The sequence below is a fragment of the Morchella importuna genome (genome assembly GCF_003444635.1).
Source record: "Morchella importuna strain M04M26 chromosome Unknown Morimp01GS005, whole genome shotgun sequence".
Taxonomy (NCBI): Eukaryota; Fungi; Ascomycota; class Pezizomycetes; order Pezizales; family Morchellaceae; genus Morchella; species Morchella importuna.
The window spans coordinates 94057-215952 of NW_025763402.1; the positions used below are offsets into that span (position 1 = coordinate 94057).

At 47.0% G+C, this 121896-nt stretch overlaps 31 protein-coding genes across 31 annotated transcripts; 15 read left to right on the forward strand and 16 right to left on the reverse strand.

Moving 5' to 3' along the window:
* Positions 1 to 3916: 3916 nt before the first annotated feature.
* Positions 3917 to 4582, forward strand: LAJ45_02585 (uncharacterized protein; the record flags this gene model as incomplete). Its single annotated transcript, XM_046112176.1, has 1 exon — positions 3917 to 4582. The coding sequence occupies one exon, from the start codon at positions 3917 to 3919 to the stop codon at positions 4580 to 4582; it is 666 nt and encodes a 221-aa protein (XP_045974302.1).
* Positions 4583 to 5261: 679 nt separating this feature from the next.
* LAJ45_02586 (uncharacterized protein) lies at positions 5262 to 6432 on the reverse strand (the record flags this gene model as incomplete). The annotated part of the gene is made up of 3 exons (XM_046112177.1): positions 5262 to 6004; positions 6085 to 6244; positions 6409 to 6432. The coding sequence occupies 3 exons, from the start codon at positions 6430 to 6432 to the stop codon at positions 5262 to 5264; spliced, it is 927 nt and encodes a 308-aa protein (XP_045974303.1).
* Positions 6433 to 7897: 1465 nt separating this feature from the next.
* On the reverse strand, positions 7898 to 8895 carry LAJ45_02587 (uncharacterized protein; the record flags this gene model as incomplete). Its single annotated transcript, XM_046112178.1, has 6 exons — positions 7898 to 7922; positions 7985 to 8131; positions 8193 to 8204; positions 8275 to 8316; positions 8391 to 8395; positions 8809 to 8895. The coding sequence occupies 6 exons, from the start codon at positions 8893 to 8895 to the stop codon at positions 7898 to 7900; spliced, it is 318 nt and encodes a 105-aa protein (XP_045974304.1).
* A 7659-nt stretch (positions 8896 to 16554) lies between these two features.
* LAJ45_02588 (uncharacterized protein) lies at positions 16555 to 17035 on the reverse strand (the record flags this gene model as incomplete). Its single annotated transcript, XM_046112179.1, has 2 exons — positions 16555 to 16572; positions 16646 to 17035. The coding sequence occupies 2 exons, from the start codon at positions 17033 to 17035 to the stop codon at positions 16555 to 16557; spliced, it is 408 nt and encodes a 135-aa protein (XP_045974305.1).
* Positions 17036 to 20126: 3091 nt separating this feature from the next.
* Positions 20127 to 22291, reverse strand: LAJ45_02589 (uncharacterized protein; the record flags this gene model as incomplete). The annotated part of the gene is made up of 5 exons (XM_046112180.1): positions 20127 to 20825; positions 20883 to 21395; positions 21563 to 21809; positions 21868 to 21968; positions 22028 to 22291. The coding sequence occupies 5 exons, from the start codon at positions 22289 to 22291 to the stop codon at positions 20127 to 20129; spliced, it is 1824 nt and encodes a 607-aa protein (XP_045974306.1).
* Positions 22292 to 23472: 1181 nt separating this feature from the next.
* LAJ45_02590 (uncharacterized protein) lies at positions 23473 to 25719 on the reverse strand (the record flags this gene model as incomplete). Its single annotated transcript, XM_046112181.1, has 3 exons — positions 23473 to 25230; positions 25285 to 25353; positions 25411 to 25719. The coding sequence occupies 3 exons, from the start codon at positions 25717 to 25719 to the stop codon at positions 23473 to 23475; spliced, it is 2136 nt and encodes a 711-aa protein (XP_045974307.1).
* Positions 25720 to 29224: 3505 nt separating this feature from the next.
* On the reverse strand, positions 29225 to 32171 carry LAJ45_02591 (uncharacterized protein; the record flags this gene model as incomplete). The annotated part of the gene is made up of 3 exons (XM_046112182.1): positions 29225 to 30749; positions 30800 to 31869; positions 31968 to 32171. 3 exons carry the CDS (start codon positions 32169 to 32171, stop codon positions 29225 to 29227), a joined length of 2799 nt encoding a protein of 932 aa, XP_045974308.1.
* Positions 32172 to 35572: 3401 nt separating this feature from the next.
* Positions 35573 to 36787, reverse strand: LAJ45_02592 (uncharacterized protein; the record flags this gene model as incomplete). Its single annotated transcript, XM_046112183.1, has 2 exons — positions 35573 to 36206; positions 36270 to 36787. The coding sequence occupies 2 exons, from the start codon at positions 36785 to 36787 to the stop codon at positions 35573 to 35575; spliced, it is 1152 nt and encodes a 383-aa protein (XP_045974309.1).
* Positions 36788 to 43862: 7075 nt separating this feature from the next.
* On the forward strand, positions 43863 to 44596 carry LAJ45_02593 (uncharacterized protein; the record flags this gene model as incomplete). The annotated part of the gene is made up of 2 exons (XM_046112184.1): positions 43863 to 44049; positions 44109 to 44596. 2 exons carry the CDS (start codon positions 43863 to 43865, stop codon positions 44594 to 44596), a joined length of 675 nt encoding a protein of 224 aa, XP_045974310.1.
* A 387-nt stretch (positions 44597 to 44983) lies between these two features.
* On the forward strand, positions 44984 to 45609 carry LAJ45_02594 (uncharacterized protein; the record flags this gene model as incomplete). The annotated part of the gene is made up of 4 exons (XM_046112185.1): positions 44984 to 45073; positions 45132 to 45230; positions 45282 to 45380; positions 45439 to 45609. The coding sequence occupies 4 exons, from the start codon at positions 44984 to 44986 to the stop codon at positions 45607 to 45609; spliced, it is 459 nt and encodes a 152-aa protein (XP_045974311.1).
* Positions 45610 to 46298: 689 nt separating this feature from the next.
* On the reverse strand, positions 46299 to 47033 carry LAJ45_02595 (uncharacterized protein; the record flags this gene model as incomplete). Its single annotated transcript, XM_046112186.1, has 4 exons — positions 46299 to 46582; positions 46647 to 46704; positions 46760 to 46895; positions 46963 to 47033. The coding sequence occupies 4 exons, from the start codon at positions 47031 to 47033 to the stop codon at positions 46299 to 46301; spliced, it is 549 nt and encodes a 182-aa protein (XP_045974312.1).
* A 421-nt stretch (positions 47034 to 47454) lies between these two features.
* Positions 47455 to 48651, forward strand: LAJ45_02596 (uncharacterized protein; the record flags this gene model as incomplete). Its single annotated transcript, XM_046112187.1, has 2 exons — positions 47455 to 48265; positions 48347 to 48651. The coding sequence occupies 2 exons, from the start codon at positions 47455 to 47457 to the stop codon at positions 48649 to 48651; spliced, it is 1116 nt and encodes a 371-aa protein (XP_045974313.1).
* Positions 48652 to 55685: 7034 nt separating this feature from the next.
* LAJ45_02597 (uncharacterized protein) lies at positions 55686 to 56152 on the reverse strand (the record flags this gene model as incomplete). Its single annotated transcript, XM_046112188.1, has 2 exons — positions 55686 to 56020; positions 56080 to 56152. The coding sequence occupies 2 exons, from the start codon at positions 56150 to 56152 to the stop codon at positions 55686 to 55688; spliced, it is 408 nt and encodes a 135-aa protein (XP_045974314.1).
* Positions 56153 to 57488: 1336 nt separating this feature from the next.
* LAJ45_02598 (uncharacterized protein) lies at positions 57489 to 58547 on the forward strand (the record flags this gene model as incomplete). Its single annotated transcript, XM_046112189.1, has 2 exons — positions 57489 to 57616; positions 57680 to 58547. 2 exons carry the CDS (start codon positions 57489 to 57491, stop codon positions 58545 to 58547), a joined length of 996 nt encoding a protein of 331 aa, XP_045974315.1.
* Positions 58548 to 60674: 2127 nt separating this feature from the next.
* Positions 60675 to 61737, forward strand: LAJ45_02599 (uncharacterized protein; the record flags this gene model as incomplete). Its single annotated transcript, XM_046112190.1, has 3 exons — positions 60675 to 60773; positions 60830 to 61407; positions 61461 to 61737. The coding sequence occupies 3 exons, from the start codon at positions 60675 to 60677 to the stop codon at positions 61735 to 61737; spliced, it is 954 nt and encodes a 317-aa protein (XP_045974316.1).
* Positions 61738 to 62271: 534 nt separating this feature from the next.
* On the reverse strand, positions 62272 to 63734 carry LAJ45_02600 (uncharacterized protein; the record flags this gene model as incomplete). Its single annotated transcript, XM_046112191.1, has 2 exons — positions 62272 to 63396; positions 63465 to 63734. 2 exons carry the CDS (start codon positions 63732 to 63734, stop codon positions 62272 to 62274), a joined length of 1395 nt encoding a protein of 464 aa, XP_045974317.1.
* Positions 63735 to 66140: 2406 nt separating this feature from the next.
* Positions 66141 to 68835, reverse strand: LAJ45_02601 (uncharacterized protein; the record flags this gene model as incomplete). Its single annotated transcript, XM_046112192.1, has 4 exons — positions 66141 to 67417; positions 67487 to 67588; positions 67663 to 67700; positions 67796 to 68835. The coding sequence occupies 4 exons, from the start codon at positions 68833 to 68835 to the stop codon at positions 66141 to 66143; spliced, it is 2457 nt and encodes an 818-aa protein (XP_045974318.1).
* Positions 68836 to 70747: 1912 nt separating this feature from the next.
* On the reverse strand, positions 70748 to 71997 carry LAJ45_02602 (uncharacterized protein; the record flags this gene model as incomplete). The annotated part of the gene is made up of 6 exons (XM_046112193.1): positions 70748 to 70833; positions 70883 to 71255; positions 71300 to 71607; positions 71674 to 71707; positions 71860 to 71894; positions 71958 to 71997. 6 exons carry the CDS (start codon positions 71995 to 71997, stop codon positions 70748 to 70750), a joined length of 876 nt encoding a protein of 291 aa, XP_045974319.1.
* A 735-nt stretch (positions 71998 to 72732) lies between these two features.
* On the forward strand, positions 72733 to 75555 carry LAJ45_02603 (uncharacterized protein; the record flags this gene model as incomplete). Its single annotated transcript, XM_046112194.1, has 3 exons — positions 72733 to 73166; positions 73226 to 73599; positions 73658 to 75555. 3 exons carry the CDS (start codon positions 72733 to 72735, stop codon positions 75553 to 75555), a joined length of 2706 nt encoding a protein of 901 aa, XP_045974320.1.
* Positions 75556 to 76461: 906 nt separating this feature from the next.
* LAJ45_02604 (uncharacterized protein) lies at positions 76462 to 77009 on the forward strand (the record flags this gene model as incomplete). Its single annotated transcript, XM_046112195.1, has 3 exons — positions 76462 to 76590; positions 76658 to 76900; positions 76959 to 77009. The coding sequence occupies 3 exons, from the start codon at positions 76462 to 76464 to the stop codon at positions 77007 to 77009; spliced, it is 423 nt and encodes a 140-aa protein (XP_045974321.1).
* A 2289-nt stretch (positions 77010 to 79298) lies between these two features.
* LAJ45_02605 (uncharacterized protein) lies at positions 79299 to 81096 on the forward strand (the record flags this gene model as incomplete). The annotated part of the gene is made up of 3 exons (XM_046112196.1): positions 79299 to 80077; positions 80141 to 80191; positions 80247 to 81096. The coding sequence occupies 3 exons, from the start codon at positions 79299 to 79301 to the stop codon at positions 81094 to 81096; spliced, it is 1680 nt and encodes a 559-aa protein (XP_045974322.1).
* Positions 81097 to 82563: 1467 nt separating this feature from the next.
* LAJ45_02606 (uncharacterized protein) lies at positions 82564 to 82776 on the forward strand (the record flags this gene model as incomplete). Its single annotated transcript, XM_046112197.1, has 1 exon — positions 82564 to 82776. One exon carries the CDS (start codon positions 82564 to 82566, stop codon positions 82774 to 82776), a length of 213 nt encoding a protein of 70 aa, XP_045974323.1.
* A 1023-nt stretch (positions 82777 to 83799) lies between these two features.
* Positions 83800 to 84999, reverse strand: LAJ45_02607 (uncharacterized protein; the record flags this gene model as incomplete). Its single annotated transcript, XM_046112198.1, has 4 exons — positions 83800 to 83877; positions 83941 to 84181; positions 84239 to 84816; positions 84883 to 84999. 4 exons carry the CDS (start codon positions 84997 to 84999, stop codon positions 83800 to 83802), a joined length of 1014 nt encoding a protein of 337 aa, XP_045974324.1.
* A 2896-nt stretch (positions 85000 to 87895) lies between these two features.
* Positions 87896 to 90258, forward strand: LAJ45_02608 (uncharacterized protein; the record flags this gene model as incomplete). Its single annotated transcript, XM_046112199.1, has 6 exons — positions 87896 to 88041; positions 88094 to 88190; positions 88295 to 88412; positions 88491 to 88590; positions 88665 to 89423; positions 89484 to 90258. The coding sequence occupies 6 exons, from the start codon at positions 87896 to 87898 to the stop codon at positions 90256 to 90258; spliced, it is 1995 nt and encodes a 664-aa protein (XP_045974325.1).
* Positions 90259 to 92450: 2192 nt separating this feature from the next.
* On the forward strand, positions 92451 to 93827 carry LAJ45_02609 (uncharacterized protein; the record flags this gene model as incomplete). The annotated part of the gene is made up of 6 exons (XM_046112200.1): positions 92451 to 92915; positions 92973 to 93009; positions 93068 to 93110; positions 93163 to 93386; positions 93442 to 93559; positions 93611 to 93827. 6 exons carry the CDS (start codon positions 92451 to 92453, stop codon positions 93825 to 93827), a joined length of 1104 nt encoding a protein of 367 aa, XP_045974326.1.
* Positions 93828 to 95999: 2172 nt separating this feature from the next.
* LAJ45_02610 (uncharacterized protein) lies at positions 96000 to 97791 on the reverse strand (the record flags this gene model as incomplete). The annotated part of the gene is made up of 5 exons (XM_046112201.1): positions 96000 to 96137; positions 96190 to 97176; positions 97232 to 97397; positions 97449 to 97579; positions 97642 to 97791. 5 exons carry the CDS (start codon positions 97789 to 97791, stop codon positions 96000 to 96002), a joined length of 1572 nt encoding a protein of 523 aa, XP_045974327.1.
* A 6361-nt stretch (positions 97792 to 104152) lies between these two features.
* LAJ45_02611 (uncharacterized protein) lies at positions 104153 to 105493 on the reverse strand (the record flags this gene model as incomplete). The annotated part of the gene is made up of 2 exons (XM_046112202.1): positions 104153 to 104616; positions 104860 to 105493. 2 exons carry the CDS (start codon positions 105491 to 105493, stop codon positions 104153 to 104155), a joined length of 1098 nt encoding a protein of 365 aa, XP_045974328.1.
* Positions 105494 to 108076: 2583 nt separating this feature from the next.
* Positions 108077 to 109787, forward strand: LAJ45_02612 (uncharacterized protein; the record flags this gene model as incomplete). Its single annotated transcript, XM_046112203.1, has 6 exons — positions 108077 to 108202; positions 108268 to 108368; positions 108433 to 108574; positions 108635 to 109058; positions 109119 to 109349; positions 109405 to 109787. The coding sequence occupies 6 exons, from the start codon at positions 108077 to 108079 to the stop codon at positions 109785 to 109787; spliced, it is 1407 nt and encodes a 468-aa protein (XP_045974329.1).
* Positions 109788 to 110363: 576 nt separating this feature from the next.
* Positions 110364 to 111389, forward strand: LAJ45_02613 (uncharacterized protein; the record flags this gene model as incomplete). The annotated part of the gene is made up of 1 exon (XM_046112204.1): positions 110364 to 111389. The coding sequence occupies one exon, from the start codon at positions 110364 to 110366 to the stop codon at positions 111387 to 111389; it is 1026 nt and encodes a 341-aa protein (XP_045974330.1).
* A 3551-nt stretch (positions 111390 to 114940) lies between these two features.
* On the forward strand, positions 114941 to 116109 carry LAJ45_02614 (uncharacterized protein; the record flags this gene model as incomplete). Its single annotated transcript, XM_046112205.1, has 6 exons — positions 114941 to 115015; positions 115080 to 115090; positions 115150 to 115207; positions 115261 to 115376; positions 115453 to 115897; positions 115957 to 116109. 6 exons carry the CDS (start codon positions 114941 to 114943, stop codon positions 116107 to 116109), a joined length of 858 nt encoding a protein of 285 aa, XP_045974331.1.
* A 2913-nt stretch (positions 116110 to 119022) lies between these two features.
* Positions 119023 to 121032, reverse strand: LAJ45_02615 (uncharacterized protein; the record flags this gene model as incomplete). Its single annotated transcript, XM_046112206.1, has 3 exons — positions 119023 to 120272; positions 120327 to 120520; positions 120584 to 121032. The coding sequence occupies 3 exons, from the start codon at positions 121030 to 121032 to the stop codon at positions 119023 to 119025; spliced, it is 1893 nt and encodes a 630-aa protein (XP_045974332.1).
* Between the last annotated feature and the right edge of the window lie 864 nt (positions 121033 to 121896).

Consider the following 121896-nt stretch of genomic DNA (forward strand, 5'->3'; position numbering starts at 1 on the left):
GACCGATGCCAATCTAACGAGCGACTGCGGTATAGACCTACTACTACCCATCTCACTCACTCGACCAGAGGAGGGATCTGAAGGAGTGGTAGGATCGAGGAGGAGCGGGACTTGAGTGTTTTTTATATCTCCATCTTCCTCCTCCTCCCCATGTTGTTGCATGTTGGAATAAGCACACCACCCCCTAAAGATACCTTGGGGTGTGTATGGATGTCAATTGGTGAATCCACCCCATCGTGATCCGGGCTGCAAAAAGTGCACGATCACGCATGAGTGGTCACTCGGTTGGTGTGGCTTGCTGGGATGGGGGGGCGGTGGAGATTGGTGCGTTGTGTGGCGCAGCTTGGGTGTGCGGAAGGGGTTAAAGTATCCAGGGAACTCGGGCGAGAAAACAGGGAATATAGTATGCATATATATATCCTCTAGTCTCTGGGCATCTGCGGGAGTGAGAGGGGGCAGAGACACAAACAGAAACATTCGTTTGAAGGAGGGTAAACAAAACCTTTGATCTTCTCGTTCGTCCCGTCCCTATTTGCTGTGTAACAATCAAAATCTCTTGTATTAGAGTACATGTATGTAGCGAGAGATAGAAATATTGGTGTTGAAACAGGGCCATCAACTCTACAATTCAACCCACCCACCGAGACCTACATACATGTACTCCACACCCATATGTTACCTAGGTATGTCCTTCGCACGGCTCTCTCAACCGACCCAGTCGCCACTCAGTCACTCACTCGCCAGTATCATCGCCAGCATGGTAATGATATTATCAAACAGCACTACATTAATGAAACACTTCTCAGCAGCATCGCCCAGAGAGAAACTTATCTCCAATGCACAGCATAAATACACGACTTTACCTTCATTTTATCAGTGATAAAGGACCCTTCATCAAACACCACAACCCAAGTCAACACCGCCGCATTCCCACCCCAAAGCGAAATGACAGTACAAACCCTAACCCTCTCTACCAGCCACGAGTGAATCATCATGCATCACTCGTGATGCGGACCGGAAACGGATTGTGCGGCGTTTGGATATGGGAGCTGGTGGGATGGTTTAGTGCGAAAACAAGAAGAAGATACTACAGCATCTGAGACATACCTTTTTGATTCGGTACCTGGGGCGGTCTATGGTGTCTCTGGGAGTAACGAGAACAAAAAGCCGGATGTCTCGAGGGGGGTGTGGTGGGGCGGGCAGGCCATGTATAGCTACCCAGGTCAGTCACGTTTTATGAGAGGCTAGGAAGAATCGGGTTGTGTGATTGAACTGATTAATAATGGGAATAGCAGGAACAGGCTGCTTGTGTGGTGGACAAAAACGTGATCAAGAAAAGCAAACTTGTTCATGCTATGGATAACAGACTCACCAGATATACATCCGGAGTTACAGGAAGATGGGGTACTGCCGGATTTCAAAAATATATATATATTGGTGATTGTTCGAGCCTCAAATACTACGAAAGGGAGAAACACTAAGTGCCTTTAGCACCTCGTGGTTCGGAAAAAGCAGGGGCAGTTGCTACAAGGGTTCATACTCTGGAAAGGTTTTTGTGCTCTTCAGTCTTGATGTTTTGTAGCTAGCTGAGCTGAATATGTGCACTTGTGTAAGACGAACCTCTAACGGACCTGAAGAGAGAGTTCATCAAAGAAGGAGGGTAAACGGCGGAAATGGTTGACAAAGAATACAAGAACTGACATCGTGCTAACGGAAAAGATAAGAATGCTCTGACATGGATGTGACAAACTATAAACGATATGCCAATATCAAGCGGAGGTTCCCCACTCAGATACATATATATCAATAGACACTGAACCATACGTGCTTAACAAAGCGTGTGATTTCCGGCGTCATTTTGATGATTCTAGAGAACAGAATTGATCGTTATTTAAGGACCAAACATGCCAGACTTTGGCAATCGCACTCACATGTCCTCAGTCGCTACAACGACATTTCCACTCGCTCTCTTCATCCATAGACTCTTCATCCAGCGACCCTAGAGGTGACCAATCAGTGGGTGTGCCGGCTCCATCATCTTCAATCCCATCTCCAAAACAAGATCTCTATCCTCATCTCTAACAGCATGAATATTCGCACAGTAATCAACCAGTAGCTACACAAGCTTCAGCCCCCACACAAAGAAGCTATGTTTAAAGCGCATCCACACTTCTCACTCTGTTTATTCGCATCCGCCCCGTTATCCAGGAGTAACTGTGCGAACCTGATCCCCTCAGATCTATTATAGCAAACCCACCGCACCCACAAGCGCACCACCACCGGAAGTAGCTACGCAAGTTTGGCTTGGTAGGTGCTTAACTAGAAAACACGGATTTTCCGGGGCCTGGCCCCGGCCCCCAGACACCTAAATCACCTGTGTATCCTCTCCTATCCACTTCTGGATGATAGTGTTATCCTTCACCCACTCAAATGTTGATTTTATGGGGCTTTCGTATCGCTCCTGGCGATCCTTCGATTTGGGGAAGAGTTGAGGGGTCGCATTTTGTCTATCACCCATGAGGTTAGCTGCTAGAACCAGGCAGGTGTTGGCATGCCGAAGGAATCCCAGCCTTCAAAGCGGGTACACATAGTGAGAGTTTGAATAGTGTTCCTCATGTGTCTTTCAAAGATAGTTAGGGTTGCAGAGCAGGTCTGAATAATTGGGTGCAGGGGTGTGTTTTCGGTGGTGGCCGGAGATCAGGCAAAAAGACTTGGAGACATGAGCAGTCCTCCAGAGGTCCTAAAAGTTGCTTCTCTTGGCAACCGCGCAATCCTCGTTTTACTCATGCGTTAAATTAATGCGCGAGTATGTTTAAGTTCCAGATCCCTTGCTCTGCTCCGGTGAGCTACCTGTGCCTCGTGGTGCCACAGAAAGACCTTTCGTTTTGATGCAGGATTATCGAACCTGTATTTACCTATCTGCATCGCTGGTTCAGACATATATATACGTATTTAATACATGGGATGTCGGCCATAGATAGAGATGTACCTCTAGCCTGTAGCTAGGATCCATTGGGTCTTCGATAAAGCTCTCAAGGTTTGTCTATCGCCTGGCACAAGCCGTTTCTTTCGCTTGTCGTAGTTAATTTGGGCTTATATATATAACATTAATGGCTACCGAGATATCTACATGTACGTAATAACTAAGCTACTTGAATCAAAAATAAGTACTATGGTTCACCATCTCGCATAGTAGGTACCTACATGCAATTTCCCGACTAAGCTCTATATACCACGGATTCCGGTATTGGATATGCATTATCTCTACCACAATCAAGCATCCTGCTAATTAATCCCGCTACAAATTTATAAACCTCTCCGACCTGTGCTTCTATTCCACTATTGCAAGTCTTGGCAGCGAGTGACAGGTGATGACCGGGTGATATTCGATGAATGGTTGATGGTTGCAATTCACTTTGCAATTTGAGAGTCTTGTAATTCCAGTTGTATGTGACGTAAGAATGAGGCTCCCTCGGACCTCCGTGGCTCCTATGGCTACATGTGCAGCGACTTGTATATCTGTCGGGAGCCCCACGGGTCTACTTCCTTGGTAACTACATGTACATGTAGTAAACGTTATACCGCGACGTCGACCGCTGCGTGTACATGCACATATGTACGTACATCATGTATTCAGGCCAGGTAACCGTTTACGAAAATACGTGTGTACATCTCCATCTCTCATACCTACGACAACAATCTATAAGCTGAGTCTTCTCTGCACACTCATGTCGATGATCCTCACCACCCTCTGCAGCTAGGCCGATAAATATACATAGACGCATCGTCATATGACCCAGCGTATGTATATCTAGCCAGAATTATACATCTTCTCCAATCCCGTACGTACCGTTCTTATTGATACAAGACTCTAATCCAAGTCTACCCCTCACCTAGCTAGGCCTCCAGCATCAAAATGAACCAACCCGTATATGTCCCATGCTTCACTCATCTCATGCTTCTTAAAGTCGAAGGATATCGCCGTGCTATCGCTATCCGCAACACCCTCACTTCAATACGAGAGCTCCGCAAACTCAGACGCCATGTATTGTCGCTGATCCACCCGCCTATGCTCCCCATCAAATTCGCCCGCATCGATCTCAGTAGCACCGTTCTCGCCTCACCGGTCTTTGACCCCCACGACATCGTGCACCTCACGGTATTAGAGCATTACGCCATGCTGCTCATCAAGTTTGCCAAGATAGACCTTACGATGTTCAGAGCTTCTTCCCCCCCATATTACACGGCGATGTGGCGCCAGAAACTGGATATGTGGGCAGAGTGGACGGGCATTGAGCGCTGGTTTGGATTTTCCGGTTCGGTCGACATAGGTGACAACGGGTGGTATGACGTGGTTTTGGCTCGGCTATGGGCACGGGTCCACGAAAGAACAAAGCGTTTAACGAAAGGTCGAGAGCCGGGAGAGGTCAAGGGGAAGCAGCTGATGAATGGATTGAAGAAGTTATGGAAGCTGCGCCACAAGATATCGCACGGTAGCACATATACGGCTAAAATTCCGCTGGGCGACGAGTGGGCGAATGAGAATACAGATGTGAAATGGCCTGGAGTAGATTATGCCTGAGAGAAAAGTGGAAGCGTGCGTGAGGTTTGATCGGTAGGCAGGATGCCGGAGTGAGAGAAAATAACTTCGGCACCGTCTAGTAGTCAATCCTACAGACCGATACACGTTGATGGTTGCTAGTTTTTCAAAAGTTCATTACATCAATTGTAGCTACATACAGTACCAAATAAGGATAGTTGAACCTATCTAGCAGAATAAAATTGCATTAAGCTCATCTAAGCAGTTGAACTATACCTCTATACGCATATTGCGCTATCAAAGACAGTATCGTGTATAATTTGATTGTTATTTCGGCTTGTCAGCCTAGACTCTAGCCATTGCATGAATGTTAGTTTTCAAATTCCGAATGTAATGTCTGTTGGATCCGGTTATGCCGAGTTGTAGTCGTATTTTATAACTCGCAAAATGCGCTCGGATCTTGCTACGCATCTCTATTCAAGACTTCCTCTGATTAATCTTGAGAGAGAATTCCAATGCAGTATACAAAAATGCATACGTACAGGCTTCGGTTAATCCAATCCTATACACCACAACCAGACTCCAAATTCTCTTATTGATAGATTGAAGCTCCCAATGAATACATGCAAATCTCGAGTATTATTTACAGCAGCAATCCAATCTAAACAGACTGGGAAGTAATTGAAATTGATAGAACATGTACAAGAAAAGCAATCCTCCTTCATTTGCCCTTTGCGTATTTCCTTTTATGCATGAGAGTTCTTTGCTTAATACTCTCTCTTTCCTCCATTTTCTGTGCCTTTGATTTTGTGCTAAACCAGTAGCTAAACTTTTCTCGAAACGCGTCTCGGAAAAGCTCCACTGAGTCTGAAAGCTCCTCATTCAACCTTTTCAACTCTTTCTCAGCCAACTCCTTCTTGCGCTTGTGGAGCTCCCTTCTTCTCTCCTGCTCCTCGTCGAATTCAGCAATCGTTTTTCTAAAGGATTTACACGTTCGTGCAAGATTATTCACGTTGCGGCGGCGCATATCATTCGCCTCGGAGGGTATATCGGTCACTTCAGTCTTGGAGAAAGGTGATTCGTAGCCGGGCCTCACGATTAGCTCCGCATGCCTGCGGATTTCGACCCTCGTCTTGCAAGCCTCATCTTCAAGCCTCTTCAAGTCTTCCGCAGGTCTGGTTCCGGTTTGCTGGGCCTCTTTGACCAATCTCCTCAAGTCGTCGTTAAGCTCGACTCGGCGGAACTCATGACAAAAGAGGTCGTATTGTTCATCAAAGGCGTCAACGAAGGCTTTGACTAGCGAGTAGACCTCCTTGACGGCCTCCTTTTGGATGTGTTTGTTGGCTGTTTTCAGCCCGTACCGGGGGAGATCGAAAGACTCGAGTGACTGCCGATCCGATAGTGCAGAGTTTAGCTTGTCCACGGCGGCTGGCGATTCAACGCGGAGAATCCGGGAAAGACGTACTAAAAGCAAAAAGGGTTAGTTAGCGTACATGTCTTTGTGCCTCCACAGCGTATATCTCCGGCCATTTTGATCAATCTACAGACGTGGAACCCCGGCCAGTTATAGAGCATGTACCAGACGAGATCCTTGTGAAGGGGATTCATCGAGCCATAGTTGTCGATTCGTTTTCCCAGTATCTCTTTGAACTCGACAAAGGCTTCGACATACTCTTGCCATTTATCATCAAACTTAAAGGGCGCCTTTTCGGTGATCTCAATAAGCACATCTTATATTCTTTCATGCAGGTCCGCGATGCTGATGCCACGGTGAAGGTTCGTGATGGGCCAATGCTCATCCTTCTCATTATCTTGGTCAGCGTGGTACAGATGCGCAGAGAGAGCGTGCATACATCAGAGGGACATACCGGCGTTGTGAATTCATTGTCCATTGGTTAAGGTCGTTTGAAATGAATTTGGTGACATCAGAAGACGAGGTCTAATCTCCCGTATTAAATAGAAGTACATCCCTTCGTGTATTTTCAAGACTAGGAGTTAGTAGGCAACTTTTACTCGGTAGTAAACCTAACCCTCACTCTGTGCTATGAAGTAACCGTCTGTGACACCTCCTATAACTTTTTCGGTGTCTCCACAGGCTGTAAGTAGTTAGATTTCATAACTCTGTTGTTGCTAGGACGAAGTAATAGATCGTGTTTGCCACGCCCAGTTTTCAAATTTCGAGCTCAAACCCCGAGTTCTTGGTACTATAAGTGGGGAAGACCCACCTATACTTTGGTGAACGCGTGCAGTGTTCTTTCCCCCATTAAGATCTCTAGCGTACGATATAAAACTCAAGAGTCGAACATACATAGAGTTCAGTACAGAACAGGTGGGTCTTCCCCACTGCCAAGAACTCAGAATCTGAGCTCGAAATTTGAAAACTGAGCGCGGCCAACACCACCCAATGTTGTGTGTATGACAACCGTTCATAAGTGACTCTGTCATTTAGAGCTCGAGATAAATGAACGTATATTTATTATTTCTAACGCCATTGCTGCTACTTTTACTGCTCCATCACTCCTGCTGCTGCCTATTAGTAATTTCTATACCAACCAGCGGGCTGGATATGAACTACCTTGATACTGGTGATGGTGATGGTAACCCCAAGCAAGCACTGATGAAACTAAGGAAGCGAGAACATTTGAGAATGGGGAACGGAGGAGAACAGTTGGGGAACGGAGAGGAACATATGGGGCGCCGGTCTAATGTGATCCACTTGTAAAAATGAGAGTGAAGGGGGTAATGGTGATGACATTGGTGACTATTATTGTGGAGGTATTTGTAGTGTTGAAGTGTTGGTGCCGGAGCAGAAGAAGACCACTCGTGGTAGTATTCTTGTAGCAGGCGGGAGTCATTTAGGTAAATATTCACTTAGGTAAATAATCATTCAGTTGAACAGTGGTCACTTTAGAAAGTCTTTTAGTAGTCATGGTCAATTAGTGTTAAACGACGAGGTGATTTTGCTAAATCTAAATATAACGACGAAGTCATTCAAAGTTGCCCTCTAGCCGGCCCCGGCTCCCGAATACCAGCTCCCTCTAGACTTTCCGCAACATTCCCAATCACTCCTAAAGACTCTAGTTCTATTTGAAGGTTTTTATGGGGCTTGGACTTTTCCTTTAGGCCTTTATCAAAACGTTTAAATTGAGAGATTAGCTCGATCCTTCAAACGTTGAAGCTCGGTTTCTAATTGTACTTAAGAGTACGGGATGAGGGTGTACTTCTTTGCAAGATCTTCAGGCACCATAAAATTTGCCTCTCTTATCGACTCCACAATCGTCATTTGGGAGTCGGCGGTGTGCTTCAATAAAATAGTCTCTTCGTCATACGAAGTTCAGACGCATAAATCGTGTGCGGTTAGTTGAGTCCCTTTTGGGATAAACTATCCACCAGAAATTAATTATCGCTAATTGCATCGAAATAATGACTGTTCGGATTACTCACGCGCCACTCTCACTGGTGCCAGTTGGTTCTTGATTACCGAATCTCCAAGGGGAGACCTCGGAGCGAGAGGGGGAAAGAGAAAAATTGAGGCGAGTGATGCCCCGTAGTCGAAGCCTATATGAACTTGACGTTCGATGTTTGGATGGACTATCCACTGAAAGTTAGTATCGTTTATTGCATCGAAATAAGGACTGCTCGGATTACTCACGCGCCACTCTCACTGGTGCCTGTTGGTTTTTGATGACCTTATTTGTGATGGATTAATTGGTCATTAGATCTCTAATGGAGACCTAGGAGCGAAAGAGAGGAAGGGGAATCCAGTAGCTAGAAGGCTGCATAAAGTTAATGAATGAATGAACGTGATATCAACGAGTTAGTCCACTAGTTAATCAATCAGCGAACTAACCTGGTCTGTACTTCAATATTTGGCAGTGCGCAATCCAAAAGATAAAGGAGATGTGTGTAATTGGATGATCGATGTTTGAAAGGATTGGGGGAAGTTTGCGAGTGCTACTGTACATGCAACTTATGGAGACTAGCGAGTTATCGGTTTTCGAGATCTTTCTATTCGAGGCTTTGATCGGATGCAGGGATATAGGATATTTACCGCCAAAACTCGAAAAATTGGCTATCTCCGGCCAGGGATTATCACTCGAGTGATTGGTTGAATGGCATCGATCTGCATCAGAAGTTTCCCATACAAGTAATTTTGACCTCTAGAAGCTAGCCAATTTTTTCGAGTTATGGCGGTATTAGGTGTTGGTTAGGTCATGAGACAAATTGTATATATGATTAAATTAAAGGAGTACTTGTAAGTATCCTACCTGTATATCCACATTACTCCCTGAAGACATATCAACTCTCAGAACTACACTGTACTTTAAGTAGACGTAGACTGCTATTACAAACATTGAGATTCCTCGGGCTAATTACAATACCAAAAAAGGGTACGGATTCGCCATTGCTACAGTACTGATTTTACCCCGTTTTTTCGTACTGTACATATACTTTCACTCCGTCTTTCGGACTGATCACTTATGTAAGTCCATGTACATGTATACATATACCGAATCTTCAAGTATGTAGGTTTTAATAAGCATGCTTACTGGCCACGCGCGGTAAGCATTTGATGTCGTATCAGCTACGATATATAAGCAGGGCTGTGAGTATTTTTCTACTACACGTACATGTACAGTCGCATGCAACAAGTTCCCGCTGTTTTTTGATGGTGAGTCAAACCTTAATAACTCCACCACGAACTCTGCAAAAGCTTCAGGGTTTGACAAGTGGCAAGCTGTTGTTATTCTCCATAAAATAGGCTGAAATACTGTACAGATAAAGATAGAAACTGTCCAGTTAGGAGGAGAATTGGCCTACTGGATCACCAGATTTCAACACCATAGAAAATTCATGGGAAATGCTCAAGAGTGAACTAAAACGGCGATGAAGCTATAGATAGAGAATACCTCATCGTGATGATGAACCTTTTATCGCTGCACAAGAGGAGTGGGAGGCATTGTCTCAATCAAAGCTAAATAAATTACCATTAAGGGTTGATGCATGTCTCAAAGCCAATGGAGGGCACATGGAATGGTAGTCTCAAAATAGTTTTCTTCATATTCTATTTAACTCTACTATGTATTCTCTATTAAATATCTTCACTTGTGGTTAGTAACGAGTATTGAGGTTGGGTGTTGCATCGTGAATGGCGAGAACTTGATGCATCCGACTGTATAGTTGTAGGCCAGTCGTGACGGTCAGGCTGTAACGGGTGTCTATGGGCGTAGGGACTATAGTGCCAAGGAATACAACCGAGGCGAGGACGTAACAATAGGTATTCGAGACTATGGACTATGAGGCGGCTCTGCCTGGTATGACCAACCAGTTGAACCCTATGACGAGACGTGGAACAAGAATTGTCTTCGTGGAGTAAATACAAGATAGATAGATATTTTATTACTCGACTAGAAGCACAGGGCTTATCGCGAGGGTCAAAAAGACCTACAGGAACAACCAAACGACATAAAAAGGAAAAGACAAAGGAAAGCGAAAAAGTCGCAACTAACTGGAGCTACGATACAAAATGGTGCGAACACGAAGGAACGCGAGACAGAAAGGGTACAGGTGAGCAGAATCGAACCGACAAAGTAAGAAACCTTCCTGTGGTAGAAAATCCAAACACTTCTCCCAATTACAACCTTGTCCAAACCTGGCGTCGCGAAGCGACTTACTCCATTTAGCGTATTCCAGAACCAACTCAAGTGTCACCTATCCTAGGAGGTTAATCTGGGGCTGTGGTAGCGTCATCGTGACCTTCTTGACTGGCAGGCCGGCCGACAGAAGAACGAGGTGCGAAAGCAAAAGGGGTGTGTTAAGGTAGGGTAGCCTGGGAATCTGCTTGTCGGGCAGCAGGCTGTTGGGGATGGTAAGCGTAAGCCGCAACCTGTTGGTGGTCTTTGCAGTGGTGACCTTCGAACTCGATTTCCGTAGTATATGGGGTGGTCGCAATCGTGGGTGCCGACCGTGTCTTGATGGGGTGGCCTCGGTTGTAGTACCGGGCCGATAAGGTTGGGTGAGCGGGGAAGCCGACTCGGTTAAATGGGTTGCCTGGCTAGGGCCGTAAAGCGGGGTAAGGCCCAACGAAGGGACCTCGCGTAAGTTAAGGAACGAATGTTTCGCGACCGTAAGGTCGCTAGCACCGTGGGTTATCGTAGGCTTTGGCAATGAGTCTGCGCTGACCTCCAGACTATTGACAGAGTGCCAATACGACGTAGAAAGGGGAAGCCTTGAAGGGCTGGTCGTTTGGGTGTCGCGATCGGGGGCGCCGACGGGTTTGAGGAGGGGTAAGAAGAAGGACGCGTCCTAGTAAAAGGCTTGAACTCCGCAGATAGGGGGGGCGTCTCGTTCAGGGCCTGAAGCAATTCGAGAATCAGGATGTCGAAACGGGAGGGGGTCCCGTACCCTCGCGCGGTCGGGCGCGAGTAAATACAAGATAGATAGATAGATTTTATATTGCTTTGAAGTACATGACTTATCGCACACCGGATCCTCCGCCGTCAGACATAAGAAAGAACAAAAGGAAGGAGAAGCGAAAAAGAAAAAAAAAAAAGGAAAAAAAAAATAGATACGCCGAGACATAGGGAGAGGTACAGGAACAGAAAAGAAAGAAAGCGAGAGAGAGAGGTCCGTCCGTCATTCCTCCAGATCTTCTTCGTCTATTTCGTACCAGTCGAGTAGGTTGGTTTTTGCTGCGAATTGTAGAACCAGGTCTACGTTGAGGTTGGTGAATAGCCAATTTTCCCATGTGTACGGTCCTGGGATTCTGTCCATGAGTGGTCTTCATAATTGTGTCCATCGTGTGCAATCGATCATGGTGTGTTTGGAGGATTGTTCCGAGCCACATTGACAGGGTTCGGGTTCCGTGAATGCTGCATGTCTGTCTATCCTGGTGACTTGACATCGGATGCGGTGTATGAGTTTTGCTTTGGATCGGGAGAGTTTTGCTCGCATGGGGTGGATTTTTAGCGTTCCTGATTCGTGGTAGTTGGTGCATGGAATGGAGTTCCACTCTTCCAGCATGCGTTTGGTAAGGGTATCATTCTGGATCCATCGCTCTCTGCGATTGCCTGGTTCCTGAAAGGGTAGCATAAGTGATGCGATTCGGTGTAGGCCTGTTCCTTTGGTATTTTTTAGTCTGGTGGGGAGGAGTTGTATGGGTTCTTCGTTGAGTGGGTGGTCGGCAGGGTGACAGGGGATTCGCGTCCCATATTTCCGTGATTTATGGTTGAGGAGGTGTTCGAGTGGGGGGAGTGCTGCCTCTTTCAGCAGTCTTTCGGTTTTTGTCCAGCGGGGTAGGCCTGTTATTATCCTTGCGGCTTCATTATAGAGTGGGGATAGTGATCGGAGGATGTGGTCAGCTCCTGTCCACCATGCCTCTGATCCCCATAGGATAATGGGGAGGAAGCCTTGGACGGTTAGGTGGTGGATAGATTTTACTGTTGATCCGGGGAGGTAGGCGATGTTTCTGATTCTGCTTAAGGCTTTAAGGCCTTTGGCAATGGTTTCTTCGATGTGTGGCCGGAAGGAGAGGTTTGAGTCCAGCCAGACTCCAACGTATTTGAGTCTATCTTTGGGTTGGATTTCTTCTTTTACGATTGTGACCGAATTTCTGGGAGTTGGGGTGCTCGACGTTGTGGGTTTGAAGAAGACCAGGTCGGATTTTTGTGGTTCGTATTTGATGTTGAGAGGTGCCGCTTTCTTGACTCTTTCAGCCATCCTTTCGTTAAGTCTTTTGGTGATGTAGAGGGGGGACTTTGCAAGTTGTACGAGTGCATCGTCATCGATATAGGTGGTGTTGGTTTCCTTGTGCGAGTTGGTGGGATCTGTTATTACTCCAGCATATATCATGAATAGTACTGGGGATAGGGGGGACCCTTGGGGCAGCCCCGAAGTGTACGGTTGTGGTGGTTCCAGTTCATGATTGAACTGGAATTGGAGTGTTCGGTTGGTGTTGAATTCCTTGCACCAGTTGGTTAGGTATGATGGGAATTTCTGTTGGGTCATGATCTCGGCGAGTAGGAGGTGGTCGACGCAGTTAAAGGCTCCTTGTATGTCATTTGTAAGGAGGGCTGGTCTGTCTGGGGTGGTCCCTGTAGTCCGTTTGATTAGGAGGTTCTGTTGGATAGGCGTGAGGGTCCGTATTAGGGCATCGATCGCTGAGATTGTTGGTCTTCCTCCAAACTGATCTTTACTGAGGGTCTCCAAGATGGATCCGGCGGTGCATAGTCTTGTTGCCACTATCTTCTCCAGTACTTTGCTGAAGCATTGTAACAGGGAGATGGGTCGGTAGGCTTTGGCCGATGAATAGCCGGATTTTCCTGGTTTCGGGATTGGTATGCATTTTGCCTCTTTCCATCGATCCGGTTGGACTCCATACTGGAGCATGGCTGAGAACATGTCCTGGAAGAGTTGGGTGTTTGCCTTGATTGTTGCTTGTATGAAAGGATATGGTATGTTATCAGGGCCAGTGGCAGAGTGTGTTGGGCATGATTTGATTGCGAATGTGATTTCTTCTGTTGTTACTTCCTGAAAATCGTCACTAAGGTCAAAAGATGGGGGTCTGATTTGTAGTGGGGGGTTGTTGGGGGACGTCCAATTTGTGGGGAAGAGTTGGGCTCTTAGAGCTTGGCACTTCCCCACAAACGTTTCTTCACCTTGTATAGTTGGGATTGTGGTGTCTCTTCTTTTCCCCGTGTTGATTAATTTCCAGATGGCGCTTCCTTTGGCCTCCGTGAGTTCTTTTTCCCTTTGTTCCGCCTTGGCTTTCCGGATTGCTGCAGTCCATTTCCTGCTGGTTTTCCTGAAGGATTCCCTGTCTTCGTTTTTTTGGGTATTTCTGGCCTTCCTTTCCAGTGTGTTGAGGGTTGATTTGAGTTCCTTTAGCTCTGGGGTCCACCATTTCTTGGACTTGGGGTGTCCTTGGCTCCATGGGATGACTTGATCTATTAGGTTATCTATATGTTCGAGTATGAAGTCGACCGATTGTTTTGTGTGGTTCTGGCATTCCCATGCTTCGGGGGGAAAGTGAAGGCCTGAGATGTTTTCTTCCAGTTTTTCCCAGTTCGTTCGGTGCCACAGTCTTCTGGGGATGTGAGGGGGCTTCTCTATTCGTAGTTGCAGGATGGTCTTCCCATGGTCGGAGCCTGCTCCATGTCGGTCGATGTTCCAGCGGATGTCGTGGTCCAGTACTGGTCCTTTGACTAGTGTCAGATCGATGATGGTCGGTCTATTATTGTTTCTGGGGAAGTGTGTGAATTCGCTTGGTTCGTTAAGTAGAGACAGTCTTTGCAGGTCGATCCATCTTTTTAGTTTCCTGGATCCGGGCTTGTCTGTTCTGATATTGTTGGTATAGTCGTGAGATCTATGTCCATACCAGAGTTGGTGGTGGCTGTTGAAGTCTCCCATTACAAGGCAGTTTTGGATTGTGGTTATCTGTCGGGAGATTTCTGCAAAGGGTCCGCTTTTTCCTGGTGAGTATATGTTGAGGATCTGTGTTTTCTGGTTTTGGATTTCCACCGTGACGGAGAGGATAAAATTATTGTGGGTGTAGTGGTGCTTTGGTTTCAGGTTGACGTGTTTCCTGATGTATGTGGCGGCTTTAGTGCCTATGTTGCTGGCTGTAAATAGGTAGAAAAGAGGGGATTCCGGTGGGTGGCCGTCCTTGTTATTCCATGGTTCTTGTAACAAAAGAAAGAGTATGTTGTGGTCCTGTTCTGCTTCCTCCACTACTGACTTCGTTGTAAGCTCATTTTTCGCGCAGTTCAGTTGCTGTGCGATAGCCGTGGTCCTTTTGGTGTGGCTCATTGGGTGTTATCCATGGCGGCATCTTCTTGTGGGGGATCTTGGGCCGGGATGACAATGGGTATTGGTAGCGGGCTTGGGTTTGTGTCTGGTCCCAGTTTGTTTGTAATGCTGATTTTAGTGCGTTCTGGGCAGTTGGCGTCTGTTGCTTTGTGAGGGGCCTTGCAGTGGTAGCATCGGATGGGTGTATGGATGCATCTGGTGCCTCCTGAGCATTCGGAGCATGGGTGTTCCTTTGTTTGGTGGTTTTCTGCGCAGTGTCCACATCTCCCGGTTTGGTGGGAGCATCTTTCATGTCGGTGGCCATATTCTAAGCATTTAGAGCATTGGGTTTCTGGGTTGGCTGGGAAGTAGTTGTCGATTTTGCATTGTCGGTCGAATAGGGTGAGGTATCTTAGTCCGAGGTTATCCTTTGTGTATTGTCCTGGGAGTGCGATTATCATTGATGAGTGTGTTTTCCCTATCCTGGCTTTGGGTCTGCTGAGCCATCTGGGGATTTGTGCCATTTCGAATGTGCTCCCGTAATTGCTTCTGACTTCTGAGGCCATTACCTGTCCTGCTTCATAGCCATCTCCGATTGTTGTGGGAATTCCGTGTATGATAAATTTAGACCATCTGGAATTAACTCTGATGTCGACGAAGGGGACTTTGAGTTCTTTCAGGGCTGCTTCGATTTCTTGTTTATATTCGAAGACTTTCGAGGCGGGTGTGGCGAATTTGGTTTCTAGAACTATGTTGTTTTTTGAAGTTTTCCTGGCGGCGATGAATTGGCAGTCCAGGTTTTCGATTTTGGAGTTGATTCTTGTCCTGATGTCAGAGGGGGTAACTGGTGATTCCTTGTTCGTTTCGATGACAATTTCTCTGTTGATTTTGGTGACTTCCGGTTTGAACAGGGGATCTGCTTTAGGCTTGGGTTTCCTCTTGTTCGTGACGGTGGTGTATTCGGGGTTGGCGTTTGCTGCTGCGATGGATGCATAGGATTTTGGTGCTGGTGGGGTTGGAATCTCTTTGCCTTTCCCTTTTAATTGTTGGGCATGGTTCGGGTTGTTGGCGTGGTTCATGTTGTTGGTGGGTGTGGTGATAGGAGCGATGGTGGCAGCGGCGACGGAGGCAATTGCGGATCCTCTTCCTTCATTGATTGCTTGATTGCTGGGCCTGTTGACGGAGAGGTTGGTGAGCTGTTGTTGGAGACGGTGTAGTTTTTCGGAAGTTTTGTCTTGGTTCTTTGTCATTTCAAACATTTGTTTGGCCAGGACGTCGACGGTGTGTTTAAGGGTTTCGTTTTGGGTGGATAGGACTTCAATGGTAGCTTTTAAATCCTTGTTGATCTGTTCGGTTGTTTGGTTGAGGGGTTCAAGTGCTACAGTGAGGGCATTTCTAATTACCCAGGAAACGTAATTTAGGTCCATTCTAGCGTGGGTTTCTTGGGGAACGATGTTGGGGTGGATATAGTCGTACTTTGGTGCATATGGCTCATTGTATTGGGTGTGTTCAGCGAATATGGAGAAAGGTTCATTACCGAGCTGGGTTTGTTCGATGGTGGTGGACTGTGTTTGTTGGGTTGATTGGGTGTCAGGGAAGCGAGGGGGTGCCGGTGTTCCTGGTGGGGGGGCTCCTGCGAACCAGGAGCTCAAAGAGACTTGTTGGGACATTACTGATGTTCCAGTTCGGGTTGGGTTGGGGAAAACTTCTGATAGAGTTCTCTTTCTGCCCGCGGTGTTTGGTGGGTTGGGTGGGTTTGGTAAGGCCAGATTGTTGTTTTCCGCTACGGTCGCGAAGCTTAGGCGGGGTTGAGGGGTGGGGAGTTCACAACTCAGGGACTAGGGCGTGAATAACTTCACATACGAACAGATGTGCGATAAGATACCAATAGATTACGGAGTCTATTGACATACAGGATCGTGTTCGAGTAAAAGTTTTATCGAGAATGCAGGCCAAAAGTTATTGTTGTTCGAAAGTTTTGGTGTTGCGCGGGGTAAATACAAAGGTTCCGTGAAGAGAAAAGGAAAGGAAGGAAAACATGAAAAGGCACGAGACAACGCTCCCTTATATATCCAACTCCTAGTCCGTTGATGACTAATAACTTGCGTAATGGAAACCGAAAGAACATAACAGAAACCCCATTACAAATCTTAGTTCAACTGCACAATACCTCCTCCACACGATCCATTCTATCGCATTTAGCCAAGATACAGTATTGCCGTTACAGATTAGTTGGGAGTTGGGGTCTTGGATTTTTGCGTTTATTTTAGCTCTGATGTCCGACGGGGTAACTGGAAGTTCCTTGTTTGTTTCGATTACGATTTTCCGGTTGAGTCTGATGATTTCAGGTTTGAAGAGAGGGTCTACTTTGGGCTTGGTTTTCCTCTTATTTGTGACTGTCGTGAATTCGGGGTTGTTGTTTCCTGCTGCGATGGATGCGTAGGATCTCGGTGCAGCTGGGGTCGGTGTTTCTTTTGCTTTCCCTCTTGGTTGTTGAGCGTGGTTGGGGTTGCTGGCGGGAGTGGTGGGGGCGGCGGTGGTAGTGGCGGCGGCGATGGCGGCGGCGATGGCGGCGGCTGCGATTACGGCAGCTCTTCCTTCGGCAGCTACTTGATTGTTGGGCCTGTTGGTGGAGAGGTTAGTGAGCTGATGTTGGAGGCGGTGGAGTTTTTCGGATGTTTTGTCTTGGTTCTTTGTCATTTCAAACATTTGTTTGGCCAGGATGTCGACGGTGTGTTTGAGGGAGTTATTTTGGGTGGATAGAACTTCAATAGTGGCTTTCAGGTCCCTGTTGATTTGTTCGGTTGTTTGGTTGAGGGGTTCGAGTGCTACGGTGAGGGCGTTTCTAACTACCTGTAACGGCAATATTATATTCTGGCTAGAGTGATGGATTGGATCGTGAAGAGGAAGTATTGCGTAGTTGAACTATGATTTGTAATGGGGTTTCTGTTATGTTCTTTCGGTTTCCGTTACTCGGAGCATTAGTCATCAATGGACTTGGGGTTGGATATATAAGGGGGCGTTGCCTCGTGTCTTTTCATGTTTCCTTTCCTTTCCTTTTCTCTTCACGGAACCTTTGTATTTACTCCACGAATACTACGTTTGTCCTACGTCTTCTCACAGGGTTCGACTGGTTTGTTATACCAGGTAGAACCATCCCATAGTCCATAGCCAAGAATACCTATTGCTACGTCTTCGCCTCGGTTGTATTCCTTGTCACTATAGTCCCTACGCCCATAGACCCCCGTTACACTACCCAAGAGATGTAGTTCAGGTCCATTCTGGCGTGGTGTAACGGGGGTCTATGGGCGTAGGGACTATAGTGCCAAGGAATACAACCGAGGCGAGGACGTAGCTATAGGTATTCCTGGCTATGGACCATGGGTTGGTTCTACCTGGTATGACAACCAGTTGAACCCTATGATGAGACGTAGAACAAACATGGTATTCGTGGAGTAAATACAAAGGTTGCGTGAAGAGAAGAGGAAAGGAAGGAAAACATGAAAAAGCACGAGACAACACCCCTTTATATATCCAGCCCCTAATCCGTTGATGACTCATACCCCACGTAACGGAAACCAAAAGAACATAACAGAAACCCCATTACAAATCCTAGTTCAACTGCGCAATACCTTCTCTTCACGATCCAATCGATCATCCTAGCCAACAGGTAATATTGCCGTTACACAAGCATGGGGTCGCAACGCCGTGCGCGCCCCCGAACCATTACGGGTACCAGCACAACAACCATAATTGATCCTTTGGAGAGCTGAATTTTTGTATAGTTGTTAAATAGTAGATAAATAGAAATAATTTGACATTTAATATCTTGTGTACCAACCCCTTGCCTTTATAACCGCGTCAATTCTCCTAGGTATACTTTCAACCAGCCTGCCAAATAACTCATCAGGTAACAGTTCCCAACAATGAATAAGAGCTTCCTCCATGAGGGGCTTAATTACTTGAGGTGATATAGTATCATATACTAAATGGGGGTAGTGCTGATGGTAGAGTCTCCTGAGGTGTACCCAAACATGCTCAATGGGGTTTAAATCAGGTAAATAGGCAGGCCAGTCCTCAAAAACTTCAACCCCATGCTGCTCCAACCAGTGAGTTGTAAGGCTGGCGGTATGTACCCTAGCATTATCATGCATGAAGATTAGTCTGATACCCTTCTCCTGTAACTCTGCCAAAAAATCCAGGAGACAGAACTCAAGAGTCCTGACATATGCCTCTGCATATGTCCTCCCCCTTCTCCCACCATAACCCCATTACAGGTCCCCTTCAATTCCCTGGCAAATCATGCCCACATCATTTTAGATACCCCTCCTGACTTCCTAGCACCTTTAACACACTCAGGAAGCCATTTTTCCTTTGCAGTTCTGAATGCCCAAGAGACATATGGATTTGCAAATTTCTCAACACTGCACTCATCACCCCACACCACTCTCCTCCATCTTCTTATATCCCAATCTCTATGTCTAATACACTACCGCAGTATCCTTTTTGCATCATATGGGGTCAATTTTGGTCTCTCAGCCATAATGTGCTTATGGACCCCAAATGTATCTAGCCTACTCCTGATTGTTCTGGCTGAGAGTTTGACTGCGAATTCCTGACGGAGTTGCTGATATGTGATTTCTCTCTCACGTTTACTGGAGATGAGAAGCTGTCTATCATCTCTAACAGTAGTTATTTTGTGTCCCTCATGCATGGTTGTGGATTTAACCTGACCAGTCTTCTCATACCTTGCCATGGCGTTGGTAAGGGTTGACTTGGGCAGTTTGAGGATTTTGGTAATTGTGGAATAGGGTGCCCCAACACGCTTCATTCCAATTCCCTGCCATAGTACCCCCTCTGGCCACTCCCTTCTGACTGTTTTGCGGGTTTTGCTCGGCATTGGTAGTGGTATTGGATGTCGCGTGACGACGTTGCCGTTGTCCTGGGTTGTGAAAAAGGTTGCGCGCGCGTGTTGCATCGCGCGCCTGACCATCACGACTGGCAACGCGCTGTACATATCTATGTATGCTTTAATGCAATGTGTAAGAGCTCTCTAGATCTAGGTCTCCGTACATACTGGCTTATTTTGTAAAAGTACGTGTGTACATATAGTACCAGGACAGAAGTTTTGGTAATATACCCTTTTTACTGCCAAAGTAGCCATTTTTAGCTAGAATTTTAAGTCCATTCTTCAGGTGTGTGCGATCAAGTAAATTATTTGGGTGTTTCTGATTTTGTATGTGTTCCCATACAAATTTTGTGTTGCAACGGCAACCAAAGTTACCAAAACTTCTGTACCCCGACTGTATGTATGTACCTGCTCCTGCAAAGTTCATATTTGATGGCATAGAAGCATGGAAGAGAGATATCTATATGCCCGGTAAGATTAGTGAAAAAGAAATAATCAGTGCTTGGTCGATCGTCTTCCCTCGTTCCCATACACCAATCCGCGCCAACATTAAAGGAAGCCAACCCCATTCGTAGGAATAACTACAACTAACCTAAATGTATGCAGCATATTCTTATTTATATCAGAGAGTTTAGAACCAGAAGGTGGGCCATCTCGTTATAATTCCTCGCTTTTTATCATGCGAAAATGTGAAGATTGATAATTACGTACACACTACCAGTAGCAAATGCTGGAAAACTCGTGCAGACTAACGAATGAAATACTCACCTCAAAGAGAGGACCGCGTACTGTAAAAAGACAAGCATGATGGTAACTCTGAGCTGGCACAATCAACAAAACGAAAATGAAGAATAACAAAACTAAATCACTTGTCGACTACTTCTTCCGTGTCTAAGCGGAGAGCTTCGGCAAGAGTGAGAATACAACGCGTCCTCCCTCGCCGTCTCTGACAGCCACAAGGCCCACCTTCGTATCTGCAAATGCCCTAGTTCTCTCCGGCCCATCAAGTGTGCAACCGCCGGGCTCCATTAAGAGTGTCGAAACGTAGCCTAGAACATTAGGTCCTACGCACTTCCATCTAAGGGCTGTGCCGATAATGGCTGTGATGAGAAGCAAGCAGCTCGTTGCCATGAGTACCGCCATTGCCCAGACCTTTCGAACGTACCTGTCTACGGTCAACTCGATTGTTGCGTTTGTGTTTGTAGTCTTGAATAAGTCTGAGTAGTCAAAATTAGGATTTGTGGCGACGATCTCGGCTATGTCATTCTTGGTTTTGGAATCAATCAAGATATTTGGCGAGAGCGCGGCGTTCCAATAGGTGTTGAACAATAACGCGAACCTAGAGGTAAAAACATCTCTGGGTAGCTGAGATATATCCCGTCTATACTCGAAGAAAGACCCCACTTTCGATGGATCATTGAGAAAGTATTCGGTCAACGTTCCACCCCACAGATCCTCGATATTGATAGTAGTAATATCGACTCCTCTGTAAGTTAACTCTTTCGCAATAAACCTCATATGATCCTGGTTATCCAGAGCGGTATATTCAGGAGGTTCGTGAGGTAATGTAGATTTCCGAATTCCTCTGGTCTAATAATAGTTCAGAATCCATTCGAGCACTTAAGAACCTTGAAATAATATACTCACCTCGCAGAGCTCATAATAGCATTCAACCCACAATTCAACGTATGACTGAGTCACAGAACAGTTGATCATCGCACTTTTGTACAAAACAGTATCGTCCTCATCTTCTAACACACCATAATTCGAGACAAACGTAATATACCTTGGTGGTAGACCCGGTGTCGAGACTCTATCGAGGGGAGTGGAGGTGTCCAAAAAAAAGGTCGTATTAGGGGAGGGCGAAGTTTTGTTGTAAAGATAACTAGAGACATATTCTTCCCGGTTTTTTTCAGGATCTACTATCGAAATATTTGAACAATCAAATACAAAATAGTTTGTCTCCAAGCTGAAAATAGTCATCAGTACCGTTAATGATTTGTTTGTCCATTCATCGCTCAAGTTCAACTTTGGGAGGCCAATAACTGGAATGCCGATAAGCGATACGTATGAGATATTATTATCGACGCCGTATGCATCAACAGATATCCATCCATCCTCTTCTATCCTAGAAGAGTTGAATGATTCTAACATCGGAACCTATGTCAATTAGTATAGATTATGTAAGAATTATATGTTTGAAGAAGGAGGAAAACAAAGCTCTGATATCGTACCTTTATATTTCCCCATATATCTCTGCTTTCAGTGCGATATACTGGTGGTGAAAGCAGACTAAAATCATAGAGGGTATTATATATGTCACGTACTCCAGTTTTATCATCTCCTGTCAGGAAAATCGTGCTAGTTTCCATATCCAAATAGGTGATATTACCAGTACTCTCAGTAGTCACCTGGTTTATATCGACCAGTCTCAAACAAGCCTGTGCTGCGATAGGAGAAAGAAGCCAAAATACAAGGAGTCCAAAGCCGAGAAGGAAGTCGTTAGAAAAGCCAAGGGTGGAAATCTGAGTGCTTATTGTACTACCCAAAGTCTGGCTCCCCATCAACAGCTCTCTGATATTACTCATTAGCATTTCCCACTATCTGTTAACTATATCTCTGACCAACTCACAGTTCACGAAGCGTTGTTCCCCGTTCCACTCTCCATCTCGCGATTGATCTTATAGCCATCCCAAGCACAGAAGCAAAAAGGATAGGGAATATAGTACTCCCCTATTCTCTATCAGCTCCGGTACGAACACTCGAAAGTTGAAGAATAGGTGAGTACTTACATATTTTGCTACCTGTTGCAGCTTTTCACCCCACTGAGACAATTGCTTACCATCTAGACTATTGGCGCAAAATGCCAAAATGATAAAAAGAAGCGGAACACAAGTGACGATGACCTCAAACGAGATAACAGCAATTCTTTTTACTTGTGACATTTTTCCTGAAATCTTCTCAGAGGCTGAGCGTAGAAGACCATCAGATGCTGAAGCAATAACTTGTCTTTCCGATAGCTCCTTGGGTTCTTGTGACTCTGGACCGGAAGTCATTATGTTATCAACGATTTGTGCTGATCGCTGGCTGACCAGTTGTGATGAAAGATTGTCTGAACAGGATGGATTGTAGAAATCAAAGTTATGGTTAGAGTGGGTAGATACATTTAGGGACTGGCAAGTTGCAAGCGCATACTAGTGTAGAGTACTACCTGGGTGTCGAACTAGTAAAAGGTACCTGCGCGGTAACGCGCGGTACAGCCTCTAAATCACGGGTTAAATGCAATTGCCGAAAATCTAATTCTAGGCCCTCACCAATATCCTCTTAATTTAATTTAGGAAGATCTAAAGTTTATCGATTGTGAGGTTCTTCGGAATACGGAACCAGACGGATTTCGCTCTGCGGACAGTTGTTGACTGTACATCTGTGTGGACAGCTTTCCTAGATTCACACCCACACGTAGACGAGCTCATGGGGGTATGACGGCCATGGGGTGCGGAGATATTTGATTTGCTTCCACCCACGATGAATCCGCAGGATAGCTAAATTTATAAGAATAGGAAAACCCGAAACACCGCATGAAACTCGAACAATTCATCGTCTTGAATTATACCCATTTGCGGGCCGGTTTGAGTATCCTCCGGCGTTGTAATCGAAAAGTTCCACACCCCCGTGGTCACCAACCCCCATGAGCATCGAGGTATGAGGACTTACATAAGCGTGACAGGTCGAGTGCTGTCTGGTGACTACATGTATCTTCACGCATAACATGGGTCCTTTTGCTGTCTATCGAAGCTCAAATTACTTCTTCAACTTGATAATGCATTTTCTGGGCATTCCGCTTCACGGGAACATTACTTTTCATATACCTATAACAATAATGTCCGGATCCTTAGCATGCAATTAATGAATTAAAAAAAAAAAATGTCCGGATCCTTATCAGTCAATGCGCCTAAAAAAGAACTTACTTTCTACCATATCCAGCCGGTCTGAGCTTCCTTTATAATTATAGAAATCGTTTTCTGTGCCCGTCTCAAACTTCCAGAAGGGCTCAAAAGTGCTACAACGAGGAAATGACGCCGAGAAAGGGAAAGATTGGTTCTCTATAGATAAGGTTTCAAAATTTGACTTGACATTAAAACTATTCATGGGTACTCATGCCGCGCATTCTACATACAGAAGTACATCTCTCATCAGGTATCATCTCATCTCCATCATTTATCATACACCTCCCCCTCTAATTACCAGGCCACCAAGTGTAGTTTCCAGTCTCTTCCGGCGAATCCCACACGAGCGCATTACTGCTGTTGGCTGGCCTCTCGGGGAAGGCATTCTTCAGCCCAGTCCATATCTTCACCTTTGAGAAGGTAACCTCTCCCTGTCCTTCACCAGTCCACATTCCCAAGCCGGTAGAATCCACTCTGGCAGGGTACACACGGGAAGTGATGCCGACACGCTCGTTGGCAAAGACCTCGATCATGGAGTTGTCAACAAAGATGTCCAAGACAAGCTTCTCCCTCTTGCCATTAGAGTAGTCAAGGAGGAAAAGAGGTGCAACATTGGGGTAGGTGTTCACATATGACGAGTTGAGGCTTGATGATCCCTCACGGATAACCCTGATCTCTTTCGCAGCGGGATCGTAGACAATAAGGGTCTCCTCCTCGCCATCAGGAGAGCGGAGAACTGAAAAACCAACGGGAGTTGTGGTGTTCTGTGGGATAGTGATCTCGGCATGGATATTGGCAGAGAGGTTGCTTGTAATGGCCTTGTAGGTGTTGGGAGCTGCGTTTGTGGCATTGACAGACGCTCTGGTGGCACCTTCACGGAGCGACTCAACGACCTCGGGGGCGGGCAGCATTCCCATAGTCTTGATGTCCCAGGTTCCATCGGCCTTGCGCTCTGAGGTCCAGGACCCTTTTGTGGTGAGGACGCCGGCAGTGTTCTTGAGACCGCTGTAGACCTTCACGTACAGTTGGCGGGGCAAGGTCATTACCCCCTGCCAGCCCTGTGCAGTCTTTGCGACTGTCAGATCCTCCTCCTTCGCCCAACCCCACGCAATACGTCTCTTGTTAGGAGCATCCCAGAACGAGTTCCAGGCGTATGATAGACCCCAGTCGAGAACACCTGAGGAAAGGACCTCGCTGTGTGCAGACCCGTTGTTAGAGCGGGTGATGGCCACCTCTGTCCAGAGGGCCCACTGAGGAGAGGGGTGCTTTGTGGTTTCACCACCCTCGGTTCCCATAATGACAAAGTGGTGAGCAGTCTCGCTATCACCTCCGTGCTCGTCGGACTCGGTAAGAGAAAAGGCACCGGCGACCTCGAAGTTGTACCCGAAGGAGCCAGAGTAAACCTCGCTCCAGCTCTCGTTTTCACTACGGGCAAAGATAGGGCCAAGGTAGCGCCAGTCTGTCAAATCGTCGGCCGGGGCATAGTAGAATGGGAGACGTCCTCCAGCGCCCTTGATTCCTGACCCGAGAACAGTGTAGAAATTACCGAGCGAGGCGTTTCCGAAAAGGATATCATCCATCTCGGACCACTTCTCGTAGATGGGATCGCGGAATCCGGTAATGTTCAAATTTGGAGGGGGCTGAGGAATAACAGGGTTCACGCCCTCTCCTTCGAACTTTGTGAATGTCATACCGCCATCAACAGAGACGGCCAAAGTCTGGGTCTCGGTTGAGTTGATGTATGGAAGCTTCCAGTTGGTGGGAAGGTGCTGTACGGAGGTGTAGAAAATGGCCATGATGGTCTTGTCTGTGGGCCCGCTGGTAAAGTTCAGCCCAGGAAGGCCATAGGACTGGTTCGCCGGCAAGAATTGGGCTGATCCGGAGAAGACACCAAGGTGGTCGAGGGTGCCCTTGGGACCAGTACCAAGACCCTGGGCTTTGTCGTCTTCCCATCCGCGAACATCGGTCCAGGCGACCATGTCCTTGGAGACGGCGTGACCCCAGGAGATGTTGCCCCAGTTGATGTGGTGAGGGTTCCATTGATACATCTTGGGAACTGTTAGCTAGCTACTCTCTCGATCATCTGCGGGGAGATCCATTACCAAGTGGTACAATCCGGTCGCGGGATCATAAGATGGAGCACAAGGGTCGTTCAACCATGAGTGAGGTCCCTAGGGTTATTCAGTTAATACTGAACTTCGAACATTAATATCACCAGTAAAGAATACCATGAAATGCGAAGTAGGCCTCCATCTCGTGAACAAAGTGTTGTTTCCCGCCGTCGTGATATCCACATCCGCCAGATTCGCGGTGGACAAGTTTTGGGCACTCGCCGCTCCGGCGAGCAAGGAAGCTAGGGCAAAGGAGTATTTCATGTTGTGAATTTCTCCAGATAAAGGCGATGATGCTGACCAGAGTATCTCGACGGCAGAACCAAGTGCCTTTATACCCCCTTGCCCCCATCCCGTACCCCCATGAGGGAATTGTGGATCATGGCGGGGTGGACTCTGGGAGAGGCTTTTTGCACCGGGGATCATTGCGGAGGTTTGACGGTGAGGTAGCTCTGTACTCGGAAAAACCCGTGCTTGGGGTCCTTGTCATAGTTTTTCCGGTGCATAGAAAACCGGGAAAGGTTGGCGTGCCAAGTGCCCGAAGCAGCAGGATCATGGCACGATCCTGCGGTGGCGATGTCACATTACTCTACGATTCTCTCCTTGTGCACTTCTCTGGATGCTCTCTGCCTAATTTTGGAACAGAAGGCTGTTCTTGGGAAGTTTTCTGGTCTCTCACCAGCCAGAAAAGGTGGAACAGAAAGGGGAGAACCACCGCTGTTGCAACTCTCGACCCAGGGTTCGGTAAGGCAATCCAGGAACCGTGATTATTCCCCTGACTAATGCACTTCTGATAGTATCTTATCGCATCAAGCAATAGCAAAACCCCGCCAAAAAATAGGTCAGGGAGGTAGGTTAACCAGTTCAGTCAGGCATCATTTTTGTGGGGTGGTGGTTGGGTGTGACGTACTAGTAAGTGTGGAGAAAAATTGCGGGACACTAAAAACACCAAACGGCGTGAAGACCGACTTTTGAGAGCGAAAAAAAGTGTTGAGGGGGGGCGGGAAAGGGAAAAAGGGAAAAATCGATGCATCTTGGCCTTGATCAAATTTCCGGCCGGCCGGGACTATAATACTTCCATCCTGTTGAAGTGCTTTCTGGGCTTTCTGGCTGAGGACGGCGACGATGCAATTGAGTAATTGAGCTATATATGTATCTATCTTCTAGAGCTTCCGTCGCATGTCTTAGGGACGGGAGGAAGGCGACATGACAGTTATCGGTGTGTGTGCTCTTCCGCAGAGCAGCAGCTTCTTACGAGCCATCTTCCGTTTGGTCTACTACATATCTCCAGCAATTGAGGATCGAGCTTAAACAAACAGAACTACTACTCCACAGCGACATCCAGTATGCGCTTTCTGGAGAATCTCCTTCGAGGCGCCAGGAGGCTAAGTATTTACTTCACCCGATTGATAATAGATATTTCGCGTCTCTAGAGGTCCATACCCAGTCCTGGATATGGATATGGGGATATCGGGGAGCATGTTTCTGTGGTCCTTTGAAGTGGCTTGAAGTGACGAGTCCGCCCAGCTCGACTATGCTGATTGGGGTTACTTCGGGATAACTGGGCTGGGGAACCTGGCACGGCTTGGCGTTTCTCGGAAAAACTGTGGAATCACGTGTAGGTGCCATGTGGAACTGTAACAAGATATATGTAAGTATCAATATCGCAATTGAGAAGTGGTGAATTGAGTCTGACTTGCGTGTGTCAATTGAGGTCTTTGTTTCCTGGTTGTGGACATACAAACGTCCCGGCCACGCTCTCCGACGGTTTCCCATGCATGATTCAAGGCCTACAGGCGAGCGTCCACCTAAACCAGTACCGACTCCTAGCTACATAAATGTAGTATTATCACGACAACACCTCTGAACGCCGCATCACCTACTAGCACCAACTACAGCCAGAGTGTAAACAACTACACACCTACCTGTCCACCAACCTCGAGAGAGAACAGCCCAAAACTCCCTGTCTAGACCCCCGACTAGTGATGGGCACGAGACAAGACGAGACCACATTTAGGGTGGTATTGTCTCGTCTCTCGAGACTTCGCGAAAAAAGGCGAAATATAGCAAACATAACAGTTTTTTTTTTGCTAATTGTTATCCTGTGGAAGAATTATCTCCCTCGAAAAACAATAATGCCCCCAAAACCGGCTCAAAGGGTCCAAAATCTTCTCAAAAGGGTCTAAAATAATCTCGCGAGACGTCTCGAGACAATTGTGACACTATTTTCATTAGTCTTGTCTTGTCTCGTTCGAGACCTAGTCTCGAGACTTCAAGTCTCGTGCCCATCACTACCCCCGACGACGCCGCAGTCATCGGATTCACATCTCCCAATAAACGCAGCGCCACAATCTTCACATTAGGAGACAGAAGCCCCCAGATCCCCGATCTACTAACGCGCCATCGACAGCATGAGGAACCCACCTCTCTAGCCTGGGGCGACCCTGCATTATGGAGCTTTCTTTTTTCTCCCATTGGACAACTGCCATAACAAGCGGCCATATATCTCTCCGTGCAGCCATCGACCCCAGGTAGTGTAAGCCATAGATGGGGGATCAAGTTGGTCATATTGATTTCCAAGAGCATCACACGATCATGTCGCGCCGGGGCTGCACCTCCCTACCCTGGCGGGACAGCAAAAGTGAAGTACGGGCGGACCAAACCTGGGGGAATGTGAATGGGGAAGATAGTGGGGGAGAGTAGAGTACATACAGTACCGGCTCGGCTGGGCTGGGCTGGGCTGGGCTTCGTGCTGAATAAATATCGGCGCTCGGGAGATACTCGATGAAGGGTTGCGGCTCCGGCGGCAGGCAGCATATGCCTTTTATTGATGCTGGCTGTCGTGGGAACCCCTGCTCCAATCTACTCTGGCGACGGTTCCCTGTCCCGTACTCTACACTACCTGAGTCGGAGTCTGGAGTACTACAGAAAAGCAAATATACTCTTCTCTACTCTACGTGTAGGTACTTCTACATTCACAGACATGGGACGTCACGTCATGCAAAGCCGTTGCGCTCTACGACTCTAGAAAATGTGCCCTTTCTTTTTTCTTTTTCCACTCCTTCCCCCTCCCTGCCTACGCACAGATTTCCGCGGTGGTCTTCTGCGCGGCGACGCGGGCCCCCCCCCCCCCCCCGCCAAGAATGCGACGTGTCGAGTGATACCGCATGAACGTTACCGGTCCACCGTACCTCCCCTCACTTAAACTCTACGGGCCAACCGACGCGCCGGAATGTTCTCTACTCTTGAAAACCGGGACGTCGGCGGCGGCGGCGGCGGCGGCCTGAATGGGAATTGCCAGATTTGGGGAGTAGCGAGAGAGCGCACAAGACTAATACCTGTACTGTAGAGTATATGGAGAGCTAAGAAGTAGTAATGGATCATGAAGCCGTAAAAAGAAAAGAAAGAAAGTGAAGAGAAGTGAAGAGAGAGAAAAAAGCAAGCCCGCACATAAATGGCCAAATGCTACAAGCACAACAACAAGTGAGCCAGTCAGTGGAAACAGACCCAATACCTACATGTACTTGATATCATGGATCATAAGCTACATGTACGCCATCACAGCCCGCAGACACTTGAAAGGAGCACTACAGCAATACAGCACACACAGCACATATAACAAGCAGCAGCGATGATGATGATGATGATGGAAGGAAAAAAAAGACGGATAAAAAAAAGCAAAGATAAATAAATAGATAAAAAAATAAATAAAATAACAAAAACGAGGTACTATACTCCGGAAACTAAACACAAAAATCCAAACCCAAAAGTACTAGACTAGACAGACGTAGACCCCCCACCCTCTCCAGTTGTAAAAAACAAAAAACATTCATACATCCAAACCCATGTATCACGACTTTTGATTTTTTCGATTCCCTTTTTTTTTTTTTTTCTTCTTCCTCTTCCCCTTCCCTGCCCCCCATACCAAATGTCACGCCCAATTCCCAAACCCATCCAGCCCGCCAAACGTCCCTGGCCCGCTAGTCGCCTGGACATTCCCCGCGCCCTCCCCCTGCGACACATCCGACTGCGGCGTCGCGCCCGTGCCGACAGCGGCACTAGCAAGGCCCCAGTCGATGCCCATTCCGACACCCAGTTCGCTCGCGAGCTCCGTTTGGTCGCGGTACCACCAGTCTTGGCTGAAGCCCTCCGCATTCTCGGGCGTGCTTGCACTGGCCGAGCTGGGTGATGGCGCGTTGAAGGTCATGTATGGCTGCTGGAGGGGCGCGAAGAACGGCTGCTGCTGTTGTTGCTGCTGTTGTTGCTGCTGCTGTTGCGGGGGGCCGAGGAACGAGGACGGTGATGGGGCGCTCGTTGGGACAGCGGCTGTAGCGGCGGTGGTCTGCGGGGCTTGTTGTTGTTGTTGCTGCTGCTGCTGCTGCTGCTGTTGCTGCGGGAAGTAGGGCTGAAACTGTGCCTGCTGTGGGTGTGCGGGGGATGAGACGGACGGCGAGCCAGCGGACGTGGAAGACGTGTTGTAGATATTGATCATACTCGGCGGTGGGCTACTCGCACTTGCGCTCGCCGGCGACATTGCGGGATTCGGGGAGCGCTTCTTGCTCCTCTCGAGTTTGCGGCCAAGGACGCGCTCGACCTCTGCGCCGAGGCCGAAGCGGCGCCCCTCACCCCAACAGCGGCGGAGGACGCCTTCGGCTTCCTCGGGCAGCTCGATGCGCCATCGCTTGACTAGGATGCCGACGATGATGAGGGCGCGTTTGGCGACGAGCCAGAATTCGCCAATCTCTTCGAGGGACTTGAGGCCTTGGACTATGTCGCGCTTTGCGGTCTTCTGGCCGAGGTTGAGGAGGTGGATGGTGCATGCCGAGTGGATGAAGTAGCCAGCGACATTGCAGATTTGTCGTAGCCCATAGCGACGCTTGTAGAAGCGAAGGTATTTAGACATTGTAGTGGCCGCGCCTAGGCATGCTTTCCGGGGGTCGAGATGGGAGAGCGTAGACGTTGTGGCGGCGGAGAATTTCAGGAATGGCCGGAAAAGATGAATGTAGAGCGTCTGGTGGAACATGTGCATCAGCAGCACGCTGGGGAGACTGCCTTCTTTTGCTTCCAATTCTGGGGGTAGCTTTTTACGCCATTCTTCAAGACGTGTAAACAGTTCACCAAGCTTTTTAAATTCTCCAAGAGCGCTGTGTTTGCCTTGCTGTAAGACCTTTGCGATGGTGGCGGATGCGTCGATGGAGGTTGCACCACCAGCGTTGGTGCTGCCGGGAGTGGGGTTGTAGAAGGAGAGGAGAATATCATTGCTGATCTCGCAGAGCATGGTTATGCGGAGTGCGACAGCGCGTATGCGGGAGGGCTGTGGGTTGGCCATTGAGAGCCCAGTGTCGGTGTATGGATGCCAATTGTCTGAATCTTCGCTGGGGAAAACATCAGGTTTCGGGACCGTCACCATTGAGGAAGGCAGCTGTGGCATCCGGCCCATGTAATTACTCCAGCACCTGTGATTGTTAGTGAATTGGTAAACATTCGGATGAAAGGTCCCCCTTACTTGTCGAATAGATAGCATCCCCAGAATGTCACTCGCCGAGCGTCCACTTCTTCATCGGTAATTCCGCTGGAGCCAGTGCCCACACCTTCTTTTAGAGAGCTAGGATCCAGATGCAGTCCTAGGTCCATGGCCATCCTGAAGCTCATGCCGGAATACACCCATCCCTTTGACTCCCGTCCACAGCCAGCTTCCCGAACACTCATCAATGCGAGTGCTTGTACCGTTGTCAATCGTGGGTTTTCATGTTCATCGTTCTCGAGAATTAGTCGCTTTGCCTCCTTAAAGAAATGGTCGCCGGCTGTTGACGAATCGTTCGGATTTGCTCGTGAGCCTGGTACAGAAGTAAAGTGACATCCAAGGGTTAGCATGGCATTAACGAGCAACGGCGTACAATAGACCGTCCCCGACTGTGAAGACCCCCGCATCCCGTGCACAAACTCTTTATAAAACAAGTCCTTGCTGAGTGTCGTGAAATATGGATAGTGCCAAGCAAAATACATGGTGACCAGGTGGTTGATAAGCTCTGGATCGTCTGTAACCTCTGTCCACGTCGTGATGGGGTTCTTCTCGTAGATGTCCAGGCCGTTCTTCTTTCTATCTTCCTCTTCGTCATCATCCTCATCGCGCCCTGTCGGCACAAACATCAAGTTACTCGTAGCCCCAATGAACCTGACCTGACCATCCTCGATACGCAATTGCCCCAGCTTGCCACTCAGCTCCGCCTCCAGACTCGCCGGATTTTCCCCTTCACCACTCGCACCCGCAGCATCAAAGCCCGCGCTTTCCGGCGACTCCCCCTCCGCATCGTTTGCAGCATCCGCGACAATTGCCTCGGCGAGGTCCTCGAGTGAGTCACAGGTCCGAATCTGCCGCACAAGCTCATACACGCGGTCCTCGGGGTAGTTTAGTATTGCTTCAATCAGCGTTTGCAAAGTGCTGTTCTGGTTCTTGAGATTGTCGATGTCGGCCTTGTAGACGCCCTTGCGGCGGTGGTCTGAATTGGGATCGTACACGCACTCGGTATGGTAGACGGAGGCGCACGCGGCGCAGGCCGGGGTGTTTCCATCGCACTGTATATCCACTTATTAGGGCTAGAAGGGTGAGAAGAGGGGAGGAGTGGAGAGGGGAGATGTAGCTTGTTTAAATAGTGATAAGGTAAGGGGCGTACCTTGGACTTCCTTCTCCGACACGCGATGCAGGCGTTACTGACGCAGCGGCGTTTCAACGGCCGATTCGAGCTGCTATCACCTGCAAGCTTCTTATCGCGGCGGGCATTGGTGGCCCCAGTACTGCCAGTGCCGGCGACGGTTCCAGTGCCAGTGCTCGTACCCGTGCTGCCCGTTCCCGTCGCATTCCCGGCGACATGAACCATTCTATAACGGTCTCGCTCTCCCTACCTCTCTCTGGCTCTATCTGTCGTTAACCCTTTCACTTTCTCTTTCTCTCTTGCCTATTCCTGATAACTGCGCTATCAGCTGTTGGGGGGGGGGGGGTGTGGTGAGGCCTAACGAGGATCTCCGGATACTCCGGGGAGTTTTGTTCGTAGTTCGTGGTTGGTGGTTGTTGTTGTGGTGGGGCGACGGCGGCGGCGGGGGGGGGGGGGGTTGTTGGAGGGAAGGGATGTTGTGTTATCGCGGAATTCTGTGACGTTTTGTTACTTGATCTCACTCGCGTGGCTATCGCGTGCCCCTGCTGCTGCTGCTGCTGTCGCTGTTGCTGTGTGCGTTTCTCTTTCTCGCTGATCTCGAACCTCTCTCTCTTTTTTTCTCTTTCTTTGTCTCTCTATCACTCTGATATTTCTTTCTCTCTTTTTCTCTCACTGGCCAGCTGGTCTATCACCTTCACTCACTCTCTCTCTCTCTCACGCTCTCACACTCACTTTTTTTTTCTGCCCTTGCACACACTTCTGGGAAAGAATTAAGGATGCAACAGAGCACAACAGAGCACAACGTATAGCACAGGCAGAAAGTCAGATTGGTAAAAATATCTAGATCGGCCCGCCTTAAGATTCAAGGAGAATAATTCCCCGGAGAAGTCGACATGGAATCGCCCGGCAAGAAAAATAAATACAGGTGGAGATGAAGAAGAATATAAGGATCACGAAGAGGGGAGCGGACGACAGAGCTAGAAAAGAAAGAAAAAAAAGGGGGAAAGAAAAATATGAGAGAGAGAGAGAGAGAGAGAGAGAGAAAGAGAGACGACTGGTCCCAGCCAGACGGAATGATACATAGATTTTTTTTTTTTTTTCCCTTGCTTTTCTTTTCTTTTGACCCATCAACCAGAAAGGAAAATGGGAACATTACAAATTTCGTCGCCTCTCGACCCTCTCCTCCTCTTTCTTTGCCGTCCTCTCAGTGCACCAAGTCAAACCTCTCACCTCTCACCAGATCTCCTGCAGCAGAAAAAGAAAAGGCCCCGAACACCAGGATTGGCTTTCTGCACAGCTGTTTACAAACTCTTCACTGCTACCGTACACACGTGAGCACGAGGCTGGCATTGCAAGGGCGGACAGCATCTAGAGCAAAGCACCACCATCATCACCACCTACACCACCAACAGCACCCCCTCCTCTCCCCCCCCCCCCCCCCCCCAAGGTATTACATTCCTACCCACATCCACATGCAAATCTTCCAGCTTCCAAGCTTTGCACCCCCATGCGGTAACCCCCCCCCCCCCACAAGATCACGGTTCGTCCCTCATCGGTCGTCTATTCGGCCAATCACAGCCAGCATACAAAAGTGGGGGTCTACGCCGTCGTCATCGCAAAACAATACCTTTGTTGCACCACCCTTGGGCCCCTGCTTATCAGCCGATTGCTCAATACCTGCCTACATATCTAGCGACAGAGGAAAAAAGAGCCTCCGAGGCCAGCATCTAACAAGTAGCGATCCCCCACAAACTTAAAAATGAAATAAATAAAAAAAGAAGAAGCTTTTAACTGTGTGGGGTATAACTATACTTTACATATAACAATTAAGCAAATCTTGGAATAACCCGGTTACTGATATTTATCGCAGTCGGATAATTGGAAACGACCCGGTTAGTTGTTGCAGGGCACGGATATTAAGGTGGGGCTTATCTCGATGCTCTTTGAATATCAGAAAAGTGGAAGATATCGCAGTTGGTGGGACAGGATAGGTGCACACCACATCTACCAATCCTCTCCCCGCATCTGCCGGCAATGGAATAGTTACAGATAAGCCCTGGTATTGTACGGAAACTGTAGCCAGTGCCTTACCGTGATAACAAGAGCTGGCGAGAGACACAGCACATATCAATCAGTATCTAGGGAAACATCGGCGCAAGTGCAACGCTAGCTCCGAAATGATCTGAACAAAGGACGGAAATAGCAATTCCAACATAAACTCCAATCTATCGCCGTTACTCCCCGTTAGGCCCACACCGCAACCTCACTCAGTGAAAATGGCTACAAGTGAATTGTTACGAGGGCCACAAACCCTTGTCGAAACAAAGGCATACTTTCAGTCGAGTGGTTCACTGAGGCTGACTTAAACATCCTTGGCATTTGCAGCTGATATTATCCGTTGAATGACAGCGCTTCTTTACTTACCTTATGGCACGCGAGCACTCAGCAGTCCCGTAATAGGACAGAGGACTCCCGTCTCCAGAGTTGCACTGCTGTCCAAAATACTGCCTTGACGTCGGTAACAGGGCTGGCCACCTAGGTAGCTAGCTGGCCAGGCATATGAGTCAGGGTTAGGGTTGGCGTCAGTTAAGGTTTCAGCTCAATACTCCCGCGGCCACCCCACACGAGGCCAATTGGAACTGCCGGCAAATAACACTAAGGCACGTAGGGTAGGAACGTACGTGAAATTTTCGAAGATTGAGCACAAAAGACCGAAGAAGGGGGAGGGAAAAAACGAAATATTGACTTTGCATATCAATCAAGCCCGGTTTTGCGCAAGGCGGGTGTGGGGGGGGGGGAAGGTCCGGTAAAGAGTCGAGTTTTGACCAAGAAAAACTTTAAACGGGGAAGGACTGTGCTTGACGTGATCATACGATGGACTAACATGAGTGTCGGCGCGGTATTGTGTGTTGGAGGTCGGTGGGGGTTGTCTGCCTACTCCGAGGCCGTGCTACACGGATCATGGGTTATCACTCGGTTTGGACGTTTCTCCCTTTGTTGTTTTTGTTTAATTCATGACGTTTCTCCCTTATGTTGTGTCTGGCTGTTGCCTAGTTGAAAATATATATATCCTGAGACATAACTATCGCTGGAAGGGGAGATGGCCGAGAGATTTGGTGCGGATCAGTTAGGTGCGAGCCATGGTTCTTGCCTACGCCACAAAAAGAAATAGGAAGCTTGGACCTTCAATTGAACCGGATGTAGATTCAATTTCAGACATGATTCAATCTGTCTCGTGCTTTGGTCGTAAATCTCAAGGGTGTCTTACATTTGGGAAGGTCGCACAGTTGATCAAGTGGTTGTATGAACTCAGCGCATTATATATAACATGGGTATCATTATTGAAACTAGACTCCAGAAAATCAAAAGGAAGACTTTTAATGAAATAGCGTGGGAAACAAATGAACTATGAGATAGCCGTCAGGGCTATATAGAACGAACCCATCCCTTAAAAACCTTAATCTCCCAAAAGCAGCCCAAAACAAAAACAAATAAAAAATAACAGAAACCATAGTAGTGAAGATCCTCCAAGGCAATCAAAGAAAAATAAGGAAAAAAGGAAAAAGAAATTCTCCCACAAAGCACACAAAAACACACCGCCTTGCGTCCTAACGTTCTTCACCGCCTTACGTCCTAATATCCTTCACCGCATCACGTGGATACCACTCCGACCTCTCCTTGATGCCAGCATTACACAACGCCTCGGCGCACCTCTCTAATCTATCCACTACCTGCGGGTTTTGAATCCACTTCTCAAACACCCCAAATACCCTATCCGGCTCATCCATGAGTTCGGCCTCATATTGGACTTCCGGGAGCGGTATCTGGAAGACCATCTCCATATTAGGCATCTTCTCCAAGAATCCATCATGCTCCTTCTCTCCCGTCCTGCCCAGGCTCGGTGTGTCGAGAGAGTGTATAAACTCACCGCCAATGCGGACAACGACACCGAGCGGGCGCGTGGAGAAGAGGGCGTTGGATTCGTCGATAATGTCGAGGATAGCGTTGGTGCTAGGGTAGGCGGAACCGTAGCTGCGTCCATTGATGATTTTGGGAGCTACAAGGTTGTCATGTGTAAAGGTTGCTTGTGCAACGTCTGAGATATAGACGTTGGCGCGGGAGAGCGTCCGGTCGTAGGTACGGAAGCGCTCTTTGAGGGTGTAGGAGCTAGGGCCCGTGGTGATGGTGGGATCAGTGATCTTCTCGGTAGAGAAAATCATGGTTGAGTAGACTTTTCCTGCTTTGAGGCGTGAATAAAGTCTAAATATCTCAGCGTTGGTTGTTAGAACTGTATCGGGAAGAATGAAGGAGGTTATATCATACTTCATGGGAATGACCTTGATAGCTACCCTCACGCTCTCAGCCCAATCCTTGATTTTCTTTGAAAGTCTTTTCCCCTGTGGAGCTTGCTCCAACGATGCAAGAATGCAAGTCCGCACACTATCCTTGTTGTAGTAAACCTTTGACTCGTCCTCCTCATCCAACCTCTCAAAAGCTGGTTGTACACATTTCGACACAAATGGCTTATTCCGGTGAACCCCCAAGGCATTGCGTTTAGTTCCACCCCATGGACAAAACTTGGACATCATATCACGAAGTATACCCGGTGCTGAAGCTGTGCTGAGACCGAGGCGGCCGACGAGAAGTGCAACGATTCCGCCACTGCCTTCACCACCGACCAGGTCGAAAACATGTCTGATTGGGGTCCGCCGAGAGGTTTCCATACGCCGGGTGACTCGGGTCATAAGATCATCCACGAGAAGGAAGGAGAGGAGACAGCGGAAACCGGAGTCTGGCTCGATGCAAAGAACGTTGACCGGGACTTCCGAGGATTTTGTCATGGTCCAAAGTATACGTAAATGCGTATTAGGCTTATGCTGAGTTGATCTGTTGAGTCTCTTTATTGAGTAGATTGTGTTTTCCACCAGACTGTCAGTAGTTGCACCCAGCCCGTGATATATATCAAATCCACCACACCCCCTGTGTAGTGCGCGTTGAGCGTGAATTTACAAGCTAGGTGCGCAAAGCCATATATATGAGCTACTCCCAGCTATAAGGAGAGCTTTTTTCAGGTTAGTGTTTTTCCTGAGTACTCAAGCGTACCCGAGATTGGGGCTTGACGGTGGCGAATCTCGCATTGCATATTGCATTGCATGACATTATGACATCTGCAGTTGAAGTGTCCAAGCTTAGGACTCTCTATGTAGGTAAAAAAACTCAATGTGGATGATGGATTTGAGAACACAGCCTTGGGGCTTAGAGGACGCCTTGGGGAACGTTTTATTGTCGTTGCGAGGTTTCGGAAAGGTGGGTACAACAGCCAATGAAAAAATGTTTTCTCAGCCGCTTGCAGTCTGGTTTAGAACGATTGGATATATGCACAGGTGCGAAATGGTGCGCAGTGCATGATGGCCGCTGAGAACAGGCCTGTATGTGAACATTGCGAACAGTGGGCCGCCGTCGTGATAAAATCGCCTAGGTACATACTTCAATTCCCAAGTAAAACACGGACAGCAAAGAATGCTTCTGGAAGCTCATCCCAATAAAGCAGATGAAACGGCAAGTTGAGAAGAGAAGATGGCTGCCTAGAAAACCAGAGCAAAAAACCGTTGGTAGTTTTTTTATTCATCCCCCATTTCTCCTACACGTGGTGGTTGGAATTTCTCCGACCAGGAGTGAAACAAATAAAAAAATATGTATGTATGCATGGCGAACCACGCTGGGAAGCCGAGTGACGATCGGTGATTTGATGCTGTCCCGGAACCCAGTACCAAATGTTGAAAATGTAAATCGGAGATAGAGTATGTCCAGGATATTTTGTTTGGAATTGTTTGCACAGCCTCAGCTTCCCGAATATGCAAAGCTTCCTAGAGTATTCTGCAGGGCCAGCCATACATACGAAACGGGTTCGGCATGCCAGCGGTGCAAGAAAAAGCAATCATGACCCAAAATCATAGCGTCGATACGAGATTCGCTTATTTCTTTCTAAACCGATTAGAGTAATGTTTGAGGCTCGGCTGTGAGGTGATTGGTGAGGTGCGCAGGCCACTAGTGTACAAAACAAGCCACACTGACTGAGCTATGAGACTCGAAGACACTTTCGCACTGCAGAAAAGTGCAAACTTCAGATTCTAGTGACGTGTTGATGCTGAGTGGACCTTAAGCATGGCACCCTCCGAAATATGAATGTTGTACACAGATCTAGAGCGCAGGGGCCAGTAGCTGCGCATTTTTGTTCCTGCGCATATAAGTGTGTGAGTAGATGCTCATCATATCTCAATTAACTTAATAGGAGACAACATGTAATATCATTGTGTTGTAGAATATCAGTTTAACAACGGAGAGGATATGTGCTTACTCAGGTAGTTTCTGCCTTGATAATCTCCGTGCAATTGCCGGCCGTTGACCAAAGGGGTAATCTCAATGGATGGAGTTTGTATCCTAAACTGTTGTTTGAGATGAGTGTTATGGTGCCAAACATCCGTGAGAGCGCCAACAGCGAGAAATGTCCCTCAATACACATCGTCTGAGACATTGAATCACAACAATCAGGAGTGCCGAGCCTATGGCTGATTTCAATTCAATGAACTGTGACGATGTCGTCGAATTATTATATCTCTCTTATCCGATAGGTTTTTGTAGCCAGCTAGGATAACCCGATGTGAGCCAATTGTGTACACTCACGGTCTATAGAATATGAAAGTGTTAAACGTACATAAAGTCGCTCGTCCAGGAACGGCTAGATATAGCATTGTAGCATGCCTAGTCCGGGATAAGGACATATATGAGTACCGGGTCGGGAGACTGAGTGATTGTTTATGATTTGCTTTCATTTTTCGGTACCGCACTGTCGGGACCAGTTCACGCGCATGCAACCAGCCAATAGAGGTGTTCCCGGTCATCTGCATATATTGGTTAAAATCCACCCATAAACTCCTTGAATCTGAATCCCCATTGCCCGTATATCTGGTGATATAATCCTTCTGTGTCCTATTCTCACTACCGCCCTATTCTCGCTTGCCACACTTGCCGTCATGGCTTTGGTGCGCACCCATTTGAAATCCCGCAGCTTTTCTCATTCCTAGCGAGCCCACTAGAAATCTCATCCATATAATACCCCCACCTCCGCCAATTTGCATGATTTTTCGCTATCTCTCTTAAACTATCACAGTTAATGGATTTTTACCCATGCCTCCTCGCCATAGGGCCACTGAGCCAAGAGTTAGTTGGCTAGAAAGCCGAGCAATGGGTGATGGGGTCTAGGATCCGGGTTAGGGCTTTCAACGTAGCCGAGAGGAGACATATAAGCCTCTATCCATTACCTCTGACCAGCTCGCACAGCCGAGAGACATCATCATGGATCTCAGCTGCATTTAAAGACCTCGTTCAGGAATAGACGAGGAAGTCGAGGGAGGAGGGATCTGAGATGAGAGCGCTAACGGGCCCGAGCGGATCTGCGTTTTCCAAGTAGGTGGAAGGAATGCCGGGAGAAAGATCATGATAGTGTGGGGGCTTGCGGAGAGGTATGGTCGTCTAGATATAGGTTACCATATATGTGAAGCCTTGCGGGATGAACTGAGTGTGTGAGTCTTTATTTTCTGTCAGGTGCTACTACCTAAGTGTCTATTAATTTTATGCAGCAAGAGTCGAAACATACAGACGGAGCCTTGTGTGGGTCGGAAACTGAGGCGTTACAGATTGGAACCTTGGCATGAATCTGTTTGGCCAACCTTCTTGAGTGCAACTATTATGTGTGCTAATCTGCCTCTTTTACGCTCTTCGTAGGGGCTAGAAAGTGTGGTTTAGATAATAATCTTTAGATCTCATCACCTCATCGCCCGAGATTAGTTTTTTGATCATTGCTACCCCCGCAAACAGTAGTGATAGGACCCGAACACAGTAACGGATTATGCCAAAAAGAGAAATAAATCTTTTAATTAATTTTCATTGGCCCGAACCCCTGTCTATCAACAGTAGTCCATAGGTCGAGAGTACTGTACCAAGGCAGGGGCTGGGTCCACAATATTCAAGATCGATCTGGCAATCGAATTTTATTCACGCAATCCTCGTATTTTCGAGCTCCTCGTTATGTTGAATGCATTATTCTGTCTCAGCATCTACTCGCGGCAGGCAAAAAGTACCGGACAATGCAGGTTTTTGGTTCACCAATGGGTGCGCGTGCTAGGCGTGAACTACTGCAAAAAAAGCCCAGAGACAAAACTTGCATTGTCCGGTACTTTTTGCCTGCCGCGAGTAGAGTATATGCAATATATACGTGGTTTGGGAGCCTAGGTTCTGAATTCGCCAGAGTGCGCACAGTAAAGGGCGGAATACTACGCACAGTCTGCATCGAGGGAGGGGTAATACGCGCAGGTGATTAAACAATTTGACTATATGATTATTACAGGTGGATGAAGGACTCCAGTTTGGTACTCTCGGTCGATTTTGAAATCATTTAACCCCAGAAATCTTTACCACATCTCTTTCACTACGGAAACGTGCCTGAATCTATGTAATATCTGCCCCTATAATTAGAGTCTTTTAGCCAACGACTACAAGAGTCGTTAACACTAAATTGAAATACCCAAGACTTTTGTACAGTACGATGCCAGTCGTGAGGGTCAGGCGCAACCAGATTTCCACAACCTTTTCACGGCGGGTTGGTACACAAGATATTAAATGTCAAATCATTGTTATTTATCTCATATTTAACAACTATACAAAAATTCAGCTCTCCAAAGGATCAATTGTGGTTGCTGTGCTGGTACCCGTGATGGTTCGGGGGGCGTTGCGACGCCGCGCCTGACCCTCACGGCTGGCATCGTACTGTACATACAGGATGCGTATCATATATCGCTTTTTGAATGCCGTGCTTAAGAATACGCCGTTAAATATATATTTAGAATACCAATCCCTAAAATTTTCCTTTGAGAGTATTCCTCATACCATGCAAGCCAAAGTCCCCCTAATGCATGCACCAAAGTCTTGGGTATTTCAATTTAGTGATAACGACTCTTGTGGTCGTTGGCTAAAAGACTCTATTGAGCTCTATCATCATATAGCCCTACCCTCATCTCACGACCGAGATAACATTTTAGATCTCAACTCACTGACCCCGCCAATAACCAAAAGGTTTTTAATACTCTAATGATATATGGCTCGCGAGACTTGATTCAAGCGCGGCCCGTGGTGGACCTTTTTCAAAGGGCTACGTTGAGAGAGGGAACTACTTCGTCTCAAATACACATTCGCATTTTCTTTTGACTCACTCATGGGGTCGAATGGCCTGGGAGAAAGACTACGCCTCCCACCACGTCTGAAAATCATCCAATGAAAAAATTGTATATTGTTTCTCACGGCTTTTGAGTACCACAAACGTACACACATTGAAGCATAGTCTGGACCAGTGAGATATATACTTTATTCATGTGCGGTTGTACTACATGTACATACGTACCGCTGCATAGCCGGCCACTTGATGCTCTACTCGTATTTTTCTAACGTTTGTGGACGTGACTGATATTGCATGCCATACAAAAATACGCCAAGCTCATGATTTTGGGTGTATGCAATAATGGCCCAGTTCAAAAACGTCAGCGAAATACTAGTACTCAAGAATGAAGCCCCTGCAGCTGCACGACCTCCACACCATGACAACTTTTTGCATGGTGCCTGCACAACCAATGGGCGATATTTACATAGACACCTCGGAGATCATTTGTTCTGTACCTACAGAACTTGTATCCCTAAGGCAATTGTCTTTCTTTTTGCAGGTGATAACAATAATTGAGCCAATCAAAAACCAGCTATAGTTACCATGTAAGGCTAGTGGTATGGTGCGCCCACGCTTAAAGGTAGCGGATCGCGACGAAATGTCAATGGCTTATAACTTTGTGACGAAAAATCGTAAAAAAAAAGCATAATGGTAGAACTCTAGTACTAGTGATGAAATTTAGTCCTATCATTGTAGAATTTTAATATCTGTCTGGGTTGTAAAGCCTTAGGAAGTTGAAATTGTGTATTTTTGTATGTAAAATGCGCCAAGACTGAACAAAGTGGAACAGTATTATACCCATTTATACCTATTTATACCCCCTAGAAAAGCAAACCTGACTGATCCGTGGCAGTAATGCAGCAGAATGGCTAGATATGGGCCCTCTTATTGGCCCATGAGGCCCTATTGCAGCCACAATTGTTCCACTTCCGTATGCCGCCATATCACCTTTAAGAGTGTGCGCACCATAGGGAAGTCCCGAATTTGCAGGTTTCATCTGTCCAAGGGATAACCCATGGCAGGTATCGAAACACGCTGTGTCTCAGATACTGTTCGCCCGGTATACAATATGCAGGTACGAATATCCCATTTTTATTCTGAAGTCATCAACGTACTGTACAGGGTGTGCACGTTAAATACCGAGAACATCGATTCAAGTTGATATATTGGTTTGAAATTCTATGGGTGCCACGTGTGGCAGCCAAAATTGACCAATAATTTTCAGAGTTACAACGCATTACAATGGGCTTAGCCACACAATTAGTATGTTGGAAAAAAGTCTGAAGAACTTTCACATATCTTTATTTAAAAACTTTAAATATTTAACTAAAAATACAAAAAAATAACTATAGGATAGAGCTGGCTCCCTGCTTGATGTGAGTAGTACTGTGAATTTTTCAAAGGGGTTTTTGGGTGAGTTCCAAAGGATCGGGAGTGAAAAAGAATCAAATTGCGGTGGTGGAGGAGTTGCAAAAGCTGGGGCACACACCCCTCAAATACTTGCTTGGCCGCCAAGTTGCCCCTTTCTTAAAATTCGACCAATGGCAGGCCCTCGCAGACTGGTCAAAAATAAAATTTCCTAAAAGAGGGTTCTTCACACATACCGTGAATACCCTGTACTATATGATTTATTGATTTTTAAATTGACTTCTTGTCACCCTAGTTCGCCTGGGTTGGGGTGTGGTGGCCCCAAAGTCATCAATATGTCTCCATTGCCGCCCCATGCATACTCCTCACCAGACCCCCCACCCTCCTCCTTCAACCATTCTTCTTCATCACTCTGGTGATCTATTCTATGTACAATAACCTCATTAGATAAATTCACCGTTTTTTGCCTTTCCCTTTACCTTTCTCTTTAGGTAGTTTTTCACCAAGACCCTAGCTTTGTCTTTTCTTTTTCTTCCTTGATAGGGGCTTTGGCTGTTTTTGCTGCATCTGCAGTCTCCCTAATTTCTCTAAGCCTAATTACCTCTTCAGTAGTAATCACCCTAGATTTAGAAAGCCGCTTCCTATCTGTAAAATTATTCTTGGACTTCTTGGCAGCGGCTTCTCTAATTTTCTGGTGAATATGATCATTGATCTCTTTCGGTAATTGCCTGCTGTAAACCTTTATCCAACTGTTTGACTATGGTGCGCAGCTTGCATGCACTGTCAATGTGCCCTTGAATATCCCTTAAGCCGTCAGGACCGATTTAAATCTCGTTACTCAAACCCAATACGGAAGTTGCTCTCTCTAGTTCTTATGAAACCGTGATCATCTCAGCATGATCACTTCTCTGCGATGTTTATATCACGACTTCCGTATTGGGTTTGAGTAACGAGATTTAAATCGGTCCTGACGGCTTAAGGGATAGGATAAGGCTACATTGGTAGTTGCTCTGACTACTCCTTCCTCGCGCTGGGAACGCTGGGAACGCTTGGCTTGAATTTTGCGGAGTGTAACGCGAAACTTTCCATACCGCCTATGTATCTTTGAGAACTAGGAACGTTCCCAACTTACCCAATTAGGAAGGTTAGGACCACTTGTGCATATAAGTAGAGGGGCATCCCCCCGTTGGTAGGAGGTTTCCTCAGTCTTTCATTGTTTTATGCGACAACAACGGTATAACTCCTCGAAGCTCACAACGCCCTAGCACAATAAGATGACAGACGATAACACGAACGTGAAGAAGCGGAAGTCGAAGTGGATTACTAACATGACCGCGGCACAAGCAGACAAAAGACTAGGATTTCGAACGGAAGAACTCAAAGCGATTTCGACTGCGAGAATGTTGGCAGAAGCCAAGTATAAGCCTGGAGGGATGGCATCTCGAAGGCCAAGGAAAAGGTGTATGGCGACATAGTGCAATATCTTGATATCGAAGGTTATCCTACGGAGGGGAATTCAGACTTCAACGAGGCCAATGTTAGCGACTTTGTTCTCTACATTATTGGTCCTATACTCTCGGGTTTCAGACGCAAGACGGGATGGAATGTACGTTTACGGAGGGAGAAAGAGATCATTTCCATGGACGGTGAGGAATTTGTCGTTGTGGACCTGGTTTCTGTGGCAGAGGAGCAGTTTGTCCTCATGGTTGAGGGAAAGAGATCTTCTCTAGGACAGGCTGAGAGACAGCGTTTGCTATCGTTGAAGGATATGGGAGATAAAAATGGCGGAGGTGAGGTGTATGGTTTCACTACAACAGGAGAGAGTTGGCGGATGTTTAAATACGATGGTGTATCGTTTTGGAAGACAGAGAAGATGGATGTAGTATTCGATACAATGGACGATGATAAGGAGAGATGGATGAAGGACTATTCAATCCTGGTGGATTGCATTTATGTCGCGTTGAGCAACGGAGGCATTGTGAAGAAGGATGTGGTCGTCAGAGGATAATCAAGCTCATGCCGAAGGCCGAGCTTCTAACTGTTTTAGTTTTAATAGTTCGTCAATAAATTGTTGCTATTTTACTGTCGGATTCTTTATAAGTTATCCTATCTTATTATTGTTTTCATGGGGGGTCTGGGGGGGGCGTAGCCCCGCCTAGGTATAGAGGAGCGAAGCGACGTCGCAGTTGAAGTATTTAGAAGAGTTGACATGGTGAGGAGCGATAGCGACGACGATGATTGTTATCTAATCGATCTGATCGGTTTTATTATTAAGGCTAGTCGGACCCTAGGACGGATTGGGGGAACGAGCCACACGTATATAGGTGGGCCATTCCCACCCATGGTAGGTGTTTGTTCTTAGTCCTTACATCCTTCGGTCGGTCAGTATACCACCATGCTCTATCAGACTATTAAACAAGGAGTTGCTCTTGCCCCTAGGATTCGAGTTCATCCAGGCTTTCTTCATTTTGTCAATAAAACACAAGTAAGTTTATGAGATTATCTTTTAACATTCACTCTGCTAATATGGGGCACCGGCTTAGATGAAAAATTTCAGTAGCGAGGTCGGAGCAGGTGGTGAGCAATCAAGCGAGATGACTGGGTCGAACGTGATGGGTGAAAGAGTTGCCAAACTAGAGGGAGTACGTATTCAAAATATACATTTATCTGGATATAAACTCACTGGTTATCAGAAATGTTCTAGTTTACATGGGGAAACTGTTCGTCTTGACGGCTGGAATAAGTATGTCATCGCTTTTGGCGTCGGAACTGTCCTTCTCGGAATTGGAGGAGTATGTTTTTCGCCCCCTCTAATGTCGGTGTAGTTCCTACTGACGTAACTACTACCAGGCTTTCTTCAAAATACTCGACTACGACGCAAAACAAAATGGGGAGATGAAGGCCTACGTGAAGACGACAGTGGAGACTAGTGAGAAGGTGTTGCAAAGCAAGTTGGATGTGATGGAAAGCAAGTTGCTGGCAGAGATCAGGCTCATGCAGAATAGGAGGGGATGGTGGTAGCCACATTCATTTCATGAAAAGGGTTGGGACATTGCTTTTAGGCGTTGCTAGATTGTTGGCGTTGTCCAAGGTGAATAATCAAAGGCTTTTACTTTTACGTCCCATTAGGAAGGTTTACGACAATTATAGGGAGCATTGTTCTGTTCAGTAGTCATTCGGATACGGTCAGCAATTAAGATGTGTAGGTATAACCCTAACCCTGGCTACAAATATCATGGCTCGATTCGGACGCTAATTATAATAAAAGCCCGCCCAAGCAACTGCATATATAGCCAAAACATTTAGGGCCCGTTCGGTTGCAACGCAATATCATGATATTCGACCCTTTATCACGATATTTATCTTGTGGTAGTGTTCTAGCAACCACTTCAAAGCCCCAATATCACATTTGGGTCAGACCCAAATTTTTGAACTGCGATAATGATACACCTGTTGCAACCATTGCACCCAATGTAAAAAGTGACCATCACCCTGACCTCTAGGTTTACCGAACATGACACAATATTCTCAAAATCACGATATTTTAATTATGATAGATTCGGTTGCAATCTTGCCATGTTGCAACATTGTGATTTCCAAACATCATATACACCGAACGGGCCCTTAAAACACCCAAATAATTCGAAAATGGCTTAATATTCAATTCCAGCTACGTATTAACAACAACAGTACAACCCTTCCCTTCCACTTTACTCCCTTGACGGATATTCCCGCCCCTTCGCCTCCAGCATCCTCCGGAACAGCGCCGTATCGATCGGTACCTCTCGCCCCAGCCACGTCGCACGCTGGGTATGGTCGCGCAGCGGGTTGTCTGTGTTGGGGTGCAGAAGCACCGATAACGGTCCACGGTGGATCACGAGCCAGGGTACGAACGCGCCGAATTGCGCGGGCGTGAAGATGTTGACTTCGAACATGGCGAGCGTGTGCGGCCCGATGGGCTTGTCCCAGATCTTGTAGATGCGTAGTTCGGGGACTGGGGAGGTGTTAGTACGGGGTCTGTGGGCGGGGGAGGGAGGAGGGGAGGTGTGGAGGCATACATTCACGCCGGATACGTGTCCAGAGTTCAGTGGCATAGGTGACTTGTGCGGGGTTGTTCTAGAGGGTCTTGGTTAGTTTGTTTGGAAGCATGGTATGAGGAAAGTGGGCGTACTTGGTAGAAGTAGATGTGGGCGTCGAAGCCGCCGGGGGAGACGGTGTTGTCGATAGGAGCAGTGAACTTCTCGTATGCGTCGCTTAGCTTCTCGGCGGGAGGGTTGTAGAAGGACTTTCCGTCGGCATTGATGGTTCTGGTAGAGTGGGCGTGTTAGTTATGATATTTACAATTTAAGTAGTTGAGTGGAGGAGGGGATGTACGTGGGGAGAGGAGGTAGGTTCTCGTAGCCAGCGAGTGGAGAGGGGAAGGTGTAGAGCTCGGGGTCTGCCATTATAATTGATTAATTAATTATAGAGCTGTGGTTCAGGTTTCTGTATTATTATAGGCGTGGGCTGTCCACTTGTCTTTATATGTCGCGGGGGAATATTCATTCGGCCGATATAATCATTAGAGCTGTCGTGTGCTTTGAGTTACCTAGCTTCATGGAGTTGTTGCTTACAAAGTCACGTCATTGGTGCTGGGTTATTAGCAATGGTAGCGTAATAATGTGGCGGAGATTGCCGGCTGGTTTGATAAGCGAGTGAGACCTCTGTTTAAATTGTAAGGCTTCAGAGGTATCGGGGATCACCTTTCTTCCCGCTATTGTACCGAGTTTTTGAAATCCCCTCCAAGTTTTACGTTGCAACCACGTTACACAGGCAGAAAAGTCTTTAACCATTAGGCCTCACAGCCCAGAATACCCCCCTGCAGCCATGAGCACCAACCCCCCCCCCCATCTGGCAGGCCACCCCCTCCCAGAATACCTCCAAGCAAAGGCAGCCTTCGCCGCCCCCCTGCTCCACCTAGTGGACAAGCATAAGCTCCTCAGCAAAATGGGCCTAGAGGATAAGTCCCCTGCCACAGACGACCTCCTACAACACATCGCCTCCACCTTCCACACCCAAGACCCCGGTTTGAACCCGGCCAAAGCCATCATCTCCCTCCTCCTCGGCCTCTCAACCCAAATCGAGAAACTCACTACAGAGGTTCACACCCTATCCGCGAGACACACCGCCGACGTTACCCTCCTCAACTCACGCATCAACAACTGCACCCCTCAGCACTCCCCAGCACCCGCCCCCCATGCCCGTCCTCCCCCTCAACGGCAACCTAGTACCCACCAATCCCGCCAGCCCTCACGCCCCGCCCCGGTCATTCCTCCCCCCCAAGGCGCTGCAACCGAAGGAGCAGAGCCCTACCTCAACGACCCCATCGAAACCATAGACCAAAACGGCAATAGACGCCTCCTTACCTATGCCGAGAAACTCAAACAACACCAGAACAACTCCCGTCCCGCCGCCCCCTCCCCCGCCACTCGGAATGCAGGCCCCCGCAAACCCACAGCTCCTCAACCAGCAACAAACCTCCCCACCGCCCAACGCCGGTTCTTCGCAACCAGATCCAACCCCGCCCCCTTCCCGAACCACCAACAACTCGAAGCGAGACTCCCCTCCGACCTCGGAAGGGTCCTAGCCAACGCAGGCCTCACCCACCCACACACCGCCCTAAAAGTCCAGGTCAACCGTAACGGCACAATTACCTGCACCGCCTCCCCCTCCACCCCCGCCAAAGACATCGCTCCCTAATTCCCCGGTCTCCTAGCAGTCCTGAACCTCGCCTGCAGCGCCACCGATAACCCGCTCAACGATTTCCAACTCGCACCAACTAACGTCGACTACGCCATCCACAACGTTCCCATCTTCGCCCTCGACGTCCCAGAATCCCTCTTCACTCCCCACCTCGCTGAAGCCGTTGCCCTCACCACTGGAGCATCTCTCTCCAGAGCCCGATACCTCTCCAAGCCCGAAAATAGAATCGGGAAGACCACCACCTCAATCGTCATCTCCGTCCCTGCCAACGACACTGACAAGATCGGAGACCAAATCCGCCTATTCGGACGCTCCCGCTGATGCAATAAACTTTGGCCAGCATCCCCCAATACCCTCTGCCGCAAGTGTGCCCGCCTAGGGCACGCCACAGAAGGATGCCAATCATCCTCACCAACATGCCCACTCTGCGCAGGCAATCACCTCCGCAAAGACCACCGCTGCCCCAACCAAACCTGACCCAACAACGGCCACCTCAAACCGGTCATTGATTGCTGCGCCACCTGGAAAGCCAAATGCATTAACTGCTCTGGCAACCACATCGCCTCCCACAGAGAGTGCCCTGCCAGGCGTACCCGCACATCGCCTGCCCCCCAGGGCTCCGCTCCCGCCCCCCAAACCTCCCCAGACAGCCCCCCACCGGCCACCCACCTCCAACCCGCCACCCCCCAGTCCACATCAGTACCCGCACCTCAACAAGAAGAGCCTGCGGAAGAGGACTTAACCATGTCGCAGTAATGCCAGCACGATCCCCCTCCCTCCCCTCCTCCCCCCCCCCCTCAATCACCCATCGTTCAGACATATCCAGCGGAGATCCTTCCAGCAATCTCTTTACAATAATCCAACTGAATTGCGCAAGAAGCAATGCAGTCTTTCTTTCACTCTTTTCTTCCTTCTCTAAACAACGCCCCCCTCAAATTGTCGCAATACAAGAACCCTTCACCCTCCTCAACCACCCCCTTAACGCACCAGGATACGAATGCGTTTACCCCCCAACAGCAGAAGACGAGCCCGTATCAGTCCCCTTCTACATACACCTCGACTTCCTACAGCACACCTCCTACTTCCCCATCAACTTTGATAGAGGCGACGTCTTCGGAATAGCCATCTACTGGAGAAACCCCGATACCCCCCTCCTCCCTGCACAACTTGAAATAGTGAACGCCTATAACCGACACATCTCACACAGCAGAAGATCAATCCTCCCGGAGACGATATTCCGCAACACCAGAAACCCCTCCATCATCTGCGGTGACCTTAATATACACAACATCCGCACCGACCCTCAGCGAACCATAAACAGAAGAGAGGAGTCACTCTCCTCCCCCTACTTCTCCACAGCCGCAGCTAATGGCTACTCCCTGCTCAACATCCCCGGCAGGATCCTCCGAATCTCTCCCAACCCTCTTCAAAGACACGGAGTCATTGACCTAGCCTTCGCAAACCCCCCTGCCCTCAACCTCTTCCACTCATGGTCCAACAGACTTCCCAACGCAGGCTCCGACCACACACCAATCAAACTACAGTTCACTCTCTCCCCCAGCATGACCTCCCTCCCCACACACACCCCCGACTGGAAAAAGGCCCCCTGGCCCGCAATCCAGGAATCACTCCGGAAAACCTCCCTTCCCCCGATCTCATATCCTATCGACCACTGGTTTGGAAGCGCCTTAGCCGCCATCACCGAACCAGTCCTCGCTGCCACCCCGTCCAAAAGGCCGTCTTCATGGTCGAAGGCATGGTGGTCCCCATACCTCTCAACACTCAGACGGATCTTCAACTCCGTCACCAGAGCATACAGGAAAGGACTATCACCCCCTTTCGAATATAAAGCCGCCCGCAACGCATACTTCTCCGCCATCCAGGAAGCCAAAAAAAGACACTGGAACGACTTTATAGCCCAAGCCGACTCACAACAGGTATGGGCCCTCAGGAAAACCGCGACCCGGAACAAGGAGACTAAACTCCCCAAATTCCCAAATGCCTCCTCCCCAGCCGAGGTTAATCAAGCCCTCATATCACACTTCTTCCCCCCCCAACCGAACCCCACCCCAGCTCCCCAACCGGGCTTCTTCCCTGATACCCCAGAAGTAACAGCTGACGAAGTAGCCAAAGCACTAGCCGCCTCCTCAAACAACTCAGCACCAGGACCGGACACTTTTCCTCCCGTAGCCTGGAAACGAATCCACCAAGGAAACCCATCCCTCATCCCCCAACTTCTCACCCCCCTCCTCAGAAGCAGATATCACCCGATAGCGCTTAAGAGCGCCCTCGGTGTCATTCTCCCTAAGCCCAACAAGCCAGACTACAACTCCCCTGCCGCCTCCCGGATCATAGTCCTCCTTGAGACGGTTTCAAAAATCCTCGAACGGATAGTGACGTATCGCCTCCACGCTTTCGCCTCCTCATCACGCCTAATACACCCCCATCAATGCGGCTCAATCAAAGGACTGTCCACAGCCGACGCCGCAACAACTCTCCTTCACGAAGTCAGGCTCCTCCAACGCGGAGGACTGAAGGTCTCCTCCCTCTTTCTGGATGTCAAAGGGGGCTTTGATCACGTCATCCCCTCAGTCCTAGCAGACACCCTCCGCAGCAAAAACACCCCCCCATACATGGTCCAATGGGTCCTCTCATTTCTATCGGACCGCAAATGTACCCTCCTATTCCCAGGCGGCCCACGCGCCTCCCTTCCAGTAGCCGTCGGAGTGCCTCAAGGCTCCCCCATCTCTCCTCTCCTATTCTGCATATATGTGGCGCCACTTCACACGGACCCAACCCCCGGCATCACCATCTCATATGTCGACGACTTCGCTTTCACAGTCGCCTCCTCATCCCACCAACAGAACATCGCACTGCTAGAAAATGTCTTCCACAAGGCAACAGACGCAGGCACCCCACGCAACATTCACTTCTCCCTCCCCAAAACAGACCTCATCCACTGGCGCACCAGCGCTGATAGGAGTGCACCCTCCACGCTCCCCATTACACTCAACCGGACCCCCCTCAACCCCAAAAGAGAAATCCGCTGGCTGGGCCTTCAGCTCACCGACAACCTCAACACCTTCAACCACTTCTCTAAAAGGTGTGCCTCAGCACAAGCCTCCTTCGCCATTATAAGAGGATTCGCCTCAGCAGGCAAAGGCCTCACCCCCCTCAATTGCCATCGACTAGCAGTCATGGCAATCCTCCCCATGCTCACATACGGAGCCTCCGTCCTCGTCCCAACAGCACGAGCACTCAAGAGACTCGAGACCACCTGGCACTCAGTCCTCAGATGGGTCACCAACTGCTTCAGATCAACCCCCCTCTCAATACTACAAGCCGAAACATCCTTCCCACCACTCGCCCTATACATCCCCTCCCTACGCATCAGATACGCTGCGAGAATCCAAGCCGCATCCCCCGCATACAACCCAGTCACCGCACGCACCCCAGACTCCTTCCACACACTCTCCACCTACAGAGAGACATCTCACCGACACCTACTAAGAGGCCGCCCAAACCCCCCCGTCAATTGGAACTCGACCAGGAAAGGGGTAGCCCGCCTCCCCATAGACGACCTCTGCCACGCACTGCTCACCAACTCACCAACTTTCGCCCAGAACCCCAACACCATCCACCCAGGCCTGGCACTCTCTATCAAAAGAGACACCATGCAAATCTAGAAGAATAACCCCCTACCAGACTACTACAAATTCCCAATCAGCACTCGTCCACACCCCCACCTCAAGCTCGACCGCTTCATCGCAGGACGCATATGCCAAATGCGGGCTCATAAAAGCTACCTAGCGGCCCACCCAACATGGATGTCCCAGGACCTCCCCCCAACATGCCCCAGATGTTTACTCGAAGACGAAGACCTCGAACACGCCATACTACGCTGCCCCACGCGCAGCCCCCAGAGGGCAACCCACATACTCTTTGCTAAAATCCTCGACGACCTTTGGTCACCCCCCGCCTCACTCGCAGCTCTCTCCTCCTACATAAGGACAACCAAAACCGGGTTCCCCCCACAAATGGGCCCTCCAAAATCTCCACCTTATGACCTATCCTCAGACTCCGATCTCACCTCCCTTTCATCAAGCTCGGCCTAGGCCACCTCCACCCACAACAGGCCCAAAAGCCAACTGTACGCACAACAACCTCAAAACCGAAAGTGTCCTCTCGTCGCTCTCCTTATTCTCTCTTCTCCTATGTCCTGTCATATCACGCGTAGCTAGTACGAAAGTATACTGCCCCTGAGGGGGACGTCCGAATTTCTTTGTTTGCTGGCCGGTAGGAGGAATGTCAGGGTCTCTCCATTGCGTCTGCTTCATGTACACACGTTCATATTTGTTTTGTTCCGCTTTTCCCTTTGTCTTGTTTTCTTCGGCGGTTTGGTAGGGGAGGGGTGTTGTTCACGCCATAGCTTAGGCTCCATGCGATATTCTTGTACCCAGAAATAAATGAAACTATGATTTAAAAAAAAAAAAGAGGTATCGGGGATTCTGCGGGCACTGAAGCAGCTTAGACGAAAGGCTTTATCAGCTTAACAATAAGATCTACAGATTTGTTCGAAGAAGGACTTCCGAGATGCAGGTGTTGGTAGCGAGTGAGTGAGTCATGTAGTGTCACTCGGGTTCGGCTGTCTTGGCAAGTGCTGAAATCCAGGCCGACTACGGTTTATTTCACGAAAAATCTGTTTTTACAACAAAGAAAGACTGTTTACCTGAACTCGCATACAAATCGAATATGCAGAGTGGAATCAGCCAAGCCAATTGCATTTAAAGAATTCTAATTGAGGATTCTCACAGACTTGATGGGGGAAGATTCGGAAAACGAGCTATGGGTGCGGTATACAGTGATTCGGTGTGGGCAGGTGGCTGGAGCTACACACTACATGTAGCGAGGAGTATATCTAAAAGGGCCACCTTAGCTTCCCCGTGCCACCGTACCTTGTCTACCTACTGCTGCGGGTTTCATTAAGGGGAGCACAGGGCGGGCAAAGTCCTTTTTGACCTCTTGCGTTATCTTCAGCAGCTCGTCAACGGTCTCGGATTGTTCAAACGCAGACCGGCCTTGCCAAGCTTGGTGCCAGCACCACAACCTCTCCTAGTGGGCCAGTAGAACTTGCAGCATATCAAACACTCGGTTGCCTTGGTGATAGTTAAGTCTTTTCCAAACAGCCATCGACACGAAGCTATATTATGGCCACTTCCCGTGGAAGAAATCAAACTCCTAATTTATCGTGGGAGGCTTATCAGATAAGACTAGACTATCACAGGATGCTAATGATTACCTTGGCGGTTACAGCGACGTGATACAGATCAACATTCGTGTGTCTAGCCTACTACCAGAGTCATTAATCTCTGGGTACAACTCATTTATGATAGAGGAGACTACCTAGTTTTGTTCAGCTCTACATAGGTTCTCAAGGTATATGCAACCTCCTAGAAAATATATTTTCATCTCCGACTTTCCACAATAGGATGGCTGACGAACCTGCATGACATGTGGGAAATCCATCACTCAATAGTACCGAAACTCTCCTTGGACGGAATACTCACATAGGTATGTCCTTCTTCATGTGTCACAAGGAAAGCGGGGCGATGAATACTCATAGCGGAAGCGCCGATCAAGAAAGCATGAACCAAACTGGTTTCATGTAGGTGCGTATACCTACCAGACGAACTACCAGATTTCCATTCCCAAGGAATGGGAAATTACCCTTCGATCTTCGTGTTTCGTGACACACGTGTATACGCGCCATGGGTTCGTCGTTTCTTTTTCTCCTCCTTGCGACACAAGAACGATGAGCCACTTCCGTTTGTTGAGGAGCACGAGTTCCTCTAGTCATGCATAATAGGAAAGCCTTTTCTCCTATTAATCCTTCTCGACACCTTCCTTCTCCAACTGTTCTTAAGTGCAAAGCAAGCGAAAGAAAAAAAAAGGGCAGTTAATCCTATGGATCCGCTTTCAGTCTCAGCTTCAATTGTCGGACTGGCGACAACAGCCGCTCATATTACCACTACCCTCTTTCACCTGACTATGGATTTGGAGGATTCCCCGAGTCTCATCGGTCACATAATCGCCGAGATAGCTTTAATCAACCCAGCTATGTGTAACCTTCAGATGTTTCTTGTTGGTGATAGGCGGGCAATAAAATCACAGGAGTCAATGATACTTGTTGAAGATTTGGTTGCTATTTTAGCAGGATGTGTGTGTACATTCTCGGAACTAGAGGCTGAAGTTAACGGACTACGATCTGGTCCTGATTTGAAAACCTTAAACCGATCGAGATGGATATCGCGAGAGAATATAATCAAGCTGCTTCTTGAACGATTGAAGGATCATAAATCGTCGATTGTGTTGATGCTCGGTATACTTGGCTGGTAAATAATTCCTTAAATCGTCACTCTTCGGAGTTTTCTAACAACCAAAATAGTAAGTCGGCTAAAGAGGCCGAAAGAAGCATGCAAATGCTATCTGGCCTTATTTCGAAGTTGATGGAGAGCCAGAGCACGTTACTAGAGTTGATGCAAAGAGTAGAAGAAATGCTTTCCCCTTCATTATCAATGGCAAGCACATTGGCAGCTTCTATTAGCACACTGAACAGTGAACATAGCAAAATATCAAGGGGAAGCTAGACAATACGGAAATTAAGATATTCGACACATCTTTCACTATCCGGCCATTTAAATCGTCGGTCTTTCACATCATTTTTAAGTAAGAAATGCGCCTTCAATTCTGATTTGAAGGTCTCTCGGGCTTATCAAAGCTCGGTAGACCAGGGTGGTGATCGATTCGGGCCCTTGCGCTCTGCGGCAAGCCAGCTTGATAGGTCTTCATCCGCACAACTGAGCCTGGCGGATATTACAAATCCAACGTTTCTAAGTTTACCGTTGTTTGCATCGGAGATATCAAATAGTCAATGGTATGATTTTGGACCTGGAGGCTTAGTTTTAGATTGGCGGAAATGGGGGATTATAAGTAGTTGTCTGCCTTGCTTAAGAATTAAAAGTAAGGAAAATATAACTACGGTAAGCACCTCTGAAGAAGTGAACTGGTGTTAGTATTATTTCTTGGCTAACATATTCATCTCAGAGAGTTGAAAAGGCAAAACCAATATCTGCCTGTGTTGAATCTTTCTTGCTCAGTAACGAACTAATTTACTACTGGCTAAATGTGATTACGGAAAATAGTACGAATTTACGTTTTTGCCGTCTTTATCAAGACTTTTACCAACTCCATCTGGGATTACTCGACTTGTTTCCAACTGAGGTTGGCCGGTCAATTCCGTGGTTACCTTATCCAACACTCTGGTCAGTGAGGCCAGAAGAAGCTTCTTCATCCGTTCAAGCATCGGAGGACTGCCCTGACCATTTACGACTGCAGTTGGATAAATATATCAAGACAATTCTCTCGATATCAACAAAGGTCAGGATGTCTCCACCGGTCAAGTCGTTCGTTTGGATGAGAAACGAGGCACACGATAGATATAAAGAGTATATGATGGCGCAGAAGTTTGCCGAAGAGTTAGCGCATAACGGTGGGGTAGAGCTTGGAGCCCCCGTAGTCTCTAGGTTAAAATGGGAAGCACCACCTGAATTGATGGATGAGAATGCGGTCCCATGCAGAGACCTGGGCGTTGTTTTTAAAAGAGTACCACCAAGAGCGCCGGGAACTGAATCTAGCATACAGTATATGAGGAATAGACTCTCCCACAAGCCTTCAGTCGACTTAGCGCACCTTTTCGATAATCCCTGTTGAACCTAATCCTGATAGGATCAAGAATGTTCAGGGAAAGCTTTGGATACTTCATGCTAGCGAGTTAAGAGGACATCCCTTTTCGGTAGCTCATTTTAACCTTCGAAGGCTACAAACGTTCTCTTTTTGGCTATAGGGGGGAGTTTAGCGAGGAAAGACTGCTGGTTTATTGGGATAGTACTTCTTGGTCTCTTTTAGGCAGGTTCCGGAATCAGTTGATCTGTATGGTACTCTACCCACTGGTGCTGTCCCTGAGTAGTATTATGCATATAAAATCGTATAGATCCCAAGCAAGTACGAGCTTATGAGGAAAAAAGTTGTTATAGTCGGGCACTGACCGTCCGAGGTCCTTCATTTCCGTTGTTCCGGCTCCTTGGGCGGCCCGCAGTACCGTTTCAACCCTAACCCTACAGCCGTCAGGAGTTACCCCGCCAGCCGAAGGTTCGGTTGTTTCGAATATCGACCGAACGTGGTATCGCGGGTAGGGTGATAATATACTTGAAGATTCAAGCTACAGACGAAACCATGGCTCGGTTCTGGTGTGTTCTTGGCTTTTCATGTATAGTGGATGGCGTTATGGGTAAAGGTTGTATTGGCAAGACGAGAGCTCGAGCAGAGGTTCGCACTATTAGTAGTAACAACTGGCTGGCCTTGCCAAGGCATTCCACTATAACTATTGCATATTGGGCGATACGGTAAACCTGATGTGTCTTGTATGTCTTTGAAAATATGATCTGTTGAAACACCAACACTAATACCTAATAGATTGAATTACTCGTATTTAAACCACCACCGTCTATTGTACCTTATTGATTTGTCGTTGGGACTGCTGGGTTCGTCCGCCGGCCAACGTTAGGGGAGAAGTCCGAGAAGCCTTTCCATCTACACAGAACATGTAGCTAGCTGCACATCTAGCAGCCTGTCAACCCCCTTGTTCCTTTAATCTGGCAGCATTCAGCCCCACACATGTACAGTTCCTCCGGTACAGCCCTGGGGAATCCATGTCGGGTATATAGAGTTACATAGAGCACCTACATGTGTATATTGGGGAAACGCCTAGATGTGGAAATGTTTACAGTTTTCCCACCCTTGTCAGCACCAACGTCGCGGAGGATCCTCCTGCACTTTCCGGACCGTAACCAGCACCATACATGTTCCTGGCCATTCAGAGTATGATTGACGCCCTGAAATTCCGCTGAAGAAGAATGGGAGACTCGCGATGAATTGTGCCAAAAGTCCGACTCAGCAGAAATATTGCTCTACAATATCAGGGATCCAGGGAGGATCCTTTTTTTATATAAGAACCCTTCAATCCACCACACAAGAGTCCTAAGCATTCTCTTTGCAACCAGCACATCTGCACATCTCCAAGCCATCCCGATATATCGAAAATGAAGGTCTCCTCAGTCGTCCTCAAAATGTCCGCCGCTGTTGCGGCCATCGCGGCAGCACCCGCAGCAGCAAAGATTCTCATGGCTGGTGACTCGACAATGGCACAGTCCTCTACGAACATTCAGGGGTACGATATACCCCAATTACCCCATTTATTTTCCTGAATTCTGTGACTGACTTGTCCGTCTAGATGGGGTACTCCATTCGCAAACTACATGTCTCTCACCGTTGTCAACCTCGCCCGTGGCGGCCGTTCCGCACGTTCCTACACCCGCGAAGGCCTCTGGGACACTCTCGTCTCCCAGATCGAGCCCGGCGACTACGTGATCATTGAGTTCGGCCACAACGACGGCAGCAGCCCAGCAAGCTCTGACCGTGCCGCCACCTTCGGATCCGGCACTGAAACCACCACTGTCACCCTCGCCGACGGCACCGTTGAGGTCGTGCAGACCTTCGTCACCTACGAGAAGTGGATGGTGCAGGATGTCCTTGCGGCGGGTGGCATTCCCGTTGTCAGCTCGACCACACCAAACGGTGATGCGTGGAACGATGCACACACGGAGGTCAGTGAGGGGAACAGGTTCGTTCCGTACTCGATGTATGCCGCAGGCAACTATACGAGCCAGGGCGCTACTTGGATCGACCACTATGGCTGGGTGGCGGTTGCGTATGAGGATTTGGGTTACGATAATGTATACCCGGCATTGTTCCCCAACGACCACACGCACACCAGCCCTGAGGGAGCGGATGTGGTTGCGAAGGCGTTTGTCAATGGGTTGAAGTGCAAAGGCCATGCGTTGGCAAATTACTTGACGGCTGCGGGAACTGCGATTCCGAAGGTTTGCAGGTTGGTGTCCTCTTCTAGCACGAGCACTGTTGCTTCTTTGCCTTCCACTACCACGAGGGCTACTTCTACTACTGTGACACCTGCTGAATCTACGGGAACTGCTGTAGCTAAATATGGACAATGCGGCGGTGTCAACTATTCTGGATCAACTACGTGCGTGGCGGGATCTACTTGCACTTTTTCGAACACTTACTACTCGCAGTGTCTGTGAGCGTGGGGTTGAGGGGTGAGAGTATTGTTATCGGTTGGTTGAAAAGTTGATTAGCGTCATTTGTAATTTTATTTGTAATCTTAGGGGTGCTGTGTGCCGTATATATATACACATATTAAGTGTTTTCGCCGTCCATTTGTTTGAATGCTAGAAGCATGCGAAAGTACGTGACTTTGAGCGGAGAATCGATAGCTATGTATAAGAAAATGCACCTGATTCAATCTTGCTATTATATAATTCTCTCGTCTTTTGCTGTAGCCGGAATTCGAAGAACTTTTGGCTGGATAATCTAATCAATGAGTTAGATGAGTCCCCACCTGAAGTTCTTGAGATAACAAGATCTTACCTTTGTGGGCTCTTATGGCTGAACCACATTAAATCTAATATCCAACTTATTAAGTTTAGCTAACTACATGTAGTCGGTATAACACTGAAGGCTTTGAGGTAAGAGGATATGTTTAGTGCTCGTGCGGTACGTGTCCTATCCCGGAGGTCAGGCTAGGTGGTATTCGTTTGCATTAGCTCGCTATCTAGTATAGTGAACTTTGGAGACCTCATAATCATCAGAGCCATTGAGGGGGTTACCGATTAAAGAATAGATTTATTCACTTATCAATTCTTCTATGCTAATGGATCAACAATAGTCGCAGTAGGTTAATCACAGGCACGTACCTAATGAATCAATTAATTAATGAGGAAGGAAAGAAGGGCATGAATCATAAATCATCACTCGACCGTCTTGGTCATGTACGAGAGAGAATCACAGGGTATCACTCGCGGAGACACTCTATTTCTATTTTTATTTTTTTCGTTAATTCATTACTTAGTTGTATTACTCTGTTTCTGTGGCATAATGGGTTGTTGGTAATTTGCTAATGCTACATGTACTTTCTAACATGGCCTTAGATACGTATGGTATAACTCTGACAAAAATATCTCAAGTTCGAAGTTACCATACCTCCCATCTGGAGGGCATGGTACCTTCAGTTACAGCTAGAGTGTATCTTCCGTTTAATACATGCGTGTTCTAAACTGAATTCATGAAATGGCCACTTGTACAAAAACTCAATACACGTCTTCAAAAGTTATTTATTTGCTTCTGCATTACTGCCGCCTTTCTTTTCGCCTTCATCAAATCATTCAGCCTCCTATTTTTAGAATCGTCTGGGATTTGACACTATCAACTAAATATAATCGACAACCAGCGTCATAGAACTACGGAGGTCATGTTTAACCCACCGCCCTATCCACATAAATTATCCGGGAAACGATACTGGGTAGAAATCGATAAAGAGGATGACCTATCTGGGCTTCACCGGGCTTATCTGTCTGGTAAGATTCTAGTCCGTACGAATGCGTTTTCGTCATTAAAAATTGACCTGGCCGCCATCATTTTAGATCCTTCATTCTTTAAGCCAGAGGTGAACAAACAGACAGGACGGTTCGAAACGTGGGGTATCAATCAATTGAAAGCGGGAGAGGCAGGGAATAAAGATGATCCTCCCCAGTATCTCAAGAGGGAGGCCCGAGTTGCCCACCTCTATAAAGATAAGGAAACACCACAAACTCAATTTATTACTTATCTCGCCATGAAAAAGGTAGCTCCAGAAGTACAGCGGTGGGTAATAAGTCATCGGACGACCTAGCCACAATTTTGCCTGCAAACGCGTGTTTTGGTGGCGTTCCGTCTAATGACTTATTACCCATCGCTGTACATGTTATGCTCTTCTGGAGGAAGCTAATCCCATATAGATGAAGGAACTTAAAGAGGCGAGGATTACCCATCAGCGAAACCGACGTGATTATATGTTGGAAATTACTATGCCGGAAATCAAGGACGGTCAAGGAAAGCATTATATCTCGCGTAGTATCAAGGTCTCCGGGGGCTTAAGGTTAAATGTGTTTCAGGATCGAATATTACAAGCGACTATGGGATGGTAATTACTGAACCCTCGTATAAGAGTATTTCAAGCTAAAGTCTGAGGAAGGTCGCGTAATTATCACGGATATCTGTTTACAGACCACAAAGATGGTTCTCTGTTCGGACCTAGGGATTCTAATGTATGTTTTCATTTCTAATTTTCTGTAACTACATAACTGATTTCTTAGCATGTCGATATGGTAAACATGTACAAACATGGTCATGAGTATATTCCGGATGACCTGTTTACTATTGGAGATATCTTGGAAAATTCAAAATCGACTCTTGGCTATCTGTACGATTTGGTAGGTGAAGACAACGCCGCTTGGCTGAGAGACTTGCTGAAAGCTGTAATTTGTAGGGTGATGACTGGGTGCACCACATTGCTGTTGAAGCAATCTTCCCGGAAGCTGACTCTGACGGTTCTTTTGTTTTTCTCGACGGTAAAGGTGCTTGCCCGGCTGAGGATATGGGCGGCGGAGATTGGAAGCACACCCTCGAGGCCCTAGAAAGAGCCCCCGAAGACCGCTTTCTCAACCGTCAGATTGGCGGCGCTCTGAACTATCGGGGTACCGAAGGTACGAAGAGTCCTGACTGGTTCTTTGACCCGCATAGGTTTGATATGGACGAAGCCGCATTACGCGTTAAAGACTCAATATCCTCACGTACATCGATGCCAGCAGGTGCCAAGATTAATGTTCTCCTACCGACAACTGCAGAAGGACATTTCAGAGGAACTGGAGATTGTCGTGGAAACTATCCACGAAAGTCAAGGGCTATCTACACCGAACATACACTCCACGGGTATGTAGGGTATATTATGGAGGTTATCCGTGACGGACCAGAGCCAAGGAACAGCGCTATCTGTGACGAATGTGGGAGGCCAAATACCCTAAAGCGTTGCAAGATATGTAACAGTGCGTGGTATTGTTCAGCAAGGTATGTATAAATTGACCTCTGTGATAAAAAGTGGAGCTAACATCTTCCGATAGATGTCAAAGGAGGCGTTGGCCAAATCATAAGATCCAGTGCAGGCCGCGGAACGAAGCACATATATCATCACTATTGAAAGCGCTTACATTGGGCTCTGATTCTGGGACCTCTGCATCCGTGGTCTCTACGTCCATGGTCTCTGCGTCCCCGGCAGCTGCGGCCACTGCGGCCTCTCTAGGATCTCTGGGATCCATGGCCTCTCTGGACTCTCTGGGCTCTATGGGATCTATGGACCAGATTGATTCATTGGCTTCGAATTCCACATTTGACGAATAAAGCTTGTGAAGTTCATGCGATGATGGAGCTAGAGCAAGAGATATTTGATTGACATGAGGCGCCAATGATTGTAGAAAAATAGGACTGGCATACAGCTAAGTAAACAGATCAATACAGCGTTAACACTAAAGTTAGGCCAATGTCATGACCTACTACGTTACAGTATTCATTTTCAGGTTTTGTTTGAATTGGCCTCTAGCTCTTTTAATGTAGGCTAAAATGAAATAAATGTATTAAGCTCTGTTTATGAAACGCAGAGTGATCAACAAATATTCATTGCTGTCGGGCAATGCCTATTAACGTAAAACATCGAATGTATAAAATTAAATTCAACTATTAAAGCAGATTTAGGTATATACATGTAGATTCAAACAGATTATCTATGTGAAATGAAGATTAATAACGGTGAAAAAGATATAAATAATTTAAACGCCACAAAAGACCAAGCTGTAGTATAAAGCAAAGAAAATATGCGACCAAACTCCCAAAAGCAAAAGCAAAAAGCAATAGAAAACCCGTAAAGCAATCATTAACCTACGCCCTCCCAGCCGCTACCGCCGCGGACACCTTTGTCCACCTCCTCCAGTTGCCCCACAGACCCCACGAAGCCGCAACTGGGAGCATCAGTACTGCGACAGTCAGGTTTACTTTCAACTCATTCGCGGCGCCATTCCCAAAGATCGTCATGAGGATCCCCCAGATGTGGTGACTCGGCAGCAAATACTCAATCCTATAAAAGTTGCTCGCCAGCTCCATAGGCGACAACACAGCCGAAACCTGTGTAATGATAGCCGTGATAACAAAGAACGGCATCCACCGCATTTCCAGCACCGCGCACGTGCCATCAATAACCCAGAAGTTGATAGAGGCATACAGCCATATCGTCAGCCAGCTCAAAAAGTACTGGCCGGCACCCAAGTCCGCGCCGTCCTTCCAGGTATACACCCAGCCGGCCCACGACAGGCCAATCAGGCACGGATACGCGGTTCCGAGGACAGCGCGGATGAGGAGGTTCGACTTGAGCGACCAGTGCGCGTATGCGCCGGCGCCGGCGAGGATGCCGTTTGTGGCCATGACGATGAAGAACTGGCTTAGCGGCGGGAAGACGAACATGACGGTGTTGAGGAGGACGCTGCTGGAGAAGCCGAAGGGGTTGATGTTGGAGACGGTGTAGGAGACTGGTTGCAGGGCTGCGGCGATGCTGGTGGCGCTGGTGTTGGTGTTGGCGGCCAGGGAGGAGATGGTGGCGACGCCGTGGGTGCGCTGGTAGGCTGCGCCTGTTGCGCCGGCGGCGGAGAGGAGGTTGGAGTAGATTAGGGAGATCTCGACGGTGCGGAAGCGGGCTTCGTTGTAGATGATTGTGAGCGCTGATGTCGGGTCGTAGGTTGTGGCGTTTGAGGAGAGGGCGGCGGAGAGGTTGTTTGAAGCGGAGGGGTTTGCGATGATGGCGCCCCAGATGGAGCCGCCGGTACGGACGCGCTTGTAGATGGAGTCGTAGGTCTCATCGGAGCTGGAGTCGTAGGGTGTATTTACGTATGTGGGCTGGCCGTGGGTGCCGCTGAGGAGGGCGGTGGTGGAGAGGAGGGAGGAGCCGATGGGGCCGCCGTCGAGGTCGATGGCGAGGATGTGTAGGCGGTGGGCATGGTCCGCTTGTTTGTACTGTAGGTTTTTTAGGTTAGTGGATTGATCATTTCTGCACGTGGTGGTGGGAGGTTGGTGATGCATACCATCTTCCCCATGATCCAGGAGGTATTTGCCCAGAATAGAACGAGCAGTGTAACGGCAGCGCCAATGAGCTGTTTCAAGGCCAGCGACTTTGGCAGTACGACTGGTGCGGCGGCGGATTGAGGGCCGGCTTCGAGGGTTGCTCCGGCGATCCCGTCGAGGTCTTGCTTCTGGGGCGTTGTTAATGTGACATTATCGCTACTTATACCGGGCCTGTGACTGTTGAGGTCTTGTGTTGATTTCATGCTTTGGAGGGAGATTGTTTCTGCCATTGTAATTGTTACTGCTCAGCCAGGTACTGCTGCTGCTGCTGAATTAATGGCCTTTTGATATCGTAGGGTAGTCGTGAGGCTTAATGATTTGCAGTGGGGTGAGCATGAGGGGGAGTAACGCTGCTATTTGTAGGGTCGCCCTTTTCGGCCGACAGCTGCTAGTGCTTGCTAATTTCCGGTACCATGGAGTTTGGGACCCATCCATCCCATCCATGTCAGGTTGCGTGTGTGTGTGTGTGTGAGCTTCTCGAACCCGCCTGTTACGGCCGTCGGCCGAGACAACCCTGGATATAGTTGTGTGTGTGGTGTGCTTGAATTTATCCACGAGTGCCTCGAGGAAAGCATCGTTTCTTGTGCGAGCAACAGAAACGGTTGGTAGGCACGTAGGTACATACATGTAGATGAGATTAGGCGCCATTTCACAAAAATCCATATCACAAAAGCCCATAAAGGAGCTAGCTGGTAGAGTAGTTGTGATGCTGGATACCATCGACTATTGCTCTTGGAGGCAAGACTTGTTCTAGCTTTCGAGATTGTCAAAATCTGATTTCGAGTATGTAAATATTCATTCCTAAGTTTATGGGTGACATGGGATTCAGGGACTTGCATAGATACATGTACATGTAATGTTTCCCTAATCTCGTACTAATGATGATCGATCGCGAAGGTCAGGTACGGCCCTCTGTTTCCTCGAGAAATCTATCGCTCGAGTTGAAAAAAGTTGCAGACAGCTGCTACACAGCGAAGAGATTATCTAATTCGATCAGAAGTCCAGACCCGATTGGTAAGAAGCAGTTGCGAGAAGTTCGTACTGGTATTCCTATTTTGGTGTGGGTGGCTATTGCGGGCAGTGCCCCTGATTAGTTAGCGTTTTTCAGGGTTTTTCTACCGGCCGTTAAAACTCCGGTTGGGTTTAAGCTTGTTGTGCCGATATCCGTGGCGTCATTGGGCGACTGGGCCGAGTGATGTCTGATGAACATTGTACATACGCTTTTCCGCAAGGTAAGAGGTTTAGACGATTATTCCATCTCGGGGGTTTTGGTTTTCCATAACTCGGAAAATCAAGAACGTTTGACATTTGGAATATCGAAATTTGACCCGGGTCTAAATCCCGGAAGGGTGTTGACTCTCTATTAGATGAAATGTGGCATGTCCTTGCGTTTCGGTGATCTGATTTTTGTCGAGTTTCAGACGGTCGACCCGAAAATTAAGTCCGCCAATTGAAGCGGGCAAAAATAAACCCAATATGTATGTGTATGCACATATACCATATTCGAGGAAAATCATCTATATAGCCTTTTGTCAGTGGTGTCTGGCACATCACAGTTTGTTTTTAGAAGAAACTTGTGCCACGAATCGGTACTGGTTGTTGTCTCTATCGTTCGAAAACTGGAAGTTTTCGAACGACATTTAGAGTAATATAATACTCAAAAGACTACGTGTCCCGAATATATACGGATATCTGCCCTCCTCAATTTCTCAGAAACTCTTAACGAAAACGCCAGCGAGTACTATCAAATGGGCCGTCCTACTTCATTGTCATGACTCACTCATGAAACAACTTCTGGATCTCTATCTGGATATAGCAGGAAATTCTCCCACTACGCGATCTGGGGATCAATACAGTTTTCACAAATTCACCAGCATGCAAACGGGCAAGCACCGGGGCTTTACCCCGGGCACTCTTCGATACAGCCCAAGGTGCAACCCCACACGATCAGATGTCGCCCCATTTTAACCACTGATGCACTACTACTGCAAAACTCAGAGAATATGCACCCCAAATAACTACTCCCACAATGTCCGGTTGGCTTGACATAGTACTGACTCTGCTGCTCGTTAGATTCATGGGCTAGGCTATATCATCGTCACCGTCGTAGCCTTTACTAGCCCTGGCGTTTTATCTCCACCACTTATCGGACAGAGGGGCTGCTTGTGGACTATCTTTTGATATGGGCTAGCGAGTTAAGTAGGAAATCAATTACAACCCAAAAGGAAGATGCTAACGCATGCCGGTATCCTGGTAATCATCCGTACTACTATAGATATAGGCTTACCTATCTCACTCGTTTGCAATATTGCTTCAGGTCGTATGTGTACATGTACAGAGCAACATAAACGTTGGAACAGTGACTCAGATCCCACTCTCGATGCCCCGAAGCATGAGCTGTCTGGGCCCGATTACAAAGTTATCTTGGCACCTGTTTTAAACACCTAGGTACTCTGATCACCGCACCTTCAAAACCGAGTGATATTCCATGCTCAATCTCAACTACGTATTATAAATAAACGGAATGACTACATGTTTTAAACAAAAACCACCAAAAGAACAAATAAAATAACAACTAAAATGCCAATTGTATACTTTTCCTTTCTCAAATTTGCAGCTCACGCACCACCACTGACTCACTTTCTCACAGGCTGATACTGCGCCTTGACGTATGTTTGTGAAATTCTCCGATTTTGGCCCGGAGCCTGGCCCTGGCCCTGTCCCTGACCTTGGCCCTGAGGTTGACCTTGGCCCTGGCCTTGAGGAGGCGGGCCCTGCTGCCCCCACGTTGATGATGCGGACATCCTCCGCGCCGGGTCTTCATGGGGCGATGTAGTACCTGAGGATTGTGTCGACCATGTATTGCTGTGAATCGGGTATCCGGGCTGTGGATAGTGCTGTTGCTGGGGGTTCTGTGGACTTTGCGGGGTCGGCGTGGAGCGTGGTGGTTGTGGGGCTAGGGGGTTATGAGAGAACTGGGGTGCTTGGGTGTTTGGCGGGTATGGAGGATTCTGTGGGTTTTGGGGGTATTGGGGCGCTTGGGATGGAGGCCCCTGGTATGGCGCGTATGATGGCGTACCTGGGTGTGGAATACCTGGGTTTGGCCGCTGCTGGTACTGCTGCTGCTGCTGTTGCTGTTGCTGTTGCTGCTGCTGCTGCTGCTGCTGCTGCTGTTGCTGCTGCTGCTGTTGCTGCTGTTGCTGCTGCTGCTGTTGCTGCTGTTGCTGCTGCTGCTGTTGTGCGCTCATAAAGCCCGCCAACTTAGACACTGCATCATCGGCCCTCTTTACGCTCTCTGCTAGCGCTGCCTTCATGCTTTCGAGCTCTGCACTACGTTTTTTCAGCTCCTCCTGGGTTTTCTCCAGCTCCCCACGACATCCCTTCAATTCCTCCTGGGCACCTTCTAACTCCTCTTTACACTCCTCTAACTCCTCATCCTTCTCCTCGAGCTCTTTCTGGCTTTCTTCCAACTCCCCTTTACCCTCCCACACCTTCTTCCTCCATGCCTCCATCTCCGCCCTCCATCCCTCCTCCTCTGATACTTCATCCCCGGCGCTTTTACTGCCAAACGCCGTCTCCAAAGGACCTCTGTACTTTCCTACAATCCACGCATCGGGGCCCCCCGGCAGCGCCTGCCGCGGAAACCCACTCGCAGGCACGGTCCTTCCTTCATCATCAACGATGACCCTACCAGGCTTTGAAAGAAAGGCAGAAATGCGCGCGTGCTCCGCATCCGGGTTGATCAGCGCATTAAGGAGCAGCCAATGCTCGAAGCCGGCAATGGTCAGTGCGGGAGTGTGGGGTTTCAGGCGTCCGTCGCCAGGCGGCGCAGGGATGAGGAGGTACTCTGTTGAGAGGGCGTTATAAAGAGTTACGAGTGCCTTGGGGGCGCGTTGTGAGCGGGCGAAAAACTCTAGAAGACTTTATATCAGTAACTGCAAGCCTCGGGTTCGTAGGGGTCAAATGGTAAGCTGATACTTACGGGACTCGCGGGAGCTGTAAGAGGGGCTGATTCCATAGTACATGCTCATCTTTGCGGGGAGAGGACGCATGTTGGTGTGGAGTCTATACTGCATTCTTTGTTCTGTGGGCGGTTTTAAATCATGAGTTCTCACGTTGCTGGTAGGCTTATCATATCACACAAAGGGAGATACTAACTATGCAACGTGCAATACCCCTGAACAGGCCTCGCAGTTCTGGCTTGGGCGCAAGTGGCACCTTACCCTGCGATACTAATGTAGCCCAATAGGCGCTACTATCTGGCGCATTTTGGTGCGCAAGAGGGGGGTACGCTTGACTAGGTTTTGTGGCAGCGGCAGGTGGTGGCTTAGTATGCGAGGGAGACGAATTTATGTTATTTGCACCGTGGACTGGGCTTGCACTGTGATTATATGCGGTTTGTTGGTTGGAGGGCGAAGCTGCGTTGTTTGCATGTGCGGGATGTTGGCCCGGATTGTTTGGATTTTGATTGTGCGGACTCTGAGTCTGCCCCATATTCGGATTATTATTGACCTGATTATAGTTGTTCCCTTGTGTTTGTGGCTTCTCCGAGGGCCATGTCTGCGGATGTTGCAATGGTATTTTTTCAGGGCCCGCTCCATTATTGGCTCCCGGGTTATAGATCTTTCCTCCAACCATATATGATTGCTGCGGCTGCTGCGGTTTCTCAGCCCAGGCGGGTGAATAGGCCGGCGGAGACACCACCCCATTGTTGTTATTTTGTGGGTCATTGTATTGCTGTTGAGGCTGCTGTTGCTGGGATTGGGGTTGATATAGTGGCACTTGGTTTTGCTGCTGCTGCGGGAACGATGTTGCAGGCTGAGTATATACTGGCGACACAGGCACTGTTCCTTGTCCGCTATGATAGGTCCCGACTATCTGCGGCTGCGGTTGAGGTTGAGTTTGCAGTTGCGGCTGCGGCGGATTATAAACCTGTTGCTGTGGTACCACCGTTGCACCACCGCCATAGTTCTGCCCCTCGGTAACACCATAAGTTGTCCCCGTAGTCTGTGTCCGCACAGGCGGATAAAACGTGGGACTGGTTGGATTCGACAGACATCCCTCGCCTGTATGGGTGGATTGCTGATAGCTCGGCTTGCTGCTGAAGAAGTTCAACGTCTTCAAGACCCCTCCGCTCTGCTTCGGCGGCGGGGGTGGAGGCGGCGCAAACTGTGGTGCCTGGTACGCGGGCTGGTTCTGAGCGGTTAGGGCCGCTGCGTCGACGGCTGGCGTCGGATGAGCGATAGGCGGAGAGAATGGTGGGGTGGGTGGGATCTGCGTGTTTGCACCCCAGCTGGGAGGGGCACCGGCGTGTGGGTAGGTGTATGCCATCTCTTTCTCTTGGGGGGCGAGGTTTTGGGTTGTATATTTGATCTTTCCCTTCTTCTTCTACCTTTTCTTTTCACTCGGGTCCTGGTGATATATAGGAACAAGAACGAGAACAACAAGAGAGAAAGAGGGGGTGAGTCGCCTTTTTAGAAGTCGCCTTTTTTTCCCTTTCATGCATTTCATTGTTGTTACTGTTACACAGCTTTTTCGCTTGTGCGACGCCGCTCAGCCGCAGATGGGTCCAAAATAAACTATCAGTCTGGGGATCTTACTCTCTGGGGACAGGGGACTCGAAGACTTCGCTGGTGAGAATGCATGCATGCATATGTCTGTCAGGATCAGATGTTCTAGAGGAGCGAGTGATGCCCTATGATGTTGTTCACCTACCTAGCTGCAGTGTTCAAAAACCCTCCAAATCCCCTTAGCAGCTTAACAAGGGGAAGTTCATACTTGTCTCCGCTCCGCGGCATTCGCCGGTGTGGAATCTTTCAAAGCCTCAAGTTTTACATCAACAGCAATGATCCTGGATCCTGTTAATAATCCTAGACATCCATCCTTGACTAACTTCCAAGCCATGTCGCACCCAACAAACCCTAACCCTGCTCTAGCCCATCCTACTCACTGGCTGGCTTAGCCTGGCTACATATGCCAACTTAAGCAATATCATGCTAATTGGAGTTTCAAATCTTTGAGCGTAGGGTTACTAGCGTGCTGGGAATATTATCAGTTTCGTGTTTGAGTCCATTTCCCTAGTGATCAAAGCGTTGTGAACTCAACCTGTTGTTTCCCTCTTAACACATGTCGCCTGGTTTCTTCTGCACATGTTACAGTAGAGCACTCCTATCTCGAAAAGTCACGCTTCTTCAACTCTCAAAACAAATTTCTATATATATCCCACCGTTGTGGCTCCTCAAACCATGCTGCATACATAAAGTACTTAGTGACCCCTGTCCTCTACAAAATCGGCAATCCCTATTCCCGAGCTTTCGCACCTCGCTAAAACTGTTAAGCCTTCTCGCTGTGCATAAGTGGCGTGCAGCAAGCACACAGCCGGTGTTCTTGGGTGACACATGCGCCAAGGCTGGACGGAATGGTTGTAGCACAGGCCATATGGTGTTGATTGGTATGCTGTTGGGTTAAAGGCTCGCACTGCCACTGGTCGACTTTAATTTGGTACTATTTTGAGGGCGATTTTGCAGAGTCGATCGTTTCATCAGAGCGATAAGGATAGCTGGATGTTAAACGTGTGAGGTATAGATATTATACAAGAGTAATAACATTCCCCTCGTGACGCCTCAACACAATAGGAGCTAGTTTTGTATACTATCATCCTTATCGCTAGCTTATTTGAATAACTCAGGCCCATACCCCTCGGACTACCCCCATACTTCCATAAAAGCCACGGTAAACTTGGCATTTGCGCTTTTCATAGGATCTTCCGATGTATATCCATCCATGGTTAAAAGCGCCATATGATTGGCAGGATTTATTAATAATCCGAATGTGTACCAGTTAATAATGTCTCTTGCTGGCTTGCTTTGATATAGGGATTTCTAGAACGGTATTAAGCCCCAGAAGGCCTCTCAAAGTTCCACGGTCCTCTCATAACAAGGGCCCTGTGTACCGTTCGATTTAGATATTCGGAAAAACGATTCAATAATCTTTGGGACCGAGACCATGAAGGGATGGCGATAATAGATTTCCCAATCTAAAATTGCAACAATTCTGGTTGGTGTGTCCTTGGATAAAAGGATGTTTTGTGGCCCCAAATTAGAATGCATTATGACTTGTGGCACGGCTTCGATAGTATGTGAAATCTTCATCCCGCGTTCAATAAAGTCTTTTATTCGAGGGAGATACGCCGTCTTATATTCCTTGAGCGTACTTAAATTTGAAGCCTCTAAGCTTCTCAGGTTCATTTGTATCCATTCTCGCAAATACTCAACAACCGATGAAAAATTACCACCCATGCCAAAATTACTATAAGGATAGTTAGAATACCTGGGTAAATCAGCGGTGAAATTGTTTTTCGGAAACTGCACAGAATCACCGAGTCGGGGTTCCATGTCCCATATAGCGCCGTAGGCTCTTCCAAGTGCTTTGAGGATCCGAACCTTTTCTTTAAAAGGGAGTTTAGGATAGTGTATGCTCCCTAATATTCCGGGAACCATTTTGTATATCTGAATGCATTGGCCCTGCTTAGACCTCCTCGTACTAGTATAGGTTTCAAGGACTGGAAAGACATCCGAATATTCGGCCCTAAGGAATTTCATAAAAGGGGCTGTTGATTCGATGTAGCCGTGGCTTCTGGTTTGTACCACGTATTTTTCATCGAAATGATCCTCTATTCTGATCTTGTAGGACTGATTGAGCGATCCATTCAGGATAGGCCAGGACCTACTTATGATCCCAATACCCGCATCCTTTATATGTTAGCCATGTCCTTATTTCCGATTGTAATCCGTACAATCGATTTTAACCATCCGGCCTCGCGATCAAGAAGATACAGAACACGTCTCATGGTCAATGCACGAGAGTGGATCTGGTATGTCACCATGATGGCAACCTCATTGATTGAAGGATCATCTTTGTATAAGGTGTAGGTAACGTGAAGATCGCGTCGAGCGCAGAAAGAACCATCCGCTTCGTATTTCGTAACTTTCTGGTACAAGAACTCATAGTTATCACGGTTCGTTGGATCACTGTTCGACTTTGGGTCACGGTTCGATGTAGGGTACGTTGTGTTTTTCGAGGAATTTAATGTCAATCTTATCACTAAGTCCGAGATAGCAATATTAGCTTGCGGCCTGACATAGAGCTTCCTGGTGGAGGATAATCTACCTTCCGGGTATTTTTTATGCCTGATGATGCCATACTTTCAGGTACGTTTATAAGACGTAATGATGGATGCCTTTGTATGGGCGATGTGATTGAGACTCGAGGGATATAAGGTAAAGTCGCATCGTCGAAGAAGATTGAAGCCTTGATTAGAGAAAAAAAGTAGAAATCGTGGAAACTTGAACATACCAGCGTGCCAAAACCTGGGCTTAACATATATATAACTACATGATATATATGTCAATTAATTATAGGATCAAGCGTTGGGAAAGTATCAGGATACTAGCCAGGTAAGAGTACGGAAATTGCCACATATATACGTATCATCTGGCCGGGGAAATCTGCTGAGCTTCTAGTTGTTGGGTGAGGGATTTTTTCGTCAAGAACAGCAAAATATAGATTTGCCGTGATATATCAGCCTTGGTAGGTGTTTTTGTAGTCTCGCTCCTAGACCCATATGGCCTTACGGGACGTTAAAGTCAGGGATGGGTAATAGTGATGTGAGTGGGATCGCAAACGTTTGAGAAACCGGAGCGGCGCAGCACTAAGGATACGTAAACACTCTAGGCAGAAAATATATTAACAGGCAACAGCGCTGGATGGTCCAGGGACGAACATCGCAACGCGTGTATAGTTTCGATCACGACCAATCACTCGTTCCACTAAAAGCCTCCGTGGGCAGCTCAACAAGCCATCCCTCAAACTCAACAGCCATTTATATTGAAGCATTACGCGGCTGTCGTACCGCATAGCCAAGAATCAAATCTTATGATCTCTCTATTCACTGTGGATAAAACCCTAACCCTGGCTAAGCCCCCACCAACCTATGAAATTTACACAGCCTGAAGTGCCAAGAAGGTTGCCAAGTCCTCGCATCAACGTCATCGAGACAGGCATCAATTCAGTTTAACCAGGACCCGTGGCTTAGGGAACAGAAGATACTCAAAGCTTATAATTTACGCAGGAGGAGCCTTCCTATGCTACAGATTTTATATCTACCTGCCGGGGTCTGTTCTTCACACCTCTTGTGCCAGTCAGCCAGTTTGTAAATCACCGTAAAAAATGGATCCTCCCCCACCGTACACACCGCTTCTTGGAGACGCTGAAGCTAGCCCTGACCCACAGCATCTACAACACCCGCCGCCACCCCCTCCCGCATCTCTCCGCCCAATACCCCCACAGTTGCCACCTAGGCCGCCGTCAAATCAGTTGTCAGCATGGGCACAGGACAGTAAGACTGGTCATGGTCGGTCGGCGTCACAGGCATCGCTTGTGCCAGTCAGTGATGGAAGCGATGGAAGCAAACGGAAGCTACTGGTGATTTACATCCATGGCTTCATGGGGAATGAGACAAGCTTCCAGAGCTTTCCTGCGCATTTACATAATCTTCTTTGTGTAACACTGGATCCGTTGGGGTATCTGGTGCATACGAAAGTTTACCCAAAGTTCAAGACACGATATAATATTCTTGTTGCTACCGAAAACTTCTCTCAATGGTATTCTCCCTGCTGTTGGTTCATCAAAAATGGGATATTATCTTAACAGCTACCAATAGGCTATCGAAATTCGAGAATGAAAACACAGATGTGATTCTATTGGGACACTCAATGGGAGGTCTTCTTGCTGCCGATGTTGCCTTACTTCGAGATTACACTGGAAAGAAGCGGCATCGAATTCTAGGAATCATTGCTTTCGACACCCCGTTCCTCGGTATGCACCCGGGTGTCATCTCAGCTGGCCTCGGTAGCATTTTCCGTCCTGCCCCCAGTAGTCCGGGAGAGGATGCACATGGGGTATATGCCAATGGCGCAGAAGGCTCGAGCCAGAGTAATATGTCTCTTCACACCATGAACTCTGGTGGCTCCCAGGTAGACGAGTTTTACTCCAAACCGCCAGCGAGAAATTACACCGTTGTTGTACCAAAAAAAGGTCAGTTGAACCCATTCTGGTGATTCGATTGTTGCGGGCCTAAGACTAACGGAAACAGAGGGAACTTGGGATTCTACGCTTCATTTTATAAACAAATACCACTCGCGCCTTACACAAGCGACAGGTCAATATCTCATGTCTCATCTTGAGTTTGGTGGGTGTCTCGCAGACATCATAGGACTCAAGAATCGATATAGTGCCATTCGCGCTCTCGAGGATGGTGTTATATGTGTCAACGGCAATACTGAGCGCATGAGATTTGTTAACTATTATACCTCTTCAACAGGGAGAATCAAAGGAACCGCTGAGAGAGTAGTTTCGCCTGATTCTGGACGAGTGAGGGCTTTTGATGGCGAACATGGCGTTCCGGGAGTGGAGCTGGATCACGATCTCATTGGGCACGAAAGATCAAGTCAATACGTCGAGGTTGGTGTTGTGGAAGTGGGTGAGCCTAGTAGCAGCTCTATGAAACATCAAAGAAATGCCAGTGTGAGCTCTTATAATACAGCAAGTTCAATGGACGACATGAAGCATATTACTGCTGACCCAATAACGGATGATGAGTTTGGAGGTGAACCGGTTGCACTTCATATTGTGGATGCAGATGAGTTCTCGGTTGTAGATGGGAGATCACCAACTGAGCTGTCCGTCCACGAGAGTGTTCAATATTCAAAAGATGACAAAGAATGCTACAGCGGGAACGGGAAGTATAATGAGAAATCCGGATACCATGATAATGGGGAGTCCTCGTCCATGTATCCACTCAACGATATATCCCGCCAGATCACCACAGACACCATGGAAACACTGGAAAATCAATTATCCATAGATCTCGCTCTCTCAGACTTTCAATTGCCGCCTATACCGCCACCACCAGAGGAGCCACCCTCATTCGATTATTCTCAAATACCCGATGCAATGGTCCGTAAAGTGGCTGAAAAAGAAGCAGCAAGGGTACGGAAAGCTTGGGAGAAGGCAGTAAAAGACTATGAGAAAGCTATTAACAACCGTGAAAAAGAGTTAGAAAAGCTGAAAAAGAATAAGGGTAAAGGGGTTGATCGTTGTACCAAAGAAGAAGATAAAAGAAAGGAGCGTCAGCTGAAGGATAAGGCAAAGGAGATTGAACGTCAAGAGCGTGAGCGGAGAAGAGAACTCAAAGAATGGGATAAGGAGAAGGACCGAGAAGAGAAAGAAATCCAAAAGAAGTTAAAGGAAGAGGATAAAGAAAGAGAAGTCAAGGACAGTGATAGATTGAAGTTAATGCGGGGATGGGAGCGGGAGAAGGAAAGGGAAGAGAGAGAGATCCAAAGGGAGTTGGAAAAGAAGGAACGTGAGATTGTGAGGGAACTAGAAAGAATGGAGAAAGAGGTACAATTGGGAAGGAGGGGGAAGCAAGGTGAAATTGAGAACGCGAGGGAGAAGCAAGAGATCATGGTGGAAAGCGAAAAAGATGAAAAGGAGGAACTTAAATTAACGTCACAAGGAATCGAAGAATACACACATGAAAAGCAAGAACTTGAACGTCTTCGCAAGGAACAAGAACGTATGGATGCCGAGTATCGACGTATGAACGGCATTCCCGAGCCTCCAGTACAGCCACTTTCGCCGAGGTCCGCGCCTCCATCGACAGCCACAATATCAGCTTCTTCTTCACGTTCGAATCTACCGATCTCGTCCCCGGCTTTACGTCCCGAAACGCCCAAGAGTAATTCTACATCCCCAAAGCCTAAGGGAAAGGATAAGAAGAAGAGGGATCGCAGATTCTGCTGTTTGCCTAGCGATAAGAATGACAAGTGTTGGGTAAAAGTAGAGATGGTGGGTGTCGATGAGGTGGGAGCCCATTGCGGCTTGTTCTTTGTTGGGGAAGCTTATGAAAGACTGGTTGGGGATGTTGCAGCGAGGATGGAAGAATGGGTAGGGGAGGAGAGAACTAGGAGTATTCTGGAGAGTCTGTAGCTCAAGTAAGGAAATAATGCTAGTGGATGGCATGTTCTGACTTAGTCTCGCTCCCAGTTGCGCAGGGAATGAACACATTCTGCGCTTGAAGCTAATCCTCACTTCCTGCACACGTTAACTCAGACTTTTAATTATAGTCTTTCAATTACATGTATGTACAATTACATTTAGATGCAGTTACCTTAGTTCAAAATCTTCGAGAGAGTTTTCAGAATGTTTAAATTGTGTCTATCGGCCTATACGTATTGTGGGGTGACAAAAGTTCTCGTGATTTTCGCATAGCAACCAGCAGGGGAATTTCCAAAAGACCGATCCACAAAGTCGCTTTTATCACCCCATAATGTTTATACGGCGTTGATAGCGCTCTATCGCACTATATATATTACACAGTAATCAACACTGCGGCGACTACTACTTGTAGTCTCTATTGACATGTTATGAGAGCACAATAATTTTCACATGATATGAGCATACTGAGGTATGTATTTGTATTTTCCTCTTGAATGTTAGTAGCCTCAGTAAATGTACCTAGGTGAGTTGTGCATATTAGAATGGTGAGACGGGGCCACATAGAGTGGTGTTCGTAAACTTTAATTTCGGTAACACTCTAGTCTTTTCTCCCACCTTCCTGCCTTTTCTCCCAACGTTTATCAATCCCACCATAATTCCCAGAATTCTCACTGTCATTATCTTCATTATCGTTTCATCATCGCAATTCTCGTCCGGAGGAGGTCTGTCATCAAACAAATAACTCGAGACAAACCTCTTTGTTTGTTTGTCCATTGCTCGAATTACGGTCAAGAAATTATACCAAGCATCCGCTAGCTACCATCACTCTTCTTCGGCTCGTCATAAGCTCTAGCCTAACCTATCAAATCTCTCGGGACCCCACAATCCTCTAGTCTTATGTCTAGTAGTGATGAGCTTTTGGCAGGGTTTCTGCCCGGTCGTGCCTACATCAGATTGTACAAACGGACGCAGAATGGGAGCAGTGATCCGTATGTCCTTCCTGTAACTGAAGTGAATACTTGGGAGGTAGTTACCTTATACTCTACCCACCATCCAGGGAGCCACATACCTCTAAGTTAACGCATTTTGGTAGAAACTTCTCAAATTTTCAAAAAGGATCTTCGACATTGATAGTCCGCCGAGAGTATTTACCGGAGATAACTGCCCTGTACCACCTGGCTTCTGGGCTGACATACTTCTTGGAGCTGGTCGATCTGGTCAATGTTTTTATCTTGAAATTCATCCGGAGCGGTACACTGGATGCAAAAGACAGCCACCCGCGGCAAAGAGAAATCCTTCGTCCGGAAAAACCCCCCCTCCCGAAGAAATAAACCTTGTAATTCTTCTCGAATATCCGGCAGGCCTATTTTCTAAACCTCCTGACGATTTAATAGTCGAACCTATATCCCCATATCTATGTTTTGAAAAACTGGCTCAAAATATGAAGTTTTCACTCTTTCGAGATTTCGCTCCGACCACCGACTTCTCGATTCTTTTTGAAAATGCGGCAGGCAAACATCTTAGTCCTGAACGAACTATTGCAGAGTGCGGGCTCTCTCATGGACAATTGGTCCACTGTAGACTGGGGGATCCTTCTCCAACTGATCTGGCTGGGGCCGATCGCGAATCTTCATCTCCAGAACTTTGATCAACATTATCTACTTTGAGCTGATAATAACATGGAGCAGTGGAAGCCACGGAAGCTATTATAAACTGGAATGAAGCGAGGTGAATTACTGAGTGAATTGAAATGAAGTTGCGCTGCTTTGATTGTTTGATTTGGGCTGACCGTCGTCAGCACCTTAGGATAGGAGCAGTAATTTGATATCAGGCGGCTAGAAACAACACTTGTTACAATCGAATAATATTTCTTTTGGCAATAAACAAGCATTCGGGGGACTTATGTATATCAAGGTTTTTTCAAAGCGCTAGTTCTCAAAAAATTGAAGTGATATCAGTGTGAACTTTCCAAGGTTTCAGTAAATTCACTGGCTCGGGACTTGGTAAAGCAGGTCTCATAAGGCTGAGACAATTCACTCCGTGAAGAAACCAAAGGTAAACCCGGTATACCTGACCGTGTTACTGACTTGCACGAACCTGGGTGAGATAGCTCTAGTGCCAAACCCCTGTTTTCCGCATCAGCACGGTAGAACTCCACCGTGATTATTTGTTTATGAAAAGCAAAGTTCTTAGTCTAAATTGATGTTAGTTAGCTGAGCTAAAAAGCGATTTCTCGTCTAAACTAATTGATTACCAGGAGAGTTAAACTTTAGTTGAAACAATTTTGGCCTAGGCTATAGTGGGAGTGTGGGGGTGACGGGTGAAACATTCGGCTTCAGAAATAACCCAAATATCTAGAATCATCTGCTAATTAAGATGAGCTATGGCTCCATGTCTTCTGTGGCAAAAATAATTGTGAGTTTTATGAATTTCAGATCTCGCTACCGGATATGCAATGGCCCATGCCATGTGGTTACTATACTTGGTTTATACAAACCCTAACCCTGCGTATAATCTGTGATAGTACGGCCCAGTACGGCTGAGTCGGTCACCACGAGGCTGGGACGTACAACATTTTCGGGCCGCAACATTTACCGGCTCGTGCTTATAATTATCATTATTATTCTTACCACAGGGCAGCGTTATATCTTTGGTTTCCCCTTGAGCTCACCAGGTCCCGCGCGACATGTAGAATGTCAAAAGTAAAGATTAACACAGCAAGGTGATTCCGATACACTTCTCATTGGATCAACTCCTATATAAATAAGGAAGGTGGACGTTTCTTATTTATGGGAACCTCGAGGTAATCCAAACACCGAAAATGGTCGAGGTAGGAATAGGGAATAAGGCCCATGAAAAGTAGATACTTACAGGCCTCCTAACACTACTAATTATGACTCGCCTAATAGAAAACAAAGTTCAATATACCATATTATTTGTGAGCTGCATGGCTAAACAGTCTGCGGGGAGACTGATAAGCCTTTCGGGTGATTTGATGGTGGGTCAATAATATCATACTAGAATAAATTCGGAGTTCTTGCATTTATGGCTGTCTGAGCGCAGCCATACATACACCAAAAATAGATCACAGAATGGCGTTGGCCAATCAAGCAGCCATAACCCTCAGGCACCTGTCCAAAGAGGAAACAGTATCGCCTAATTAGGCCGCCCGGTAATATAGGTGCAGGTATGTGGTCAATCTGGTCAGCTGTAGATTCTGTCCCACCGACCGCGCCGATGAACTATGTTGCTCTCCGAGAAACTGTTTCGCGATGGTGTGACCATGTTTATTGTAGCGTTCGGTTACCGAGCTCTTTAGAATGTCTTCTTATGGCCTAAGCCTTACGGCGCAGAGGAATTACATCAATTGCGGGGAGCATAGAATATTCTTTTCTTCACCCAACCCATCCTTCTTATCTACCCGCATTGGCTTCATAAATTCCATGATCCCTCTCTACCGACAAGACATCCATCCCAGGTTTGGATATTTCAAAGCGAAGCCCTTTTGACTCTCTAGCTGGCTAGCACATGTTCATATACCACATTAGCTCCTTTAAGCTGGTACGTACATTCTCTGATATTGAAATACACCATTGATCATAGGAAAATGCTCATGATATACTGGTAGCTATAGGATATATATGCCAATCTCCACATACTAAAGCCTCTGTGAAAGCAGAAAAGACCTGAATTCATACGATCGTTTTGGATATTTCGCAAGAATATCAAACAACATGTACGCTGACGGATATTATCAAAGCCCATTGGGCACGCCTCCTACGACATCAGACTCATCCAAGTTACACTATCACAAGGTGGGGCGGAATAATACCCCTCCATTAGTCAATGGATATTTCACTCCTCCGCAGAGTCGTGAGAACTCCCCATCATTGCGTGCAATTTCTCCGAACCCTCAGAGCCGGAATCATTCACCTCTCCCATCTGTGCGAGATGGTTCACCAACCCCATCACATCACAACGTGCGGAGATCCAGAACAAATTCCGGATCAAGATTTTCTAGGGCACCATCGCCGATGCAGAGGGAGAACTCTTTTGAAAGTAGACGATTTACACCCGAGCCAATTGAGATTGCAATTCCTCCTCCTATTCAGTTTGGTGGAGAGCAGGGAACATTCGGACGTGCAGACAGCCGCAAATATCAAAAGCCTCTTACTCTCCCCACACCACCCGAGTCTGTAAAGGATACCAACTCCCAAAAAAGCCGTTATCGAAGATCAGATGAATCCATAATAATCCCGCTAGAGCCTACGGTCTATGTGCCCGGAGTGGGCGATACAGTGAGTAGTGTAGGGTCTCTTGCGCTTGAGCGGGATGAGGATTACTTCGCTCTTCAGCGGGAACGCTCGATAGCAGATCGTGTTGCGCAATTTGCGGCATATCCTACACCACCCGAGTCACTAGATTCGCCCACAATCAGGTCACCATTTTTGCCAGTAGAACCAGAAGTGGAGAATAACGATGCGCAACCGCGCTTTCCAACTCCTTACCAAAGGTGCGGAATGGCTTCAACACAAGAAGAGCTTGTAGGATTGTGGAAATCAGCTCAAGGTATTAGAAGAGGTGCGGTAAAGCCAACCGGCAAAAACTACATCTTGAATATGTACCGGTTAGTTTCTTCCAAGTCCTTCGTGCATACCGATGCCTACTAACACGATAACCAGTCAAGCATCACTCCCAGATCCTCACCAGGCAGAACACCCTCTCGCATTCCCAGAGCATTTCACTTTTGGTGAAAATGCCTATACACCTTTCTACAGCATCCATGCAATGCGTGAGAATCCAAGTGATGATACCTTTAGCGAACTGAGTCTTCTTCGCCGAGATCCAGTGACCGGCCTGGATACCTCAGTTATAACACTGGGACTTGAGCCTCCTTCCCGCCGCATTTCTCCGGCAGGAGATGGATTGATCACTCTCATCTACCCTAAGGAAGCAGTTCTCTCTGCAATGTCCCCTAAAACCCCAACAGTTCCGGCTAAAGCCGACCAGCTTCTCGGCCCTCGTAGGAAGAGAGGCGACGAAGAAAGAGCCAGGGAAGCCATTCAAAAGGCCTACGCAACTGAGTGCTGCAGACTTAGCTGGAATGCAGCACGGAGAAGATATTACTTATATCACCCTGGTATTGGCAACGGCGGGGATGCCTATCTCGTTCAGATTGAAGGCGAAGTTGGATTCGACAACTTGGGCGCCAAGGGCTGCATCAAGTTAATTAACGTTGATACAAACGAAACTCTTGTGGAATTGGACTTTACACGCAAGATGCTGTTCATTGATACCAATGCGACCAACAAGATCCCCTCGGACCACATTGTTGATGTGGCCGTGTCTACCGTCCTCACTGTTGCAACGGTCGAGGGTAGACGCATGAGGATGGTACGCCAGAGTCAGTCATATTACTCGAATACTGTGTCTGCACCATTATCATCGCGACACATTAGCAACCAATACAGCGAAAAACGAAGCCGCAAGCAACGCGGCTTCTCAAACTTTCTTAGAAAACTCTGCTTCTGAAGGAATATACCTTCCAAAAACCCTTCTATTCTCCCATCTTCCTTTTCCGGACTTCTTTTTTCTTTCTTTTGACTACATGAATTTCTTTTGTTCTTATACAAGTTGGGATAAACCGGTCGGTGTTTTATTTCTACTACAAATGGGTTATACGGTGTTTGGGGGATTTTTTTTTTCCTTCTTTTGAACGACACCTCTACGGGTCATATTTTTTCTTCATGTGAATATAACTAGATAGCGTATGGGCCCAGGTGGTCAAGGGTTTGATTCTTTGTGTCTATGTTTTAGGGGATGTGGCAAGTCGAGCTTGCAGAGCAGAGCGAGCAATATAGAAATGCAGATACATGTATATTTTCTATGCATTATGTGTTATACATTTGAGCGTTTACCAATACTTTCTCAACCCACTACAAGTATCTTTGATCTCCCGTGAGAAACTACATGCAAGCTCACCTTTACCGCTTCGGAAATCACCCCTGAAAAAATGGAACCCTAGTGGCGCATTAGCCAGCCAGTTCCACGCAAAAACCTTCATAGTCTTTAAAAAAGCTTCATTAAACTTTCTTTAGACCCATGATCGAACGTCTTCACCCCTTTGTTTTTTTGTGGTTTTATTCGCTCGGGGTCAGTGCATTTGAGAACCCCGCTTCGTAAATAGACCCCAGCCCTACAACCCGCAAATAGCATTTTTCTTCGTCTGCAAACCCTTCTGTATCTACTCGGATGCGCACCCATTATACGAAGACTCGCCTCAATTCAAGGCAAATAATGCGTTTCATGAAATATCACTCGGTCATAACGAAAAGCATTTTTTCTGTGTAGCATCCTGAGACATGCGTGTTCCTCCCATGACTCAAAGATTGATTGATCCTAGCACTAAAGGCGCAGAATTAGTATAAACCACCTTCCGAACCAAAAATTCACCGCTCCATGGAGTAGTTATTCTCTGTATCCCTCCAGTCAAATGCAAAATACCTCCATGTAATTCTCTATCAATACCTCATACCTTATAAGCCCTCTCTAAATCAAGAAACTCGATCCTAAAGCCCTATCAGTACCTTCAAAGCTTCCTCTCAGAATGCTGTAATCTCGCTGCAGGGATCTTACCTTCCCCACGCAGAGCGTTAAATATATCTGTCTTGGCGCCATAAAAGCGGTACGAGGGCGGAGATGACCGTAGTTGGCTGTGACTCAAGATTTGGCACCTGCCATAACGGGCCAGAAGTATGGGAGTTGGTTGTTCAATTCGTCCGGCCAATCTTTGAAGCATGAAGTGGTTACAGGGTATGACTCAACGTTAATTAGCTGTAGTATAAAAGACACTTGAGTGTACCTCTAGCTAGACATAGGCTCCAGTAAATAAAATACTCAAATCAAACCCCTCCTGACCACAGTTACGAAATTTCATAACATCCAAGTTCACTCGCAGAATCAATCGATCCAAACATATACTCTCAAGAAATGCCAAAAATGTCTTCCACTGGCCCCCGTCCATCCACTGACACCTCTTCCACGTCTAAACCTCTCATCTCCGAACCGTCAACCTCCTCGTCCAGCTCATCTATCTCCTCAGTGCTCAAATCTCTCTTCAAGAAATCTGGCGGCACTGCCGAGCAGAAGAAAAAGCCAGTTCCCAAGAGTACCACCCAGGGCAACTTTGGCGGCGAATTCAGGATCCAATAGAGGCGCAAAAGAACCCAAACCGATAAAATAACCTAGTTAAAGCGGGTAAAAACCGCTTACACCATCCAAAGTATGGCAACCCCGAAGAAACCAGTGTTACGCTCCTGGGAAAAGAGTGTGCGCCGGGAATTGTGGCGTCGCCGGCTAGGCGGGGGACACCTGGGCTTGACTGCCGAATGGTCATTGCTCGATGAGGGATAGGTGGAGGAACTCTCTTTCTTCTATATGACCTTATGGGACTGGTGGTATTTAGCGTGGAGCTCTTTTTGATTTTCTTTATATGGAGTTTTACGACTCATTAGTGGCTGTGGATCGAATGTGCGCGGGACTGGATTTGTGGTTGTCGATCATGGTTTATCACTCGTTACTTTATTAAACAAAAATTCTCTATTCAGAAAATGAAACTTTTATCTGAGGCTCAATATCCGGGTGATACGCATCGGATATGAATGAAGCAAGCACGCCTAGGCCATTGAAGCACGTCAAACCCATACATGTCGCGCTCCGTTCCCAGAATTACATTACCAAACCGTCCACGCGTCAGCACAGTAACTTACATAACCACCTTACTGACCTCCCAAGCTCAAATTCCCCGCGTCGAGCACCTCACTACAACCATCTATTTTCAGGATTCACATTGGCTGGTCACCAATCCACTCTACCAGATTCGAATCAACTTCATATCCAGCTCTACGCTTCTATAATTAAAATATCTATGAACGCAAAGTACACCATTACCTATCACATTGAAGTGCAAAACGAAAATGGCTATCCAGAACGGAAGAGCTCCACTTTCATTGAACAGAACAAACTTGCTGATGTATGGAAGGTAGGAAGCACAGCAATACTGGCAGATCTATAAATGGTCTAATAGATCTAATATACCACTAGAAAGAATTAGATAAAATGAGGATAGTATTTACTGTCCCTAATATGAGTACTACTTTCGGGTAAAATAAATAATCGAAATTCTAACGACGACGAGCATTCCCGAAAACGCCAACTCCACAAATCGGTATCCAACTAGGGGGCTACATCCTTCAATGCCGCTTCGGACAACTCAAGCAATCCTTGCTGCATCTGCGAAAAGATATCAATTGCCTACACAACCAGGTAATTAGCATAAAACTCCCTATTGATTCTACAGTCAATCGATTCACAAACCTGCTTCAATTTTCCATCATCATCGGCCTCAACTAATTTGGTAAACTTCTCCTCATCGTCTAGCACATTCGCATAATCCTTTACATCGGGTACTGAAACATCAGTCAAAACATCATATAAACTAGTGTTTATAAAGCTCCCTGCATTGTACGGTTCGGCTGCCAGGGCCTTCAGAAGCGTCGGCGGTACCGTGATATGATGTGCTCCAGCCAACTGCAATATTTCCGAGACAGATGTCAAACTAGCCATCATTCATCAGCACACGGCTAACACTGCCCTTGATTAAAGGAGGAAAGACCTAGCAGGTAAGACCTGTGTCGAATATCCCTGTTGCTCGAAAAACTTCTGTGAGACTACACACAGCTTCAATCCCTTGGCCTTTGTATGGTCTTCGAATCCGGGCGTGAAATGCACTTTTAATGCATTCACATATGGCGCTATATAGGAGCATCCTACTGCACCCGAAGCAGCCGCCTGTACCATGGTGAACAGGGTTGTCGCCAAAGTCCTAATTCCTTCCTTTTCCAGCACCTCACATGCTTTCAATCCGGCATATGTAGTTGGAATCTTAATGCAGATCCGATCCTGAGAGGTTCCCGGAGCAAGATGCTGCACCAGCGCTATATACCGATGGGCATTTGCAATGGTGTCGGTGGTTGAGTAGGCGTACTTCGGATTTGCCTGAATATGAACGCGGGATGTAGTGTAGGCGAGATACCGGAGAGAGAGCTTGGTACCGATGATTTCGGCGGTCAGTTCGGGGGCGGTGAGAGCACCCGCGTAGGGAGATTTCTTGATCAGGGTTGAAGCGAGTTGGGCGGATTCGGTAATTATGTGGGCATTTTCAGGCTTCTGAATCTCAAAATATGAGATTGCCTATGGTTTCCCTTAGCTCTTGCCATTGAGCGATGGAATTAAATAGGAGCTGTGAGATTAGTTTACCTGGTTAGACGTGCAGTCTACGAATGGGCCCAGGTCTTTCCCTATCGATATATCGAGAGTGTCGCAATCTACAAAGGATCTTGTGCGAAGATAATCTAAGAGGGTTTGAGTGGCCATGACTGTCCAAAAATTAACACTTAAGAATAATAAGAAGAGGAATTATCAAGTGATAGAGAAAAACAAATGGGATTTGGGAGAATAGATATAATATAGAGCGGGGCACATCTTGCGGGGAAAAGCTGTTTGAGCCGCGGGACTTGCCGTTTCCCCGATCTGCACATGCGGACTGATGCAATCCGGTGGGTGGGATTGGATGGGGTGTTTCACAGGGTGTCACTCGGTATGCGAGAACACCGATTCTTAACAATCGGGACAATCAATTGCTCGAGAACAGGTGAGATATGGTTGATCTCGATTACTGATCTCCGTTTTACTCAGATTACTCAGCCCTTTTCTACCTTTGATAAATGTCCAACGACCGAGATTCATGAAAACGCACTCGAAATAATCTCTGATAACCCACTGCCCGCCGCTACTGGTGCAATTCAGGGATATCAAGATCTCTGCGGGCTATTGTGCATTCTTTTTCCCGCAACGCGCGAGATTATGTGCACTTTTATACGATTGGCTTCTGTTGTGGTTTGCATCTTACAACATGTATCTTATCCCTGGAGCCTTTTGTCAGAAGGAAGTATGCAGACCACAGACGGGCGGAATCATGGTCGGCATAAGCCAGGCCGAGATAATTGTGAGTTCAAATCCCCACTTCATCGTGTCTACCTATTTCTCCACATCAAACCTTGATTGCACAATATGATGTGAGACTGATGGATGTGATTGGGTATAAAATAAAATTTAAAACCTGGTCCAGCACAACGGCGATACATAAGAGAGTCCCAATATATCTCTGTTCAGTATCCCTGATTCGAAGCAGGGGAGCCTTCCTCACGGGCGACTCCGAGAGTCTTGGCGTTATAGGATTAAGCGATTAACCTTCACTGATCTTGATGTTAAAAGAACCAGGTTTTCTTCAGCGTAATTGATTCTTAACCATATCGCTGCTCCATGAAGACTTCAATACTGTATCTATGATTAGTACATGTAGTTAATCGTGCTGTGCCTTGGTAACATAACAAACAAATTATCCATCTGGGCGATAATACGCTTGGTTAGATGGTCACACACCCGGGGCATGTAGAGTAAATTGGTAAGTCTCATATAATTGATTGCAACGTTAAGGCTACGAGTGTCCTGGCACAAAACCCGTAGCATAGCTGATGGCAATCTTCCCAAGAGATATCGGAGAACCGCCTGTGATCGACAATTATTGTTTCCCGCTCTATAACTGATGGAATGAGTAACATGTTACCAGGGCTTTGCAAATTTTACTAGAAAATGAACTCAAACGACACACAAGACGGTCCTATCGTACTCCTCTCTAAAAATTTAAAAGCTTATATTTTTAGGTGAGATAGAACGAACTACCTTCTACTATGATGCACTGATTCCGTTATTTCCCGGGCTCTTCTAGAAAGGTACTCTCATATTCCCGCTTGGATGGGCCCAAAACGTCTTCGCGAGGCTACTCTATAGCAAAGCATCGTCAATTTTCCTTGCTCATGCGGTCTCGAAACCTGGGGTAGATTACAGGTTGAGGTTGGTGTACGGACTGGCCCAAGCCCACTATGGTGGTGATGGAGGTAAGTACATAGAGTTAGCTTTATTCACTTTATCACTCGACTTAAGTGCAGCGAGCGCTAACCAATACGATCTCAGATAGTAATCCGCTATGTAGCTGTTCTTCACTGAATATTCAGTGGGTTAGGGTTATGTTGATAACGTATCACAACCAGAATCTCGGCTGCCACTTCAAGCTCTCGAACTTACACTTCATGTCTCACACAGACACTGGCAGGTTACACATAATATCCAAACATAAAAACAGCATTTACTACATGTACTCGCACGTCAATTATGTATTTGCCCAACCAGCAAAACACAGCAAAAATCGAGGTTTTCAACAACTCATAAAAAGCCCCACACCTAAACCAAAATATCAACGACCAAGTATAGTATAATTTTGATAAAGGAGGTCCATGCTTCAAATCCTTGGCCCAATTGAGATACTGGTAAAGGTGCCATAAAAGGACCCTTTTAGACACATTTCACCTTCAGGGCTTGTTCTTTGTAGATATGGCCTAAAAGTGGCCTGTAGAGTCTTTCAGGTGTCTAGATAGAAGACATAATTTCAGGGGAGATGGGAAAGCTCTCTGGATTCTGTGTGTGTTTTGCTGGTTGCGCAAATACATACTTGATATGCGAGTACAGCCGCATTCGAAAAGTACTGGCACCCTACTACATTGAGTCGTTCATGGATTGTAGTCCACCAAAATCCATGGCACTCGCGCATACTCAACTTATTGATAGGTATGACCGCAATAGAGACATGGCAGCTCTCTCTGGCAATTGTCTTGAATATGGGGGTTGAAAAGCAGAAAGGACTGCCTCGTGAGTTTGGCTCGAAGGTGCCAATACTTTTCAAATGCGGCTGTACATGTATGTAGTATATACATACTTCCTATACATCCATAAAATACTCTACTCCCGTGTTCACCAAATCGTCGAATCAGGCAAGTTCTTGGGATTCTACCACATTTCTTCCACATTAAATCTGACCTTTACAGTGGAATGTTCGAGTTATGACTACATGTAATTCATATCCGGGACGCGGATATTGAAGAAAACACAATCAAAAACTGGCCACGACACATGGTCCCATGGTCCGTAACCTAATCTGGAGACTTGTACCACCTTTAAGATGCCGATAAACCGCTTGTGCTACAAGGGACAGGCATCACGAATGACACCCAGCCACAAATCCCATGTATCTGTGCCCCACCGCAACCGCTGAGCTTTCTCGGATATTAAACTGAGTATCATACACAGCCCTTCTTAAGCAACAGGATTCCTCTGGAGATTGGCCATTCCTTCTGGCGAAAAACCAACTTACACAATGCATACTATGCAATACTCCAGCGAACAGCATAGGCCCCCTCTATGGGGCTTGGGGCTACCAAACACTCAGAATATTGCGTATCAACCCATACCATTACAGCAACTACCGCCGGGACAAGGCGAAAAATATGATCCGCATTTAGGGTGAGCAGAATTCAGAAAATGGTCAGGAACATCCTATGCTAACATTGCGCAGCCCACCGGGCTACTACAATCCCCCCCAGCCCATCACCGCAACTCCATTCCCCCACCACCACCTACACCACCTCCAGAGCCAGAGGTCAAGTCTCATGGTTTCTTTTCCGGGGGCTGGAGAAGTGGGGTCACATATGCCGCGATCGCAACATTCGTGGTGTTCCTCATTAACCTCTCGGTGACGTTGTGGGCGAATAATAAGTACGGAAATGTGGATGGTTTGGGAGTATTGCAGCATGGTGGATGTGCGAAAATTAAGAGATCGAGTTTGTGGATCCATTTGGCTATCAACGCCTTGAGTACGGCGTTACTGAGTGCAAGTAATTATACGTCGCAGACCTTGAGCGCACCTACGAGGAAGGAGATAGATAGAGCTCACGCGAGACGGAGATGGTTAGATATTGGAGTTTCAAGCTTAAGGAACTTAGGAAAGATTAGCTGGACTAGATTTCTGCTCTGGTTATTTCTGATGCTTAGTTCTGTGCCGTTGCATTTCCTGTGCGTGGATATCTTGTTTCAGAATTTCCCGGTGCTTGCTGGAACGGTGCTAACATAATATTCTCAAACAATAGTTACAATTCTGCTGTTTTTACAACGCTGGAAACGAATTCCTACAGCACCACGACCGTCTCCGAGGGTGCCCTGAACAGATACCTCTCAAACACTACAAGCAGTGATCTCTACTATTTCACCGACCCGCGCACTTTTAACCACACCGATAAACTAGCCTGCATGAAAGCCTATGGGAAACAAATGATCTCAGATCGTCGAGACGTCATCATCGTGACCGACGGAAGCGCAGGCGCAAAGTTCACCGGTAGTCATGGCTTTCAGGAAGCTGGCACAAACACTGGACGCCAGCCCTTCGATTGGCTATGTGACAGCACCGGTGTTACAACACTCAGCTGCAATATTGACGATGCGATCGCTCGAATCGATAATTGGAAAATGAATGGGGGCAATGTTCAGTATTGTCTGAGTGAATACATGGAGGAAAACTGTAGTCTGGGTTATAGTCTCCAGATAATGACTATTGTCATTGTGTGTAATGTTATCAAATGCATCTGCATGCTGTTGGCAGTGTTCCTCTCGAGGAATTTGGATGATACATTGGTGACAATTGGGGATGCTATAGAGTCGTTTTTGAATAAGAAAGATTTAACGACAACTGGCATGTGTACAGCAAGTAAAAAGGATATCAAAGATGGTGTTTGGGGACCGGTGATGGCTCAAGGGCTGAGTAGACCACTGCAGGCACGTATTTGGACGCCTCAAAGGAAGGCCTGGTTTCGAGCGGCGGGTATCTGGCAGTGGGTTCTATGCATAGGACTGTAAGTTTTTCTTATGAGTTCCTGCTAGCTCATATTCACAACTTCTAATACTATTCCCAGGGCCTTGGTTGGTATAGTGACCGTACTCGGCTTCCTCTTTGTCGGTATTGCCAACTGGAACGAGTATGGTGTCTCCCGCACTCCCGCCTCCATGTGGAAATTGGGTTTTGGTTCTGTCAACACCCTCGCTCTAGCCGAAACTCCCACCAATGCCTCTAGCACCAGCTACCGTGCTCTTGTCTCAGCCGTTCTTCTTTCCAATTTGCCCCAGGTTATCTTCTCGTTCCTCTATCTGCTCTACAACTCACTCTTCACCTGCATGCTGCTAGCCTCTGAGTGGGAGCGCTTCGCTACAGACCGGCGCCCACTCCGCACAACTACCCCCAAGGGGGAGCAGAGAAGCACCTACTTCCTGCATCTGCCCTATCGGTACAGCATTCCACTCATGATTGGGTCCCTTGTGATGCACTGGTTCATCTCGCAGAGCATCTTCCTTGCGCGGATCCTCGAGTTCAAAGGTGGGACGTTGACGGATTACTCAATAACGACCACCGGATACTCTCCGATCGCGATTCTCTTCGCGGTAGTCCTGGGGCTTCTGATGTTGCTAATAGTGTCGGCGATGGGGTTGCGGCGGTATTCGGGACATATGCCGCTGGCGGGGAGTTGCAGTGCGGCAATCAGTGCGGCGTGTCATACACAGGAATGGGGTGTGGCGCAGATGCCGGTGATGTGGGGTGTTACTGAGGTTAATGGTGGAGTGGGGCATTGTGCGTTCAGTGGAGCAGAGGTTGGGAAGCCTGTTGCGGGGGCGTGGTATGCGGGGGAGAAGTGAGAGCGCAATTGGCTTGACGATGGTATCTATTTACATGTTGTGGGAAATGGAGTTGGGTTTGCTTGGTTTTTTATACCCATTCCTGTATGGAATTTATGAAATTGTTAACGTGTTGGGTTCTGGGTTCTGAGGCGCATATTGGGCCCACTGCCCCCCGTTTCAATACCTATATGCATAGATATGTCTTGTAATTAATGAACGAGCAAATAAATAAGTGAAAAAAGGCGAGACATCCACCACCCCATAGGGTTCCCACGGCTTCTTGTGGTAGCTCCAAGAAATGAGGAAAAGCAATCAAATTAGGTGTAGTCAGAAAGATTTGTATAAAGAGAACCGGCCCACATAAGTATATTGTTTGGCGATTGAAATAAATCCTGTTGATGGAGACGAGTGATGGCCCATGATTAATCTTCAATACACGCATGTACTTATTTTGAGGATTTGGAGTTTTTTCTTTCTTTTTTCTTTTTTTTTTTTTTTTTTGGGGGGGGGTCCTTGGAAGTTGGTAAAATATTGTTATAGAAAAGGATATTTCCACCAATATATTTGTAGCTACGGACTGTTAATTGTGTTCTATAGTGAGAGGGTCTTAAGTCGGTACAAGATCGGTTGCCTTAACATGACTTACAAGTAGCCGAAGATGATAATGAAACGACATGTATAGTACGGGTGATTGAGTGCTCGCCAGTCTTTTATATACGGAAGGGACGGAATATCCTAAGATTAGTTACTGTGGAGTTCTTCCGGTGCAATCTAGGCTCCGGAATACATTCATGGGTCCTAAAAACGAGTAGCTATGGACGACTGGGGTTATCACCATCCGCATATTTCGTTTTCTGAGTGTATATATAACAATGTACATATTGGTTCTGATCATTCAAGTTTGATGTTTCTTTTTTGTTGTCAGGCATTACCTTTCTATTTGAGGTCTATACAATTTTTGATTCTAGTGTCTTGCTGATAAATCTTTTTCGCAAATTTATTATCGACTCGAGCTATAGCTAGCTACCTTAGCGTCGAACCGCATACAATTATAAGCCTTATTCAGTCGGCTTATCCAGAACGTAGGCTCACAATAGCCTTATCAGTACAAAAACCCTTTTTTAAGCCTTATTTCACCCTTATTTCATCCTTAAAACATGCTTAAATAGCACTTACCTGAACCTTTTTGTACTGATAAGGCTATTGTGAGCCTACGTTCTGGATAAGCCGACTGAATAAGGCTTATAATTGTATGCGGTTCGACGCTAAGGTATATATGTGCTCTTGTAATCACCCTCTAAAAGTTAAGTTACGGTGGCTGTGAATTCTAGTCGGACGCTTTCGATTAGATGATCTTCATGCCATCATGATAATGAGTTTGTTTTTGTGTAAAAGACCGGGACCGTCCGTATATATATATTGTGGGTTGATTATATATTATATCTCTCGATTCTCTGACGATAAACGGGTGATTCTCCATGATTGAAGAACCTGAGCTTATCACGGGTTAATCTCATCCGCTGAAGAAGGTTCCTCTATTTATAATAAGAGCCGTAGATTATAAGATGTAGTTGTGCTGGTATGAAAGAACGGAAGTCTTGCTGACTTCACCTGTGAACAATTATATTTAGACTGCCAATCTAAAACTGTTACCTAAGCAGCTAGCAAGGTATTAATCCATGCTTCCCGAACTCCTAGTACCGAGCACAGAGTCTGAAGATCATACCCAGGGTACTCGGTCATTCTTATCTGTAGACAGATATGTTAAGCACCAGGATGTAATCACATCATAGGTTTATAGATTTCGTGATCGATTTATTAGATTGCGTCAATAATCTCGAACTAAACACTTCATGGACATCAATTGTTTGTCTCTATTTAAGTGATTGGGTTTGAATAAACATAGTTTTCTCAGTTTTAGGCCTTCCCGATTAAGTGAGAACATACATCTCATGGTCAAAATTCAACCGGAACCAATATGTTCGACATAGACAGCAGTCCCTTGCATATAGATATACAATTGACACCACCTGCACATGCAATTAATAGACACTACCGAGTTCCGATATCGATATTCGCTTGGTTCAATCACGCAAGAAACGCTCAATATCACTCGAAGAAAGACCGCTACCTATCATATATAAAGGACCTTTTTACCAAAGCTATATGGCAACTCCAATTCACTACGATCTTCCAGGTAAACCTATAAAATGTCAGCGACTACCACTACTACTACCACTCTCCCGTCCCCTACCCTTCACCTCACCTCACATCCCCAGAACAAGAACCTTACGCCCCTAGTCTCCACCAACTCTCTTGCCTCGTACCCGCACATCTCGTCCACACCAATAATCGGGACAGAGTTTCCCTCCTCAGTACAGCTGACATCCTTACTTGCCTCCGATGCTTTCATCCGTGATCTCGCGATCCTGGTATCCCAACGCGGCGTCGTGTTCTTCCGTGCGCAAGTTATTACAATTGAACAGCAAACAGAGCTTGCAGCGCGCCTTGGCGAGTTGAGTGGGAAGCCAGATACAAGTGGGCTGCATGTACACCCGCTTACCAAAGAATTCTCGGAGTTGGGCGACAGAGTGTCGGTTATCAGCTCTGAGGGTAAGAAAGTAGTTGCGAGCGGAGAAAGCGAGGAGAGGAGTGCGAGAGCGAGTAATGGATGGGTATGTATTTCCATTAACATTGGCTTGCGAAAAAGGCTGATTAGTGGCATTGTGTAGCATGCGGATATCACTTTTGAGAAGATCCCTAGTGATTGTAAGTTCCCAGTTTCAATTTTAGTACTGCAGATTAACGGAAGTTAATGGATGGGTAGATGCAATTCTGAAGGTCCACACCCTGCCCGAAACGGGCGGAGAGTGAGTTTCGACACTTCTTCAAACGTAGCCAATTACTGAATTTTCCCCTTAGCACACTTTGGGCTTCTGCATATGAAGCCTATGATCGTCTCTCCCCTGCCTACCAACGATTCCTCGAGGGCCTGACCGCAACTCACAACGCCACTCGTTTCAACGAAGCAGCAGCTCGTGCCGGGTATAAGATCCGCGAGAGCCGTGGTGCTCCAGAGAACCAGGGGACAGACCTAACAGCTGTGCACCCGGTTATAAGGACTAATCCTGTTACTCGGTGGAAAGGTGTGTATCTTTTAAATAAAGAGTGTAAGACGATAGGAGCACTAACGGACGTCAGGTTTATTTGTCAATAAGGGCTTCACTAAAAGGATCAATGAGCTTACTAAAGACGAGTCCGACAATGTATTGGATTATCTTTTCAGACATATCAGTGAGAATCATGATCTGCAGGTCCGGTAAGTTTATTCTACTTCCCCTTCTTGCGCCCAAATCACTGAGGTTTTAAGATTCAAATGGGGCCATTATCAAGATGGCGCTGCCGACGTAGCAATTTGGGATAATAGAAGTGTTTTTCACACTGCTACTGACGATTATCTTGAGTTGGGTGGGATTAGAGCAGGGGATAGAGTCGTAAGTTTGGGGGAGAAGCCGACTTTGGTATCGGGGTCGAAAAGTAGAAGGGAGGTGTTGGGGTTGCCGAGATTTGGTGGACAGCAGTTCTGATATTAGAATGGGGTATATCTGATATATTCTCGGGTTTTAATATGCACCTAAAACAAATAGGTGTGTTCGAGTATGAGTTTTTATTCAATCAATGGTGAATGAGAGGTTCAGAGTCTGTACTTGTTATTGGATAAATGAGTACGTACTCGCATATCAAGTATGTATTTGCGCAACCAGCAAAACACACACAGAATCCAGAGAGCTTTCCCATCTCCCCTGAAATTATGTGTCTTCTACCTAGACACCTGAAAGACTCTACAGGCCACTTTTAGGCCATATCTACAAAGAACAAGCCCTAAAGGTGAAATGTGTCTAAAAGGGTCCTTTTATGGCACCTTTACCAGTATCTCAATTGGGCCAAGAATTTGAAGCATGGACCTCCTTTATCAAAATTATACTATACTTGGTCGTTGATATTTTGGTTTAGGTGTGGGGCTTTTTATGAGTTGTTGAAGGCCTCGATTTTTGCTGTGTTTTGCTGGTTGGGCAAATACATAATTGACGTGCGAGTACTCGCGCGTTAATTAAATGGTCGGATATCGTTGCAACCAAATGCTTACTAAAATTTCCGACCTTTTAATTAACGACCGAGTATAGTTATGGTGTAGGGGACCTGTCAAGAGCGGTGTTTGTCTAAGATACCAAGATGACGGCCTATATTAATATTGGTTACCTATATGTATAGCCAACTACATCACGGTCAGCCCTCGTAAGAAAAAAATGATCTTATTCTGTAGAATATAGAGTAAGATAAACGAACCAAGCTTTCTAGGTGACGATTCAGGCAACGACTCAAGGAAACTTTAGGTAAGTGTCTAGAACACAGACAACTAATATTCAACACCTCGTATCCGTACGGAGGGCCATGATACGTGAATGAGGTCATTGATTCAAGGAAATCCTCGATGGTAGGTTGAGAATAATGGAAGACATGCGCATAGGGTGGACATGTGACTCGGCAACATACTAAATGAATTTGCGACATTTGATAGGACATACTAAATTTGACCCACTGGCTTATGGCCGTGTTGTAGCAAATGAAAGAGACGAACGTTTCCGAGATGAATGGTATTGCACTATCTACTGTTGTTATAATTAAGTTTTATGCTGCATGTCGTACCTGAGAATTGTCCGATTTTAGCACTCACCTATTCAATCCACATAATCCCCGCAAACAGCTCAAGCTCATATGATCTAACGCTATTGAGGGGGAATTTACATACAATAAACGAATTATCAACAATAACAAGGAGGCGAAATTTAGAGAATTGCAAATCGAGTGATTTAATATGATATTAGTAAGACGCTGTGTATCAGAACTAGGTTATCAAAATTATCTGGACGCTCGCGCGCGTCGCAACCACACACAAATTGGCTAGAATAACCAAATTTTGAAACTACTTTAATTGAGCTTATATTGAACCTTAAAGTAATAGAGGCACAAGAAATCACAGTAATCAAATCTCTTGTACTCCCTCCTTATGGTTGTGGAGAAAGGCGACGTTGAAGTTAAAAATTTGGTTGCAACAATGTTCGGATAATTTTGATACTCGCAATACATACCATACAAGTATATGTATCGTGCACAATAACTTATGAGAATGCTACTACATGTACTAGGGTATAGCGAAAAGTGATCAGAATCTGATAAGAAAAATACACGTATTACCGCAGCATTCACTTATCAGATTCTGATCACTTACCCTCAACACCCGGTACATGTAGTTCCTCAATACAGCACGAGCCCCCACAGAACGCGTACTGTACTCTATGTATAGTTATTGAAAAGTTTATATAAATATTGGGAGGCTAATTTGTCCTTAAGAATACCGCTAAAATTTCCGTTTTGACATAGTATCAGATCATCCACAATATCCGGACCTCACCACCTTACTGGCCACTTTAAAGTTGCGTATATATTTTCTGCCGTGAATCTACCAGTTCTTAATCAGTATCACTATCATGCTTACCATCAATCAAGGTCCAAGAAGCGCAGCTATCGCTCTTTATAACTAAAGGTTTTGAGTGAATTGATGTTTATCGTTTGGCTGATCAATCATGGTGATATATCTCATATTCATTTCCGTTCATTATAATTCACCGCGGTAATTACAAAAAGAAATAGGCCTGCAAACAAATGGGAGTAACGATGACATGCACAAATCCTCCAAATTAAGTCTCCTTCTCAGGTTTGACCTCCTCGGTTTTGTGACCAATATTGACCTTAAGGTTTCCTTGCTCAATATCCTTCTGGATAGCATCGAGTCGAGAGCCTGTAGTAGGTTGTTGACGCCAAACTGGAATACCGGACTGCGAAATACATTAGTTTCTACTTATCAAAGCCAGGAGTATTACAACTTACATCAAAGACATCATCCATCTCTTCCAATGTCTTGCCCTTAGTCTCTGGTGCGGTAAGGAACATGTGTACAAGTGCACACCCATTGAAGGCGCCGAAGATCATGTACATCTTCCAGTTGATAGCTCTAAGTAGTGGAGGGACTGCAAAGGCAAGACCACAGTTCCATGCCCAATTTGACGCGGTTGACAAAGATACAGCCTTTGAACGGACCTTATTCGGGAAGATTTCTGCAGGCATTGTCCATGAGACAGGACCCCATGTAATTGCGAATGTCGCAACAAAGAGGTAAGAGCATGCAACAACAGCACGAGACTGAGTTTCTTTATCAACCATTTTCCAGGTAACGGCCTTTGAAGGGTCGTTTTCGGGCTCCCCAAAGGCACCCTGGATTGAGCCAGAGATGAACAACCAAGTCATCATCCCGAAAGATCCCAGGAGAAGTGTGGGGCGACGACCCCAGCGGTCCATCCACATGATTGCAGGAATGGTCATGACAACGTTGATGATGTACTGAATTGATGAAGTGAGGAGGGGGTCTTTGATACCGGCTCCCTCCATAACGTATACGATGTAGTACATCATGATGTTCATTCCGCAAAGCTGGGACCACATCTGGATCGACATGCCGAGAACAACACGCTTGAGGATACGGGGCTTGGTGAGCTCCGCATATGATGAGATTGCTTCTTCACGCTCGAAACGGATGACTTCTTCAATCTCCTGGTATTCAGCGAGCACCTTGGGATGGTTAAGATCACCACCTCCGTGAACGTCGGCGAGAACGCGAAGTGAATCCTCCCACCTATCCTTGTCGGCCAACCATCGCGGAGATTCTGGGAAGAAGAAGAGACCGGCAACAAGGAGCGCTCCTGGGATAGCCTGGATACCCCATGGGATACGGAAAGCCGCGCTAGGTTGATGAGGGTCCTCGGGGCCGCCACCATAGAAGGAAGCACCGTACTGGATAAAGTATTGAATCAAGATACCCTAAATCATTGTTAGAATGCCGGCCAAAGATAAGTCATCAATAGTATCAACTCACCCATGTGATAGCCCATTGCTGGAGAGAAACCATGCGACCACGGATCTCCTTGGGGGCGATTTCGGCTTGATAGACTGGGACAAGAGAAGAAGTGATACCGACGCAAAGACCAGCGATGACACGCCCGACGACGAGCATGCCGATATTCTGAGAAGCAGCTTGAATACTAAACTATCGTTAATATCCTTCCCAAAGATAATTCAACGATATTACCTACATTGATCCAATGATCCAGATAATACCGCCGATTTGGATGGCCCATTTTCGGCCAACTTTGTCACCTAGAAAACCCGATGCAAGAGCACCAACTAAAGACCCAGCTGGCATAGCACAGGTAATTCCACCTTGCTATAATTCATATTAATATCATATTCGACCTCTTCCTCATTGTTAGAATATTGATAACGTACCCTAGTATCCTGAGGATTGTCAAAGTAGTTTTTGTATGCATTTGTTCCGAGCACACCGGACATACTACTAATATCGAAACCGAAAAGCCCACCACCAATGGCCGCGAAGGCGCAAATGGCGTAAACGTTGTTCACCTTTGCAGAAACCATGGTGAATGTTGTCTCTCTGGCTGAGAAAAAACATCCTGCCATTTTGCTTGGGGGGTCAAGCTTTTATACCACATGGTTGGACACCCAGCTTGGCTTTGGAGCCAGAGAATGGGTGTGGAAACGTCTCTCTTTCAAAATATCGCTCACATCCACCCCAGGATACTCACCCCCATGAAACCGTCCAATAATCATAGTACATTGGATTCGCCCCCGTTTCTACCAGAGCTACATACGGAGAGGCAGGCAGTCTATGATACACCCACGTAACATGGTCTAAAATAACGGCACACCGCTGGATAGGTAGTGTGATTGACGTCCCCATACCCATGCTTGCTATCGCCGGTGTGTATTATACCGCGCTCTACATATAGTATCATGTATTATCTGGGGCATTTTAAAACGATCAAGGTTTTTAGCCGCATCTTACCACAAACCTCAAACGAGAAAGCGGGGTGGTCATGGTGCTTAAAATTGAAAGATGGCTTGGGAATGAGTGGCCTATTGCCTGGTGACCTCCCTTTTGTCACCTTCCCAAAGGAATGGATACATATTTGCTGTGCTCTATGAAAGTCAGTTTTATAGCTAATCAATCGCTAGATATCTCAAATAGCAAAGATTACAGTTATTTCTAATAGACTAATCCAAAATGCGTATTAGCTCTCGAATTTTATTCTAATACATCGAAGTACCTACGCCATTCGATTCTTTCTCATGGCTTCAGCAAGTACGTTACAACAAGCTTCTAGAGCCGCGTTACCAAAACGGCAATGCGGGCCGGTACATTAGGTGTTTGCTCGGAGGAACGTACTGGAACGGGGCAAGCCTCACCATGCGACTGTCCCAGCACAAATAATCTTAAAGCCCAGGCACCCATCCCTGGCAGTGTGGGAAAATAATCACGGATTTGATTTGGTACTAGGTGCTCTATTTATTACCTCTCTACATGTTGAAGGCATTGTGTGATTGGGTTTTAGGGTTTTGTATCCCCGATGATCAGATTCAGGTATTGTTAGCAATCATTTAATAGCTGCTCGTATTCCATCCATTGTAACGCATGTGACTGAGCTGATGCGAATAATTTCACGCATGAATAACTTTTTCAGGTGTTGGCTGATTGGGCTGTTAACCTGGCTGGTCGACTTGTTGGGCGTAATATACCTAGCACCAGCAAAGCTTTGGTAACTGGGAGAATAAAGACCTGGTTGATTCGCCGATACCAATCAGAGTAATTAAGTACGTGCCTTGCTCTAGGCGCCAAAAAAAAAACTCTACGTTCCCTGCCCGGGCTGTCCCATGAGTGACTTTTCACTTGACTTCCTGCAGCTGGTGAGCGCCACTCACAGGCTTTGACTCGATTAAGGCCGATCTGAAGCATAGGATACCCTTTCTTTTTCTTCACCTACTCTAGGATTTTAATGAGGTACTGGGTACTCGCAGGATTTGCTGGCTATATATACTAAAGGGTACGTAGCCAGGGTATATGACTGACGGAAGCTAAGGAAAGTCACACGGATTGAAATGCTTGGCTCAACGAACCTCTCATCCATTCCACCGGCTGCTATGGCTAGGCTTTTGTCCATGCACGAGAGATATAACTCCGATCTGGCGAGTCGAACCACAATTCCTGCGAGTAGCCACCACGAGATCGAGTCCTGATTTTTTCATTAAGTGCTACTCTAGAGTAGGAGGTAGGGCAACAGCCGTGATATCGGGTGAAATGAAGACACAGGCTGATATCGATCAAGCTGCATGCACCACTATAACTTTACTTCAACGTATAAGGTATGGATGGCTCTACTCTAATTTATGGTGGTAACTAGCATTAGTTTGGTTGGGTTTGGTTAATCCCAACCCCGCTCATGCCGGATAAGTATTACTGATAACTCTAAACTTTGAAATAGGTAGTCCCATCGATCCTGTCACTCGCGTACAGATTACAGGGATGAGCAGGGATGCGGGTGAAGTGGAGAATATAAGCGAGGACTCTATTGCAGAGAGACTTCAGACATCACGACTCTTAAGCATTATTCTCATGATGAAGGAGCTGTCGTGGTGAAATAATAAGTCTTGGTATGCCGATGTCTACATAGTGCCAATACCTACGCCGTAGCCGCAGCCAAGAAGGAAAAAAGCAAGAAAAACGGTCGCGCACGCACAGACTGCATGGTATCCTGCCTGAGGGTGTGTGAGATCTCATACAAACCTCAGACGCGAGTAAATGGAGGCGTTCGCTTGCCGGAAGATGTTTAGCGGGTGACACAGAACGTGATGATTAGCCTTTATCTGCTTTTACTGTTGTGGAAGGCACCGCAGCTGTGGTGGTGCTGTGCAGAGTGGGGGCTGGCTATCCAAGTCACACTCGAGATTTAGGGGAGTTTCGGCCTAGGAAGACAGAGTTAGATGATAACTACAGTACCCTATGTGGTATGGAGGTATGCGCCTTCCTTCAACAACTCATCGAAAGGGTTTGATTAACGTTTATGTAGCGGGTTGACGTGGAGGCGTATGATAGTCAACCATTAACTGAGCTACCATGATAGTAATATGGTAGTAACAAGTTCAATAGAAGCCGACGACACACCCAAGTGTAAAGTCATGCCAATAGATGCCATTTGATCACCAAACCTGGTTTACTGATCACTTGCTGGTTGGCAGATTTGTGTCACGATTATCCGACATCCGACACCTTGCACATGTTCTCTATTCATGGTTGGGTTCGCCAAGTTGTGGCTTTTCCGAATCGCCAAGTTGTGATGAGAGGGATGCATTTGCGGGTTTGTTATCGCCGAGACAATGACTGCAGGAACGACTTGGAAGTAGTGATGGTATGGGGTGGGAGTTCTATATCCATGTGGGATTTCCTTTCTACATTTCCTTGTGAGAGCGAGTGATTTCCAGTGATTCCTGGTGACTCCAGTCAACCAGGAGACTATCCATTATACAATATTACACTGAAAAGACTAGATACTAGCCTCCACGCGGAAAGTAGCTCTATCCATTGTGATGCAAATGCTTGGTCTCTAATATAGGGGCAAGGCCTCTGCCAGAACGTATGTATGTACCTGTGGGAAATCACTGGAAGATGAGATGAGACTAATTATTGAGACCGTGCCATATCCACATCACCCAATTCTGGATTAATAGCATAAGAATACAAGACTATTACTATATAACGAGGCAAAACCTTGCATCAACTGGTCTACAGGGAAGTATGCGGACGCACGCTCTATACCAGGAAAACCTGGCAAATGCATAATAAGGATCCTATAATACAAGCTCGGAAAGCTTTAACACCAAGCAAATCTCAGGGGGCAAAGATTAAAACACACATATCTGTGCCCGTGCCCCAACTCGAGGATTTTATTCTGGGCGGTGTTTTATAAAAACGCGGGGACTGACCGGCCGGCTGGCATTTTGTTACATCTCAATTCAAGCAATGTCAAGATCAATGACTATCTTTGTTTAACTGATGGCCAATCCAGCACCACGCCATTCTCTTTTACTATGCAGTCATGGAGTCTGGGGAACCGCCGATGCATTACCATTTGAGATGGAGAGCTCGCTTCGAGTGAACATTCAAGTTCCATTTTAGACCCGTCATTCCCTCGAACAAACTATCATTTTCGCTAGTTAATTTTGCGCTGGAGATTAAGAGTTAAAACAATCATTGACATCTTCCGGTTTAGCGCTCGTTGACTAGCCTCAACCACAGTTGACATTTGTTCCAACCACTACTACAACCACAGCAAGATCATCCTCTTCTTTCCCTCTTACGGTTTAAAGGCTATACTCGTTTACTACAAAAAGAACCAGAAAATGCAAGTGACGGAAACAGGGATAGTTTGTATGAGAGATCACCGCCACTCCATACAAATAATCCTTGCCCTGAGCAACTGCATTTCTGGTTCTTTTCGTGGTAAACAAGTATATTTACGATCTATCACAAGAACCTTCGTCTGGGGAAGTGGGGACTATATCCGGGGCGCATGCGCTAGGCCCTTTTAAGAAACCTGGAGATTAGCGCCGAATAGTTGGGGGCCAGATGGGGGCCGTTTCAACATAACGTATATGAAGACTGCTGATCGGTTATGATAGCGAGGCAGAGGTAGGTAGCCTCCTAGCTAGGTAGGTGCTCTGACTGCTACATAGCTACCTTGGTTTAACTACGTAATGGAAATATATGGGCTACTTACGGTCAACCTTGAGATTGGCTTATTACTGCTAAATTCTACTTCAGGCGCTGGATATCAAGGCCTTTAATTTTACCACGAATGTATTTGGGTATAGGGATATACAGGCCTGCCACGTACTCTATACCAGTGCCCATTTCGGCCGACTCCTACTTTTCTTCTCAGTTGATCTACGCACTGGGAGAAAATTTTGCTTTAATTTGCCTCTCTACTTTTTCTTTTACATACAAGGATCAAAGCTGTGGCCTTATCAAAAGGCCCCCACCCCAATCACAGGATGAGTTGCCACGACTACAGTGGCATGATTACTAACGTAATATTCGATATTCTCGTCCACGTGTGATGATGTATAATGGTGCCAGACCCGCATCCTAGTAGGAACAGGCAGAAAGGGACACAGGTCGTGTCTAAACAAGAGAAAACCCTTGCTTGTGCCGTATGCGTGGTCTTGCCTGTCAGATTAGGCATGGCAGGGGGATAGTACCAGCTGCAGTGAGTAGAGTATGGGGAACTATCTTACCTTACTCACCTCCACAAAAACTGGCCTGCTTTGCCAGATCTCTGGGTTCGCGTTGTCTAATCATAAAGCTGAGGGAACCGAACCCCGCACTGGACATGATTCTGGGGGTTTAAACTTTGGAGGTGGCGATGGTGGATGCCTTTGGATTAGTTATGGAATGGCTCAGTAAAAGCTATGCCTTCAAGGCCTTCTTAGGGTTCCGGTTACTGCCTGGAGAATTGGATTAAGCTGTTTGAGAGTTATTTTCATACTTTTTGAATGAAGACACCAGCACAAGTTGCGCAGAATAGTCCAGCGCTACTTAAACTTACAAATATTTCTACTTTTTGCCCCGGCTTTCATTGATGCTTCCTGTGCCTTGCTTGATAAAACTCCGACCTGATCCCACCATCGGGGATCCTCCGCCGCTTGTCCGGTCCCGGATCTGCAAAGCCACAAGTGTCACCTTCAAGCTGAGGCCCTGCCAAGGTTAGCCGACTGGACACCATTCGGCGCACAGGAAGAATAGGTGTGTGTGGTGTGTTACCCCCATAGCTCTTCGCGGGGGCGCATACTACGGACATTCGCTACTGAGCCCGAATTTCGGGGGTTCTGGAGCATGAAACATCACTCACTGCGCACGTGCCGATGTTTAGTCTGGGGAATATGTTTGGTTTTTACATACTACTGAGTTATGTGATGGGTTGCTGAACGTATCGATGGATTGAAAATAACACCCGAAAGAGTTCTCAGGCTAGATCTATAGGCTCGCTCTGATGTGCTTCCGTATTCTCGCGCCGAACGGCTACAGCGACCATGGGAGAATAATTAATGAATTAAACAAAAAAAAAAAAAAAAAAAAAAAAAGACCATGGGAGAATAGCGAACACCTCCTTTTTTTCCTTTCGCTTTACCAGGCCGCGGGTCGCCGGACAGCGGAGCTACACCAGATGCCCGGAGGAAATTCCGCTGCAACTGGAGAGCTAAGGTATACATACCCTATTACAGCTCGGGAACAGAACTTGTGATAGTGACACTGGGTCCGCCGGCCTCGGCGTGTCGATCGCAGGGTTAGGTTTGGAGGTTAAAGACCGAGTGAGCGGCGGTGAATCGTGATCGGAAGAGGAAGTAATTACTCCCTAAGAATTTCTTTAAGGAGCTTAGGGCCCGGGGTTGGTTTTGGTCTTACTTTGCTGCGTGAATGAGAGCGTATAATGTTAAAGACTCGGTGTTGCTTGCTGGTTTCCTCGAGTCGTGCACGGCGTAGGAACGGGTTGTCTATCGCAAAAACTGAACCTTTACTGCTGGGATTGTATGTCGATATATATACTTGTGATGTTGATGCTTTTGAAGCGTTACCGCAAGTACGGTTTCAAATAATGAGTGTTGGAAGAAGGCATTCTTTCGCCCCGTTACATGAAGTATTATCAGTCGACTCCAAAACTTCCTTTTTACTGCTTACCTTCTAATTGTTTTAATTTACTGCCTATGAAAGCCACTGTCTGTTCCTTCAAAAATAAAATCATTTCGTAATCGGGGAGCTCCCAATAAAAGACATTGGGCCCCTTGGAAATGGACCAAGGAAGCTTCTAGGCTTGATAATGTTTACTATTTATCGGTGCACCATTGGGCCTAGGAGCGGTAGGTGATACATAACTATATTTACAATTTCTTAAATCTTACTCACCACCTCTCTCTTCACCTCCGCCTGGCTCACTCCATAGATCTTGACAGAGTTTCTCCACCACACATCCTCCATATCATCCTCGCTCATCTTCATCGACGTAAACACTCTCTCCGTGATCTCAACCCACAGAGCCCACGCTCTTTCCTTGCCTCCATTGATGGTACACACTGGCCAATCGCTTCCCCAAAGTACCAGCTTGGCGCCGAAAATCTCCAATGCGGCTTCGATCCACGGTTGCACGTATTCCTGGATGGAAAGCAAGTATTGCTCCCTGTCTTGGCCGGCTTGCTGTATCAGCACCTCTGGAGGTAGCTCTGAGAAGCATCCAGAGAGCTTGATATAGGTTTGCTCATTACGGATCGATAGGAGGTGAGATTTCCATTCGAGGAAGAATTGGTTGGTAGGAATATCCTTGGGGGCCACTCTGAGGTCAGGCTTGGCTAGGTGATCTTGAAGCTCTTTGTTAGCGCTATAACTAAAAAGACCCCTTTCTTCGTTTTCGGACAGTGTGACTAAAAGCATGATTGTGAAATAGCACCTCTGGCTATTCATAAGTTCTCCTGAGTCCTGTGGCGAGCACCTTCACAGGTAATTAGGTGCCCCCCCTTTCTTTTTTTCTCTTTGAGCAGTGTTCGCACTACCAATGAGTGGAACTCGGGACCGACTAATGGATCGTGTAGAAAAGAGCTTACCAATGATTATTCTAACTTTCTTCTCCTCAGGAACGTCTTTATGTGCCTTTTTAACCATCTCCGCCGCCTCCTCGAGCTGCCACAACCCAACACTCCGGCAGTCCACCGTTAACTCAAACACATAAGACTGCTGCCCCATCCACCTCAGCGAATCCACAAATGCATCATCTAGCATGACCCCCCGCGGGCAGAACTGAACCAAGTACCTAAACCCCTTCAACAAATCTATCCTCTCTGTACCCGCAATTTCTCGCAACCGCCTTATATAATTATACATTGCTGTGCTCCCCCCCGGGACCGGTCCCCAAGGTACAATCCCTAAGACCTTATCTGCCACGGCTTTGTAGGCTGGATCTCGCCCTGCTCCGGCGTTGTAGACAAAGGCAAATTCAGCGAGGGGCCCGTCCCACCCGGGGGATGTTGTGGAGGAAACATTTGTTTTGCGGTCGGTCTCGAGGAATATGAATCCGAGGGGCTTGCGCGCTGTCGGGTTGTGGACATGCGTGGAGAGGTACTCGTTGATTGAGTGCTGGCTATTGAGAGGGTTTTCGGGGGTCATCCATGCCAGGTTTGAGAGGTCTTCCGTGCGGAAGAGGTGGATGTGTGAGTCAAGGAGGTATTTCTGTGAAGACATTGCTGCGATTGCTGGTATACTATCTGGACAACTTGTGAACTGATGACTCGATGTGGTGTAGGTGTAGCTTCTCCAGGAGGCCTCAATTGATCAAGTTGTTCAAGAACTCTTCTAATCGTCTCTATTCCGTCATATATCTAGAGTATTTGAACCCCCCACCTTTCTCCCACACAGGGTATTTAGGGCTGGTTTTATCCCTGTGGTTGTCCAAGATCTCCGCGGTTTGACGGGTGGATGTGCTTGCTGATTGGACAGACGGTTAATTTGGAAGCTTGGTTTGCCGAGATCCCAAAAGCTCGATATGTAGCAGAGTTCTTTGATGTCTTGGACTCGGCCAGGCCGGAAGTTCAAAATTCTCATCTCAGACTCCAAGTCTTATTATCACTAATCCTTAATACTTAATCTCAATCGGTACCTACCTGAGAGCTCTCTCTACTACGATTAGTAGGTTGCCAAGCCGAACGAATACCGGGATACAAGTACTTTACTCCACATACTTTACATGTATCAATTGTTACATCCACTCGAGCGGTGCAGAGGGCTGAAAAACTAGCGCTATATCTACCCAACCGATTGGCTAAGGATTCAGGACATGCGATAATCATATTTGTTCGAGAAGCACACTAGAAAGAGGCGCGATAGGTCGGTGGAACATAACGACCAGGCGTGGTGGTATATATAATGTGTGTGGCTTGAAGCCATTATATGTATGTGTATAAGATCATATCAGGAGAGCTGTTTGACAAGCATTTTTGAAATATTGCTTGATAATGAGCTGACCGTGATAACATACATGTATGAATAAGAAAGGAAAGGTTTCAGGTGTCTCTCCTGATCCAGAATTAGGAGTTTCTGGCTTTTATTGCCACGTCCATACGTGTCTTGCAGACTACAGCTTGTCACATATATGTATAATTCTAGCAACAAGAAGCCTCCTTATAATTTTCTTTGCTTATTTACAATACATACATGTAGGAGCATGTAATTCCTCTAGTGACAATATCTATACGTTCACTGTAGTGCTGTCCTAGTGTTAATTGTTTTGATACTGAGTGATTAAGACAACACATGTCATAATCAAGATGTATAAATTTGCGTAGTTTTGTTGACCTCTGAGCCAGCGAGCGTCCGTTCAACCTCTTACTGCATGACCAGAGGCATGCGCAACTCCTAAGATCATAGGAGATATCCTTAATCGAATCAATGAATCGAACACCCTTATATTAATATCGATATCTTTCGATTAGCCACATCTATGGCTTACTGGCCATATTAAGAACCAAATAGCATAACCGAATTGGTTTGTGAGCCGAAACTAATCGCCGTCAAAGCAAGATTCTAGGCCTACGTAGATTGTGGGGAATTTGAGATTACTCTCCGGCCTAGAGGAAACAAATAAAAGACTACAAGGATAGTCCCAGATAAGGCCCATCCTTAGTTTCCTTTAGTTTGGCCGACCTCTACTGGAATTTTGAGCCCGTCTTCTGGGTTTGACGTATGTAGGTACGTATTACAGGTACCCTTATGTTTGCGCGGTAATTTAAAATACATATATGTATCTTATGGCCAAAACCGATACTCCGCTAATAACATTATGATCAACTTCACGTCTACCAGATTTTCATTCCTTTTATATCTCGGACGTCGTCATACCAGATAATCCACTCAGCTTCCCCGCTATCGCTCTGTCAATTGCAGGCACCCCTCCTCTTTTTCAAACTCCGATGAGCAAATAAATATCATGAACCCCAACCGCTCGCTTACTACCCACCACTCCTCGATGAGCCAAAAAAAAATATCAGGATACTCCTTGCAATTGGAATACAGCTTCAGTGTAATAGGTTGAGCAAGCTTTGCCCACTCGTGACAGGCCATCTTCCAAGCCATCTTCCATAGTTACGTGCAATAATCTTCGCACACCGGGCTAATAACCACCGAATACTTCTCCCCGCATTGAGACTGTGGGGAAGCCGGTCACCGGGCCGTTTGCAGGACAAAGGGGCGGGGGAGCGTCCGGGGTATATCCTAGAGTACCTTGTGTGCTTCTACTTACCAGTAGGGGGGGGGGGGTGTGTGTGTGAGTGTCTCACAATCGGGGAATGTTTAGCCAAAGAGCGAGTATGCAAGACAGATACGATTGGCGAAAAGTGGGGAGAAGTAGTTAGAGTGCTACTTTGTTTGCACTCAGTAAGTGATACGCGCGGGTGGCGGGTGTTTGAGTGGTGAGTGCGTTATGATGCAGATACACTGATTTGAACGACGTTACGTTACATGTGCACGGCTTTTGATACCTGATCGCAACTCCATGTGTAGAGTATTCCCTAGGATTGCGTCTTGCCTACCGGTTGCGGGTATGGTATGTACATCTAGATAAATTACTTTTTTTTTATCCTTAAACAAAAACTGGGAATTAGGCACCTAGATCTCTCGGACCCAAGCGTTCCCGTGTTGGTAAATATTGCCGCGAAGGTTTGATAAGTTGACGCTCTTCCCCGGATTTCTTTTCTCCTCGTCAGCTGCCTTGCCTGTTAGATCGGTTCCAAAGTTCAGGTCGCAGTAATCGTTCTTCTTTGCCTTCATACCATGGCGAAATTCTTTCGAAAACGCAGCCTCAGAGCACGAGATGATCAGATTACAAACGCGTCGAACCTCACGCTTCGACAGTCAATACTCCCGCTGTGTCTAGTCACGATTCTCTTTTTCCTCTGGGTATGTTTATTAGTATCTACCGCTCTTTGGAGGAATTGCTTGGGTTAACCAGAACTTTTGATTAGGGCTTTGCGTATGGCTTGTTAGATGTGCTCAATAAGCATTTCCAAACCACGTTAGGGATTACTAGGTCTCGATCTTCGGGTCTCCAGGCTGCTTATTTTGGGTTCGTAAATTATTATTTCTCCTAGTATTTGGACGTGTTTTATCTGATACTAACCCGTTTGTAGCGCGTATCCAATTGCTTCATTGACATATGGAGGTTACTGCCTGCGAAAACTTGGCTACAAGGCTACCTTCATGCTTGGATTGACGTTGTATGGAGTCGGCGCACTACTGTTTTGGCCTGCAGCGCTAAAACGGTCCTTCGGTGTAAGAAATTCTCAACAATTCCCCTTGACACTAGGATAGACATTGTTAACAAAATTCTAGGGATTTTGCGGTGCCACCTTCATCATTGGTTCCGGCTTGGGTACGCTTGAATCTGCGGCCAATCCGTACCTCGCGGTCTGCGGTCCTCCAAAGTACTCTGAGATGCGTCTCAATCTAGCACAGGCCGTTCAGGCAGTCGGTACAGTCGTAGGCCCTGTGCTAGCGTCGCAAGTATTCTTCAAGAATGTGAATGAGAGCTCCCTAGAAAGTGTCCAGTGGGTGTACCTTGGTATCGCGATATTCGTGTTTGTCCTTGCCGGTGTTTTCTATATATCCACGATCCCAGAGATCACCGACGCGGATATGGAGCGCCAGATGGAGGCCACTGGGGGGGTGTTTACGGAGGATGACGCGAAGCCGATAACGAAGCATTACCAGTTATGGTGGGGTGCTTTCTCTCAATTCTGTTATGTGGGCGCTCAAGGTAACTATCCTTCTCGATAATTTATATCTGCATGTATCTGGCGCTAATTTTGATGTGGAGTCGGTATTGCGGGATACTTTGTAAACTACGTCGTTGAAGTACGAAAGGGTACCAGCTCAGCAGATGGAGCCAACTTCCTGGCAGGCGCACAGGGCTGCTTCGCAGTTGGACGATTCTTGGGTGTGTTTTTGATGAAATTCATCAACCCGCGTAAAGTCTTCTTTGTCTACTTTACCTGCGTTATTGCGTTTCAGTCGGCAGCTGTTGGGGCTACTGGGAATGCTGGAATGGGTATGTCGCCCTGAAATCCACTCTTAGGATAAACTATGACTAATCTTTCCACCAGCATGCCTGATGCTCGTGCTGTTTTTCGAGTCTATTTGTTTCCCTACAATCTTCACCCTTGCTATCCGTGGTCTCGGAAAACACACCAAGACAGGATCAACGGTCGTTGTAGCCTCTATAATTGGCGGTGCCATCGTACCTCCACTACTAGCCGTCACGGCGGACAGATTTAACAACACTGGCACTGCCATGTTTGTGCCGTTAATTTTCTTCGTTGCTGCGTACAGTTTCCCGATAGGAGTCAACTTCCATGGCCCAACCAAGCGCCTGATGGATGGCTTCTTGAACAGTAAGGTTGGAATTGAAACCTCAAAGGAAGACGATATCGAGAAGGCGGATGTAGAGGGAGTTGAGGATATTGAGATGGATACGACGAAAAAATAGGGCGATTTTTCTTAGTTTGTTTTGTTTTGTTTTAGCAGCATTTGCTCTCGAGCCTTAACTCGTTTATGAGACATATGAAATGATATTGTAGGTACTCACCTATCAAATTACTCAACCCCATATATGTGCATGGGGGCTCCTCCATAAAAGACACAGACTTGAGATTTTACAAGCCGTCTCTATATTTTACTGCAGCCGTGATAGAGTAGGTTCTTCCTGGAACCGGGGAAACCGTTGGGGCCGTCCGCTGTACTACGGTTATTAGGCCAATGATTGTGAGCTGCAGGCCCCGCTGCCAAGCGCCGGTACTACTGTTATATATTCAGCCTGATCCTTACCCCTGCCAATGAGACATGCACAGGTAAAACCTGCAGCAACAGCTACTACCGTAGATATTAAGAAAAAAATGCCGATGTGAAAAACCCAAGAGCTATAGATGTAGATAGCTGCGTAGCCTCCTCACCTTCCTCAACTTCGCTGGAGTAGATTCACGAACCTCATAGCTTCAATTTCTCAATTGTTTCCCACCTCGAGCTCAATTGTCCTCCTACTTGCCCCTCAAAACACTAAGAAACAATGGCCAACCCCCGCCCAAAGCTCTCGACTTTCCTCCCACCAGTAATCCTCGGTGGAGGCGTTTACAACACCCAGATGAACCCGGACCCTTCCCTCCTTCCCGTCCGCGCACTCATTGCCCGCGCCTTCGCCGTCGGCATAACCGCAATCGACACATCACCCTACTACGGCCCGTCCGAAATCCTCATCGGCGACGCCCTCAAGCACTCCTCTGCGCCCCGCGACTCATACCTTATCATGACCAAAGCCGGGCGTATTGCAGAACAAACATTCGATTACTCCCCCGCATGGATCCGGTCCAGCGTGTTGCGCTCATTGCAACGTTTAAACACCACATACCTCGACGTCGTGTTCTGCCATGACACCGAGTTCGTTACGCCCGAGGCCGTCGTTGAGGCCGTACGAACACTGTTCGCCCTCGCCGACGAGGGAAAGATCCGGTATGTCGGCATCTCTGGGTACCCGCCGGAGGTGCTGGCGGAGCTCGCGGTGCTGATACGGCAGCGGCTGGGAAGGGCGGTTGATGTGGTGCAGAGCTACTGCCACTATAATCTGCAGAATGGGAAGCTGGCGGAGTATGTGCCGAAGCTGAAAGGGGAGGGTGGCGTGGACGTGGTGCTGAATGCGTCGCCGCTGAGTATGAAGTTGCTGTCGGGGAGCTATCCGGGGGATTTTCATCCGGCGCCGAAGGAGCTGCAGGAGAGGTGTGTGCAGGCGGAGAAGTGGTGTCGGGAGAGGGGGGAGTCGCTGGCGGGGGTGGCAATGCGGTGGGTGTTTAAGAATTGGGAGGGGAGCGTGATTACGGGTGCGAGCTATGTGGAGGAGTTGGAGAGTAATTTGGAGGCGTTTAGGGAGGTGCGCGGAGAGCTGGGGGGCGTGCAGGTGAGCACGGAGAGGTTGAAGAGGCTGGAGGAGTTGTGGAGTGGAGTGAGGGATATATTGGGCGAGTATGTGGATTGGAGTTGGAGTAGTCCACCCGATGGGTACGTTAAATGGGGAGAGAAGGTGGCCCAGAGTAAGCTGTAGTTTTCCAGAGTTGGAGTAATTATTTTCCTACGTAGAACTTATATATTAGTACAATTAGACTGAGACCTGGCCGTAGTGGGCCCTTTCCACTTTATACCTTTGCGCCCTTTGCTGTCTATGAGTATCGTCATGTTTTGCGGGCTTAATGAAAGCACCACGCCTCCTCCTACCGCCTCCCATCCTTCCTAGTTGGCATTAGATGATTCGATCAACGGACGCTGCCTCGAGAGACATCCCCAGCGATACGTAGTTGAGATGAGGCTAGCGCTATCTTTCGTCTTATTCGGCGCTGCGGTGAGATAGTGATGGTGATAGTGGTGGTGGTGGTGGTGTTGGTAGTGGTGGTGGGTGGGTGGGTGTGGGTGTGGTATTGCACCTAAAGGGAATCCACCTTTATGATCTCCCCCAGCACATTTTCTCCAGCTTCATTAGCATAGTGGCAATGCATCGTATGGAAACAAGTACGACGCCGAGGATCCAGGTTTAATTCCCGGTACGACGCAATATTTCAACATTTTTTTATCTCCCCCTTGATTTCCTTTGGTTATAATTGGGGGCGAGGTACTATCTGTTCTTTCTTCATAATTACAGGTATAAGAAAAAGTATTCTGTGGGCTTAATATGTATGAATCCGATTTTACAGAGTCATGGACGAATAGAAGGCCAGATGGAGGAGGCTCCACTAGTTCAACTCCGATATTATAGTTACTACGAGTATCATTTGTTTAAGGCAACGTTTCCGCTCTATGGCGCGCTTCTAGCAAGTTATATATCCCTTTCTAGTACTACGTTCATGTCGTGTTCTCCAACCTTGACGATTTGTATAGGGAAAGCTGAGGTGATCTTGTTCTCATTCGTTCAGGAATGTACTTTAGTGGCCGGAGTCATTTCGGTTTTCATCCTACATACATAAAGAACTAGATTCTAGCCCAAAGGTGGATCGAAGGTAGTGAATACTCGCTGGAGTTTCTGTTCCAACTAAACATATTTGGACACAAATCATGGTCTTCATGGTAGTTTGAGGAGGAGAGGGTTTAGTTTGTCTTGTGCAATTGGGGTTGAAAAATTCCAGGTAAGAATTTTATTATATATACAAATTAACGATTAAACAGTCTCCATAGCCAACGAATATGAACATTCCTTGTCCACACGGTCCGGATCCTATCTCGACTCATCACTCTAGTATATACCTATGGCTTTGCCGACACTCATGGGTGTATGGGGCAGGTTTATGGCTGGGTCGACGAAATTTGTCTTTCCTCGCGATTATTATGATAAGTCCACAAACCTTCGTTGCGATGTTGAAGTCACGGTATGGCTGTGGATACGATAATAGTCATGAATTAAACAAAAAAAAAAAAAAAAAAAAAGATACGATAATAGTCATAACTAATCACTCGGTATAGTGTAATATGGTTAGGTAAGCAAATTGTACTTTTGTTTTTTTTAACATGTGTAGTGACGAAAATATTTTTAAGAAGTAAATGAAAGAAATGAACGACATGAAATGAAATGTTAGTTCTGCGGGCAACCTTGTCTTTGACAACAAGCAGTAATACTGGGGGATCCTCCACCAGTGACTCCCCTCACTAGTACTTCCCATCCTCATATCGACCAACTCTGACAACAAAGAAACCCACAACCTAAGAAAAACCCCGAAAGCAAGCACGATATATAATCCCCATAATCCTTACTCCAGGATCCACAAATTCTTACCCCCAATGAAATCCATTAAGGCCAGCCCACCCACTCTTTACCAAGCAGCCATCCGAGTAGTGTGAATGTCCCAGCAGCGAAGATAGTATTTCTATAATACCAGTAGACAAAGTCGAGTCCCTGATTAACGATAAAGCAACACCAGCAAATGGGGTCGAATCTCCCATTTAAAATATGGATAGCGAGGACCTCAGTAGAGGCCTTTAACATGAAGGTGTTGGAAAATGGTGCGTTGGGGTTGTTAAAACCTTTGACAAAGTCTTGGTTGAGTTAGCTTTTTTCTTTCCTTCTTTTTTTCTCTCTCTCTATAAAGAAAAGTATAGAAAAACTTCAAAAATTGGAAGAGACTTACCGCCAACCGTCATACAGCAAAGTTCGACAAGGAAAGTCTTCATCCAGTGTCTGAGGAGCGCCATGAGCCCACCTCCGGCAGCATATAAGGGGAGTGCCAGAACAACGGGGGAGTTCGTCACAACTACTCCTACGCCGGATAGGACATGTTTGTTCCACTCGGTGCTGACTACATATGTAACCAGAGTCATCACTCCCCAGAACAAAATCGTTTGAAATTCCTCGGTAGGCCAGACAATTTTCGAAGCCCTTGCCCAGAGGGCGAGCCAAGACTCCCCTCCTTTGATTTTACGTTCATTTCTAATATAATTGCACCAATTGCAAGAGTTAGCTCAATAACAGCTTTTTTAGAGGATTTAATGCAATTATACCTAGGAGTATCTTTCTCATTAACAATATCCTCAAGAATACCAAGAAGCTCGTGGAGGATAACAACGATGGAGAGCCTGTGACGATTGTCCAAGAGCTGTTCGAATCGCCAGGCAGGGCCTCCAGCTCTGGCTGGAGAAGAGGTCGGGTTACGTGCGTTTCCCCCGAAGAAATACTTTACTATAGTGATTTTATTACACATGCTGAACCTGTGTTTTGCCATTTTTGTTGATGAAGAGATTGTTTTTATTGTAAGAGAGATCAAATGGTGTAGAAGGAATGAGATGATAGAAGTGAGAGAAGGAAGGAGTGGATGATGGAAGTAGGAGAAGGAGGTGGCAGTCACAGTGGTGATAGGTTTAAGAGAGGAGACGCAGCGGAGGGGCAGTCCTTTGTGGGCTTACGGGGTGTGTTTGGTGCGGTTTGTGGCATGTGCGCAATGCATATGCGTGGCTAAACTTCGGGGACTCCTCGAGGTCCCAAAGACATACATGTATATTTGAGTAAGGACGTAATACATGTATGCACATAGCTACATGTATATATACATGTACTTTTAGATGGGATCGCTTCTCGAACCCTAGAAATGATGAAGGGCTTGAGAAATTAGGGCATCTGCTAAAGGGCATCTCATAACTACAGAAACCTGAGGACTTTATTTTTCCGTAGGGGGTGCAATATTCTTTTTCATCTTACACAGACTCCGAGTGATAATTTAAGATTTTCGTTATGTGGTGACACCCCCGCAGCAAAAAGAAATCCCTTCTTCGAATGTGCATTTATTACGTAACTTCTAAAAAGCGAATAACATTTATACCACGTTCTGTAAGATACTGAAGTGGTAAACTGAACATAGCTGCGCATTCATCAACCAAACCTTACTCTCATCCCCAGAGTGCAGCAGTCATCTCGATCATTGACATCGATTACATAAATTCGTGTGGTATCGATCATTGCAGCCTTGCCAACGCCAAAAAGCACTGAGACCATTCTTCCCCAATAAGTCTAGCGACCCAGAGCATGATGTCATATTTCTCTTGGCACTGAAACTGACATCTGTGCAGCGAGCGATCTCCAGGAAATGGCAGAAAACGCCACACCTCCAAGCTAGAAACATGGCTCCCAAACTCACGATTTCAACCACCGTGCGCCTGGCTTCAGGATACGAGATGCCGCGCCTAGGTCTCGGCGTATGTGCTCTATCCCGGAGGAGGTAGCATGCTTAATTACCAGATCAGTACTGACATCTCATAGGTCTACCAAACGTAAGAAGCACAATTGCATCGCTACATATATCATAGTGCCCGAGTTAATGCTGTTCCAGCCCGGCAGACAAATGCGAGGCCCTTGTACTTCACGCCTTTTCGAAGGGCTATCGACACGTAACACTTCCTACGAGCCTACCCCCAGTAGAGCACGCTAACAAGCGCCTCAGATCGACTCCGCCACCGCCTATCGCAATGAGCGGCCTTGTGCCACTGCAATCGCCGCATCCTCTCTCTCCCGCACCGAGGTCTTCTTTACGACAAAGCTACCACCACGGCTTCGCGGGTACGTCCACCCACCCGCCCACCCTCCCCTCTGCATCCGCAGGAAGATAGGTTAGGCTAACATATATATTATTTAGATACGAAGAAACTAAGAAGTCCCTCAACAATGTCATCACCTCCAACCCAGAGCTCGAGGGTTACATCGACCTGTACCTTATCCATGCTCCGTACGGCGGGCGCACCGCGCGCCTTGGCGAATGGAAAGCCATGGTCGAAGCACACAAAGAGGGCAAGATTCGCTCCTTGGGCGTGTCAAATTATTCCGTGGATCATCTAAACGAATTGTGGAAATACATTCATGAAGAGGGTGGTGGAGGTGTTCTGAGCGTGGGGCAATGGGAGGTCACACCGTGGCTGGGGAGAAGGGACATCAGAAAGTGGTGTGAAGAGAGAGGGGTGGTGGTGCAGGCTTATTCGCCGTTGGTGAGGGCTACGAGATTTGGAGAGCCGGTGGTGAGGAGTCTGGCCGAGAGGTATGGGGCGACGCCTGCGCAGGTATTGGTGAGGTGGAGTTTGCAGATGGTGTGTTCGAATTCTTCCGGTCTGCCGGTATTCCTTTAGGTCATTCTAATCGATAATAGGGGCTTGTACCGCTCCCGAAGTCAGTCCATCCTGAGAGGATCACAGAGAATGCTGACGTTTATGGGTTCGAGCTTTCAAAAGAGGAGATGAAAGAGTTAGAGACCGATGAGTATAGTCCATGTTCCTGGGATCCTACGAAGGAGCCTTTGTAAATATTTGCCATGGTGTGCAACAACGCATCGGCAAAGAATATGTGATTGGTATTACCTATGGGCGTAAACGATTACCTATAAGTACATTATTGGTAAAGACCATAATAAGTTATGAACAGAACGTTACTGGGAGAACCAATATCATCTTTTCCCTTTATTCCACTATACTTCATCTATATGTTTTTCTCTATCAACGCACCCATGGCTCATTGTCAATTGACAATCGTAAATTCAGGAACGCTTGCAACGAAAATACCCAAACATTTTATGGGTTGGAGTTCTGGGAAACGTGGCGTGTCAAGCAATGCAGGGACGTTTTAAGAACACATACGTATTAACACCCACATCGAACTTATACGGGTCACGCTGTCCACCTGCTTCCCACATCCCTTCCTCCTCTCCTCTTCTCCCTCTATTGCTCCTATCACAAATGACGTGACCCTCTCAAAAATACCACTTTTCGCAATTAGGCTTCCTGCCCAGAGTTTGAGTCACTCCTCCTTGAAACATGAAGTACTTCACACGATGATAAGCCATCATCCATATCTCTCCGCCAGCTATGTACTATTACCAGCCAATTTGCTTCCTTTCCTTCCATTCACTGGTGATTAATGACTTATAGCTGACTGTCGTGATGTTTTATGATTAATCACGCGAGTGATGAGATCTGAATCTAACCAACTCTCGATACTAGCTATAAATGGTTAGTTTATGATTACATCAATCTCCTCGCCAAGGTCGCTTAGCAGCGAGCCATCATCGAACATCGCCGTTTCACGATTTTTTTCACGGTTTAACCCCCATGGTTTCCGTCCCAAATCCGCGGACATCTCGGGGACGGAACCTATTCTATAATAGTAGGTACATGTATGTACTAGACTAGACTAGAATTAATGGCCAACTTTTTTAGGAGCGCTGTCAATATAGTGCCTGCCAAGCCAAATAACTGTATGGCGTTCCTTCACCCCTCGTCACTCATCCTCTAATTTCACCAGGCGAAAGTTTTGTGCGCCTGCTTGCCTCCATGCAGTGAGCTATAGAATTCCGGCAAACTAGGCGGTGGCACTCATTAAAGCTGGTTTGGATTGCCTGAATTAAGTCCAGTCTTAGGAAGTAGCTCAGCGTCAGCGCTCCCAACACTTCTCCTTTTTCATAACTTACGGCTCACGAGTCACGCACGACTCACAACACCTCATTAGTCGTGCTGACTCTTTTGCCTTGTCGGGCTAGGCTCGCTACTCAATATCTCCATCGATCCACGGGATATCAATTTATTTCCCGAATTTGATTTCTAGAAAAACAAAACACAAGAAGGGAAACGTGAGTTTAAGCTCCGATCTCCGCTCTCCATGGGGAGAGTCGGTTATCGATGCAGAAAATTGCGCTTTGGCCGTTTTTTATCTTTAATTATTCCCGGTTGAATACACTCTAAAAGAGATGCGCAATTCTTTTGCATGAGGATCATACATAAAAAAGGAGAAAAGCATTGCCGGATTCCGGTGCTGCACTTGTGCCGGTCGGTGGTTGTTCCGTGAATCAAAGCGTAATGTCTCACAGCAATATTCTCGCTCTTATGAACGTATTACTACTGCGGAGTATGATCGACATTTGGGTCTTAGCAAGGATTTAACTACAATCATGAACTCACTGCAAATATTTGAACGGAGAAATCAAATGTGCCCCGAAAAGGCCTATTCCCGCCAGTTTCTGGGCCAGCGTCAACAGGATGGGTACCAGGTTAGATAACTACGCCGCCATACATGTCTCTCTCCCAGGCTCCCAGTTCCCAGATGCAGATAGATAAGAAAAGTACAGACATCCACAAACCAGGAATCTTGGAGATTAGAACGGAACTTTCCTAGCTCCTACATATATACGGGCGAGTCTCGATACTTATACTCTTGGTAAAAATTACCCAAGTTGATCCTCAAAGCGATCAAAGCCCCGACACAGTGAAGATATACATAGATGGTTCAGATACCGTTTACTTCACCGTACCGGATGTCGGATGACTCCCGTTACATACATGTAGTTAAGAAACATGGTGATTTCTACTCTACATATTGTATGTAGCGAGAATGCTTCATAATACAGGCATTACCTGCTCTCGGCTAACTAAGCGCCATATCTTCCAAACCTATTGTGCTCATAGCTATAGACGCATTTTTGGAATGTAGAATAAGGAGTGCAAGAAACTTTATATCTCTCGTACGAACCGTAAACTTACCAGTATTATACAATTAATAAATTATTAATCAATCAGCCAAACTTACCAGTATTTGGTTATTAATCTGGACCTCCCGCTGGAATATCATTCCGACTCATGAAACTTAGGAAAGGCCTATTGGCCACTACATGGAGTAACCTGGATAGTTGGTAACTTAGGCTCCGTTCTGTTGATGTTGAATTGGTTGCTATCCATGGATTGAATAAAAAACCACCTCTGGAGGTGATTATTTTATCGAGCCCAATCCATAGATTGCAACCAATCTATGGATTTTTGTGTCAACCGAACAGACCCTTAATGTTTGAGGAAAACTGTTATCAATCACGATCTACGGCCACGGATAAAATTATCCCTATCTGTCTAAATTGGTTTATCGGTTGATAATTCATTAATTTGTCCAGATTGAAGATACATATGTATATTTCGCTCAGTGGCGCCTTTTAGACGTCTTGATGCATGGGCGTGGCATCCCAGATTGATGGGCGAGAATATCAGTCAGAATTCTCGAACTATCTTATGTTGTCACACTCGGGAGTCATAATAACCATTACGATTTGGGAGAACAAATATATATTAGCATGGATACTGTGATGGGATAAGTAGTCCCAGTTACTAATCACACCCATTTGAGAAGAATTAAGAATATAACACAAAATTTATACAAAGAAAATTATCATCGAACACCCTTAGTTGGGGCACAGACGGCCCTCCAAGTCCAAAGTCCAATCCTCACTACCGACTGCAGTTCTGGCATAAAACACACCCTTCGGGTCAAATCTCTGCTTCAACTGGTACAAACGAGCATAATTCTCGCCGTAGAAAGCCTGTTGGAAGTTTGGCTCCTGGATATCAGACTCTCCAAGGTAAGCACCAGAGCCAGGGGTGACATCTCTCCACTTCTGCATTTGCACATTGGTGAGGTAATCCCTCTTAGCCTGGATTTCCTCCGATGTGGCACTTGCGTCCCAGGAAGCCGCACCAATAGCATGCAAGACAGATTGTCTCCATGCAGGGTTGACAGAGTTATCAGACTCGCCGCCACCGGGGAACTCGTTCTTCATGTTAAACCCAAGAAGCATTCCCTGCTCCTCGATAACTGACCTGATAACTGCAAAAGTTTTATCAAAGGTCGCATCATCTACCCAGTTTGCGCGGGGGAAAAGCCGAGACGCAGTCTGCACTGTAGTGTATCCAACGAGTTCCTTAGGGAAGCTCGCCTGCCATGCGTCAAAGAAAGACTCGTGCTCGGTGATGACGGGTGTGTATTCAATGTTCAATGAGTCGAGTTTATCAAAGAGGGGCTGGAGGAGGCCTGTGACCTCTGCTGCACTGAGGTTGGGAGCAAAGAAGGGTGCCATATTGAAAGTTCCGGTAAAGATGCTGAAGTACGAATAGGTGCCCGCATCGGCGTTGGTGACGAAAGTGTTGAAGTAGACCTTGACAGCATCCCAGAATGCGTCTAGGTCGGTGGAAGAGAAGCTGAATGTAGCGGTAGTAACCGGGAGGTCGGGGTAAGCCTTGACAATGACTGAAGTGACAATTCCAAAGGTAGATCCACCACCACCACGGAGAGCCCAGAAGAGATCCGAGTTTTTCTGTGCATTAGCGGTTACGAAGCGGCCATCTCCGGTTACAACTTCGTACTCAAGGACATGGTCGGCTCCCATTCCGTAGATACTGGAGAGAGGCGAGTGACCACCTCCGGCGAGGTAGCCTCCAGCATATCCGACAGTCATACCCTCTCCACCGACAACGGCGAGGCCTTGAGCCTTGGCCGCGGCATAGACGTCACGACCCTGGACACCGGCTCCGACTTTGAAAGCAGGTCCAGACCAGCCGAGACGGTTGAACTTAGGGATATGTTTGATATCATTGAAGAAGTGGGTCCAAACACTAATGGAGTTTGCACCAGATGACTTTCCAGAGAAATCATGACCTATGGACAGAGGTTAATATAATAGACCCAAGGTGAATCTAGCGAGAAAGTTACCAGTGTTCTTAACAACGAGCCTGACACCAAAGTTTCTAGCAAAGTTGACAGCAACTTGGATGTCGAAAACGGTCTTAGCTTTGATAACGTAATTAGGGTATCCTCCAAGAGTGCAAGACCCAGTGGGATCAGTGGTGGGCATGCAAGTAGCACCCTGGTAGAAGGGAGACATAATTGAGGTAGGATCTTGATCGCTGCAATCACATAAAAATTAGAATTTTAACATCAATTAAGCTAGTTTAAGGGGGAAAACATACTGTAAGTCTGAGTCGTGCCAGCTAGCAGTAATCTCTGCACATCTAGTGGCATTGTAATACTCTCCGTTGTAGCAAGGCGCCGCCAAAGGCACAGTGGGGATGAGCTTCTTTCCCGTAAGGAAGTTTACAATGCCCCAGATCTTTGAAGAGGGCCATTTTGAGTCGGCGGATATGACTTTGCACACCAGATCGGACACTGAGCGCTTTGAAGAGGGGTCTGCTTCAGTGTAGACAGTGTCATCGAACGAGATTTCAGGGTATTCCTCAACATCAGCATCCGTCAATGTCGAGACCTCGTACGGGAACGGTTCAGTTGTTGCAGTACTGCTGGCTGCGGCATCGGTGCTTGAGGCATCGGGGGCTGGAATTGCGAGTGCTCCGGAAAGGAAAAGTGCCAATGCGGCCAACTTCCAGTTTCCGGTGCGTTGGGTAGATACAATGTTCGGCATCTCCGTGTTTCTTTTCTTTTTCTTTGATTCTGTTGGGTTCTTTTGGTACGGGAAAAAAAAGTAACGAGCTGACTGAGGGTGAGTGAGTGAAATAAACACGTGGAAAATGAAGTAAAGAACGAGTGTGCCACGTTGTAGACTTCACTCAGGGAGGAAGGCGGGAATTTATGCAAATACAAAGGTCGACATTTTCAGGTAGACCGTTGAGCAGAGCCCCTCTCTATCCCCTATGGAGAAATGCGGATGACGGGTCCACGTGGAAAGAAAGGGTGGCTTAGAGAAGAACCTGGGAGCATATGGTTAAACGGGAGAATAGTGGAGACAAATCTCCAAATTATTGGTTACCAAGTCTGTGTTTGTATATACATATGCAAAACTACTTGGAGACAAAGTTACAAATGCTTTAGCTGGGTTTAGCACATATACAAGGTAACCAAATATTAAATATCGCTTGGGTCACTGAGCCTCTGATTGGACCCGAGTACCAGCTAACGACCACAAGGAATGTGTGCACTGGCACGGTTCGTGGATCAGTGGTCGGATAAGCGACAGCCGCGCTCTAGCAACTAAATAAAGTAATCTACTGTTATTGTTGTACAGCTTACGCACTGAGCTCGAGCCCTAGAGACAGGATCGAAGGAGTGTTGTGCCAGGGAGTGTTGACCGATATTGAGTCTACTGGGATATCCTAAATACCAGCAGCAATCTCGACCTCGAAGACCCTGCAATCAACTGACAACGAGGATTCTGCATGAGAAAATCATCCAACGAGAGGATTATGATAAGTCTAAATATCGAGCCATTTCTTGCATATGATCCCTTCGGCTTACAACTGTCTTGCAATGTTGTTTCTCCAGCATAAGA